Source organism: Schistocerca cancellata, chromosome 5 (genome assembly GCF_023864275.1).
Source record: "Schistocerca cancellata isolate TAMUIC-IGC-003103 chromosome 5, iqSchCanc2.1, whole genome shotgun sequence".
Classification (NCBI taxonomy): Eukaryota; Metazoa; Arthropoda; class Insecta; order Orthoptera; family Acrididae; genus Schistocerca; species Schistocerca cancellata.
In genome coordinates, this window is record NC_064630.1 from 556,763,849 (window position 1) to 556,908,027 (window position 144,179).

Genomic DNA, 144,179 nt, shown 5'->3' on the forward strand with positions numbered 1-144,179 from the left:
CAACTAATGCTTCCATTTAACCCCCTTCAACTCTTATAACTGCAGTCTAATATCTGTATAGTTAAAATAAACACCGAAAGTCTGCAATAACGGACAAGAACTTTACAGGGACATGACTGTCGTGAGAGTAATTTAAGATGACCTTCTGGATGTTCACGCACGAGGTACCTTGACAATATTCAAAGTGATCTCGAAAAAAAAGTAAGACATGGCAGGGAATGGATGACTATTTGTTAGGATAGAAAAAGTACGTTCAGCATCGTTCATTCTGCAGCGAATAGGATTTGTAGCTTGTAAAGCTTCATAATAATAATGATGATGACAATAATAATAATTTAATAATACTAATAATAGTATTAATTATATAGATACTCCAAGCTATTTTTAATTTTCTGTTAGTTTTTTTTCGCATGCAGATGTTCTCTTCAGTGAAAATCTAGAAGAAATAGTCGAGTTTTTTATGTGTGTATTGTAAGACTATGTAGAAGCTAACGATAATGCTTTAGCAAAACAAGGGAAAGTACAAAGCGATACAGAACCGTCAGTGACAGTGGGTTAAGTGCTAGCTGACCACATTTATGGTAAATGCTTTAGAAATTTCCTCATATTCCTGATTCATTAACCTTGTCTCATCTTAACATGTTTTATAATATGTTCCAAACGTCCTTATATTCTTGCTGAAAGCGTTAATCTTGAAAATAATTCAGTATAATGCTTTTACGATTCGGCATAGAATTGTACAGAACAATTTATAGTATAATTTCAACCTGCCAATACCAGAGTTCCTTGATGTCGAAGTGCAACTTATGTCCTCAATTATTTGCTAGCTGTATTCCAATCTCTGTCTCCCTCTACAGTTTCTTCTCCTCTACAGCTCCCTCTAGTACCATGGAAGTAATTCCCCAGTGTCTCAACACATGTGCTATCCTTCTGTCCCTTCTCCTTGTCAGTGTTTTCAACATATTCCTTTCCTCTCCGATTCTGCGCAGAACCTCCTCATTCCTTGCCTTATCAGTCTAACTAACTTCCAACATTCGTCTTTAGCACCACATCTCAAACGCTCAGATTCTGCCGGCCGTGGTGGCCGAGCGGTTCTGGGCGCTCAGTCCGGAACCGCGCGCCTGCTACTGTCGCAGGTTCGAATCCTGCCTCGGGCATGGATGTGTGTGATGTCCTTAGGTTAGTTAGGTTTAAGTAGTTCTAAGTTCTAGGGGACATGACTACAGCTGTTAAGTCCCATAGTGCTCAGAGCCATTTGAACCATTTGAACGCTCCGATTCTCTTCTGTTCCGGTTTTTCCACAGTACATGTTTCACTAATATACAATGCTGTGCTCCAAACGTACATTCTCGGAAATTTCTTCCTCAAAATATGGCCTATATTTGATAACAGTGGCCTTCTCTTGGCCAAGAATGCCCTTTTTTCCGGTGCTAGTGTGTTTTGATGTCCTCCTTACTCCGTCTGTCGTTGGTTATTTTGCTGCCTAGGTAGTAGAAATCCTCAAGTTCATCTACTTCGTGAACATTAATCCTGATATTAAGTTTCTCTTTGTTCTCATTTCTGCTACTTCTTATTAGTTTGGCTTTCTTCGATTTACTCTCAGTCTATATTCTGTACTCATCAGACTGTTCCTTCCATTCAGCTGATCATGTAATTCTTCTTCACTTTCACTCAGGATAGCAATGTCATCGGCGAATGGTATCGTTGACATCTTTTCACCCTGAATTTTAATTTCACTCCTGAACCTTTCTTTTACATCCATCATTGCTTTTTCTATGTAGAGGTGAAGAATAGGGGCGAAAGAATACGTCCCTGTCTTACACGCTTCTTAATCCGAGCACTTCGTTCTTCATCGTCCACTCCTTTTCTTCGCTCTTGGTTCTTGTACATATTATATATTACCCGTCTCTCCCTACAGCTTACGCCTATTTCTCTCAGAATTTCGAACATCATGCAACATTTGACATTGTCAAATGCTTTTTCCAGGTCGACAAATCCGATGAACGTGTCTTTACTTTTCTTTATCTTGTTTCCATCATCAATTGTCTCTCTGGTGCCTTTGCCTTTCCTAAAGCCAAACTGATCGTCGCCTAACACGTCCTCAGTTTTCTTTTCCATTCTTCTGTATATTATTTTTGTCAGCAACTTGGTTGAATGAGCTGTTAAGCTGATTGCGCGATAATTCTCGCACTTTTCAGCTCTTGTCTTCGGAATTGTGTGGACGATATTTTTCCGGAAGTGAGATGGTATGTCGCCAGACTCAAGTATTGTACACACCAACGTGAATAGTCATTTTGTTGCCATTTCTCCTCCCTACCCCCCCCCCCCCCAATGACTTTAGAAATTTTGATGGAATGTTATCAGCTTACACGAGCTAATTGTTGGGACAGCACTTTCCGAAGTAGCATAGAACTGTTCTTCTTCACTTGCTTGTGCCTTTGTACCACACCAGTGTAGGATAGGCACGATCATTTACGGATTTGACATAGTTAGTAAGGAGAGCATGTGTACCTCAACTGCCGGTCGGGGTGGCCGACCGGTTCTAGGCGCTACAGTCTGGAATCGCGTGACCGCTACGGTCGCAGTTGGAATGCTGCCTCGAGCATGGATGTGTGTGATGTCCTTAGGTTAGTTAGGTTTAAGTAGTTCTAAGTTCTAGGAGACTGATGACCTCAGAAGTTAAGTCCCATAGTGCTCAGAGCCATTTGAACCATTTTTTGTACCTCAACTATCTGCGTGTAGGGTTGTTCATGAGTATCTGAGTGAAAGTTTTCTAAATGTTTGCGAATCGTGTAACTGAGGCAGAACTCGGGAACCAGCCCGGAATTACCTAGTGGGATGTGGGAAGCCGCCCAACAGCAACATCCAAGCTGCCCGGCATACGTTAATCCGCCGGGCGGGTTCCATCTGGGGCCTGCGAACCTTCCCCCTCCCGGAAGCTGCGTTTCAACAGCAACGGTTTTCCAGGCGGGCTTATCATAGCACTGTTACAGAACTCATTATACTTCTTATTTGTTGTAGGCTTACTAAGTACATTTTTCCTGTCTGTTTTTGCAAAAACTTCTTTCATGTTTCATTCGTCTTTCATTTATTTTGGTACTTCTATATTTACTATTTACGTCATGCAGCATGATATTAAACGCCATCAGTTGGTCATCGCCGCGATGTGTCCATGGGAACTATATCAACAGCCATGTTGCTGGCAATGATACGTCTTGCTTTAGATTGTACGAGAGAGTTTTTAGTAAACAGCTTGTGGACATTAGCTACCGCAGAAAGCGATGGCGAAACAAATTTATATTGTTCTACTTTAATTTGTCGGAGATCATACGTGCTGGCCCATTTTCTTTTCGCCGTTTATTTCTTCTGTCTACACACTGACAACTCACCAGGGGTTTAGAAAGCGGGCTCACAATTACATTATGACATAAGGTGCCGCCACAAAGGCAGACGTTAGTGCAAGAGCAAGCAAAAAAAGGAGAGGGACGACGAGTTGCTACACCATCTGGGCAAAACAATGCGGCTGCCAGCTGTTGTGGCTTTCTTCACCTTCTCTGTAGATGTTACGGTGGCGCCCAAGCGTGCCATATAGAGGATCGCTTTTCATACGGCGCTACGGGCAGTAAGGAGTGTGCAGGCGAAGCCAGCAGCAGGAACTGTGGAGCGAAAGCACAATCCGACTAGTAATGAATCCAGATGGTGCGTTACTTGAGCCTGTCCCCACGCAGGCGGCACAGTCACGGACAGTGCACAGGACCACAAAGAAAAGGACTGAAGCGCCTCTCCGTACTGCTGAAGTGTTTGCTTAGACATACTTTATGTAATGAGAGAGAAGTACAGTGGTTATGTCATCGGATTCTAAGGCCGCCCGCAGCCAACCAGTTGCCTTCAGTCTGCGTGACGTGCCAGTGAGGTGTTCCATTTATGGTGCGTTAGTGGAATTTTCCACAATACGATCCAATCGACTCGTGAGGAAATATGAGAAGCTCTTTGAGTCAGAATACGAAGACAGGTTTTGAGGTCTGGACGGACTGGGTTTCCGAAATCTGTGTGGTTATGCTGTAAGGAAAACTGGAATCGTTAGCAAGCGAGAAGCTGCGAGTGGTGAGACGCCAGGCCACAAAAACGTAACATGCCATCCAGAAAAGATTAATTAATTTTATTTGCAAATTATGCAAATTGTTCTTAATTTTTAAATGCATGAAATCTGACAAGCACAAATGGATGAAAGTACAAGTTAATATAAAAAAAACGACGCACCACGAAGGAATTATCCGAATGGGACTGATGAAGATGTACAGACAAACAAATTACAGAACAATTGGATGATTTATTCAAGAGAAAGAAGTTCGCAAACTAAGCAAGTCAATAGCGAGATGGTCCACCTCTGGTCCTTATGCAAGCAGATATTATGCTTGAATTGATTGACAGAGTTGTTCGATGTCCTCCTCAGAGGAGGCGAGTTAGATCGTCAAAATCCCGAGCCAGTTGGAGGGCCCTGCTGGTAATGCTCCATACGTTCTCTATTGGAGAGAGATCCGGCGACCATACTGGACAAAGCACGGTTTGGCGAGCACGACGACAAGCACTAGGAATTTTCGCCATGTGCGTGCGGACATTATCTTGCTGAAATGTAAGCCCAAGATGGCATGCCATGAGGAGCAACGAAACGGGGCGTAGAGTATCGTCGATGTACCGCAGTGCTGTAGGGGTGCCTCGGACGACAACCAAAGGAGTCCTGCTATGAGATGAAATCGGATCCCAGACCATCAGCACGTCTTCGCTGGTCATTGGGCCTTAATTCGAAGCGGGACTCATCACTGAAGACAATTCTACTCCAGTTAATGAGATTTTAGGCCGAAACTTTTCTGGAGACGCCCCAGATAGCGGTGAGATACCAACTTGACTCTCGCATGCCATACGGCATGACAACCAGAGTGATGGCCTGGGATGCCATTGCATTTCATAGCTGCACCCCTCTGGTTGTCATTTGTGGCACCCTTACAGCACACGATATTCTACACCCCATTTTGTTGCCCTTGATGGCAAGCCTTCCTCACCTTAAATTTCAGTAAGATAATGCCAGCCCGCACAGGGCGAGAATGTCTACTGGTCTTCGTTCTTGCCAGTTGAGAACGTTTGGAGCGTTATGGGCAGGGCCTTCCAACCAGATAGGTATTTTGACAACCTAACGCTCCAAATGGACAGAATTTGACACGAGAACATCCAAGGTCTCCATCACTCAATGACAAGCCGAATAACTGCTTGCATAATGGCCAGAGGTGGACCAACGTGTTATTGACTTGTTCAATTTGCAACGTTCGTTCTCTGGAATAAATCATTCAATTTTTCTGAAATTGTAAACATTTGTTTCTCTGTGCATATACATCATATCGACCCATTTCAGTGCCATTCGAATAATTTCTTCAAGGTGCGTCGATTTTTTTTATCTTACATTGTATTAATAACCATGAAAAATCATCAATAGGGATTTAGTATTTCAAATTTGAAGAATATTAAGTTAAAATTCAAAATCGTGACCTCGCGTAGAGCTGTATGTCGCTCAGGTGATTTTGTCTCAAAATGAATTCAGTAAAGCACAGTATGAATTCAGGTACAATTAGAACAGACCGTAAAGCATATCACTTACCAAATGTTCCCGAATTATATATCAGGCACGAATAAACGTTTGGTTAACACATCAGTTAACAACAGTAAACGCACTAGATCACAACAGGCAGTGACTAACAATAAAAACAATACCAAACTTAACTTTTACTTAAATAGGAGAAAGAGTATTTGAACTAACAATGACAACAGGACTTAAATTTGAACTCACATAAATTCTGAGTACCATCGTAAATCACCAAAAAGGCGCAAATCCGATAGACAGGAACTAGACAAGGGTTACCTCAATCTAAAACAATATAACACACAGTTAAAAGTAAATCCTACAGCACAGCAAATGTCTCCAAACAACTGTTCGCTCAGTCTACACACTAAGATGCTCACCATAAAGTCCAACAAGTGCCGGTGACTACAGCTCACTATTTCAACTTTGCCAGAAAATTCTGCACCTACAAGGAGCAGACAAAGTTCCAAGGCTTTCTTCCAAAACCAAATGACGAGCTTCTCAGGCATGTAAGCTGGTAGAATGCAGACCCACACACCCACTCAGAGCCATATTCAACTCCAGCATTGCTCATAGCAACCGCGCGTCACATGACACAGCATTTCTCTTGGATTGATATCATGCAGTTGTTGGTGATAAACAACTGAGAGCTTGTTCATGCACAACGCCGTTAAGACGAAACGTTGGAAAGTTTCCATGCCCTATGGCGGGTCTCGAAGGAGGCGATTGCTTAGTTACACGGAAAAAGAGATTAAACCAAGCTTCTGAGCACATATCGAATCACCACACCGGTCAGAAACCTTATAATACGAGGAACACTAATAAAGTTTTAATTGTTGTGGTCTTCAGCCTGGGATAGTTTATAAGGCGGTTATCCATCTGCCTAGGCGAATGCAGGGTGGTTCCCTATTCCGCCTCAGTTGCAGTATGTCGGCGATTACTGCGAAAACAGTCTACATGTAAGCGTACACCATAATTACTCTTCCACGCAAAAATTTGGAGTTACACTCGTCTGGTATGAGACATTCCCAAGGAGGTGGGGGAGGGGGGGGGGAGGCACTGGGGCCAAACCGCACAATACCCCTGGGTTCGGTGTGGGTTTGGGTCGTTTTGGGGAAGGAGACCAGACAGCGAGGTCATCGGTCTCATCGGATTAGGGAAGGACGGGGAAGGAAGTTGGTCGTGCCCTTTGAAAGGAACCATCCCGGCATGTGCCTGTAGCGATTTAGGGAAATCACGGAAAACCTAAATCAGGATGGCTGGACGCGGGATTGAACCGTCATCCTCCCGAATGCGACTCCAGGGTCTAACCACTGTACCACCTCGCTCGGTTTCGGTGTGGGGCGGCGGTGGGGTGAGTGGGCTGCTGTAGCCTGTTGTGGAGTTGTGAACCACTGAGGCCGGCCGGAGTGGCCGAGCGGTTCTAGGCGCTGTCTGGAACCGCGCGACCGCTACGGTCGCAGGTTCGAATCCTGCCTCGGGCATGGATGTTTGTGATGTCCTTAGGTTAGTTAGGTTTAGGTAGTTCTAAGTTCTAGGGGACTGATGACCTCAGATGTTAAGTCCCATAGTGCTCAGAGCCATTTGCACCATTTTTTTGAACCACTGAGGGCTGCGGCAGGAACGAAGCCTCTCCATCGTTTCTACGTCCCCGGTTCAGTACACAATACACAAACATAAACAACCATGCCTTTTCAGGTGTAAATGATAGCTCACACCTTCAGCTATGGTATATCCTCTGGAGACCTTTGCATCAAGGCAAACAGGTGGAAGCCGTATTTCCTGGCTTCTGAAAACATTTGACTCAGCACCACTCCATCGCTTACTATCAAAAGTACCATCATATGGGGTAGCAATAGAAACTAACTTGAGGGGTGTGTGTTATGACCCTTACTGTTCATATTGTCTATTATTGACCACTCAGAAACCTCAAACTCTTTGCAGATGATTCAGTGATGTATAATGAAATACTATTTCGACAGGGAGCACCCGTGGTCTAGGAGTAGCGTCTTTGATCAGTGATCAAAACGTCGAGTTGGCCGTTAGCAACAGAGCGGCGAGGACGTGTGCTTGCTGTCGCGCCAGTCTAGTGGCGTACGCGAGTTTGTTTACTTACCGTGAGCGCGAGTCGCGTACTATAAGCTCACTGCAGTAACGCGGCGAACACCTTTAGGAAGAAAAATATCAAGATCACGTTCCAAGCCGAATATCCAAGACCGCGAGCATATGAAGTAGAAAAGTTCTTGTGTGATGAACTACATCTAGATCCACAGGACATAATTGGTATTCACTTTTCGTTAACAGCCAGTATAGTCAATGTTAAGATGATTGACGAAAAAGCGAGCACGAAGCTGGTTACCGGCGCTGCTGGCAAACCCCAGTTTAGGCAATCAGATGGACATATCGGCGCTGTTACCGTTGAACAAGCAGGCCTAGGCGTAAGGACCCTTCAGATATTCGAGCTACCTGCCTGAGAAGTGGCAGACTTTTACAACGTACGCCGTTCTTAACGGAGTAAGACAGGTCAAAATCGAACTGACGAGCCATGTTCCCTCATAGTTAAACATTGCCGGTTGTCGTGCAATTATCATGTACGATGGACAAATGGTTCAAATGGCTCTGAGCACTATGGGACTTAACTTCTGAGGTCATCAGTCCCCTAGAACTTAGAACTACTTAAACCTAACTAACCTAAGAACATCACAGACATCCATGCCCGAGGCAGGATTCGAACCTGCGACCGTAGTGGTCGCGCGGTTGCAGACTGAAGCGCCTAGAGCCGCATGTCCACACCGGCCGGCTGTACGACGGACAACTGTGCACATGCTCAGGATGTGGACAGGAGGGTCATCTTTGCTCTCGTTGTTTGCAGCGGCGGATTACCCAGATTCCATTAGGAAAAATGGTACACGTTCCTCCGTCGATTCTACCAATTACTTACGCACAAGTAACGGCACCTACGACGTCTGGCGCACAAGTGGCGGCACCTACGACGTCGGGCTGTGGGGATCTGGATAGGTTACCACCGCAGACAGACGGGGACGGACCAAATACGCACGACCGTACTGATTTCGATAGTGTCGTGGATGCCGCTGCTCCGGAGGCTTCAGCCGGCACTGCCCCCTCTTTAGGAGCTGAGGCGATGAACTTTTCTTCTCCTGGACACCCGTTATGAGATGGAGGGGGCGATGGAACACCGCCACACCCGCGAGGAATTACGACAAGGGCCTCTTCGGTAGCTGATGAACCACACCGACAGCCTCTCTCCAGTAAGTCGTGGGCGGACACATACAGAAGAGGGGCAGTTACACAATCCTCCCCATCTCCTGCGGACAGCATGATAATAGAAACGACAGGGTGACTTGGGGGTGACCAAACCCGTCGCCACTGCGTATACCGATGACTGCCGCTGCCTTAGAGGACGAACGACAGTCATATCGATTCGCCGCCATTAATATCAATACCATCCGGTCGCGCGAGAAGCTGTCGTTGTTACATGACACACTTTTTGCGGCCGACATTGACGTGGACTTATTGCAGCAAGTATAAGTTCTTGGCTGCCAGGTCATCCCCGGATACATGACATACGTATCACACGCAAGATGGTGAACAAGACCTTAAATTAAATAGAGGACTATGAACAATCCATCAATAAAAGTCTTACACTTCAGATTATACTGGCAGTATCGATAAAAAAAAATCTGAAAGCTGTCACCGAACACGTGCTACACTTAAAATATTCTCAACCACACTGGGACAAGTTCTACTACAGCCACAAGAATGCGCTCCGGTAGCTGTTTTCTCTACCGCACATTGCTGATAGGTGCTGCCATCTGTAGTATAATGTTCGTAATTAAAATCAGCTCGTACAATTTCGCAATGAAAAGCTATGTATGGTACTGCGAAATAAGCCGTACTGCGAAATTTGCCTAGTTTGCTCTACGTAACTGCTGTTCTTCAGAATATTCATTATCTGGGCGCTTTCGTCGAGGTGGTGCTCCGTCTCCTACGTGGTGCAACATCAGAAGGGCTTGTCAATGGTAGACTGTCGAATACCTTGCACATTCGCCACTCTGTTAGACAGGGATGCCCATTATCGACAATACTATACGCTTTAGCATTAGAACCTTTGTTATGCAGTCTGCGACACGGGTTTGTCTATTGGCGACTTCGTTTTTAGGTGCACTGATGGTGATGTTCCGTTTGTGGGGCGCTCAACTGCGAGGTAATCAGCGCCCTTACCAGGTCCCAATTTTTACACAGTCCCATTTTTTTCACTGTCCAATCTAGACACTGTCACAAATGATGATGATGACGATGAAATGATGAGGACAACACAAACACCCAGTCCCTAGGTAGAGAAAATCCCCAACCCAGCCGGGAATAGAGCCCGGAACCCCATGAGAGGCTGCAACGCTAGCCACTAGACCATGAGATGCGGACTTTTAAGTGCACTGCGTATACAGATAATCTGATGTTAACTCTTCATGACGAACGTGATGTTTGCAGAGCCTTGGATTGGTTAGCCACTTATGGTGAAGCTTTGAGGAGCCGTATAAATGTACATAAATCGATGGCTTTGAATATTGGCACTGGCATGACACCTGCAAGCGTCGCCCCACTCAGACTGTGGGATAAAATCCGCTGTCTTGGTATCGACTTCACGTACGATATCTCACGCACGACGACCATTAATTAACGGAGCCTCTTGCAACACATCTGTGCTGGACTTGTGGATCATCGTCTTCGTACTTTGGACCTTCCATCAACGGACCGAATTTGTTAATGTCTATCAGGCATCACGGATTCCGCATGTAGTTCGAACACTACCGATACCTAAACACACAGCTCGGAGCATCACGGCGGCGTTAGGTTCCTTTGTCAGCGCTAGAATGATATTTAAGGTTCGGTACGACTCCCACACTCTTCCTAAAGAACAGGTCGGGCCTGGCCTTGTTCATGACTGAGCAGTGTCTCTATGCGTTACTATGCACCTCGTGCTTTGGCGACGATGCCCGACCAGCATCACGGGCTTACTGACGGAGGCTCTCAACATCATATTCCCCTGACCCTCCGGTGGCGTTTATCCTTTTCCTACTTTGGGAGGTTCTATCTCGAGTATAGCTAACTACGGGACGCTCTCCCCGTCTCTCGCTTACCAACGACCAGAGACATCTTCACACAGTACTTAGCCGCTGCAAAGCTAGATTCGGATGTACATTCTACCTAATACTTGACGGTGAACAGAAAACAAATTACTCGGAAAAGTCTCCATAGGATCCGTCTTGCAGATTCGCCTTTATATGTGTGTGGGCAGGCAGAAGTGATCTGGTATTTTTTGCGTCAAATTTTGGCTCTCTTTTTACAGATTTCACCATCTTATGTCGATTCCCGCCTCTCCTCTACCTGGACGCTGTTTATTAACCGAGGACGAAACACAACGCTGTCACGTGAATCAGAGGCCACGCGATTCATTGTTTATTTGTAGGTGGTGTCATAGAACTCATAGATTTTTGGAACTATTTAAAAGATCGACATTGTGCTATTGTGAAGAACCCTAAGTACAGTCAATAAATTTCGAACTTCCTTCGGAGCATCTTCCACGATCCATCCCGTAGCTCGATTATTCATCGCAGGAGATAAATTTGGTACATTCTCACAAGGAGATAAACAGATAACGTTACCTACACGACATTACAAGAAGACATGCCATGAAAATGGGGCGGCGGCGTCCGTGGAGTATCGACGCCGCATGTGCGTGTTACAGAAGTATAGCTTTGTGTTTATTTTTCTTCCTTTCAGGGACAAGTCATGGAAAAGGCTGATTTATTTTTTGTCAATAAATAAATGAAAGCCGGCCGCGGTGGTCTAGCGGTTCTAGGCGCTCAGTCCGGAACCGCGTGACCGCTACGGTCGCAGGTTCGAATCCTGCCTCGGGCATGGATGTGTGTGATGTCCTTAGGTTAGTTAGGTTTAAGTAGTTCTAAGTTCTAGGGGACTGATGACCACAGATGTTAAGTCCCATAGTGCTCAGAGCCATTTGAGCCAAATAAATGAATATTCTCCTGTGGCCATTTACCCCTTCCAGATGTTCCTGTTTGGCGAAGGAGACATCTTGGCCAGGCCTCGTACAGTAACCCTCGCTTAGTTTGCCCCCGAGATCATTCTTTATATTCCTTTACCTTCTTATTCTGTAGTGGTCAATCCAAGGATTGGTTTGCAACAGGCCTCGTACAATAACCCTTGCTTACTTTGCCCTCGAGATCATTCCTTCTATTCCTTTACCTTCTTCTTATTCTGTAGTGGTCAATCCAAGGGTTGGTTTGCAACAGCTACAATGGCAGCTTGTCTCCATTCTGTGCGTCTTTCAGTTTTTCTCTTCATTTCTTTGTAGGTGTTACATCCCACATCTTTTACGATTTGATCCATGTACCTCAGTCGTGGTCTTCCTCTTGGTCTTTTTCCCTCGACATATCCCTCAATGATTGTGTTCAGGAGTCCTTTATGTCTTAATAGATGGCCTGTAAATGGCATTCTTCTTTTAACAATGAAACTCCAGAAGCTTCTCTTCTCACCTGCTCTTTCCAGAACCACTTCTTTGTGACCTTGTCGATACATTTTATTTTGAGCACGCATCTGTAGCACCACATTTCAAAAGAATTTAGCTTCTGGTCTTCCTCTATCCCGAGAGTCCATGTTTCACACCCATAGCATGCCACACTCCACACATATGATTTCAAAAATCTTTTCCTGATTTCAAGGCTGATGCTCTTAGATGTCAAGATGTTTTTCTTCTTGCTAAAAGCAGCCTTTGCTTGAGCAATTCTACTTCTCACTTCTGCCTTGCTCCTTCCATCCCTGGTAACATTACTGCCCTATCACTGAATTGTTCACATTAGCGCGCTCTCTGCCCTATCTTCAAATTCGTAACGAATCCTTACCTTATCAGTCCACCTAATTTTCAACATTCGTGTGTAGCACCAAATCTCAAATGCTTCGGTTCTCTTCTGCTCCAGTTCCCCACAGTCATGTTTCACTACCATACATTACCTTAAATTTAAAAAAAATGATAATAATTTTTTTAAAAAAAGCAGTTGGCGTTCGCGGTGTGCAAGAGAGTCATGGACGAGGCGCGACGGTTCCAACCTGCTAACATATATTTTAACTAAAAAAAAAAGGAGGAGCGTCTTTGATCGGTAGTCAAAAGAAACAGCAATGACCGACAGCATGAGGATGCAGAAGGCATCGAAACCATTGCGTTAAAGACACGTAACGTGTATCAACAGGATATGTGGCCTGTAATTGAAAAATGTCACAATGATCTCTCCATCGGCAATAAACTCCGGAACAGTCCACCATTCGGATCTCCGGGAGCGGACTGCCGAGGGGGAGGTGACCATGAGAAAAAGACTGATTAACCAACGAAAATATAACGTTCTACGAGTCGAGGCGTGGAGTGTCAGAAGCTTGAACATGATAGGGAAGCTAGAAAATCTGAAAAGGGAAATGCAAAGGCTCGATCAAGATACAGTAGGACTCAGTGAAGTGAAATGGGAAGAGGACAATGATTTCTGGTCAGATGGGCATAGGATAAAAACAACAGCAGCAGAAAATGGTCTCACGGGAGTACGATTCGTTATGAATAGGAAGGTAGGGCAGAGAGTGCGCTAGTGTGAACAGTTCAGTGATAGGGTTATTCTTATCAGAATCGACCGTAAACCAACACCAAGCTGAAGATGAAGAGAGAGAGAAAGTATATGAGGATACTGAAAAGGTAATACAAATATAGTATGTAAAAGGGGATGAAAATCTAAGTCATGGGGGACTGGAATGCGAACACTGTGTTCAAGAGTCACAGGAATAGGAGGTATAGTTGGAAAAGGCCGGGTGATACGGGAAGATTTAAGTTAGATTACATCATGATGAGACAGAGATTCTGAAATCAGATACTGGATTGTATCCACGAGCAGATGTAGACTCAGATCACACTGTAGTAGTGATGAAGACTAGGCTGAAGTTTAAGAGATTTGCCTGCAAGAATCAATACACAGTGAAGTGGGGCACGGAAGTTGTAAGAAATGACAAGATACGCTCGAAGTTCTCTAAGACCGTAGATACGGCAATAAGGAATAGCTCAGTAGGCAGTACAGTTGAAGAGGAATGGATATCTCTAAACGGGGCCATCACAGAAGTTAGAAAGAAAAACATAGATACAAAGAAGGTAACTGCGAAGAAATCATGGGTAATAGAAGAAATACTTCACTTGACCGATGAAAGGAGGAAGTACAAAAATGTTCTGGAAAACTCAGAAATACAGAAATACAAGTCGCTGAGGAATGAAATAAATAGGTAGTACATGGAAGCTAAGACAACTGACACCGTGTAAAAGATTGGGTAAAGGAAAGTGGGAGACCTCAAGATATGGAACATCTCCATAGAAGACATGGCAGATAGGGAAAAATACAGAGTAAAAAAATTAGAAAACAAAATTTGAGCAAACGCCGAAAGAGAAGAAACCAGGAAATAAGTGGACAGACGAGAATAAGACGAAACAAAATGACCATATGAGAGGTGTTTTGGAAGAAAAAGAAAGAGGCAGAAAAAAATTTCATGAAAAATGTGTTTTAGCACAGTGAAGAAATCGAAAAAGAAAAGATTGTCGGAAGAACTTAACCAGCATATAGGAAAGTCAAAAACAACTTTCGGTGAAATTAAAAGCAAGGGTGGTAACATTAAGAGTGCGATGGAAATTTCGCTGTTAAACGCAGAGTAGAGAGCGAACTCGTGGAAAGAGTACATTGAAGACTTCTATGAGGAACAAGATTTGTCGGATGTGATAAGAAGAATCGGGATTCAATTTAGAACAGACAGGGATCCAGTATTAGATTCAGAATTTAAGAGAGCTTTGGAAGACTTAAGATCAAATAAGCCAGAAGGGATAGATAACATTCCATGAGAATTTCCAAAATCATTGGGAGAAGTGGCAACAAAATGACTATTCCCGTTGGTGTGTAATATGTATGAGTCTGGCGACATACTATCTGACTTTCGGAAAAATATCATCCACACAATTCTGAAGACTGCAAGAGCTGACAAGTGCGAGAATTATCGAACAATCATCTTAACAGCTCATGCACCCAAGTTCTTGATAAGAATAACAAACAGAAGAATGGAAAAGAAAATTGAGGATGTGTTACATGACGATCAGTTTGGCTTTAGGAAAGGTAAGGGCACAAGGGAACCATTCCTGACATTGCAGTTGATAATGGAAGTAAGACAAGAAAAATCAAGATACGTTATTTGTCGACGTGGAAAAAGCGTTCAACAGTGAAAACTGGTGCAAGATGTTGGAAATTCTGAGAATAGTAGTGGTAAGCTTTAGGGAGAGACGTGTAACATACAATATGTACAAGAGTCAAAAGGGAATAATAAGTATGGATGACCAAGAACGAAGTGCTCGGATTAAAAAAGGGTGCAAGACACGGATGTAGTCTTTCGCCCTTACTGTTCAATCTGTGCATCAAGCAAGGAGGAGATCAAAAGTAGACTAGCAATGGCAAATACGGCATTTCTGGCCAAGAGGAGTCTACTAGTATCAAACGCAGGCCTTAATTTGAGGGAGAAATTTCTGAGAATGTACATTTGGAACACAGCATTGTATGGTAATGAAACATGACTGTGGAGAACTGGAGCAGAAGAGAACCGAAGCATTTGAGATCTGGTGCTACAGACCAATGTTGAAAATTAGGTGGACTAATAATGTAAGAAATGAGGATGTTCTGTGCAGAATCGAAGAGGAAAGAAACATTTTGAAAACACAGGGAAGGAGAAGGGACAGGATGACATTGGGGAATGACGTCCATCCCACTAGAGAGAGCTGTAGAGGGCAAAAAAACTGTAGAGGAAGACAGAGTGGAATACATCTAGCAGATAATTGAGGATGTAAGTTGCAAATGCTTTTGAGATAAAAGAGGCTCGCACTGGAGAGCAGAGGGGCCACATCAAACCAGTCAGAAGACTGATGACTCAAAATAAGCTCGAAAGAGCTCCACAAATATCCAGTCAGGTCTTGTGCACCTTCGTTAAATGTGAGACATTTGTACGAGCTGAATTGTTGTTTAGCATCATCACACTACCTATCGATATTGTAGTGTCTTGCACTAACCGATAATTCTTATACTAACCAAACTAGCACTTGAACTTTACACATATTCTGCTTACAGATGTAAACTCTTTGCCTGTAATTGTGAATGCATGATTTATTTGTGCCTTGTTTTGTTGAATGTTCATGATTTTCTTTCCTGATTTAAGCAAAACAGTAACTAGACCTATGTACGGTATTATTTTCTAACATGGAAAAGTTCACTGTCAGTGAAATTGTAAGAGCTGCAATGAGGTTTACCGGTAGATATATCCTGACCACATGTACTTCCATATCCGCATCCAGGAATGCCTGTGGGCTGAGGACGACACGGCGGCCTGTCGTTACTGTCAGGCCTTCATGCCTGTTCGGGCAGAGTTCAGTTTTATATCCTGATCATCTTACCTGAAATACCAAATAACCTCACATATTTAAATATCTACCACAGACACTTTCTGCTTTCGAAATTACAGGCCTTGAAACAACCACTGCCCCATGGATTTTCAGAGACAGATCCAAGTGCTCTGACCCATGAATGATTTCCAGGTGAGAACCCTTATTATTCCCTCCATGTGCGAAGAGTTCTCTCAGACTGACAGAGAACATTCCAACACATTCCTTCCATTGGAATCAAATCAACATGTTGAATGCCACACACACACACACACACACACACACACACACACACACACACACACACAGTGATTAATATTTCACTGCTGTGGCCACTGGCAGTCAAGATGGTTAAAGCTGGTGCAAGAATGAGTATCTATATAATACAATGGTCTGAATATACAGATGAAGAATGACACTTTGTAAAATGGTGAGGAGGACTGGAAAAGACAAACGTGTACACTGATCAGCCAGAACATTATGATGACCTACCTGATAAGCGGTACGTCCGCCTTTGGCATGGATAACAGCAGCGGCACAACATAGCATGGAAACAATGAGGCTTCAATAGGTTGGTGGAGGGATTTGGCACTACACCTGCACATACAAGTCACCTAATCCCCATAAACTCCAGGAAAGGGGCAATGAGCTCTGAAGTCATGTTCAATCACATCCAGGACATGTTCAGTCGGGTTTAGACCTGGTGAGTTGGGGTGCCAGCACTAGCCTCTGTGTTCCTCAAACCAATCCATCACACTCCTGGACTTGTGCAGATTCCGAAATGCTCATGGCCAACTTCCAGGCCATCGCACTCTACCCTTGGTCAAACCCATATAGATCACATGCCTTCCTCATTCTCCCCATTCTACACACAGACATCATGCCATTGATACTACATACACCGTGTGTGTGTGTGTGTGTGTGTGTGTGTGTGTGTGTGTGTGTGTGAGTGACTGGCAGTCATTCCTTACCAGGTGACGCTGCTATTGCCTGGTGGGGTTTAATATTGATAGTAAGTTAGTGGTCATAATGTTCTGGCTGATCAGTCTATATCCAATGTAGAATTCTGGATGACTCTTTCAACATCTTTAAGATGCCATCCCTGTGGCAATTAAGGTCATGAAGGATAACCAAATGCAGATAGTCACCAACATGCCATCAATGATAGATTTTCATGGTAAATACTTCGCAAGCCATGGTACAGCACATGACATAGGATACCTCATCTGATTTGATCTTTTTTTTTTTGTACTGTTCCATTTGTGTTCTGAGCGATGGAAATGACTGTCTGTAAACCTCTGTACGGATCCGAATCTCTTTTTACCTTAATCTCTTTATGCCAACAAGAAATATAAGATGGTGAAGCATAACAAGTCACACTTTCTTCAGTTACAGGTTTGTCTACATTGATCCAACAGAGTTTCCTGGGAATTACATACGGTAGTCTTTCTTCCAATGATTGGTATAGCTAATACGAAAGTGTAAAAGAAACAATGAGGAAACTTTCTTCATCAATTCTTTTACGCTTTCCTATTAGCTATACCAATTTTTTTGCAATCCTAGGTCCAAATGCTACAACAATATGGCTAAAATGTGTTCAAGAATTAGTCACAATAGTACACATGATTTACTTTACAGATAGAGTGCACTTTCTCAGAACCCTTCCAATAAATCTAGATTAGCCATTCACTTTCGCTAATTCTGATTTCAAATCATTATCTTACTTAACATCGACTTTTGTTTTCCCCAGAGTCCACCATTCGAACCAATAGCTTAAAACTATCCAAATTATTGTTTTGAAAAATATTTTAACACTTCTATACTAAGGAGTACATTTGTTTACAAATTACTCTGGTGGTTTTTTGATTATTAAGAGTCCTCTTTCAGTACCCACTAGACTTCTGGTATGAGCAATTACTCCACAAACACAGTATTTAACACAATTTTGTTTTCTTGCTGCAGAGTTGAAGCACCTTATGCTATCTGGAGAAAAAGGAAAATTTCACTCATTTTTAGCTCTGTTGTATTTATCTACAGCTTTATTGATACAATGTGCACCTAATATGTTTGTTTAACTTTATACATTGTAGTTATAAGATAGACACAGTTTCTATCAGAACTGCCCCAACAATAATGTCCTTCAGCTAGTTTTTGATCTTTCCATCTCATGAACATTTCTTACATTTTTCTTCAAGCAATGTGAACTCCAGGTTGGAATATCAACACTGTAGGAAAAGACAGCTTGCTACTTACTGTAAAGATGACACATTAAGTTGCAGTCAGGCACGATTAAAAGACACTTACACTTAAGCTTTCAGCCACAGTCTTCATCAGTAAAAGAAATTGAAACACACATCATTCACTCACACAAGCAAGCACACCTCACACACATGTGACTGCCAACTCCTGCAGCTCAGGCCAGAATGCAGCTATCAAGTGGAATGGAAGCAGCAATCTGGAGGGGATGGGGAAGGGGTAGAGGAAGGGATATAAGTGTACAAACGCTGTCTGGCAGAGTACGCAGGGACTATAATGCCAACAGGTGTGCCGTTAGGAGGTTGTGGGACACAGGAGGAGGAGAAAATGGAGCAAAAAAGGACCGGTGCAGGGAAAGGTGGGTGTGTGCATGGCAAAGTGTGGCAAAAAAAGTGGATAGGAGACTAGAATGGGAAGCAGGTGACAGGGTAGAGGGAGTGGAAACTGTTGGGTGAGGACAGTACGTTACTGTAGGTTGGGGCCGGGATAATTAGGGGAGCAGAGAATGTGTTGGATGGACAACTTCTGTCTGCGAAGTTCAGAAAATCTGGTGGTGGAGGGGAAGATCCAGATGGCTTGGGTAGTGAAGCAGACATTGAAATCAAGTATGTTATTTTTGGCTACATGTTGTGCCACATGGTAGTCTACTTTGCTCCTGGCTACAGTTTGGCACAGGCCATTCATCCTGGTGGACAGCTGGTTGGTAGTTATTCCAATATAAAAAGCTGTGCAATAATTTCAGCAGAGCTGGTAAATGACACGGCTGGCCCACCCCTGATGGGGTACAACAAATCTGTGACAGGAGTGGAATGGTAAGCGTCAGGTGGATGGATTGGTCTTGCAGCTAGGTCTTCCATAGGGACATAATCCTTGTGGCAAGGGGTTGAGATTGGGAGTGGCACAGGGATGGGCTAGGAAGTTGTGGTTGGGATGATGACAGAACACCACTTTAGAAGAGGTATCTCTTATTTCAGGGCACAATGATAGTTAATCAAACCGATGGTGAAGGGTGTGGTTCAGTTGTTCCAGTCTGGGGTGGAACTGGGAGACAAAGGATGCTCTCCTTCCTGGCTGGTTCTTGGCAGTGGTTGACGGATTGGAGGTGTGAGGGGAATGACATGGGAGATCTGTTTGCAGACTGGATCTGGGAGATAGTGCCTGTCTGTGAAGGCCTTGGTGAGACTCTCAGCGTACTGGGCAAGGAAGTTCTTGTCACTGCAGATATGCCTGTCCCGGTTGGCCAGGCTGTATGGGAGGGTTTCTTGGTGTGAAAGGGATGACAGTTGCCAAATGCAGGTATTTTTGGTGACTGGTGGGTTTAATGTGGACAGTGGTGCAGATGGAACCATTAGATAGGAGGAGTCAACATCGAGGAAGGTGGAACACTGGCTTGAGGAGAACTAGGTGAAGCAGATAGGAGAGAAGATTTTAAGGTTGTTAAGGAATAAAGATAGAGTGTCTTGGCCTTGAGTCCACATCATGAAGATATCATCAATGAAACTGAACCAGACAAGGAGTTTGGCATTTTGGCAGGATAGGAAGGTCTCCTATAGATGGCCCATAAACAGGCTGGCATTGGAAGGTTTCATGTGGATGCCCATGGCTGTGCTGCAGATTCATTTGTATACCTTACCTTCAAAGGAGAAGTAGTTGTGGGTTAAGATAAAGTTAGTAAGGTGTATGTCGAATGAGGTAGTGGGTCTGGAGCCTGAAAGATGTTGGGAAAGGCAGTGTTCAATAGTGGTAAGACCATGGGCATGAAGAATACCGATATATGGGGAGAGGGTGGCAACAGTGAGGAGCAGGGATCCAGGAGGTAAAGGGGTGGGGATGGTGGAGAGTCAGTGAAGGAAGTGGTTGGTATCCTTGACGTGGGAGGCTAAATTAAGGGCAACTGGTTGGAGGTGTTGGTCAATGAGTAACGAAATTCTTTCATTTCTGCCAAAATAACAGCCACAATGAGAAGTCCAGAATTGCTGGGTTTTTGGGGATTATGTAGAACGTGGGTGTGTTGGGTATCATAGGGATGAGGAGGGAAATGAATTAAGGGGAGAGGTTCTGGGAAGGGCCTAAGGATTTAAGTAGGGAATGGAGGTTGAGATGGACTTCTGGGATGGGGCCACTCTGGCAGGGTTTATAGGTGGAGCAGACAGATAAATGGGTTAGGCCTTTTGCCAGGTAGTCTCTCTGCCAATTATCTGACTCCCCTAACTATAACTATAACTATAAACTGTAGCTGAGTGAACCCATCCCAGAAGTCCAAGCCCTGTTTAAAGCTTTAGGCCCTTCACAGAACCTCTCCCCTGCATCCAATTCCATTCTCACCCCTGTGCCCCCCCCACCCCCCACTACACACACACACCTTCTACATGCTCCCCAAAATCCACAAACCAATCAAACACAGATTCCCTGTGATATGGCACACACAGCTATCCTGTGATCTTGTTTAGAGCACGTGCTATAATCGATTATAGTTCGCTGTTCTGGTGAGGGTGGCGCTCCAGTGGTGATTTGCTATTACGATGCTGGCGTGTGTTTGCTGTGGCCGACGGAAAGCAAGAGGGTAGTCGGTTTCCAGGTATTGCACGGAATGTGAAGATCACTCTGCCTGATCTGCTGGTGACTAGCGCTAAGGTGGTTGTGCCTCGCAATATGAGCAGAGTGGTCTGTGGCGGAGGCGACTTGCCGCTGTGCTGGCTATGCGGTAGCGATTAATTGGTGTCGACGTGCTTGTTCTGCCTGCCTGTCTGATGTGGAGGTCCAGATGGATCCTGTGATACTCTGACCCGGAGACAACTAGTTACTGAATTTTGGAGTCATCTGCCAGGTTAGGGTGTGGGCTCGGTTGGCTCGTCAGATTTTCCACTGGAAGCTCCAGCAGTGGTTTCTGAACTTCATTCTGATGTGGGATGGCGTTGTTGGAAGTTTTTGCTGTGGGTTTGTGGCATGTTATGATATTTGTTGGCACTAATTTATTTGCTCAACTGGAGTATCTTTTGGTTATCCCGCAGAGTGGATCGTTGCCCACCCGGTCTGCTCAGCGTTACCTTTGGTGGTGTCTGTTCCTTTCTGAAGGAATTCACGTAGGTGGTTCATGTTACCTGCCCAGAGCTGCGTTCATGTATGGTATATTAGGCATTTGATGTGTTAGGTAAAGTCTGCCTAAGAAAGGCGGTTTTGTACAGTCTATGCATAGTGAACTACCGCTGCTTGGTACATGTGGTCTTCTGGGACCTGAACAACACGATCGCATCAATTTGTTTTGTGAGACAGCATTTAGTGGTATGTCCTGTATTTTTATACACTCCTGGAAATTGAAATAAGAACACCGTGAATTCATTGTCCCAGGAAGGGGAAACTTTATTGACACATTCCTGGGGTCAGATACATCACATGATCACACTGACAGAACCACAGGCACATAGACACAGGCAACAGAGCATGCACAATGTCGGCACTAGTACAGTGTATATCCACCTTTCGCAGCAATGCAGGCTGCTATTCTCCCATGGAGACGATCGTAGAGATGCTGGATGTAGTCCTGTGGAACGGCTTGCCATGCCATTTCCACCTGGCGCCTCAGTTGGACCAGCGTTCGTGCTGGACGTGCAGACCGCGTGAGACGACGCTTCATCCAGTCCCAAACATGCTCAATGGGGGACAGATCCGGAGATCTTGCTGGCCAGGGTAGTTGACTTACACCTTCTAGAGCACGTTGGGTGGCACGGGATACATGCGGACGTGCATTGTCCTGTTGGAACAGCAAGTTCCCTTGCCGGTCTAGGAATAGTAGAACGATGGGTTCGATGACGGTTTGGATGTACCGTGCACTATTCAGTGTCCCCTCGACGATCACCAGTGGTGTACGGCCAGTGTAGGAGATCGCTCCCCACACCATGATGCCGGGTGTTGGCCCTGTGTGCCTCAGTCGTATGCAGTCCTGATTGTGGCGCTCACCTGCACGGTGCCAAACACGCATACGACCACCATTGGCACCAAGGCAGAAGCGACTCTCATCGCTGAAGACGACACGTCTCCATTCGTCCCTCCATTCACGCCTGTCGCGACACCACTGGAGGCGGGCTGCACGATGTTGGGGCGCGAGCGGAAGACGGCCTAACGGTGTGCGGGACCGTAGCCCAGCTTCATGGAGACGGTTGCGAATGGTCCTCGCCGATACCCCAGGAGCAACAGTGTCCCTAATTTGCTGGGAAGTGGTGGTGCGGTCCCCTACGGCACTGCGTAGGATCCTACGGTCTTGGCGTGCATCCGTGCGTCGCTGCGGTCCGGTCCCAGGTCGACGGGCACGTGCACCTTCCGCCGACCACTGGCGACAACATCGATGTACTGTGGAGACCTCACGCCCCACGTGTTGAGCAATTCGGCGGTACGTCCACCCGGCCTCCCGCATGCCCACTATACGCCCTCACTCAAAGTCCGTCAACTGCACATACGGTTCACGTCCACGCTGTCGCGGCATGCTACCAGTGTTAAAGACTGCGATGGAGCTCCGTATGCCACGGCAAACTGGCTGACACTGACGGCGGTGGTGCACAAATGCTGCGCAGCTAGCGCCATTCGACGGCCAACACCGCGGTTCCTGGTGTGTCCGCTGTGCCGTGCGTGTGATCCTTGCTTGTACAGCCCTCTCGCAGTGTCCGGAGCAAGTATGGTGTGTCTGACACACCGGTGTCAATGTGTTCTTTGTTTCCATTTCCAGGAGTGTATTAACTTGGTGGAATAGTCGCGTTTGGTGCCATTATGGCACTTCTAAGTCTTTGGTTTGACTATTCATGTGCGCTTGGCTTTTATTGTTTTGTTTTAAGAAGCAAGAATTGTTTATTAGGATTTGTGTGTGTAGGCTTCCGGCATTTGTTAAGAGCGCCAGAGTTAATACAGTACAACCCCTCTAATCCGACCTTGGATGGCCCGTCACTCTGGTTAGTCCGACCATGATCAGGCTTGCGAGCCTGTGCCGACTTGTCACTGACTGGACGCCTGTCGGGCCATTGTTGCGGTGCCTATCGCTGTGCATATTGTTATTGTGCAGTTTTAACTTTTGTTGGGATTAAAAAACGTCCTTGTTTGCTTTATTCCGTGTTCTCTACAGTACTTATTACTGTAGATTCATTGTGTGTACAGTTGCCTGTTTTTCAACATGTCTGGATTCAAACGTAAACACGTAACTCTTTCACTAAATGAAAAATTAGCAGTGCTACAAAGACTGGACGAAGGAGAATCGCTCCAAAAAATTGCAACGGAACTGAATGTAGGTGTTTCGACAGTTAGGATTGGAGAAATAATCGGAAAGACATTGAATCCTATACAGTTACGATTGATGGTGAAAACACTCTGAAGAATCGCAAAACATTAAAAAATCCTAAACTTGAACTGCCTGATAACGCATTGTGGATGTGGTTTTGTCAAGAAAGAAGGAAAGGAACTCCAATATCCAGGCCAATTCTCAAGGAAAAAGCGATAGTTTTGCACAAAATACTGGAAGCCAAAAGTAAATTTGCTGCCAGTAAAGGCTGGATTGATCGTTGGAAAACTCGTCACGGTGACCGATTTGTTTCTATTTTCGATGAAAAACTAACTGCCGATGCCGCAGCTGCTAAAGAGTTTTCTGGTAAGTTTCCAGAAACTGTAGAAGAAAATGAACTGTTACCTTGCCAAGGGTATATCATCGACGAGACGGGGCTGAACTTTAAAATGTTGCCAGCAAAAACGCTCGCAGCTTCAAATGAATCCGTGGTAGGAACGAAAATTATAAAAGATAGAATAACTGTCATTCCTTGTAGCAACGCGGATGGTACACACAAGCTCCCCTTGTTCGTCATTGGCAAATCTAAGAAGCCAAGGGCATTCAAAAATATAAACTTATCTTCCTTCCCGGTTTATTACCGCAACCAAAAATCTGCTTGGATGGACTGCAACCTTTTTAAATCCTGGTTTTTCGACGAGTTTGTACCATCGGTCGAAAAAGACTTGAAGTAAAAAAATCTGCCTGTTCGTGCTCTACTGCTGTTGGATAACGCACCATCACATCCATCTGAGGAAGAATTGGTGAAAGGGTACACAAAGGCTCTCTTTCAGCCTCCTAATGTGACCACACTCATCCAACCAATGGATCAGGGCGTTATCGAATGGTTAAAAAAGCGATAGCGCAGCAAGTATATCAGCTCCATTTTGGAAAAATCTGAAGGAGGCCATAACTTATTTGAGGCAATGAAATCCCTGAACATCAAAGATGCTATCTACACAATCGCTGCAGCATGGTATGAACTGAAACCTGACACACTGCGGAAATTGTGGCGTAAGCTTTGGCCACAAGTTATGACTGAAAATGAGCATACCGAAGATGAGCAAAACAACGACGCACTGGAAATCGTTAAAGATCTACAAACTCTGAAGCCGAACGTCCCTGCCAATGAAGTTGAAGAGTGGATCAACGAATGTGACAAAGACTGTGACACATTTTATGAGCTCAATGACAACCAGATTGTTGCCGCTGTTAGCCAGGAAACTGTGAATGAGGATCGGACGGCGAAGACAAACCCCCCACCCGATTTTCACACAACGATGCAAAAAACGCTTTTGACATCGCTCTTCAATACATCGAGCAGAATCCAAGTCCAATGGACGTTTTGCGGATAAAAGAATGGAGGGGCACTGAAGATAAATCTAGAATAACATCTGCTAAACAAAAACGAATCACTGACTTTTTTCCAAGTAATTTGTTTTCGTTTTTACTGCAAAAACAATGCATACAGTATAATCATGTCTTAGTTTATACATACAGTAGTTTACTTCTTTGTAAAAAAATTTCTTTTTTATATACAGTGGTATAAACATTTTTAGTTTACAGTATATATCGTTTATACGTTAATACGTACAGTACAGTACTGTAATTTGTTTGTCGTTTTTCCTTTTAAAACCAATACATATTATAGTGTGTGTAGACTTTTTTAGTTAATATGTTGTTTAACACTGTGTAAAAACATCTTTTTATATTACTGTAGACGTCTTTTAGTTCTTAAATCGTTTAATTTTTTGTACTAAATGTTTATATTTTTTGCGATAAATATTAGATTTTTCAAATAATCCGATCTTTTTTTCGTTCCGACCAATGGTCCCGGTCCCGAAGGTGACGGATTAGAGGGGTTCTACTGTAGTGCCGTGGTCGTCATGTGCTGTCGGGATGTTTATTGTTATTTGATTTTTGAATTTTATCTTGTGTTGATATCATCTGTCGTATGTTACAGAACATAACCAAGGTGCTTAAGTGATGGGCAGTTGTGGGAGGCATGACGGCGAGCTCTCAGCGGTTTATTTCGGGGACTGTTTCTAGTGGGAAGGCTCTGAAGTGTTGAGAGCTCGCTCGTCTGTGATTGCATTGGGAGTTGCCCTTTGGTTGCATCAAATTATTATTTTGTTGTTACATTTATTCATTGTGTATTGCGCTTCCTTGATTTTATGGTGCCAAGTGCCATTATCTTTCTCAAAATATTTTTATATAAACGATTTTAAATTGTAATGCCAAGTTAACTTATTATTGGATCTTGGTCTGTGGAGTAAAATCTTTTAAAGCACCATTGCAATTTGTTCTTGCAGAAGAAATTTCTCTTATTTTATGGTGCCAAATTGCCATTTTTTTTTAGTTTATTACTGCTCTTCATGTTTTCCGATTTTATGGTGCCAAGTGTCATTATCATTCTTAAAGGCTTGGTAAATGATTTTAAGTTGTATTGGCAAGTTAACTTATTACTGCATTTTGTCTCTTGCGTAAACTCTAAAAGCACTATTGTGAAAGGTTCTATGATTTTATGGTGGCAAGCTGCCGTTACTGTTTATAAAGCTCATTCTTTTAACCATTTGTTAAGTTCTGTAAGTTATATGAATTTGTTGTTATTAAAAGAGTTTAGTATTGGCAATTTAATAAATTGTGTACAGAGTCTGCTGTTTGGATATTATTTGGTGGAAATCCTTGGATGGTTGTCGTATAAGAACACACATTTCACCCTGATGTAGCTGGTTATTGTGGCCCCACTGAAAGAATTTCAGCCCTCATTGATCAACACCTCCAATCAGTTGCTCATAATGTAGCATCCAACATCAAAGATACCAACTACTTCCTTCAACGAATCTTCACCATCCCCACCCCTTTATCTCCAGGAGCCCTACCCATCACTGTTGATGATACCTCCCTACAGACCGACATCCCGCATACCTGTCCTCTTACTGCTATTGAACACTACCTTTCTCAATATCCTTCAGACTCCAAATCTGCTATATCATTCTCACACTCCTTACTAACTTTATTCTAACCCACATTTACTTCTCCATTGAAGGGAAAGTATACAAACAAATCCACAGCACAGCCATGCATTAAACCCACCAACCAATAACAGTATCTGAATTTCGATAGCTGTCATCCCTTTCACATCAAAAAATGCCCCCCTCACACAGCCTACCCACCCAGGGACAGCATATCTGCAGTTACAAGAACTCCCTTGCCCAGTATGCTGAGGGTTTCCCTGAGGCCTTCTCAGACAGGCACTACCCCACAGGTCTAGTACGCAAACAGATCTCCTGTGCCATTTCTCCACACACCCCCAATCCTCTCCGCCAAACCTGCCACAAAGGAGTGCCCCCTTCATCACCTAATACCACTACAGCCTGAAATAACCGAACCACATCCTTCGCCAGAGCTTTGATTACGTATCATTATGCCCTGAAATGAAGGAAATCCTACCCGAGATCCTTACCAACCTTCCAAAAGTTGTTTCTGTCACCCATCGAACCCACACAACATTCTTGTCCATCCCTATGCCACTACCAGTCTCAACCCCTTGTCATGAGGATCATATCCCAGTGGAAGACCCAGGTGCAAGACCTACCCAATTCACCCACACAGTACTTTCTATTCCACTGCTGTCAAAGGTTTATCCTACCCCATCAGGGACTGAGCTACCTGTGAAATCAGCCATGTCATTTGCCAGCTCTGCTTCAATCATTACACAGCTATTTATAGGAGTATGACCACCAACCAGCTGTTCACCAGGATGAATGGCCACCACCAAACTGTGGCCAAGAGCAAAGTACACCAACCTGGGGCACAACATGCAGCTGAATATAACATATTTGATTTCAATGTCTGCTTCACTACCCCAAGCCATCTGGATCCTCCTCTCCACCATCAGCTTTTCTGAACTGTTCAGATGGTAGTTATCCTTACAATACATTTTCCTCTCCTTTTAATTATCCCTGCCTCAACCTATGGTAACATACTGCCCCACACCATACACCCAACGATTTGCACCTCTCTGTCCTATCATCTGCTCCCCATTCTCATCTGCCACCCTCTGCCAGTGCACCTACCTGTCTTTCCCTGCTCCTCTCCTTTCTCATTCAGTTTTCACCATCCCGCAACCTCCTGACACTGCATCTGTTGGCATTCGTGTCCCTGTACACACTGCTACACAGTGTTCCTCTCTGCACCTCCCCCCCCCCCCCCCCCCCACTCCTGCACTGCTATCCCTTCCCTTTCCACACCTCCTCCAGACTACTGCTTCCATTCCACTTGATAGTTGCATTCTGGTCCAAGCTACCGGAGTTGGCTGTCATGTTTGTGTGAGGTGTGCTTGCTTGTGTGAATGAATGGCATGTGTTTTCCTTTGTTTTCCTGACTAAGACTGTGGCCAAAACTTTATGAGTGTGCATCTTTTAATTGTGCTTGTCTGTAACTTAATGAGCCATCTTTACAGTAAGTAGCAATCTATCTTTAAGTGTATTGTTGATCTTACATTTTTTGATGTGTATTAATGGAATGTCCTTCCCTGCTTTGATACTCCACTATTTTCTACATATAATGGACTTATTAATTACTCCTGTCAGGTCTCAAGTTAATTCAGTTTCTTTATTCCTTCTAGTTCACTCTAAGATTGTAAGATTATCTTTCACTGCACAACCTTCAAATTACCACATCCACTTCAATTTTTCAAACTCATTTTCAAGTTTTCTTTAATGATATTTATCTCCCAAAGCAAGCCAGGACCTATTAAAATTGAGTGCATACTGTTTCACAGCCTTTTACACTACAAGAAATTCACTATTATGACTGGATGAGATATTTTCAGTAATAAAGTTTAGGAAGAAAGATTTCAATGTCTCACATAAGGGTGGGGATGGGGAATATTGTAATACCAAGGTAGTGTCAGAAACTTGAAAATCTCTATGTAGAAGTGGAATGGATGCAGATGGATATTTTAGGCATTCATGAGATGCACTGATCAGAAAAGGTATGTTTGTAGCGACAGAGTGGCAGAGCAGGAGTCACAATAATAATGAATAGGAAAACTGACAATAAAGTAAATTATTATCTGCAGCAAACAGAAATAATGTTAAGATCAAATTAAATGGATATCGAACACACACTGTAATCATACAAGTACACATACAATAATTTGGATAAAAATATAATTAAATAACTTGTAAAATATGTCAGTGGGGGGGAGGGGGGGGCAAGAATTGCATTATTACAAGAAAATGGAATGCAATTGCCAATGAAGATAGGGAACCACACTTAAAAATAGAGTTCAACTTCAGCAAGCAAAATGAGAGGACAGAAAATTCACACAGTCATGTGCTGGGTACAAGTTATGCCAGTACACTTTTTCAGTACCTTTTTTGGAAAAAAGTAGACATGAAAGTTGCTGTGGGGTCAAAGATGATGTTGTACTGACAATATTTTGATACAACAAAGCTTCAGAAATCAAGTTAAGGACTCCAAGAGCAAACTATAAGCTAGTATGAATGAACTGTCACAAAAATTTCAAGAAGTCAAAACATTAGAACAAAGCAAAGTTGGAGGAAATAAAAACTTCCTTAGAACAACACACAAAAAAAAAAGAAAGAGGAAAAGTTGAAAAATTTATTAATGCAGGAAACTGATGGAATGGCCTTAGAATGAAGTGTCATAAATGTAGCAGAAAAAGTACTAGAATTGTCGAAAGGCAGAAAAGATGCAGCCATGGATAAATGATACGTTACTGAAATTAATATAAAAAGGGTAATGAATGAAAAATGTCTAAATGAATAGCAACAATTTAGGTCAATCAGAAATGAAATTAACCAAGGGGTAGGAAAGCTATTGAAGAATGGATGGATGAAATATGTGGTAAGATTAAAACAAAATATGTTTTAAAAAATTATGCAGCTGCTACACGCAGACTGTCACTTGAGGAGCACAGAACATGATGTTTATTTTTTTTATAGATGCAAATGGTAGTGAATGTATAAAACATGGTGATACAATGGAAACAACGTTCTGCCAAAGTCTATATACATGCCCGATAGAAATCAGGCCAATGAAAAATATGGACACAGTGAAAGAAGATAGGGGTCTTTCATGACTTACTTGTGAATTTCGAAAAACCTATGACCTGGTACTAAAGAAAAACCTGAGGGCATCTTATGGGCATGAGACAAAAGTGCACCATATGAATATATGAGCTCATCAATGAAATATGTGTAACTGGGAAAATTGCATCAGATTTTGGAAAGAACGTAATTGTTATGCTTCGAAAGAAAGCAGCAGCAAGTAGACGTGAAAGTCATGACACAGTCAGTTAACTATTGCATTCATCAAAAGAGTATTTTATTGATGAATGGAACAAAAAAACTGAATGTAGATTATGGGATGACCTGTTGGCTTGTAGGAGGGAGCAGGGGATCTCGAGAAACAATTTATTAACTATAATAATGAAAGGTATAGTTATGGAAACAAAGACACACTGTGTTCATTAATCACGAGAAAGCTTTTAATAATGTAGAACAGAATACAGTATAATGTCTTTTTTTCTTGGGCAATGTCATATCAACAACATGGATAGAAAGGAAATCAGTAATCTTTTTTGTGGATCAATAGACTAATGAGCAATGATGAATTAATAGAAGAGGCAAATTTCAGGAAATGTTCAAGGCAGGATTGTCTACTGTCACAACTGACGTTTAATTTGTATAGCGGAAAAAAAAAAAAAAACTATTTAAATGTAGGAATAGTTTGTCATGGACAGAAAATCAGAGTGATACATTTCACTAACAATGCAGCAGTAATCTGTGAAAAAAAGAAACCCAAGGCTACAGTATCCACAGCAAGAGGACATGGTGAATATTAAAACTAAGCTAGAGATTCTTCAAGAGGTGGACAAATTTTGCTAGTAGGAAGTAGAGTATACAACACAAATAAGGAAAATAAACAAAAAAAGTATGATGGTAGTACATGGCAAAAGGACTTTCTATAAAGATTAACAGCTGCTAACAAATGGAAGTATAAAATCTGAAACCAGAAACAAAATATTCACAAAAAGCTATGTTCGAAGCACAGGGGTAACGAGAAACACAGAAACTAAATCATTAGAAATATGGTGGTACAGAAAGTTGTTGGTGAAATGGATTGATCAAGAATGAAGACACACTGCAACAAATAAATGAGAAAAAAATAAAGAATGTGAGGTAATGAAGTGATATAATGCTTAGGCATAGATTGTAATATAAATCAATGCCGAAAAATGTCATTTCAGGGAATATGCAAAGGTATATGTAAAAATGAATACATAAGGCATATTGTCAATGATTTGGGATGCTTCAGTTGTCATGCTAATTTTAGGGTTACTGAATAAATTACAACAGGGAAGAAAAAAATTTCCTTTTGAAAGTGCTGTTTGTGGATTTTCCTTAAGTGATAAATGGAAACCATGGAAAGCCTAAAGCTGGGTTGCCAAGCAGAGATTTGAATGCAGCTCCTACCAAATGTATGTTCAGTGTCCTAACAACTTGGGGCAAAACACCACTTGGTACTAGTTGGTACTGTAATCATATGTCAAGTTACGATACCTTTAAAATGAAGAAGTAATATCTCTTGATTTTCTGTTAAACTATATAATTTTCTGGTTGTGGACTACTACTATTTTGCTGTCTGTACTGGAAACAATGAGTCCTCACCTATTTCCTCAACTAATTAATGAATAAGGAAAAAGCACTTATTTTCACATGTAAATACACTCCTGGAAATGGAAAAAAGAACACATTGACACCGGTGTGTCAGACCCACTATACTTGCTCCGGACACTGCGAGAGGGCTGTACAAGCAATGATCACACGCACGGCACAGCGGACACACCAGGAACCGCGGTGTTGGCCGTCGAATGGCGCTAGCTGCGCAGCATTTGTGCACCACCGCCGTCAGTGTCAGCCAGTTTGCCGTGGCATACGGAGCTCCATGGCAGTCTTTAACACTGGTAGCATGCCGCGACAGTGTGGACGTGAACCGTATGTGCAGTTGACGGACTTTGAGCGAGGGCGTATAGTGGGCATGCGGGAGGCCGGGTGGACGTACCGCCGAATTGCTCAACACGTGGGGCGTGAGGTCTCCACAGTACATCGATGTTGTCGCCAGTGGTCGGCGGAAGGTGCACGTGCCCGTCGACCTGGGACTGGACCGCAACGACGCACGGATGCACGCCAAGACTGTAGGATCCTACGCAGTGCCGTAGGGGACCCCACCGCCACTTCCCAGCAAATTAGGGACACTGTTGCTCCTGGGGTATCGGCGAGGACCATTCGCAACCGTCTCCATGAAGCTGGGCTACGGTCCCGCGCACCGTTAGGCCGTCTTCCGCTCACGCCCCAACATCGTGCAGCCCGCCTCCAGTGGTGTCGCGACAGGCGTGAATGGAGGGACAAATGGAGACGTGTCGTCTTCAGCGATGAGAGTCGCTTCTTCCTTGGTGCCAATGATGGTCGTATGCGTGTTTGGCGCCGTGCAGGTGAGCGCCACAATCAGGACTGCATACGACTGAGGCACACAGGGCCAACACCCGGCATCATGGTGTGGGGAGCGATCTCCTACACTGGCCGTACACCACTGGTGATCGTCGAGGGGACACTGAATAGTGCACGGTACATCCAAACCGTCATCGAACCCATCGTTCTACCATTCCTAGACCGGCAAGGGAACTTGCTGTTCCAACAGGACAATGCACGTCCGCAGGTATCCCGTGCCACCCAACGTGCTCTAGAAGGTGTAAGTCAACTACCCTGGCCAGCAAGATCTCCGGATCTGTCCCCCATTGAGCATGTTTGGGACTGGATGAAGCGTCGTCTCACGCGGTCTGCACGTCCAGCACGAACGCTGGTCCAACTGAGGCACCAGGTGGAAATGGCATGGCAAGCCGTTCCACAGGACTACATCCAGCATCTCTACGATCGTCTCCATAGGAGAATAGCAGCCTGCATTGCTGCGAAAGGTGGATATACACTGTACTAGTGCCGACATTGTGCATGCTCTGTTGCCTGTGTCTATGTGCCTGTGGTTCTGTCAGTGTGATCATGTGATGTATCTGACCCCAGGAATGTGTCAATAAAGTTTCCCCTTCCTGGGACAATGAATTCACGGTGTTCTTATTTCAATTTCCAGGAGTGTATATTGTACCACCAGTTACAATTCATCACAGCTCATACATATTTGTACACACGAAATATGCTTGCAAGTTAAATAGTTATTGTCACTCAACTGACAATTCTTTTCCGTGCATAGCAAGGATCTCTCACTGAAGGTAATAACATGTTGCATGACTATCTACTCTTCCATGGCCCACAGTGTATTTCCTAGGTGGGACAGAAATGGAATGGAGTAATCCACCAAACAGCAAGTACCTCAACATGCAGACATACTGCCTGCGGCATCCCAACCGGAAAATATGCTGCAGCCACCTCAACTAGTGAACATGCACGTAAGGAATATACAAACTTTCCCACAGTATTCAAAACACAATATTTAAGAAACATGAAACAATACTCCCATAGGTCACAATCATCACCGGTTAAAAAGACATGGGACTAACATATCACTTTCCCAGACGTTACATGTTGCACCTCATACTCCCCCACTGAGATGACGCCATCATGATAATTCTGTAATTTAAATAAACAAAGAGTTACCTTAATTAATAACAAACTGTTTATATTTATAATAGTTAACATGTGATATGCCCGCTAAACCCGCTGGGCAGTACAGGCGATTAGGATTGTGAAAAGGGCCAAATAAGGTTGGGGTCAGTTTAACTTCAAAATTGTAATTTATTTTAATTTAATGACACCTTTAAATCAAAACCGCACATAGCCAAACCTTTACATCCATGAGTTCAAAAAAGCAATTTTTCACAGCTGAAGGCCTCCAAACAAGAAATCTTAAAAGCAACAAGATAAATCTCAAGTGGTAAAAACATGCAGTTAAAATTGGAAATAAAATAATTAAAATATATATACATATATGGCAGCTGGGCGGAAAGCCTCAAGGCAAAAGTGGACAGACAAACATAAACAAGTTGCAATACAAACGGCTGAAGGACCACAATAAAACTTTCAAGATTTTAAAATAAATTACCATAACTTCTCAAAGGCAGAAACCCGCACTGTTTAAGCTTCTAAGGTAAGTTTAAGAATAAGGTTCCAAAGCTGAAGGCCCACAATTAATTTTTCAAAATTAAAAAAAAAACTATAATCATAAGCCTTAAGTTTTAGGTGGCTCAAGCACACTAAAAGAAAAGACAACACAACTACAATAACCTTTCAGCAAATATCCACTTGGCGAAATTCAAACTTACTCATATGCAGCTGAAGGGCTTTAATTTACATAATACACAGTAAAACCAAGAATTTTTTAAATCATTGGCTATGATAGATTATAAACAGACAATTAAACACCGGTGAGAAAGACAATAAAGACAACGGCACTCAGAAGCCTCCAGGGGGTCAGTCTGCCCACGTTCACTTAGGTGAGACAGGTAGTGAGCCGAACTACACTTGATCCCTCAGTAACCAAACCGAGGGACAGCCACGGACCGACCGACAAAACGACTTGTTTGCCACCAATCGGTACATGAGAACTCAAACACAAAATGTTACAAACATGAATATCCACAATAAAATATGTACTGAGCTGTCAACTACACACCATGTTGGATAGTGACAACAGGTGAGGAAAGGACACTGCCTGAAATTACATTAGTGGCCAGGGCAGGTAACCGGAACACTAACGGTCATAGTCGACCGATATAGTTAATTCCACTGCATGGCGGCTAAATTTCAGCAATACAAACACTTGGTGTTGCTCACAGGAAAAGCTCCCCAACAGCGAACCACCGAAACGAACCACACAACATGAATGGACGTGGCTTGGGTACTTGAAACCACTACTCAACTTTGACGTCCTGGGTCGGTGAAGCACGAAGCTCGTAGTGATCGGACAGCTCCACACATGCTCCGACACTGCATGCAGGGACCTCCAGCGGACCCAGCCGACTGCACCGCGCAGAGATAACTTCCCTGGTCCGCAGAAACCGAATGACTGCTCTCAGAATGCCGACAACATCTAAAATAGTCATCAGTGGAAGTAACGTCAATTATGCACACAACCTGACAAACACTTGCACGAATACCTGAACGATACCACACACACACACACACACACACACACACACACACACACACACACACACGAGAGAGAGACCCTACACATGAATGATTGGCGAGCCAAAATGCGTCTTCTGGTAGGACAACCGACTGACGATCCACCAAGACCAGGGACCGGCTCAAATGACGTGTCGCGGCAGGGTCGGCAAGCCATGTCATCACAGACCTCACTGCTGCTCCATCCCAACAGCACTAGAGCCGCATTGCAACTCCCCGACTGGCAGGTCCGGAATGCACTCCAGATGCCTTCCAAGTGACTGGCAGACCCAAACCCAAACTTGCAACCCAAACTTGTGACTCGAACTGCCTTACGACAGACAACGACCAGGAAGCAATAGCAGTCGAGCAAAGATACTACAAGAGGGGATATATCAATACATGCTGCTAGTGCCGGTCAGTCAGGCAAAGCAGCAACTCACTGACAGTAGCAATTTAAATTAACATAGTGAGGTGGAAGTATGTTAAAAACAGGGAGTAAAATACATTACGGCAGGAACATGAGCCATGCACGACTCAACATGGACAGCATCTAAATCTCTTATGTTGCTCTCTTGCAATATTGTGAACTAACGTCACCATGTTGCCTCTAAGAACATTAAATGTTTTATGGATTGTAGCTATTATTATTATATCTCCTCACACTTTTTATGGTCTACTTGTTGGTTACCCATACAGACTGTCACAAATTCTTGCAATGTACTTGTTATTGAGAATTTTGCTCCAATGCACATAAATGTCTCTGTCAAATGTTCATTTCTCCATAATAAATTAATATATGCATCTCAAATTATAGCTACAACAATGTGTTGTCTATAAATGAGTTACACATTACTTCGTTTATCCATACGATCTGCCATTTGTGAAATAAAGTATGTATTGCTTCTGTTTCAGGGTACATGCAGCATGGCCAACAATAAGACTACTAATTGAGTAATAGTCTTAGGGAACTTAATTGTATCTTGTCCATGTCCACTGGATGACTAGTGGTTATCAATTTTCATTACTTTGATATTTGTGTTTCTACGTCTTCCAGAGGTTATCTGATGTCTTCCCCCATAAGTCAGTAGGATTACTAACTAATCTTAGTTAAAATGACATCCCTTAAAAAACTTTATATTAACTCAATCATAATGTCTACCTGATTATAAAAGACATAGAGCTTGCCAGTATGAGTTCTTCAACAAATAAGTTTACTCTTATTCATATAAAATTATATAAAAAAAGGCATTACAAATGTGCGAGAGATATCCACATATTGTGCTTGCTTAAGACATAATAAAGATCCACTAATTTAGCACTGTTAAGCTGCTACTTTTACCAGATATTTTAGGGATGTATTATAGTATCTCTACAAGCATTATAATACCTTCGTTTGTTGTTGCACTGCCATTTACAAAGTTCCAACACTTGGATCATTATTAAAACTGGACTCCAAGCACAGGTACGGTAATCTATGTTACAACTTTGAATTAAGTTGGTATCCTGCCTCTACAGGAACCATCAAATACCTCATTTTCCGCAGAAAGATACTCTTAAATAATACTTAATTTTCAAAGTGATAGTGACTCTTTATATATGTCCATACAAGCCCCGTTTTGGTCCAGCCACACATCTAAAAATTTCTTCAATTTATATACAAGGGTCCAGTAAGAAGCATCTTCCTATCTTTCTATTTTTCACACATATTTTTGAGGTAATACACTTATTATTTACATAAACCCTTACTTGATTTCTAAATTTAAGCCTTCTTACTTTTGAACGAAAAAAAAAAAAAGTTCTCCTCTGGACCTGACTAACTGTCAGCAATTATTATTATTATTATTATTATTAATAATTTGTGTGGCTCATTCGCCTAGTGCAAATCTTCATTTGGGCACCACTTTGCCGACTTTCACATTCTTAACCTACCCCAGTTATCCAACCGGGAAAAGGGGACCTACAGTTTAGTGTAGATTCCGAACGATGTGTTATTTCTGACAACTCCTCAGGTCATTGAGAGATGGAGGCTAGGTTAAATCACAGAATTAAAAATCCAAAAGTCCAGCCGGGATTTGATCCCACAACATCTTGGTTTCCAGTCAAGTGCTTTACTGCTAGACCACCAGGCACATATTTTTATTACTTCCTTTCCATGATATTGCAGCTTCAAATTTCCCACAGCTAAATTAACATAGGATCTAAAATGGATTGTTAGCATGTCATTTTATCATGTATATAGGGTTAACTCCCATGTTTAACTTCACATTGCTAATAGACTTGGTTCTCCTTTAATCTGTTCTCTAAGCTTTCATGTTTCATATTTAATTTAATATTGTTTATTTGCCCATTCAATGTAAGTAGTACTTTTAAAAAGCAGCAGTGATCTGGTACATTTGAACAGTAATTTATTGCATGTGTATGTACTGACATCGCAAACTGCCTGCGAGAGAAAGTGAAATGCCCTATTTTTGACAACACTGTCTCACTACATCTTCTCTCTCATTTCTAGACGAGTTTGAATCGGTCTGTGTTAGTCTGTTAATTGTAATATCCTTTCATAAACCTGAAAAAAGCCATTACGTACTATTTGTATTCTAAGTACACCTCTTTTTGTATCACCATCTTAGGCTAGTTCAACAAAATTCCTCCATATTAAAAAAATAAATAAAAAAAATAAAATAAAAAAAATATTATAAGACAGTCGAAGGAAGTCAAAAACAGGATAACATGTAGAATTGTACCTGCTAATGTGCAGGTGAAAGAGTCACCTAAAGTTTTGGTGCATTTAATCGGCACTTCTGTACACCGGTGGCACTAAAAGACAACCCAAAAGAATTTCATACAAATATCTAGTCTACCTACAAATCTCCATTTGCTTAATATAGGCTCTAGGCCTTCTGCCTTCAATTTCAAACATGCCTTTTCTCTTACTTCTAAGGTTACTTAAGTATTCGAAATCATTAACTAACATAGCAAAGAATCTAAACTTAAATGTACAAGTGAATTTGACATCATTCTTTTCATAAGTGGATCATGCCAGTGAAAATTACATCTACATTCATTGTCATATACATTCTACATTTCATGTAATTTACATTTAATACCGCAAAAGTATTAAAAAGTTGATGAAGAATAATACTAAAACTGCTATGCATTTCACATGAATTGGTATGGTAGTAAAAAACTGCGTACTGACTATGAAACTGACAACAACATTCTGTGACATACATGTCGCATCAATTCAACTGCCACTGCACATCGAAATTCAACAATTTTTCTGAAATAGATTATCATCCACCATTTCTGAGGAAACTGGTGTGTTAATAACCAATTTCACTTCATTTTAAATCTTCAGTTCCAAGAAAACACTATCACACCACACCTAAGTTGCCACAGCAGTGCCAGTAACTTCTACATGATGTAAATAGGTATCAGTTTCAAAATACATAAAATAACATCAAAGCCTGAGGTTTGTTTTAACTTAGTACTTAATTCTACAAATTCTGTAGTTAATAGACGTGTGACAGGATCAGTCAGTTTGGTTACATCAGAAAGTAACTTAACTCCAATATTTTAAATAGTATATTCTGAATTTGACAAATGATTAGTTATTTGTTTGTTTGTTTCCCTGAGAGGATTTCACAGTGTCTGTCTCTAGATTAACATATTTCATTTCTACTTTAGTGTGTGACCTAGCCATAGAGTTGTCAAATCAATAACCTAGCTTGTTACTTAAATCAGTCTCAGTTATCCTTAAGATTTTAAATTTTCGATATTTGCACCTAGTTTACTATTAAAATTTTCATTGATAAGCTTAAATGATTTGAGTAAGTTTGCCTCCATGCCTCGACAAGACCAGCATTCAACAAAAAAGGCAAATAAACTTATAACTAGTCTAGAACAGCTACTTACTATTGTGCCAAATGTCACTCAACAATTCCAATAATTTTAATTATTGTACCTTCCTAATGACGTCACTACAAGCTCTCAGAAAGAATGACTCAAACTAGCATAGACTCAGCTCACTGAATTAGCTCTCAGTGTCTCTATCCCAAAGCGTAGGAATGGATATGTGATGGGGGAACTGACAAAATATTAGTCATCCTTGTAATGATTATGTTTCTGCTGCACTAAGGAATTAAAGTATGTCTGCACTCCTATCAACTTTTGACATGAAAATGTGTAAACTGTCCTATAGTTCTGGTATTTAAACTGCATCAAAATGAGGTATTTTTGTTTCTGTTAATAAAATTGCTGTCTTTGTCTACACCTGCTATACAATGTAATGGGATAGGGATGATGAGATAGGAGAGGGCCTACATTTCAATGCCCAGAAAATTTTAAAATCCATTCACCAATACTCCTGAATCTAATAAGCAACATTATATTGTAATTTCTTCTAAGGACACTGTAAACAGAATTGATAGATGTGACACTAAATCAATCTCTCTCCATCATAATTAAGTAACTGTCATGAAGCAGGGAAAAAAAATATCAACAGTTTCAAAACAACATGTACATTATTTTATTATGTGTATGACACTTGTAAATGAGACAGTGTTTGCCAAAAAGTTCACAGCATTTGTACTTCACCATCATTACAGGAGAAGGAAGGAGAGAATGGATCACATTACAGTTGTAATTGGGAATCTCACTCAATACAACATCAAGCACAATGAAAATACACCCAATCCATTTATATATACCATCACACTTTAAAAACTGGTAACATTTCATAAACATAATAGCTACTTGATTAAAAAACTGACTGTGCTGTCCAGGAAGCCATCAGCTTCAAGAAAGGTACTTGTATAAGCACTGCATTTGAAGATGGTGAATCTCAACAGTGTAGTATAACAGGTTTACAATTTCACATCTGCATTAACACAGCTTACGCAATGGAGGAAAAAACCATTGTGCGGTTAAGACACCAGCTTCAAATCCTGGCATGACTCCCTTGGTTTAAAGGAAATGCTGAGAAAAAATCTTCATACTGTCATGGCGTGAAGCAAGTTACTGCTCTGCTTTCAACAACCTACCTACTCGCTGTGAGACATTAATCTCCATCCTACTACGTAACTATATTTTGAGGCAGAGGAGGAGTGCTATGTAACAAATAGCAACTTGGTAAAAGTTCTTTCACTGAAAGATTTAACCCTTTCGCTGCTACAGACATGCTCTTTGCATTCTGTTCTGAGGTGACTTTCTTTATGGCTGTACTGCTCAAAATGCTGGTGCCTGTGCCAAAAGATGGCATTCTGGGTGATACGACATACTTATCATCTGATTTTTTGAACACCATAAGGTGAAAAAATTTGATTTTTGCATATCTTACAATCTGATATCTTCACTCAATAATGAACTGATTTTCTTTTCATTATCCATAATACTTACAGTGCTGCATCAAAGCAAATCATTGCACAAAATTTTAAGAGAGTCTGCATAAGTAAAAACACATAGCATAAACTTTGCATATGGCTGATTTTGGCTCAGACACTACAGCGAACGAAATGAAGGTACGATACTGAAACTTCAATTAAAGTTGGTAGCAGAAGGATATCTCATTTCATTCTCAAGTTACTAGGTGGATGCCCATTCACGTCCTTGCTCATAGTGAATTATGTCGTCTTAACAACCATCATATCTCATAAACCATTCAAGATGTAAAAACAAGGTTTCTTGCAAATGATAGCATGCAATAAGCCACATATGTTACAATATTCAAAACTTTTTATTCACCAAGAAACAGAAGTAACTCATCCACAGTAGTAAGAGGTCAGTGGGAAAACCCAAGTGGCGCATGTATACATGTCCAAAGATTGTGAGGAATGTTGTAGCAGGAGATATATATATATATATAATAGAAGGAAACGAATATAATAGAAGGAAACATTCCACGTGGGTTTTTGAGGGTGACATGGTATTAGAAGGTGGAAAGTGTAACATGAGGCTGAAATGAAAATCCACCATTTCCAGTTAACAAACAGTTCCTTTCACCTACTAAACAACCATTTTGGCTAGTTCTAATAACTTTCGCTTTATTTCAGTTTCCGTTCTCCCCCATCACTGATCATTTTTAGCCGCTTCCCACAGGTTTTAATGTCATTATTTCTTCATCAGACAATTGTTAGCCTCATTTTCATAATCTGCCACCACCTTTATCTCTCCCCATATATTTTTATTTTCATTTTCATTTCAGCCTCATGTTACACTTTCCACCTTCTAATACCATGTCACCCACATGGTATATGAGACACACACACACACACACACACACACACACACACACACACACACACACACACACACACACACACAGCAGCGAAAGGGTTAATTTTCATTAACGTATTGCTTTCATTATTCATTTTAACCAAGGTAAGGCAAGATCTCTGCCAAATAATCATAGTTAAAGGGTGTAATTGGATAATTCTACATTTAGATGTAAATTTTGCTAATGATCACGTAGACAATGCTACAATTCAACAAGTATGAGGAATAAGGTATACGCTTTTCTTTGATAATTTCCATAATTCTGACATTCATTTCAAATTCCTTTACCACTGCACAGTAATGGTCACTTACTGATCAGTGTTCCTGATGATGAAACAAACTACACAATGTCAGGTTGATGTTCCACTTAGCACAGAATTACTGAAGACAGTAAAAGAGATACCACAAAGCTTAAAACAACAAAAATTTTCAAGGTAAGCTATGACTCAAGTATACACAAAACATCCTTTTGCTACACAAATTCATTTTGGGAGTTCAATGTTGGTTTAGATCAAAATATTAACACACATATTACAATGAAAACTAATTAATAAATTGCAAATATGAAACGTGGAGAAAGGGGCACAGGAGAGAGGGACAGGAGACGTTACGTACAGGGAACAGTAACATAAACACATAAACTTGCTTTCTTTTTTCAAGAAAGGGGGGTGGGGGGTGGGGAAGAGGCCATATACGTAGTCAAGCTTAAATTTTAACTCTGATACTATTGTCATTAGTACTCCATTTAGTTTTAAGTTGATAATAATGTAATAACTGTGACTGGTAACACTAAAGTTACCAACATGAACATACATCCGAAATTCATATTTTTAAAAGCAGTAACGCCTATAGCTAACAAAACCCACACCTAAATAATTATTTTTGTTTTCATCACAGAATAAAAACACCATATTTGTAAGGAAAAATTTACAAACGTAGTAGCTGACCAGTTAGAGGCAGTACAAAGTTTTTTATATGATGCAGCACTGTTAATATAGTTTGTGTGTGGTATGCAATAATTGCAAATGTTATTAAGTAATTGTGATAAGTGGAATCCAACACAGTGCACTTTCAAGTATGAGCAGTGGAAACATTATCAAAATTTAGCTAAAAAAGAGTAGGAGAGCTTAGGCCAGGCAATTCCTCGTAACCAGGGTGTGTGTCAATATTGCACACTAAATCCCAAATCTTTCTGTGATGTATTACAGAGTGAGGGTATTGGACACCCACCTTCCTCTCAATCCTTCCACATCAACTGATTTCAACCATCAGATACAGCATAGCAACATGGCATTTTGTCAATACTTCTTACTGTCACATTCAAAACAAATAAAAAAAGAGAGTATGTGCAAGAGAAATTTATGAAAAATATGAAATATGCGTAACTGTGAAACCTTTCCAGTTCCATTATCGAATGAATATTCATGATCTTTCTGCTGGTAATTCGATGTACATAGTGTCCACATATTTAAAAACCATACAGAAATGTCACCACCATCGATTTGAAAATACACACAGCACCACTATTTCACTGTAAAAAAAAAAAATTCAAAACAGAATATTTCTGCAAAATGCTCAGAAAAAAGGAAGACACCGCATGTCTTTACAATAGGTACTGATCAGTGAGTAAAAATACCAACACTATATGGGAAATGCACCACTTTTTAAAACAAGAGATGAAAATCTACAAGAATGAATCAAATACAGTTCATAAGAACCCAAAAATGAATCTTTGTAAAATAACATTGCTTTAGTATCACAGTGATTTTTATTTCACTTGCTCCAGTATATCATGCAAGAGCAAAGCAATGTTGAATGTTAACAACATACTTCAAGAGAATCGGCTATTTAAGACTGACATTTCCATTTCAAAAATGCTGCCATTAATCTACTTATCTTCAGATAATATCACAGAAACAGTTACGTCAACACCAATAATAACTCAAACTTCATGTAAAAACATTTCTTACAATAAATTACATACTGGCTATCTGTCTGGCCTTTTCTGCTTCAAATCCTATGTACATACATCCAAACAGCAGAGCACAAACATTACTCATAATAAATTAAAAAGGATGTCCACAAGTTCACTTTCAAACAAGTCCTTACACTCACACAACTCCATTGTAAATAGGCTACAATGAAAGTTCAGGTCTTGTCACTTTTCTGTGCACTAATATGAAACTTTTTACAAATGTAAAAAAGTAAAAAATAATTGGCAAGTCGTGATTTTACACTTAATTCACACTAATGGTGCCTGACAGGCATTTTGTCCTAGGAACATCATTTATGTCATCCTTGTTTAACTGCAGGCCCATGCAATTCAATGAAACTTTCCAGAGACTGTGGTACATGTCCTTGATAGGTCAGGTTGAAAGATTTCACAGCTTTTGCAGCCATGCACTTTAAACTTAACTTTGTTTGGGTTCGCAGAATTATTTCTGCCACACCTGTAACACACAATGACAAAATGTCAAAATATGTAAGAACAGTACCAAAGTAACAACTACACTATATGTGTACAAGGTTCCACACATTTTAATGTATAGGACTGTAGGGCTGTCTCATAAGTTCATTTGTTTTGCCCACAAGTCATCTATAGCTACTGAAAACTCTGCACATAACTGCCCCCCCCTCCCCCGAGTAACACAGTTGCCTAACCATCCCTCTGATATAGAGGTCAATAACCTGAATAGGATATGCCAGTGTGTGTTTGTGCTGGTGGTGGATGGAACAGCAAGAAAATGTGTTTACAAGCTATGGAAAGCCAGAAGGAGTATTTCTGACATCTCACTGCTTACACACTACCTTACTATCGTAAGGGGAAAATGGCCTCACAATGCCAGCATAAAATTTGTGTTGAATACAGGGCTGATACAGTAACAGCTCGAGCTTGTCAAAAGTGGTTTAGTTATTTTGAGCTGGGAATTTCACCCTAGCAGACAAACCGCAATCTAGAAGGGGGGGAAGGCAATGATTATGGGTGTGAAACATCATAATTACATGGTAGTTAGCAATCTACAAATGACAATGTAGGTGTTGGCATTGGAGCTCTATTTCGTTCATTCTACTGCAGCCAGGAACTGAAGCCTGTTTACGTAAATATTCACAATGTATTGGTTCCTCGTGAACTGAGTGAAGCAAATTTGATTCAGCACTTGTCCATCTGTGACTCCTTATTGAGATACAATCAGAATGCTGCTTTCATGGACTGGCTGGTAACTGGATATGAGAAATGGATAATGTACAATAACACCCGAAAGAGTAAATCGTGGTGCAAGATAGGGCAGCCACCACTAATGGTTCCGAAACTGGGGCTGCATCCAATAAATGTACTGCTTTGGTGGGTTTACAAAGGCATCATGCATCTTGTATTACAAACTACTTCTGAATGAGACTATCACTTCTGAGAAATATCGTTCGCAGTTGGATCGTATCAAGGCAGTTATTGATGAGAAATGACAGGATTTGGGACATGATGCTTCCAGAGAAATGGGAATGTATTGTCGACAATAATGGTATATACTGTAGAAAGTAAATAGATTGTTTAAAAAACCAATCTGCCTTTATTATACTGTGCGCGACCCTGTGTGTGAAGTGTGTAAGCTGTGCTGCAGTGAGGTGTGTTTCCAGCCATTCTTTGTGATTGCACTGTAGTGAAAAGTGAACAAACTTATGAGACAACTCAATATTTCCATCAGTCTTCCATAATTCACCATAAAATTTCTTTTACTACATACTTCGAAAATTCAGGATTTTTTCACACTATTATTATGTGTGATCTCAATTTTATTTCCATTTTCCCCTCACTTAAATCAGTGTAGGTTATGTACCTGCACATGTCACAATTACTTTCATCTCTGCTCTTCACTTTCTGGTAGTTTTGTATTTGCAGCAAAACACACGTTTACTGTTATTTTCACCCACCTGTGGCTGCAAACATCAATTCATTCTTTTTTCCAGTACTGGTGCTAACAAGCATATATAAGTTTTAACAAATATTGTTATCATAATTTTATATTTTTTAGATAAAATGTAAAAATCCAAAAACTTAGACACAAATTTATTCCACAGAAAATTAAATAAAACCTTTTTAACATTACACATTTTTAAAACAGATTAAAAAGTGTAAAATAATTTCTCGTAGTCCCATGTACATTCCTTACCCTGCTATTGTCATGGCTATTAAAAATCCAAAGGTAAAAATTTCAAGAATTACCTGTATCGGATTATGAATCTGTATCGGGCAAGTAGAAATTAGTCCATTTTACAAACATGTTATATTAAAAAGTTTTTTATTTAAACAATTTCTCATTTTTAGTCCTAAGTGTGTGAAATTTTTCAATCAATTTCAAACATTTTATTGAGACTACAACAGAGACATGTGGTAAATTTCATGTTTATTTCAGTTTCTCTTCATCCGAGTCAACCCATATATTGCTTCCTACTGTGTATACACTGAGGGGTGAGAAGTCATGGGATACCTCCTCATATCATTTCGAACCCTCTGCCAATCACTTAAATGTGATTTGCAGAGTATCCATGTAGATCAGGGGCAGGCAAACATTGCAAGCGGCTCATGAGCACACAGCACTGCATGTGTGCTGCTCGCGTGCAATCATCGACCGGGGCAGTGGAGACAGCCGGCACGTTGCGGTTGTGTAGTACCAGGCTAGGCTGCCGACGTTGATGGCAGGTGACCACTACGTAGTGAACATGGTTTCAAGAACCAGAAAATTCAGAGTGAATCAAGGAAACAGAGAAGTGGAGATTTGCTCTTTTAAAAAGGAATGGGAGAATCATTTTTCTCTTTGTGCAAAAAAGTAAAAATTCGAAATGTTTAATATGTGGCAGTATTCTCGCTGGTCAGCGGAAGTTTAGTATTGAATGATAATTAAATGGACACCCTAGCTGCAAACAGGCGTTGATATACTTCATTGGGGACATGTTGAAAATGTATGCCGGGTTCGAGTCCCGGTCGGGGCACACATTTTCATCATGTCCCCAATGAAGTACATCAACGCCTGTTTGCAGCTAGGGTGTCCATTTAATTATCATTTCATTTCTAGCAAAGCTGCAGGGTCATCCACAGTAACTGTTCTTTCAGGAACAGGTACTACCGTCATATATAGTTAAAATATGGCTTCCCGGCCATTGACCTTCTTGTGCAAACGCACACGTTATGCCCGAACTCATACGGGACTTGGTAGATTAATCTGCGACGAGTAATGAGTATGATGGGCAAACATCTATTAGGCGCACTACGAATGTAGTGGTGTGGACATGTTGGGAATGTGGATCTCACGGGGAGCGTGCAAGGGATAAGTCCCAGCAGACGCACTATCCTCTGTGCCCGCGGTGGCTCACTTGGATAGAGCGTCTGCCATGTAAGCAGGAGATCCCGGGTTCGAGTCCCGGTCGGGGCACACATTTTCAACATGTCCCCAATGAAGAACATCAACGCCTGTTTGCAGCTAGGGTGTCCATTTAATTATCATTTCATTTCTAGCAAAGCTGCATGGTCATCCACGGTAACTGTTCTTTCGGGAACAGGTACTACCGTCATATTTAGTATTGAACGCCATTATAATAAATTTCACAAGGACGAGTACAATGTTATTGTCGGATTCTGAGCGGATGGGGAAGTTCGCTGAGCTTAAGAAGAGCGATCTTACGAACAGATGAATCTTACGTAAGTTGCTGTTGTCACAAGAGATCTGCGACTTTCTTTCGTCATGTCTCTCATCTAACTGATTTAACATTTTATGGAGCACCGTTTTCAATTTTTCTGGACGACAACAATGATGGCCCAGCGGTACATGCACTTTATAAGATTGCGCTTAATATAGCTGAGAATACCAATAAATCAGTTTTTAAAGGACAAAGGAAGGTACGATCCCAAGTTAGAAGATTCAGAGTGGATTGCCGATCTTGCATTTTTAGTTTACATTACCGGGCTCATGAATGCATTGAAGACAAGTTTGCAAGGACAAAATCAGCTAATTTGTGAAATATCTTCCAGACATTAAACGGATTGTAAACTCCACCTGTGATAATTAAATAAAATGTATCGTAGGTAATAGGTTATCTTTCAAACCATGATTTTTTTCAAGCACTCCTACTAACCTTATTCCTTCATTCAATAAAGCAAGCTAGGAAAAAAAAACGTATTACAGAGGGAGGAGCGGAGAGACGGTATGGTGGGGAGGGGATAGGTGGCCAACTTACCCCTGCGTGCACAAAGAACCCCTGTTAACTGCACACGAGCAAGTGCACCGCACACGTGCAGGATTCCTGCCCGCCCCTGATGTAGATGAAGGTAGACGAACCTCTTTTTGTGTGGTGCAATGCAACAACTTGCTGTGGCGTGGACTCAATTAGTCACTGGAAGTCCCCTGCAGAAATACTGAGTCATGCTGCCTTTATGACCATCTATAATTGTGAAAGTGTTGCTGGTGCAGGATTTTGTGAACGAACTGGCCTCTTGATTATGTCCCCCCATCTTTCAGGCATTGTGCCAAATCCAGCTGAAGGCATGGACAGGGCACACACCAGGGGGGGGGGGGGGGTAGATGTATATAGGCCCAGAAAATAGGTGGGAGAAGGAAAAACTCAAGTCCAGAGAGAAGAGCCCGGACGCGAACCACAATAAGACACCCTGACAGGGGCCATCGTTCTGGATGATGGACGTATGAGTTGATGAGTTGGGGACAGGAGACGGTAATTTGGATGCCCGGGCAAGCTACAAACATGTGCAGCATAAGCGGCCAGTAGATGCTGGCGGCAGATCCGCAAGGGAAGGACACCAGCCTATACAAATATGCTGTTTACAGGGCTGGCATGGAAGCGTCCAGTTGCAAGTCGGATCCCACAGTCAAGCAACTGCAACGTGGAAGTCAATGCCAAACCGTAAGCCATAATCAAGACGGGACTGAATCAAGGCCTGATACAGTCGTAGAAGGGTAGACCGATCGGCACCCCAGCTGGTGTGACTCAAGCAAGGAAGAACGTTAAGATGGCGCCACCACGTTTGTTTAAGCTGCCGAATATGAGGGAGCCAAATCAACTGGACATCAAAAAGCAAGCCCAAAAACCGATGCGTCTCCACCACGGCAAGAGGTTCGCCGTCAAGATAAAGCCGTGGCTCAGGGTGAACAGTACGCCACCGGCAGAAACGCAAGACGCAGGTCTTGGTGGCTGAGAACTGGAAGCCGTGCGTGACAGCCCACAACTGCGCCCTGCGGATAGCGCCCTGTAGCTGCCGTTCAGCAACCGCAATGCCAGTGGAGCTATAGTACAGGCAAATGTCATCAGCATACAAAGAAGCCGATATGGACATTGCCACAGCTGCAGCTAGCCCATTGATAGCAACTAAAAAGAGGCAGACACTCAAGACAGAGCCTTGCGGGACCCCAATCTCCTGGACTCGGGAGGAACTATGGGAGGGACCAACTTGCACACAGAAGGAATGAAGCGACAGAAAAGTTTGAATAAAAATAGGGATCGGGCCCCTAAGATCCCACCCATGAAGCGTGGTGAGGATGTGATGTCGCCATGTTGTATCATATGCCTCCCGCATGTCAAAAAAGACGGCTACCAGGTGCTGACGGCGGGCAAATGCCATACAAATGGCAGATTCCGGACAGACAATATTATCGGTGGCAGAGCGGCCCTTATGGAACCCACAATGAGATAGCCAACTCAACCTCCGGCTCACCATGCGTTCGAGCAACTTGCACAGAACTTTGGTGAGGCTAATGGAGCAGTAGCTGTCCACCTCCAGTGGGTTCTTGCCAGGCTTCAACACTGGGTGGATAATGCTTTCCCGCCACCGAGATGTGAACTCACCCTCAACCCAGATATGGTTGAAAAGGTCTAGGAGGTATCACTGGCAGTTCACCGAGAGGGGTTTGGGCATCTGACAGTGGATGCTATCTGGCCCGGGAGCCATATCAGGGCAGGCAGCTAGGGCACTTTGGAATTCCCACTCACTGAATGGAGCATTGTACGATTCGGGGTGGCATTATTGGAATGAAAGGCTCCGACATTCCAATTGCCCTTTCAGGGAGCAGAAGGCAAGCGGATAATTCGCAGAAGCAGAACTCTGAGCAAAATGCTTTGCTATGAGTTCAGCAATCGTTCAAATGGCTCTGAGCACTATGGGACTTAACTAACGAGGTCATCAGTCCCCTAGAACTTAGAACTACTTAAACCTAATTAACCTAAGGACATCACAAACATCCATGCCCGAGGCAGGATTCGAACCTGCGACTGTAGCCGTCGCGCGGTTCCAGACTGTAGCGCCTAGAACCGCTCGGCCACTGCGGCCGGCTTCAGCAATCGTGTCTGATTCAGTACCGACTGCTCCATCCAGGGAAAGCCCAGGGACGCTGACAGGGTGTGATAGCCATAGATCCGCCTAATCTTGGTCTTGAGGTATGGACGCCAATGGTGGAGACATACCATCCCCCGCACTCCTGCTTCCGACAGTGAATAAGATGGTGGGCTCGGGCATGGAGCCGTTAAAGGCGATGAGGTGTTCCACGAGTCGTCATGCACATTCCATTGGACAGAGGGTAGAAGACAAGGGCTGCAGACCGAAAGGTTGACGGCTGAGTATGTGCCATATGCCACACTGAAATGAGTGGAGGCACCATTATTTAAGAGAGAAAGATCGAGCTGTGCCAACGCTTGCTCAATGACAGTGCCTCAGCCTGTTGCCACCAATCCACCCCACAAAGGGTTATGGGTGTTAAAGTCGCCCAGTAACAGAAAAGGTGGTGGCAGTTGGACTATCAGCGCAGCCAATACATGCTGTGGGACATCACCATCCGGTGGAAGATAGAGACTGCAGACAGTAACAGCCTGAGGTGTCCACACCCTAACAGTGACAGCCTCTACAGGTGTTTGAAGAGGGACACACTCGCTGTAAAGAGAGTTAAGGACACAGATGCAGACTCCACCAGATACACTCTCATAAGCAGCCCGACTCTTATAATAACCCTGATAGCCATGGAGGGTGGGGGTCCGCATCGCCAGAAACCAAGTTTCCTGGAGAGCAATGCAGAAGAAAGGGTGAAGGCTGAGAAGTTGTCGGAGCTCAGGAACATGGTGGAAAAAACTGCTGCAATTCCACTGGAGGATAATAGCATTGTGAGGCTGGGAAGGCATTGAACATTCGATGAGGCGGTTTACACCTCAGGGTCACCTGCTGCCACCGACTCAATGCCTGAACAATCTATATCTATCGTGTCTGAGGGTCCAGTGAGATCTAGATCCTCAGCGGATGCCAGAATCTCTTGTAGGTAGTGGTGGTGTGGGTTCCACTGCAGTGCCTTGGCTTTTGGGGGTCTTTTGCTTTTTTGGTTTCTCTCTTTGCCCGTTAGGTTTGTCCCGCTGGGAGGGCTTCACTGATTCAGTCTCAGGGACTGAGGAGGACTGTGAAGCCCTATGACGAGCTACCTGTGGTTGCTTCAGTCACTGGCGGGCGTCAGCTGTACCACTGGTAAGAACCTGGGAAGTGAGCGACTCAAGGACCCTAGCAAGAGGAGCCGAATAAGTAGTATGCTGCTCCGGCTTAGAAATGGGGACAAATGTCCCCGATGGTTGGGGGGTGTTGTTCCTGAAGTAGATGGTTCAGGAGCAACAGGGAGGGTAGAGGCCCCACGATCGAGGGGGAGGGAGGGGGGGGGGGGGTAGTCTTATGGCTCGGAGAGCTGACTGGGATTCGCTGAGCTGATGGTTCTATCACTGTTGTCATAGTGGTGCATAAGAGGAAGTCACTCGCACAGGATGGAGTCGTTTGAATTTCCTCTTAGCCTCAGTGTAGGTCAGTCGGTCCAGGGTCTTTTACTCCATGATTTTTCTTTCTTTCTGTAAAATCCTGCAGTCTGATGAGTTAGGTGAATGATGATCTCTGCAGTTGACACAGACGCAGACATGCCAACTTTCAAAAGTGAAAAATCAGGAGAATTTTAGCGGTGTACTATAGTGAATTACAACATATCTCTGATGATTAAAGTTGCAATAATTCAATACCTGTAACAACTCAATTACATTTGCTTTATTATTTACATGTAAATAGCAAATAATGGACATACCTGAGTCTTCGTACTGTATAATTTGTCATTCAACATGCTGAACATCATGAATGATGAGCTCTGCAAGTTTCTTTGGATTCACACACATTCATTCAAGTGAAGCACTCTCGAGAGAACTACAGTTCGAAATTACGATCCGAGGACACAAATTAACGCCTATTAGATTTCTGTTTTGACATTGGCACAGTTTTTGCATGAATAAATCACTGTTAAATGATCACACGTTTTCATTTCATAATACAACCCATATTTGCATGGCACCAAAAGCCAGACAGTTTTTTAATGGAATACAGAATTCTCGTAAAGTTGAAAGTAGAAGATAAGCAATATTAGCTCTAGTGGCATCCCCTTTTAAATTAGGCACAGATTGTAGGCAATTTTGAATTTCACGGAGTCCAGGGCTAAAGAATGATACGATAATAGGATACAACTTAAGTCCATTATATTACTACCATCGGTAACAATAGCGAATGGATTCGACTGCAAATGGGTAATAATTTTTGCTTTTTCTTCCATGCACATTTCCGTAAGGATAGCGGTTGTTTTTGTTTTGGTGCACCCATATTGTTTTGCAATTTCGGAATCGGGAAACATTTTGAGAAACAAAGGCCCAGCATGGTCATCACAGTTTATAGTCAAGTTATACTCTACAATAAATGAGGTAAATAAAGTCTGGGCATTCGACACAGAATCTACATTTTGGGGTTTACATGAGAAGCTAAGTTTCTGGTTCCGTTCTACACAATGGACACTCTCCTTGTGTTTTTTAGTTTGCACGTGTTTAAGAAAGTCGCATTTCCCGCCATGAGCCACTGAAAAGTCACATCTACATACACTACAAAATGCGTAATTTTGTCCCTTCCTAGATTCACTTAAACACAGAAACTCTTCCTTATACACATTTCTGAACACTGCATCGTATTTCTTCGCCATTCTGCATGAAAAATAATCAATACCTCCAAGATACGCAGCCAAAAACTACTACAGAGCACACAAATCGCGCAGCAGAACCAAGAACACAATGGTCCTACGTTCTAGACAATGGTCTTGTAGAAGTGATGCCAACCCTGGTGCACCATTTCTCCCTATATTGCACTTCAAATTACCCTAAATAATTTATCACACAGTCAGGTAAGCGAGAAGGGGGGGCGGGGCGGTAAACGGGAGTCAAGAATGAAATGTCGAGTGGAGGGGCGGCGAGGGGAGGGTAGTAACCCTAAATATTTTTCTCCATGAAACACCTATCCCTCTAACTTCCCCCTAGGGAAATCCCCCAACTTGGCAATACTGCCTTGTAGACACAACAATGCTAATCACTTCGCTTGGAACGACTATCGACTACTCCTTGTCCACGATAACTTTACGACTGCACTGGTGCTACCAGGAGTGGAGGAAATTGGCACTAGATGAAAGATATTCATTCGTCTCCAAACACTGCCAATGATAAGTTCCTTACTTCCTTGTAGATACGAAGCGTGAGCAACTCCTACTGCCACTCCCGACAGCCACCGCACAAATATTCAAGTTAACGTAGACAAGTAGCAGCCATACCTTGTTTTCCACCAATATATCGAAGGCGCAGGATTTTCAAATAGTAAGAAAAGTATTGCAACTGCTCTGAAAATCAGGAGATTGGGAGGAAGAAGGAAAAATCGGGAGTCTCCCGCTTAAATCGGGAGAGTTTGCACATCTGCAGATGGGAGGCGGGGCACATGGAGTATTGGGATGTAATGGGCTTCCACAATCTCGACATGTGAGGCTGGAAGTACAGTGGAAAGACACATGGACAAACTTCCAGCACTTAAAGTACCGCATCGGGGGAGGGATATAGGGCTTGACGTCACAGCGGCAGACCATCATCTTGACCTTCTCAGGCAATGTATCACCCTCGAAGGCCAAGATGAAGGCACTGGCGGCAACCTGATTATCTCTCAGACCTCGATGAACGCGCCGGACGAAATGTACACCTCGCTGCTCCAAGATGGCGCGCAGATAGTCATCAGACTGAAAAAGAAAGTCCCTGTGGAATATAATGCCCTGGACCATATTTAAGCTCTTATGGGGCATGTTGGCAACAGAAACGTCCCCAACCTGTCACAAGTGAGTAATGTCCGTGACTGGTCAGAGGATGCTGTTATTATTGAAACTGCCACAGAGCACATTTTGGACAAGCCCTCCACCTCCCCAAACTTGTCGTCTAAATGCTCGACACAGAACTGAGGCTTCATCGTCATGAAAGACTCCCAATCAGCTCTCGTACAAACTACGAACTGGCGCAAATAAGTCTCACTGCCATCCTTAGCCTTTCGCCCCTCCCATTGTGTGGCCAGAGAGGGGAACGATTTGGGGTCATACTTCTGCAGATTGTAGTGAGCCCTCTAACGCTTAGAGACTGCCAGTGGCTGGCCACCAGCAAGAGAAGATGTGCCACGCTTCATTGCTTGTCATCCGCCCTGACGGTACCCACTCTGACCAAGGGCCCACCCCACGGACACCACCCAGCCTCAGCAAGGGCCACCCTGGCAGGATGGTCATTGCCGGGAGTCCTGATGCCCCAGGGTGACAGGCATCTACTCCTTGGCATATGTGAGGAGTTCACTGCACAGGCATCAGTAGAGCGATCTTTGTGTTGTCAGGGGGCACCAGGGTACATGGCGGCCCCACCATAACGGACCAGCTACCGTGCTGGATATCAGGCGCAGGTAAGTCCATTGTCGTCGTCGGCGCAGAAAGTGACACTGCACTGTGCATGGCGGAAATCACACTCAGGAATATATCCTCGCCAAAGAGATCGAGAATGAGTGGGACTGCAATGCAACAATGAGAAAGGGGGCTAAATATCTCAATGCAAGATGGACACAATGCACCATGTAAGGCGCTCTTCCCCAATTGGTTCGCTCTTCAGAAAAATTTGGAAATATGGAGGTCAAACCGTACAGGAGACCATCACATAAAGGCTGAAATGTGTGAGACTCCTTTTAGTCGCCTCTTATGACAGGCAGCAATACCGAGGGGCTAATCTAACCCCCGGACCCGCAGGGAGGGGGGTGTGACTATCTTGACACTGCACCCTGTTCGCCAGATCCAGCTCTCTCCGACTTCCTCCTGTTCCCTTGAATGCAAAGGGACTTCAAAGGAAAGTGTTTTGCAGATGTCAAAGATGTAAAACGCAACATCACAGGGGTGCCAGCAAATGTCACAGAGGACTAAATTAAAAGATGATTCCAACACTGGAATGAACATTTGGACAAATTTGTTAACAGTAATGCAGAGGACTTTGAAGGATACTTGAGGTGTATTTGAGGGGATGGGGGGGGGGGGGGTGTACAATTTTTATAAAGAAATTCTGGTTAGTTGTGGGTTCCCCCCATACATCACATTGATGTGATCCACTGTAGGAAAATCAGTTGTCTTAAATATTCAGTTGGTTAGAGTGCAAAGTAATATCACACCATATTACAGTTTAAAGAGTCAAGGCAGTATCTGCCCCAATAAAATGACTATTGCTACAGTGACATTATAAAAAGTCAAATCAAACAATGGAAGATCCAGGATGGAATGTATCAATATTATGAAAAGGAAAGTTGTTACCATATTGCAGAGATGCAGAGTCACACATAGTTACAACAGAAAGATTGTCACATAGATAGCTTTTGGCTGGTAAGGTCTTTGTCAAAATTATACAACAGACATACACACATAAACGCTTATGCAAACGCAACTCTCTCTCTCTCTCTCTCTCTCTCTCTCTCTCTCTCACACACACACACACACACACACACACACACACACACACACACACACACGACTGCAGTCTCAGGCAACTGAGGCCACACTGCGAGCAGCAGCACCAGTGCATGATGGGAGTGGGTGGGGGTAAGGAGAAGGCTGGGCTAGGGAGGGTCAGGGATAGTAGGGTAGGGGTTGCGGACTGTGATGTGCTGTTTGAGAATGCACACGGATGAGGTGGGAAGAGGCTAGGGCAGCTAATGCAGTCAGGAGGTTAAACCGAGGGCAGTGGAATTGTGGGGAAAGAAGGGGACAGGAGGAGAGGGGGGGAGGGGGGTAATATAGTGGAAAAGAAGAGAAGTGAAAATACTGGGTGTGATGGTGGAATGAGGGCTGTGTTGGGCTGGAATGGGAAAGAACAATGACTAACGAAGGTTGAGCCCAGGAGGGTTACGGGAACATAGGATATATTGCATGAAAAGTTCCCACCTGCACAATTCAGAAAACCTGGTGTCGATAGAAAGGATCCATATGGCACAGGCTGTGAAGCAGTCATTGAAATGAAGGATGTTATGTTTGGTAGCTTGCTAAGCAGCAGGGTGGTCCACTTTTTTCTTGGCCACAGATTGTCGGTGGCCATTTATGTGGACAGACAGCTTGTTGGTTGTCATGACCACATAGAATGCAGCACAGTGGTTGCATCTTAGCTTGTATATTACATGACTGGTTTCATGGTAGCTCTGCCTTTGATGGGGTAGATGATGTTTGTGACTGGACTGGAATAGGTGGTGGTAGGAGGATGTATGGGACAGGTCTTCATCTAGGTAGGTCTATTGCAGGGGTATGAGCCAGGAGGTAAGGGTTTGGGAGCAGGGGTTGTATAGGGATGGACGAGTATATTGTGTAGGTTCAATGGACAATGGAATACCACTGTGGGAGGGGTGGGAAGGATAGTGGGCAGAACATTTCTCGTTTCAGGCCATGTCGAAAGGTAGTCGAATCCCTGACAGAGAATGTAATTCAATTGCTCCAATCCTGGGTGGTACTGAGTTATGAGGGGAATGCTCCTCTGTGGCTGGATGGTGGGGCTTTGTGGATAGTGGGAGACTGGGAAGATAAGGCATGGGAGATTTGTTTTTGTACAAGGTTGGGAGGATAATTACGGTTTGTGAAGGCTTCAGTGAGGCCCTGAAGTATATTTCGAGAGGGACCGCTCGTCACGGCAGATGCGACGACCACGGGTGGCTAGGCTGTATGGAAGCGGCTTCTTGGTATGGAACGGCTGACAGCTGTTGAAGTGGAGGTATTGCTGGTGATTAGTATGTCTGATATGGACAGAGATACTGATGTAGCCATCTTTGAGGTGGACGTTAACATCTAGGAAGGTGGCTTGTTGGGTTGAGTAGGAGCAGGTGAAGCAAATGGGGAAGTTGTTGAGGTTCTGGAGGAATGTGGATAGGGTGTCTTCACCCTCGATCCAAATTGCAAACATGTCATCAATGAGTCTGAACCAAGGGAGGGGTTTAAGATTATGGATGTTTAGGAAGGATTCTTCTAGATGGCTCATGAATAGGTTGGCATAGAATGGTGCCATGTGGGTGCCCATAGCCATACCCCATATTTGTTTGCAGGCAATACCTTCAAAGTAAAAGAAATTGTGGTTGAGGATATTGTTAGTCATAGTGACAAGGAAGAAGGTTAATTGATTGGAATCTGTTGGGTGTTGGGAAAGGTAGTGTTCAATAGCAGTAAGGCCATGATCATTCTTGATGTAAGTGTGAAGGGAGGTGACAGCAATAATGACGAGCAGGGCACCGGGAGGTAAAGGGACACGAACTGTGGAGAGTCAGTGGAGGAAATGGTTGGTATCTTTTATATAGGCAGGTAAGTTCTGGGTAATAGGTTGAAAGTGTTGGTCTACAAGAGCAGTGGGGGCACAATAACAGGCAACAATGGGACGTCCTGGGTGGTTGGGTTTATGGACTTTAGGAAACATGTAGAAGATACTCAGTACCACCCAGGACTGGAGCAACCGAATTACATTCTCCACCATAGTTTCGACTACCTCTTGTCGTGCCCTGAAATGAGAAATGTCCTGCCCACTACCCTTCCCACCCCTCCCACAGTGGTATTCTGCCGTCCACCGAAACCACACAATATACCCACCCATCCCTACACAACCCCTGCCCCCAACCCCTTACCTCCTGGCTCATACCCCTGTAATAGACCTAGCTGCAGGTCCTGTCTCGTACATCCTCCCATCATCACCTACTCCAATATGGTCACAAAAATCACCTATCCCATCAAGGGCAGGGCTACCTGTGAAACCAGTCATGTGATCTACAAGCTAAGCTGCAACCACTGTGCTGCATTCTATGTGGGCATGACAACCAACAAGCCATCTGTCCACATGAAGGGCCACCGACAAACTGTGGCCAAGAAACAAGTGGACTGCCCTGTTGTTGAGCACATTGCCAAACATGACATCCTTCATTTAATGACTGCAGGTTTTCTGAATTGCACAGGTGGGAACTTTCTCTGCAGTATAACCTACGTTCCCGTAACCCTCCTGGACTCAACCTTCGTTAGTCATTGTCCTCTCCCATTCCAGTCCAACACAGCCCTCATTCCACCATCGCACCCAGTCTTTTTACTTCTCTCCTATTCTGCTATACCCCCATCCCCCCCCCCTCTCTTTCCCCAAAACTCCGCTGCCCTCCGTCTAATCTCCTGACTGCATTAGCTGCCCTACCCTCTTTACACCTTGTCCCTGTACATTCTCTAACAGCACATCACAGTCCGCCACCCCTACCCTACTACCCTCCCTCTCCACAGCCCAGCCTCCTCACCCCCACCCACTCCCATCACGCACTGGTGCTGCTACTCACAGTGTGGCCTAGTTGCCCGATACTGCAGTCTCGTGTGTGTGAGTTGTGTTTGCGTGAGTGTGTATGTGTTTTTCTCTTGTCTAAATTTGATGATGGCCTTACCAGCTGAAATCCATATTTGTGACAGTCTTTTTGTTGTGCTCACCTGAAACTCAGCATCACCGTTGTACGGTGAGTACCAACTTTCCTTTTCATAAAAGGCCAATCAGCTGTACTTATATTTCAAAATAACTGAACAAGAGGCGGTCATCCTAATACACTAGATGATACACGCTGTAGAGACACTCATTACTGTATGTCATCATTTTTATATTAGATTACTTGATGTCAATCTCTCTGTGTCTTAGTGTTGCAGGTCATGTAGTGAAATGACAACATGTCTCCACAAAATTCACAACTGCCATATACCTGATGTTGCTGCTTGAAACGGTGTTTCCCCATGATTGTTGACTGTGTCCATATGAGCTCCAGCTTCAGTCAAATCCATTATAATTGCATGGAGCGTCAAGAAGTCACTGCAAAATGAAAGTGAGATACAATGAATCCATTTTTCTCAATATTTCACAAAAAAAGAGAATTCAGTGTTAAATTTTGGAGATACAATATTATTACAATACCACCAAGAAATCACAGTTGCCACTGATTTCTGTTAACAAAATACTACTCATCATATCAAATACAAATTTTAATTTGGTAGGTCAATAAGCTTTTCAAGCACATAGTTCATTTGTTTTTTTTTCATGTGTGCACACTTACATGAAAAATAAGATCATTCACTAAATGACATTATATATTTTTGTTCTAGAGTCAAATGTATGTACCTGATACAAGAAACTTACCTAATTGGCTTCTGATAGCTAACTATCACGTGTAATGGAGTATTTCTGTTACTGTCCATCGCGTTCACATCTGCACCACATTGAATCAGTAATTTAGCTGTTGTAGAACAGGGGAATCTGTGGATAAATTGCGAGTACTTGTATAACCATTGATTCAAGATATACATTGAACACAAAGCTCTATCTAACAATTTAAATAATCCAGTCTTGCTGTTCCCAATTCATTTTATGCAGTACCATATTTACAGTTAAAAAATGTACTTCTTGTCATATTATGAATCATCCATAAATCATTGACAATTTCTGATAATCAGACAACAGTAGGTGAACCAAAAATATTAAGTTTCTGATTTCAGTAATGATTTTCAACATTAAAGGTAATTATTCTATTTCTGCTCATGTAAAACATATCCTTGCATCCAATTTCCAGGTAACTTCTTCTCCAAATGCCTCTATCTATAGCCATAGTTGCTTTGTCGTACCTAAGTGAAGCTCAACTTCAGACAAAGTTTCTGGCCTCACATGCAACTATCTTTAAAAACCTTGCAAAGTATCTCTGGCATAGAACAGAAGTTGTAAATATTTTTTGTTACTATGTATACATCCTGCTGCATGTATACAGCTATCATAAAAGTGTCCTGATACTAGCATGGTATGAATCAGAAGTGCTAGGTTCATGAACTGGCACAGATACTGAGAACCAGTTTCTCTTTGGATCTCCTAAAGAATTAACATCTATGTATACTCAGTGAGGTCAGAACTGATTTTCCTCTTGTTAAGCTCAAAATTAAGTTGATGTCTGATCCTATGTTCATACTGTTGACAAGATGTTAAATGATAAAATAAAAATAAGTAAAAAAACACTATTAATATGATACTGGAAAGTCGTTAATGAACTACAAACAATGGGAGAAATGTAGGTAACCATTCAACAAATAGACAAAGGATTGAGTGGCTGATGGGCATATAAACAAGAATGAATATTTGCTAAGCTTTCCAAAAATCTGGTTTATCTACTCATCTGACACAACGCCTGAACTACATGGTGAACTTCTCCACTAGTGGGGAGAGTGGACAGGGAGATGTGGAGGCAAGGTGGGCAAAAAAGAAAAAAAAAAATGATAGTATCAATGACATCATGGCAGATACAGGAATTATTTAACCATGAGGTCAGAGTAGCGAGACCGAATACCATAACATCCCAACCCACAAAAAATAAATGCAAAATATATCTGCACTATTTGACCAAAAGTATCCAGACCTCCATACTTAATGATACTGACCTCACAAAAGGTGGATCTCCCAGTCTAAAAGGAGATGAAGAGGATTGTATTGTCAGTAGAGAAGCAGTAACAGCAGAATGGATTGGTCATTAGAGCTCAGCAACTTGGAAGGTGGACTAGTCATTGAATGTCACCTGAGTAACAAATCCATCAGAGACATTTCAACACTTCTAAAGCTGACCAAGTGAATTGCTGATTATGTGACTCTAAAGTGTAAATGCGAAGGAACATTCACAGTTGAACCAAGATCTGGCAGACCTCATACACTGATGAACTGCAATGCAGAACATTGCAGAGGTTGGTTGTAAGAAATCACATGAAATCAGCAGAGAGAATCATTCATTCACGAATTGCAGAGTGTCACCAGTAGACCAACTAGCACAATGACCGAGCATAGGAAGTTTTAAAAAATGGAGTACAATGGTCAGCAGCTCCTTGTCAATAGAGGTCTGCATCTGATGCTTATGTTCGCTCGAACTGTTTGGTGCATGTACTTCCATGAAAGTTTGACACATGTCAATGTAGACACTTTGCACACTGGGAACAACTGCATTCGACTTCCCTCTTGATCGTTCAAGTATGCCATACTTGAATGGACTCACTGTCAACTCTGGGAAAGAAAGAAAATCCACGTCTCTTATTCTCACACTGTGAATATGTCTGAACATATTTAAGACTATACCAAAACATTTTAGTAACTTATCTTTTCCCTTAAAAGTTTTGCTATCCATGTGAAAAAAGAAAACTGCTAATTTTCATTTTGTGTGACTTTTTTTTTTTTTTTTTTTTTTTTTTTTTTTTTTTTTTTTTTTTTTTTTTTTAGTTCCATAATGGTTCTCGACTGATTTTTTTCATATTTGGTACTGTAAAACCTTAGTTTCGTAAGACACCATTTACCTTCACAAAATCTATAACACTCATCGTGACATGATGCTACTTGTTTAGCACGAGAATTTGATTCACAAATCTTGCACTGAAAAAGTCAGACAGCATGCAGGCAACCAACTGCTATGTTTTAAACCACACATTACTGTGAGTGAAATATAGCTAAAACAACAAAAGAAGTTTCAAAATTGTAGTGACATTGATATCTGTCATCTCTCACCAATAAATGTGAGTTACTGAATGGCATCAATGCCACAAATGCAAGCTGACCGAGTTCATGTGGACTTAGCCTATTGCAGAAGCAGAAAAACATATCACTAGCGATCAGTGCAGACCTGGTAATGGACCCTCATACAATTTTAACCATCCATGCTCAGTAAACTCCCAATATATACAAATTTCTTCCTCAGCAACCACTGATTACACTGGAGAATTATTTACTATGGTCTTACAGTAGCCCACACATCATATCATAAAAGCAATTAACCTTGTCAATTTTTTTATAAAGTTGCAAACATATATCCACCTAAGCTCTTCCAGCCTATTGGCTGGATGGCGGTTATTACTTGCAGATGTACTTTTATCCCATTGGAAGTACTTCTAGACAGGGAGAGCAAAATAAATCTGGCCCAGAAAGTATTTTAGGGACTTTAAGGTAAACAACCAGACTTACATCATTTGCACCCATGTTAGATGATGTAAGTAGGGACCCCAATCTTAAAGTGAATGAAATAGTTTCCGGGCCAGTTTTATTTGCCCACCATGTACAAAGAATTAGAAACAACTTTGCCCAAGAGACGTTGACGACATACAAGGCACAGTTCCAGACATCTGGGCCGGTAGGGGTGTGGTATTTGTCCCCCTGAGGTGGTCTGCTAACAATTCACATCTCATTGCCACATAGTAAGAGCTCTTTGTTTCCGATTTCCACTGTATACATTACAATCAATCTGCAACACTCACCGAAAAGCAGAAGCACTGAGATGAAAGAAGGCACACACAAAAGAAAGGGAACTTGCTGTCTATAGACTGATTCTGCCAATTCTATTTTGTGGTAAGTGGACTGGTTGTGGTGGGGGCAGTGTCAGATGGGGTGGGTAGAGGGAGATGGAGGAGGCAGGTGGAGAGACTAGCTGTTGCTGGCTAGTGACTCAGAGGGGTGCAGCCATACTGGCATGTTTGTTGCAGCCGGCAGGAAGCAATCACACCAAAGGTGCCATGGGGACATGAACTAGGAGGGGATGAGAGGATGGAGGAATGGGAAACTGTTGGATGGAATGTGCGAGGGCAGTGGATTACGTGAGATTGAGGCCAGGACGACTATGAGAGCGCAGTTTTTGTTGTAAGGACAACACCAATCTGCAGAATTCAGAGAAGCTGGTAGTGGCAGGAAGGATCCAAATGGCTCTGGTTGTGAAGCAGCCAACTGAGCATGTTGTGCTCCGCTGCACATTGTGCCACTGGGTGGCCAACTTTGTTCTTGAACAGTTTGGCACTGGCATTCATCCTGGGGGTCAGTTGGTTGATAGTCATACCAACATAAAAGGCTGTACAGTGTTTGCAGCAGATTTGGTATATGACGGCCTCTGATGGAATAGGATAATCCTGTGAGAAAAATAAGAGGCGCTGGATGGGTGGATTGGGTCGATCTTGCACCTTGGTCTGCTACAGACAGAGGATACCTTTGACAAGGGTTGTGAGGGGGAGTGGTGTAGGGATGGACTAGTATGTTTTGTAGGTTGGGTGGGTGATTGAACACTACTTTAGGAGTGGTGGGAAGAATATTCAGTACGATGTCCCTCATTTCACAGCAGGAAGAGAAATAATCAAAGCTCTGGTGAAGGATATGGTTTGGTTGTTCTAGTCCACGGTGATACTGAATGACGAGGAGGGGGTTCCTTTGTAGCTGGTTCTTGGGGGTGGTGGAAGGATTGAGGCCGTTTGAGGATACGGCATAGGAAGTCTGTTTGTGTACTGGGTATGGGGTGTATTTCCTGTATGTGACGACCTTTGTGAGGGCTTCAGCATACTGGGCAAGGGAGATGTCACTGCAGATATGTCATCCATGGGTGGCTAGGCAGTACGAGGGAGACATTTTGGTGTGAAAGGGATGGCAACCGTTGAAATGCAGGTACTGCTGGTGGTTAGTGGGTTTGGTGTGGATGGAGCCATCAGAGAGGTGGAGGGGTGTCCAGGAAGCTGATGCAGTGGATAGAGGAGGACCATGTGAAGCAGATTGTAGAAAAGGCACTGAGGTTGAGAAGGAGTGTGGAAATGGAGTCTTCAACTTGAGCCAGATGATGAACCTGAAACAGACTAGAGATTGGGAGTTGTGGGAGATTAGGAAGATGGCACACAAAGAGGTTGCCATAGGAGAGTGCCATGCGGCTGCCCATGGCTGTGCTGCAGATTGTTTGAAAACCTTCCATCCAAAGGAAAAGTAGTTGTAGCTCAGTAGTTGGGAGGTATAAAAGGAATGTGATGGTGAGTTTGGACTCTGAAGGATGTTGGGAGAGAAACTGTTTGAGAGCAGCAACGCCATGGGCTTATGGGCTGTTCATGTATTGGGAGGTGGCATCAACAGTGGTGGGTAGGGATCTATGAGGTAAAAGGATGGGGATAGTGGAAAGCCAGTGAAGGAAGTGGTTCATATATTTGAAGTGGGAGGGTAGGTTTCTAACAATTTGTTGGAGGTGTTCGTCAACAAGAATGTAAATTCTTTCAATGGGAGCACAAAAGCCAGAAACAATGGGATGTCCAAGATTGTTGAGTTTGGGGATTTTGGGGAGGAACATGTAGAAGGTGGGAGTGCAAGGTGGTGTTGGGGTGAGGAGGGTGATGGACTCAGGGACAGGTTCTGGGAAGGGTCTTTGGATTTCTGTAGGGATTTGAGGTTATGTCGGACTTCTGGGATGGGACCACTCTGGCAGAGCTTGTCGGTGGAGGAGTCAAGACAGTTGGCAGAGCTCTTTTGTCAGGTAGTCACTGTGACTCATCAGAACAGTGGTGGGAGCCTCTGTCTGCAGGGAGGATGATGAGGTTGGGATCTGTTTTCAAGTTGTGCATGGCTGTCTTGTCTTTTGCTGAAAGGTTGGTGTTCTTGGGAAGGAACCTGGGGAGGGATGTTGAGGGTAGGTTGGAGGTGTAACTCCACAATACAAAATGGGTATACATCCTGTCAGATTTTATACTATAGCAATCTTTATAAGAACGGCACAGCAACAAACATGATACTAAGTTGCATCACGAAACCTGGTGGACAGTCACTGACATCTTCAGTTTCAGTTTACACAAGACCAACTGAAATTTCATACCTGACTCCTCTTATTTTTTACTGAAACTCATTAAGCTCAACAGCATACTGCTCACTCAAATTATAGGCGCCAAAATAGTAGTACAGCTTCAGTAAATAAGCTAAGTTTTCTTGCTCTTACATCTATTGTTACACTGTCATACTTATTAATCTGTGGTTAATTGTGAGACATCATTCTAAACTAAAAGGAAACCTTTAAGACAGACTGTATGATGTCAGTATTATTTCACATGTGAAGTATGAAGACCACTTTAGAGCAGCACCCTAATCTCCTGAACAATAGCAAACACTATTATTGTTTCTATTATTACTGCCACTGCTACTGCTACTGCTACTATTTTCATCCTTACCATCAATATTTCCATTTCTCAAATTATTGATCAAAAATTAGATAAAGTAACATGTCTTAAGAAATTAAGGATATTTCTTTCCAATAAAAATACTTACTTGCATACATCATTGGTATGGAAATCATCAACGGGTGTTTCTGCATCAACACATAAATGTAGTAAAGTTTTTCCTTCTCTTGTTGCTACATTCAACTTATTCAGTCTATAAACTAAACTGTTTACTCGAAACTCTTCTTTTTTTGTACATGTTTTCATTAATTTTGTTATGATGACCAGTATATACAAAACAGTTGTAATGTTGCTTTCAAATTCTTCCTGCAAAAATAAATATATATTTTAGAGAATTTCACAAACTAATTTATGCTGATAGTTCGGAAGCAATCAAGATGTGAAAGGAATATGGAAATAAGCAAGGTGGAAACAAATCACTAAATATTTACTGAAACAAAGCTATACATCACAATGTAACAAACAATACCACTGCATATCACTCTATCCAGTTACTCTGAAAATCAGTTATCCAATCTTACACACAGTTGCGCGACAGGGGAACACTTTTAAATGCATAATTGAAACCAAGATAAAATAATATACACCTACAGCTACATTTACCATTCCTGGCAGAGAGTACCTTGCACCACTGCTAATCATTCACTATCTAGTTTCATTTGAAAATGGAGCGAGGAAAAACCGACTGTTTGTATGCTTCTGTACAAGCCGTGATTTCTCTTATCTTGTCTTCACAGTCCTTATGCAAGATGTTCATGGATAGCAGTAGGATCACTCTGCAGTTTGTCACAAATACCAGTTCTCTACACTTTCTCAGCAGTGTTTTGTGAAAGCAACACCTTCTTCCATCCAGGAATTACCATCTGGTCCATGAAGCATTTCTATAGTACTAGCATGTACCTAGCAGGTACTCACATGTACCTACTAGTAGCATATCAGGTAGTATATCTCTGAATTGTTTTGATGTATTCCTTTAATCCGACTTGATGGGGATCCCAAACACTCGAGCAACGCTCAAGAATGAGTCATACATATGTTCTGTATACTGTCTACTTTACAGATGTGCATCTGGAATTCTCCCAATAAACCCAGTTTGACTACTTGCTCCTCCTTATAACTGATCTCATGTGCTTATTTCACTTCACATCATTTTGGAAGTTATGCCTAGATATTCAATCACTGTGACTTTGTCAAAAAGCACACCATCAAAACCATATTGAACATTACAGGATTGTTTTTGGCACTCATCTACATAAACTTACATTTTTCCATACTTCAGGACACAAAGCAGAAATTATATCCAAGTGATACTATAGCTCCTACAGTCCCTCAACAACAACACTTTTCCATACACTACAGTGCCATCAGCAAACAGTTGCAGATTGCTCCTCACCTAATCTGTCTAATCGTTTTTGATCAGGGAGAACAAGAGTGGCCTTGTCACATCCTCCCTGGGGTACACCTGACAATACCCTTGTCTCTAATGAACAGTTGCCATCTATGGCAACATCCTGGGTTCTATTGCTTAAGAAGTCTCTGAGTCACTAACATATCTGGGAACCTGTTCCATAAGCTCAAACCTACGTTAACAGTCTACAGTACGGTAACGCATCAAACACTTTCCGGAAATCAAAGAATGTGGAATCTGCCCATGGTCAATCACCCATTGTTTTCAGGATATCATGTGGGAAAAAGAGCAAGCCGAGTTTTTCATGAGTGATGCTTTCTATATCAATGTGCTCAAAAATTCTCCAGCAAACCGACACTAAGGATACTGGCCTGTAATTTTGCAGGTCTGTTCCTTTATTATTCCTATACACAGGAGTCACCTGCACTTTTATCCAGTCGCTTGGGACTGAGCTGGGTAAGAGATTTGTGAGAATGCAAGCTGAGTATGAGGCCAGTGTGGCAGATGGCTTCTATAAAACAGAATTAGTATTCCACACAGACCTGACGACTTACTTGTTTTCAACTCTTTCTTTTGCCTTTCAAATTCAGCGATGCCTTTTTCTACTTCAATATGTGAGCCCAGGGCACGGTAAAATGATGGCATCTCCATATGATCCTCCTGCATGAATGGTTTTTAAAGCATGAAATTTAAAGTTTCAACTTTCCTTTCACTGCCTCTTACTGTCACACCAGACTGCCCAATGAGCAACTGAAAAGAAACCTTGAGCCAAGCTTTCACAACCCCCGGCTGCTTCATCAGGAAAGAGGAAAGGAGAGGGAAAGACGAAAGGATGTGGGTTTTAAGGGAGAGGGTAAAGAGTCATTCCAATCCTGGGAGCGGAAAGACTTACCTTAGGGGGAAAAAGGGACAGGTATACACACACACACACACACACACACACACACACACACACACACACACACACACACACACATCCATCCGCACATATACAGACACAAGCAGGCATACGTAAAGGCAGAGTTTGGGCAGAGATGTCAGTCGACGTGGAAGTACAGAGGCAAAGATGTTGTTGAGTGACAAGTGATGTACAAGGGGCGGCAACTTGAAATTAGCGGAGATTGAGGCCTGGTGGGTAAGAGGATATATTGAAGGGCAAGTTCCCACCTCCGGAGTTCTGATAGGTTGGTGTCAGTGGGAAGTATCCAGATAACCTGGACGGTGTAACACTGTGCCAAGATGTGCTGGCCGTGCACCAAGGCATGTTTAGCCACAGGGTGATCCTCATTACCAACAAACACTGTCTGCCTGTGTCCGTTCATGCGAATGGACAGTTTGTTGCTGGTCATTCCCACATAGAAGGCTTCATAGTGTAGGCAGGTCAGTTGGTAAATCACGTGGGTGCTTTCACACGTGACTCTGCCTTTGATCGTGTATACCTTCCGGGTTACAGGACTGGAGTAGGTGGTGGTGGGAGGGTGCATGGGACAGGTTTCACACCGGGGGCGGTTACAAGGGTAGAAGCCAGGGGGTAGGGAAGGTGGTTTCGGGATTTCATAAGGATGAACCAAGAGGTTACGAAGGTTAGGTGTACGGCGGAAAGACACTCTTGGTGGAATTCCACCAAACATCGCATGTTACTTTCCGAACTACTGAAATCGAGATTGCGATGCGCTTCTGTAAGCCAGTCATACCTCATGTCAAGTGATCTCGTGAGCCGATGAGAGTGGATACTCAGAGCAGAGATATAGTCAGCCAATACCAACATCACTTAAGTAGCGCGAACACACAAACAGAAAAAGTTAATCGTTTAAATTAATATACACAGTGTTGCTGTAAAAAAACAAAGCTTTTACATATAATACTGGTCTCTAAGGTTAATAAGCTACAAGAGAAGCTAAGCTTTCACATATAATGTTTATCTTTTTGCGCATGTTACACTTTACGAAATATCATTCAGAGTTGCCAGTAAAATTTTTTAATGACATAAATGTCTGATCTTCTGGGCTCGAAATTCTTCTAAATGTCTCATCATCAAGGAGTTGATTTTTAAATGAGAATCAAATGCTCTGAGATGCAAGAAATTCATCATGCATTCTCGCACATAGTTCAACTTGCATAAAAGGAAATTTACTTTGAAAGTAACGCTTTTCAAATCACGATTTGCAATATTTTCTTGCAACCTGTTAGAAATAGGTTCATTTCAGCAGTTGCCAGAGAGCACCAGACAACAGGCACCATCGCGCTTGCACAGCTACAATGACATAGTAAGCCCGGATTTTTCGTATGTGTAAAACATTAAAAGATCTTACATTATGTCATAAAAGAAACAAGACATCATAGGATACTCCAAGAGCATCGGAATTTCGTGAAAAATACTAAAATGTGCACATTTAAAGTGCATATTTAAAGCGCACATTCATAAGTCCAGATGAAGTGGGCCTTAACCTGACATTAAGCTTTTCAGAGTGGTTTTTGGGATGTAAATGTTTTTGGAGTACCAGTACTTTATTATCCCATGTTTCGTTCTTTATGATGGCATAATGCCATATGTGCTAGAAGATGAAATTGTGCACTTGAAATGCAGCGAACATTTGAAACTAGCTAATAGTGTGGCATTAAACACTTCATTTCAAATACATTGACTGCCTCAGTGAAAAAGATTAATAAAAGCCAAAGTTCTTTAGGAAACCCATAAAAATAACTTCATTGTTCTGCAAGTCGATTAATGCTTGACTGTCAGAAAGGAGGAAATAAAATAAAAACTGAAACTAATAACATATTTTAGCCTTCTGTAATTAAGTGAATGTATTTTGATTCACTTGATAGTGAATATTTGCCAGGCCACAGAAATCCGTTTTGTTTTCATTTGACGTGAGAGCAGTAAACGAAGAGGACACAGCAAAATCCCTAAATGTAAACACGGGTCACGTGGAGACTACCCACTTCCCCACTATAGCTCAGATTGCTCTGCGCATCAGCCCCAGATCTACAATATTTCTGAACTGGGGTAATATTAGATAACAGGGCCCCACCTCGAGTGTTTGAGATAGGACATCAAAACTTTTAAAAAATCGAATTTTCAGAAATATGTTCATTTTGTATCACATATCTTTCTGAATATTCTGATACATAAAACATATGTGTTCGAGGAAACTTAAGACAGTGCAGTGCCACGCCTCTTTACATAGCATTCTTCTAACACAAGTCACTGTATTTCGCCCTGTGGAATTGAAACGTGTACATTTTGTAATGGATGCCATCAAACTACAGTCAGGACAGCAAAAATTAAAAAGGCCTGTGGTGCCTCTCCTGATCCAGACGGCTGGCCTCACATGCTTCCCCTCTTTTTTTAAAAAGAGAGAGAGAGAGAGAGAGAGAGAGAGAGAGAGAGAGAGAGAGAGAGAGAGAGAGAGAACTGGATGGGATTATTTGTAATCGGGATGACAATAACTCTTTAGAAAATTTGCACTCTTTATTGCCTATTAGCTAATAACTTGCTGTTTTGTGTTATACAAAATTAGATACAGGATACATAAAACAAGTAAAGACAATCAAGACAGTACACATTTCTTCAATCCTTAGCTCCTAGCATTTTTTCCCTCTCTATCTTGCTAAAGCCTTACATGACGTGCTTTCCTTTCTGCGAAAGAGTATATTACCTCATAAAACTTTGTCAAATATTTTTCTACTTGAAAAATCGAAATGATGTTCTCTAATACCGGAAAAGTTGTTAATACAAATAGTACCGAAGACTGGTGTGGTTTCTTGATCTGATTACATCTATTTTGTCACTGTCTGCTAGATGAAACAAAACAAGTGTTTCTAATATTGCAGAAATTGTAACACACACAAAATAAATGAGACTGTTCTGGCACAAGTGGTCATTTTTATAACGTGACAGTATATAATTCACTAAGTACCAATATCAAATGACTATTAGGCCTACTACAAGCAAAAAGCTTTATGTTAGGAATAGTTTCACATTTCATTCATACGCTCCAGTTTCTCAACCACGAGATCGAAAAGTAGTAGTATGAAACTTCTATATAAAATTGGAATCGTCATTTTCTATCATAATTTGTGCCATGTCCCCTTTTCTTCTCCTTCCTTGTTTCAACAAACAATCTTGTCATTAATAATTCTGTAACTATTCCTACCACTGTCAAAACTTATTCGCCGGTTAACTTCACTAGCCCCGCGAGAATCACGGTTTGGTTACCCCCAATTATTCTCCAGTTAGGCGCTGTTACATGTTCATGCAATACATTTTCCGCACTACTTCCAGAATGGAACTTAAGTGGCTGCTAGCTGGGGACTGTACAACTGGTCCTTACTAGTGTAGCGATCTGGCCAAAAATTTTCTGTCAAAATTTCGTTTTCTTCGACACAACAAGAAGATAATACATAATCTTTCTTACCTGTTAGTCATTTATTTCCACTCTGGTAGTCTGACTCTATGGATTTAGCTATTAATTATAACAACACTGATCATTCACAAATTCAATCAACCACATAATCAGACAGTGATTGGAATTCATCCGTTCACTTTACCCCGCTCAGCTTGTATGGCCCTGACCCCTTTTGTCTGCAGGGAAGTTTATTTCTAGATGTGACGAGGATTCCCTCAACAGAGACATCACGTACACTATGCACCATTCAAAAATCAACTTATTATTCATTGAGAAAGAAACTTAGAATTTGTTCAAAAATGTTGAGAATCCAACAGGGATGCATTTCAAAATCTATGAATAATCGATCGACCAATGTGCGCTGTGTGCTTGCCACCCAGGTCAGATACCTCGGTTAATCTCCCCCCCCCCCCCCCCCCTCTCCTCCATCCAGGCTTGCTGTGCATGTGTCAATCTGACTGCTTGGGCACACCAGCAAAGTTTTTCCCAGTAGTATCTAGCAGCTGCTTGCACAGCCAACAGCCACATTTCTGCGGCCAGAAGCGGTAGAAGGTACTACTCATACTCTACTCAACAGCATACTCTACTCAACAGCGCATGCGCATGAGCCCGCTCGTTAAGTGCTGAAATGGATCTAATGTAAACAGTTGTGACATCAAGCCTATTGGAAGCAATTTGTTGTCATGAAGAATTGCATAGTCTTCCTAAAGCCTTTGACACATTTTGCTGCTGGCAGACGCTTGTACCTGTACGAGCTCTGTGTTTTTTTGTTGTGTATGGCGCATTTCTTTTGCAATTTAAGTTTTATTTTCATTTTTTTATGTCATTCACGTTTTATTGCTGCAGTATTATTCTGAAGTAGCTAGATACAGTAATATCCTTTGTTACAGTATCGGTTCTTACCAGTCAGACCTACAAAAAATTTAACTGAAAACTAAAACAATGAAAAATTCCCAGGTTTTTCCTGGATTTTCCGGTTGTCCTGGGTCGTATACACCCTGTGTGGGGCTTTATACTTGGCAGAGGAGTGGGTTGTATTTGTGTTGGTCAGGTGCTGGGTTGTCATTTGATGGCTGCAGCAAAAGTCCGACTGGCTGAGTCCATTCTTCCTGGCACAATCAACTGTTGACGGAGATTGGTACGAAAGATGACACACCTCTTCTTCAACATACTCTACTACCTCCTTACATAACAGGTCGACACTCGTGGCTGTTACCTATTGCTTACTCAGTCTTATAAGTGATCTTCTACACCTGCCATAGGGACCACATTGGAAGTTCGTTGTGCTTCTTTCATCCAATTCTTTTCTGTTGCATTGCCTTGAAATCCTAGCACCACTTTATGAATTCCTCAGCTGTTCTGATGTTCTTTGCCAGAAGAGCTTGGTACATGTCTTCTATGACCCCTTTCATTAAGTGTGGTATTTTGTCAGTTTCTTGTCACGTTCAGATTCACAGTGTGGCATAGAGCCAAAACATTCTGTACATAGGACTTAGTTATTCCCCATGACATTGGCCTTGTCCCTCAATTGTTCTTCTGCTACGTGGACTTGCTGCTGGTTGTTGCCAAACATTTTCTTCAGTTTATCCTGGAATTTGTCTCAGCTATCAAGCTTCTCTGCTGGCCTATGCTGTCCAACTAGAAGTACACCAACTAGAGTACACCAAACACGTTACGTCACCCTACCTACTGTATTTGGTGAAAGTCTAATCTTTTCGGCCATTCTGTCAATTCCTACGGAAAACACTGATGGATGCCCAATTTGTAGCTTCCTTACCGCTATTGTGGAATACATTGGCATTCTGAATATAAGGGCCTTGGTAATGATCTAATGCTTGCGTTCCAGTTCTTACTTATGTAAGTGAACAAAGCGATCATGAATTTAGTTCTGCCGATGATTGTTTACCATCCTTTCCTCAGATTGCACATCACAAGGCTGTCGTCAGGTTAGGACACGAGTTTAAATTCAGAGCTACAAAATGTGTCGCCTGCCGCAGTTCAGTTCTTGAATACTTAAAATCAGCTGTCAACATAGCATCCAGCATTTCTGTCATACCTCACAGCGTATACATTGACAGCATTTGTGAAGTGATTTGCCATGTCTGTATGTCACCTGTAACTGAGTGACAGCTGGTAGCTAATGTGGCAACACTGTAGTGGCAAGTGTCAGAAATCAACTATCAAGTAGTTTTTATCAGACTATAGACTCATTCCCCCCCCCCCCCCCCAAGTGTACACTCACCAACACAATCTACAGTATGTAACACCCCATTCTGCTGTAATTTGTCACAATGTGGATTCCATGGAACATCACAATTAGAGTCTTGGATGACTGATTAAGTCAGCACAAAGCACAAGATTCATAATCAAATGATGAATAGACACCATGATCAAATACCAAGTACTTTCAAAACCCACAGATGTTAAACAATTGTGACGTGTGTGACTACAGCCAGCACAGGCTTCTCATTCATGGTGTCCATATGAAATTGGGAACTGTGCGGAGCAAGTTCTATAAGAAGCAAAACTGAAATCAATGTGTAACCATTGAAGAAATGGGAGGGTCTAAAATGTGAAATCTGAATAAATTTCTTATTCGTGGCGCATGAAAACGAAGTTTACTGGGTATGTAGCTTGCATAAAATGTCTTCTATTATTGTGCTTCCAGTCAAGAATGACTCATTTAAAGAAACAACTGTAAGAATTGCCACAATGATCTGGCTCCTATGGGGATACCGGCAGCAGTATGAAACAGCTGCAAAAAAATTCTATGAAGTGTTTCAATTTTGAAGCAGCACTGGGTGTCAAATTTTTACAATCAGGGTTTCCAATTTCAGAAATAATATCAACGAAATTTTATGACTAGGAACAACTGACAGAAAAGATAGAAGAGAAACAGTAGCACATTGCATAATCAAGGAAGGAGGATCACAATACTCGGGTCAAGTGAGACGAGACATGGTACAAAGCATGGCAGTGAGGAAGAAACAGAGAAGCAGATGAATAATGAAGTACATCAACACAAAAATGAGAAGGAAATAATCCAAAATAGCAATAAGAGGGGAGGGAAGGGGGGGGGGAGAAGAGGGAGGGAGGGAAGGGGGGAGGGAGAAAGAGATCCAAATATACTTAAATTCAATAAATTCCTCACAGTCCACTTCCTTTCCTTATCAATTTACATGTCATCTTTTTTTCCAGCACAAACCAAATGTAATGCTGCCTTCTCTGTACATCACAGGTCCTTGCTGTATCACATTATTGTTTATATTTCTCCTCCTTTGTACCGAATCCACCATGCTCCTCACTCATTCCATTTTGTCTTGCAGTACTGATGCCATCTTACTCCTCCCATTAACAGATTCGTTTATCACTTATTCTTCTTTTCCTTCCATTATGCAATGCTGTCACCTCTTCTACACTTACTTAGTTTACCTCCCCTACATTTTTATCCCAACAGTATTCTCTACAAATCCATTTCAATCCATCACCTCAATGTGTCCTTATTACTGTCTTTATTTACCAACCATTTCAATCCATCACCTCAATGTGTCCTTATTACTGTCTTTATTTACCAATGGACTCCCATAAAAATTTTAATCAAATATCTACTAAATAACTCTCTAAATTTTTATTTTTAATTTTATTATTCTTTAGATTTTATTTAGCAACTATTTCTCTCGTTTTGTTCAACTGTCACAACTTTCAGCCGCCGAGTTGGAAGCTTTTCAGATGATGCCACGTTGTGAAACTTGCATTTCAATGATAATAATGACAACCCAACACCCAGTCCCCATAGTTGTTGTTGTTGTTGTTGTTGTTGTTGTTGTCGTCTTCAGCCCAGAGACTGGTTTGATGCAGCTCTCCAAGCTACTCTATCCTGTGCAAGCTTCTTCATCTCCCAGTACTTACTTCAACCTACATCCTTCTGAATCTGCTTAATGTATTCATCTCTTGGTCTCTCTCTACGATTTTTACCCTCCACGCTGCCCTCCAATGCTAAACTGGTGATCCCTTGATGCCTCAGAACATGTCCTACCAACCGGTCCCTTCTTCTGGTCAAGTTGTGCCACAAACTCCTCATCTCTCCAATTCTATTCAATACCTCCTCTCACTAATTATGTGATCTACCCATCTAATCTTTAGCATTCTTCTGTAGCACCACATTTCGAAAGCTTCTATTCTCTTCTTGTCCAAACTATTTATCGTCCATGTTTCACTTCCATACATGGCTACACTCCATACAAATACTTTCAGAAACGACTTCCTGACACTTAAATCTGTACTCGATGTTAACAAATTTCTCTTCTTCAGAAACGCTTTCCTTGCCATTGACAGTCTACATTTTATGCCCTCTCTACTTCGACCATATCAGTTATTTTGCTCCCCAAATAGCAAAACTCCTTTACTACTTTAAGTGTCTCATTTCCTAATCTAATTCCCTCAGCATCACCCGACTTAATTTGATTACATTCCATTATCCTTGTTTTGCTTTTGTTGATGTTCATCTTATATCCTCCTTTCAAAACACTGTCCATTCCGTTCAACTGCTCTTCCAAATCCTTTGCTGTCTCTTGACAGAATTACAATGTCATCGGCAAAGCTCAAAGTTTTTATTTCTTCTCCATGGATTTTAATACCTACTCTGAATTTTTCTTTTGTTTCCTTTACTGCCTGCTCAATATACACATTGAATAACACTGGGGAGAGGCTACAACCCTGTCTCACTCCCTTCCCAACCACTGCTTCCCTTTCATGCCCCAATCAAAGAAAATTTCCAATCCGGGTGGGAATCGAAGCTGGGTCCACTGCGTAGCAGTCACACACACTAACAACTCAGCCCAGGTGTGGAGCAGCTGCATTACATAAATCTCTGTTATAATGTTAACATCTACCATTGCGTAGAATGTTATAAATTTTAAAAGGTAGGTCATAAGCGATACAATCTGCTATTTCTTTTCAGTCACTGGTTTTTTTCTCCTGTTACTTGGAAGACTCGCTTCACCTGAGATTTATATAACCTCAACACGCATGCACCACTTCACCTTCATACTGATTCTCCCTCCCTTCTCTACTTATGTCTAGTACTACTTCTTAAGTGCAACAAGCATCATATTAATTACTGAAATATTTGCAAATCCTATTTTGTTCTATTAACAGGGTGTATACGCTCACAAGGCAAAAAAAATTCCCAGATTTCTCCTGGATTTCCCGGTTAAAAATACACTTTCTCCCGTGTGGAAACATAGCTTTTCCCTTTTAACTGACAGTATATTTTCTCTCGGAACTGTATAACTTATCAATCCTTTGAATGGTTATGGTTTTATATATGAGCGTAGAATTTTCCAGCACTTTAGAAAACGAAACTCGGGAAAAAACACCTTTTGAAAATATGTTTGATGTGCAGTAACATGTAGGCTGCATATTTTTGTATTACGATAGTATAAATTCGAATTCCACCAAACAACTCATGTTACTTTCCGAAGCATTGAAATAGAGATTGCGATGCATATTTGTAAGCCAGTCATAACTCATGTCACATGATCTCGCCAGCCGACGACAGCGGATATTCAGAGCTTCGGACACGTGGCATATTCAGCCAATAGCAACATAACTGTTAAGTAGCGCAAACACACAAACAAGAAAAGTTAATGGTTTAAATTAATATATGTAATGTTGATACAAGAAAAACAAAGCTTTCACATACAATATTGGTCTCTAAGGCTGATACACTGCAAGAGAAGCTAAGTTTTCACATACAATGTTGGTCTTTTATGCACATATTACATTTTAATATATATCACACAAATGTGCCAGTAAATTTTTTAATAACGACATAAAAGTATGATCTTCTGGGCTATAAATTCTTCTAAATGGCTCATCATCAATGAGCTGATTTTTAAATGAGTGCCAGATTCCCAGTGAAGTAGGCATCGACCCACTATGAAGCTTTTCAATGTGGTTTCGGGATGTAAATTTCCTTGGGTACCAGTACTTTGTTATCTCATGTCTGGTTCTTTGTTATGGCATACTGCCATCCGTGCTAGAAGATGAAAACGTACACTCTAAGTGCACCGAACAGTTGAAACTAGCTGTTAGTTCGAAATGAAACCCTTTGTTTCAAATATATTGACTGCCTCAGTGGAGAAGATTAATAAAAGAAAATTTCTTCAGCAAACCGATAAAAATAACTTCATTGTTTTGCATGGCAATTAATGCTCAACTGTCAGAAAAGTGGAAATAAAATAAAATCTGAAACTAACAACGTATTTTAGACTTCCCTAATTATGTGACTGTGTTTTAATTCACTTGATAGCTCCCAGCCAAAGAAATCAATTTTGTTTTCATTTGACGTGAGTGCAGTAGACAAAGAGGAAACAGCAAAATCACTAAATGTAAACACGGGTCACATGGAGACTACCCGCTTCCTATTATAACTCAGACTGCTCCGCACATCAGACCCGTATCTATGATATTCCCAAACTGGGGCAATAGTAGATAGTGGCGTCCCTCGAGCACTTGAGATAGGACTTCAAAAAAATCGAATTTTCAAAAATATGTTCATTTTGTAACACACATCTTTTTTAAGAATCTGATACACAAAACATACGTTTATAGGATTGTAAGACATGTTATTTGCCAAAGTGCCACACCTCTTCACACAGCATTCTTCTATCGCATGTCACTGTATTTCAGTCTGTGGAATTGAAACATGTATATTTTGTACTGGATGCCATCAAACTATATTCAGGACAGTGGAAATTAAAATGTCCTAAGGTGCCTCTCCTGCTTCCAGTCTGCCGGTTTGACATCCTGAGCCTCCTCTCTCTCTCTCTCTCTCTCTCTCTCTCTCTCTCTCTCTTTTTGTTTTTTAAAGAAACCTCTTCAGAAAATCTGCACTCTCTATTCCCTATTAGCTAACAACATGCTGCTTTGTGTGACATAAAATTAAGTATAGGATACATAAAACCAGTAAAGAGAACAGACAAGCAAGACATTACACATTTCTTCAATCCTTAGATCCTAGAATTTTTTTCTCTCTGATCTTGCTACAGCTTTACATGGTGTGCTTTCCTTCCTGCGAAAGGATCTGTTACCTCATCAAAGTTCATCGAACGTTTTGCTACATGAAAAATCGAAATGTCATTGTCTAATACTGAAAAAGCTGTAATTACAAATAGGCCCAAGACTGGTGTGGTTTCTCGACCTGATTACCTGTATTTTGTCGCTGTCTGCAAGATAAAACAAAGTAGGCCTTTATAATAATGCAGCAATTGTAACACACGCCAAATAAACAAGACTGTTTTGGCAGAAATGGTCATTTTTATAACACTACAGAATATAATTCACAAAGTATCCATATCAAATGCCTATTAGGCCTACTACAAGCAAAAAGCTTTATGTTAGGAAATAGTTTTACACTTCTTTCATACACTCCAGTTTCTCAAGCATGAGATCGAAAACTAGTAGTGTGAAATTTTTATATAAAATTGGGATAGTCATATTCTTCCATAATTTAAGTGATGTCACAGTTTCTTTTCCTTCCTCGTTCTAACAAACAATGTTGTCATAACTAATTCTTTATCTATTCCTGCAAATGTCAAAGATTATTCGCCGGTTAACTTCACTAACTCTGCCAGAATCACCAGTTTAGTTATCCCATGATTATTCTCCGGTTAGGCCTCATTACATGTTCGTACAACGCGTTTTTCGTGCTGCTTCCAGAATAGACCTTAAAGTGGCTGCTAGCCGGAGACTGTACAACTGGCCCTTGCTAGTACAGTGATCTGGCCAAAAATTGTCTGTCAAAATTTCATTTTCTTGGATGCACCGTGAAGATAATACGTAATCTTTCTTACCTGTTATTCCTGTTAGTCATTTATTCGCACTCTGGTAGTCTGAATCTATGGATTTCGTTGGTAATCCTAACAACGCTCGTCATTCGCAAACCCAATCAACCACATAATCAGACAGTGGTTGGCTTGCTTTCGTTCAGCTATACTCTGCTCAGCTCGTATAACCCCTTTTGTCTGCAGAAAAGTTTATTTCTAGATGTGCTGAGGATTCCATTGACAGAGACATCATGTACACTATGCACGCATTCACAAATCAACTTATGATTCATTCAGAAATCAACTTGGAATGTGTTCAACAATCTTCAAAAACCGACAGGGACACGTTTCCAAGTCATACGAATAATCGATAGAGACCAACGTGCGCTGGATGCTAGGCACTTTGTGAAACAAGGTTTTTTTCCTCAAGAATATCAATTTGAGCCCCCCCTCCCCTAGATCCAGGGCTGCTGCGCAATCTTGTAGCTTTGGCAGCTTGGGCGTGCCAGTAAAATTTTTCCTGGTATCATCTAGCCTTTTTTTTTTTTTTTTCTGCGACTGCTTACACAGCCAACAGCCACGTTTCTGTAGCCAGAAGTGGAAGAAGATATCACTCAACTGCACATGCGCATGATCCCACTCTTAACTGCTAAAACAAATCTAATATTAACAGTTGTGACGTCATGCTCATCGGAAGCAATTTGTTGTTACGAAGCATTGCATAGTCTTCCTAAGGCCTTTGACACATTTTGCTGTAGGCAGATGCTTGTATGAGCACTGTGTTTTGTTGCTGTATATGGCACATTTCCTTTGCAATTTAAGTTTTATTTTAGTTTTTTTTCTCGTTTATGTTTTATTGCTGCAGTATTATTTTTCAGTAGCAGGATACAGTAATATCCTTTGTTAGAGTATTATTGGTTCTCACCAGTGAAAATTACAAAAATTTAACTGAGAACAAAATCAATGAAAAATTCCCAGAATTCAAAAAAATTCCCAGGTTTTTCCTGGTTTTCTCCCGGATGAGAAAATTCCCGGGTTTTTCCCGGATCTCCCGGTCGTCCACGGTCATAGACACCCTGATTAATCTTCATTTTACAAATTTTAAATACTGTCTCTCCTTGTACAATAGTTAGAAATTGAGTATGGAAAAAGTGATGAATGACTGAACAAACTGATTTACACATAGTTACTAACTCTTGTCCAACATAAATTATTTATTCTTACCATTACTTGCTCTACATCATCCTTGGGACCAGGATTGATCATCTTTTCTTTATTCCTTTCAAGTTCAATAACACATGCATTTAATACATTTTCGACGTGTGGAAATGTCAGTTCAACTCCAACATGAACCATCTGCGAAAATACCTGTAAACAAATATTAAATTTGGTTTTTGTAGTGAGTCCTAAATTAAAGAAACAGCAAATGGCTAAATAATAATAGTACCTACAAAATTGCAACAAGTTTTTAAAAATGGAACAAATACAATTTGTTTCATGATCAGTATGTTATCAGGAAAGCTCTCCTATTTCTTTGCTACAGACTTGATCACTGCATATATTCAGCAAAAAGGCAGAACAAGGAATACACATCAGAATTTCAGTCATTTGTCCCCTGTGAATACTTTACATCTCTTAGAAGTGAACACCTTTTGAAGCAAAAACATCCTTACCAACAATTACCACCCTAATTACCTACAATAATTTACCAATAATCAGTGAACCATCAGCTTTTATCAGCAATGACATCACTAAAGAACACATATTGCTGTAATATACAAGCTATGAGAGCAGATTTGCTGTATCATGTCCAAATGAAGGTGATGGGATCAGTAAAAAGAAGCTCCTGCTAACACTGAGAACAAGAGCCTTGGATATGTATAGAAACCACTTCAACGAAATATTCAATCATATTACAGCTGCTCATTAAGATCTCCCTGCTGTAGCTCATTAAATCCTAAGTGCAAGCTACCAACTTCATTTTTCTTATTTTGCTCACTGTTCCCACACACACAACTTTTACAGGTGTTTCAGTCTGTTGTGTGAGATGCTCAACATGTCATCCACATGGTGAGTGCCTGCCTTTGATCCATCTCTTGTTGACATTTCTAGCCATCGTTGTGTCAAAACTAACAAAAAAGAAAAACATGTTTCGTACCAAACAGACAACACACTGTGTATGAATACATTAAGAGAATGAATTTTAAAATGGAGCAGAATATAATGAGAAGCTATGCCGCTAATACAATGCAGATAGATTATGTAGTATGGCAGCAAATTTAAAATCAGGAAACAATGCTTGTTACTGAGGACAAGCAAGAATTACACTCCTGGAAATGGAAAAAAGAACACATTGACACCGGTGTGCCAGACCCACCATACTTGCTCCGGACACTGCGAGAGGGCTGTACAAGCAATGATCACACGCACGGCACAGCGGACACACCAGGAACCGCGGTGTTGGCCGTCGAATGGCGCTAGCTGCGCAGCATTTGTGCACCACCGCCGTCAGTGTCAGCCAGTTTGCCGTGGCATACGGAGCTCCATCGCAGTCTTTAACACTGGTAGCATGCCGCGACAGCGTGGACGTGAACCGTATGTGCAGTTGACGGACTTTGAGCGAGGGCGTATAGTGGGCATGCGGGAGGCCGGGTGGACGTACCGCCGAATTGCTCAACACGTGGGGCGTGAGGTCTCCACAGTACATCGATGTTGTCGCCAGTGGTCGGCGGAAGGTGCACGTGCCCGTCGACCTGGGACCGGACCGCAGTGACGCACGGATGCACGCCAAGACCGTAGGATCCTACGCAGTGCCGTAGGGGACCGCACCGCCACTTCCCAGCAAATTAGGGACACTGTTGCTCCTGGGGTATCGGCGAGGACCACTCGCAACCGTCTCCATGAAGCTGGGCTACGGTCCCGCACACCGTTAGGCCGTCTTCCGCTCACGCCCCAACATCGTGCAGCCCGCCTCCAGTGGTGTCACGACAGGCGTGAATGGAGGGACGAATGGAGACGTGTCGTCTTCAGCGATGAGAGTCGCTTCTGCCTTGGTGCCAATGATGGTTGTATGCGTGTTTGGCGCCGTGCAGGTGAGCGCCACAATCAGGACTGCATACGACCGAGGCACACAGGGCCAACACCTGGCATCATGGTGTGGGGAGCGATCTCCTACAGTGGCCGTACACCACTGGTGATCGTCGAGGGGACACTGAATAGTGCACGGTACATCCAAACCGTCATCGAACCCATCGTTCTACCATTCCTAGACCGGCAAGGGAACTTGCTGTTCCAACAGGACAATGCACGTCCGCATGTATCCCGTGCCACCCAACGTGCTCTAGAAGGTGTAAGTCAACTACCCTGGCCAGCAAGATCTCCGGATCTGTCCCCCATTGAGCATGTTTGGGACTGGATGAAGCGTCGTCTCACACGGTCTGCACGTCCAGCACGAACGCTGGTCCAACTGAGGCGCCAGGTGGAAATGGCATGGCAAGCCGTTCCACAGGACTACATCCAGCATCTCTACGATCGTCTCCATGGGAGAATAGCAGCCTGCATTGCTGCGAAAGGTGGATATACACTGTACTAGTGCCGACATTGTGCATGCTCTGTTGCCTGTGTCTATGTGCCTGTGGTTCTGTCAGTGTGATCATGTGATGTATCTGACCCCAGGAATGTGTCAATAAAGTTTCCCCTTCCTGGGACAATGAATTCACGGTGTTCTTATTTCAATTTCCAGGAGTGTATTTTGCAACATATTGTTCTCACAATGATTCAGAGTTCACAATTTTTGCCATAATGTAAACTAAATATACGTGACTGACCGTACAGCTGCATTAGAACTACACTGACCTGTGCAAATCTTAGTAGATCTTTGACAACTGAGACTTTATTTAATTGACGAAGATGAAGAGCATGGAGCCACAATTCAATGCAGCGATCAAACCTAGCATTATCTGCAAAGACTGCTCCACGAAAGATAACAGGATGAGGCACTTCAGGATTATGAGTACCCAATATCCTCTCCCGAATCGCCAAGGATTCCATATGTAAAGCATTTTGGTTATTTTGAATGGCTTCCAGTTCTTCTAGTGTTTGACATTCCACCCAGTTTTCATAAGCTGGAACTGGTTTGCAGAGCTTCTTCTGCACAACATCATTTGGATCACTGTACCTGGAAAGTAGAACAGAAAAGAATGACTGTCAAATCACTTTTAACACACCATACGGCAGTACCACGAAAAGTCAAATAAAACATAAAGTTAAATATAAGGGGTGTCCAAAAGAAAACATATGAAACAACACTGTAGATATAATAGGTATAACTGAAGTATTTACTCAAAAGTAATCATCAGAAGCCTGGGCACAACTGTACCACTGCTTTATGAGCCAAAGGATTCACTGTTCCCAGAGTTCCTGTGGCTATGACAGTAGCCAGTCCTCCACTATGTCCTTCAGTTCGTCATCTCCATTGAAGCACTTCCCTTTGAGGTGTTTTTTAACAGATCAAACACACAGAAATCACAGGGCAACATGTCTGAGCTACATGGCGGATGTGCTCAAGTTGCTCCCACTAGAACTTGGCCATTACACTTCGTGTGACCTTGGAGATGCATGGACATGCATTATCATGGAGCAGAATCACCACCCATATAAGAAGCCCTGGTCATTTGCTCTTGATGGACATGAGTTGGCTATGGAGCCCTCACAGTACCTGTCACTGGCAACGGTTTTTCCATCTCAAGGAATTCAATGAGTATCGGAACTCTAGTGTTGAAAAAGACGGTTGCCATCACCCTGCCTGCAGAGGGCACAGGTTTGAATTTTTTAGGGGGAGGTGATGACACATGCTTCCACTGCCCACATGTCCCACTATGTTATCCCAAAACAGCAAATGCGAATTTCAACCACTTTGGTTGTTACAATGTTTCATACCTTTTAATTTGAATACTCCTTATAAGTGCCTAAAGTTTTAGTGTATGTGATACAGTTTTGTTAATACAATTAGCACACAATCAGCACCGTCTTACATTCTTTGACAGGAAAAATGACACAAAATGGTGTGAAAAAAAATTACATTCAGAAATATGTTAAATTCACTGGGGCCTTTTGGGCTGGTTGGACTGGGAGTCACTGAACACGGTGGCCCAGTGGTATCGCACTGCACTGCAATGCAGTTCAAATCCTCTTATCACAAGTCAGCTTAGTTTCTTCACAATTTGCCAAAACTGCTTAATGCAAATGGCAGGATAATACAAGTCAGGCTTTCGAGACCGGTATTTGCATCACTGGAAAATTTTGCTTTGTGGGCACTAGGCCACTTTCCAAACCATATTTCCATGCATAACATTTTCACTTTCTAATGCTGGAGACATCATCAGAGGCTATAAAGACTCAGACAGAAGTTTCAAATTTAAATGCGCACAGTACACCAAAACTGTTCAGTCATACCCATGCTACCTGGTTTTGATGTCATTAGACTGCTGTCTGAGATCACAGGATCATTCCAGAATATCTTATGGGGATTGTATTGGGGAAGAGTTGGTACTGAAGAACAAGAACAAAAAGAGGGAGGAGGAGAATTAAAATGAGACAAGATGTGCTCATTCACTGACCATCATGGCTCATTTGAAGTGGAACTTGTCACTGAAGACAATTCTCTCCAACAATAAGAGTCCAGGACAAAGAGGGGTTTGGAGACACTCTGGCCAGCAATGGGACACCAAAAACTGACTGTTGCCTACCATACAGCCTGACAAGCAGGGGTGATGGTCTGGGTGCCATTTCTTTTCATGGCAGGAGAGTCCAGCTTGGTTGTCTGCAGCACCCTTACAGCACAGCAATGTGTCAACAATACTATACACCCAGTTTTGTTGCTATCCATGGCAAGCCATCCTGGGCTTATAGTTCAGAAAGATAATGCCTTCCTGTAGATGCTGAGAATTTCTACTACTTGTCTTCGTGCTTGCCAAACACTACCTTGACCAGCAAGGTCACCATATCTCTCCCCAACTGAGAATATTTGGAGCATTATGAGCAGGGCCATTCAACAATCTTGGGATCTTGACTATCTATCATGCCAATTGGACAACTTGCTGAATTTGAAAAACTCTTTTTCTTGAATAAATCATCGAATTTTTTTATGAAATTGCAATCTTTTTGTGTGTGTGTGTACATGTACATCACATCTACAAAAATTTGTCCCATTCAGATAATTCTTTCATGGTGCACGAGTTGGCACAGTGGGCAAACCTGCGATGGGGGACGCAAGCAATGAGTAGTATGGGGACTCGCCTTGCGCTTCACGCCAAGTGTTGCTGCCAAGCGCCGAGTGTTCAGTCATTAGGCGCCGATGCCCATCACATGCTCAGTTTATCTCCGTGCAACTCCCTATGTTATTTTGGTATATTTGCTTCCCATAGATTGATTCGCATAGTAAGTTTTCAATTCCTCTCATGGGCTTCTGTTCCCCAGTTGTTATGAAGCCACTGCGGCCCATGAAGTACTTGTGCAGAAAATGTAGTGTTGCAATGTTGTCACACCAGTGCATATACTAAAATGGTGAAAAGATATGTTCTTATGCTTGTGACATCCCTATTTTTTATTTCCATTTTCCTAGTGTTAATTCTGGGCTGCCATGGCATTTATGCAATGCTGGCAGGAACAGTTGCACCTACAGAAAGAACAGCTGAGGCGGCGGCGGCAGCAGTCATTCCCACAGCAGTCCCTTCTCCATGCACGACAAGGTAAAAGTTGGCCTTTACCAGTTAAATCTCTTGCCTTTGGCAACCTTGTCTGCACCAGGGATTTTTGTTGTTGTTGTTGTTGTTGTTGTCGTCTTCAGTCCTGAGACTGGTTTGATGCAGCTCTCCATGCTACTCTATCCTGTGCAAGCTTCTTCATCTCCCAGTACCTACTGCAACCTACATCCTTCTGAATCTGCTTAGTGTATTCATCTCTTTGTCTCCCTCTACGATTTTTACCCTCCACGCTGCCCTCTAATGCTAAATTTGTGATCCCTTGATGCCTCAGAACATGCCCTACCAACTGGTCCCTTCTTCTTGTCAAGTTGTGCCACAAACTCTTCATCTCCCCAATTCTATTCAATACCTCATCATTAGTTACATGATCTACCCATCTAATCTTCAACATTCTTCTGTAGCACCACATTTCGAAGGCTTCTATTCTCTTTTTGTCAAAACTATTTATCGTCCATGTTTCACTTCCATACATGGCTACACTCCATACAAATACTTTCAGAAACGACTTCCTGACACTTAAATCTGTACTCGATGTTAACAAATTTCTCTTCTTCAGAAACACTTTCCTTGTCATTGCCAGTCTACATTTTATATCCTCTCTACTTCGACCATCATCAGTTGTTTTGTTCCCCAAGAAGTAAAACTCCTTTACTACTTTAAGTGTCTCATTTCCTAATCTAATTCCCTCAGCATCACCCGACTTAATTCGATTACATTCCATTATTCTTGTTTTGCTTTTGTTGATGTTCATCTTATATCCTCCTTTCAAGACACTGTCTATTCTGTTCAACTGCTCTTCCAAGTCCTTTGCTGTCTCTGACAGAATTACAATGTCATCGGCAAACCTCAAAGTTTTTATTTCTTCTCCATGGATTTTAATACCTACTCCGAATTTTTCTTTCACTTCCTTTACTGCTTGCTCAATATACAGATTGAATAACATCGGGGAGAGGCTACAACCCTGTCTCACTCCCTTCCCAACCACTGCTTCCCTTTCATGCCCCTCGACTCTTATAACTGCCATCTGGTTTCTGTACAAATTGTAAATAGCCTTTCGCTCCCTGTATTTTACCCCTGCCACCTTTAGAATTTGAAAGAGAGTATTCCAGTCAACACTGTCAAAAGCTTTCTCTAAGTCTACAAATGCTAGAAATGTAGGTTTGCCTTTCCTTAATCTTTCTTCTAAGATAAGGCGTAAGGTCAGTATTGCCTCACGTGTTCCAAAATTTCTACAGAATCCAAACTGATTTTCCCCGAGGTCAACTTCTACCAGTTTTTCCATTTGTCTGTAAAGATCGCGTTAGTATTTTGCAGCTGTGATTTATTAAACTGATAGTTTGGTAATTTTCACATCTGTCAACACCTGCTTTCTTTGGGATTGGAATTATTATATTCTTCTTGAAGTCTGAGGGTATTTCGCCTGGCTCATACATATTGCTCACCAGATGGTAGAGTTTTGCATGACTGGCTCTCCCAAGACCGTCTGTAGTTCTAATGGAGTGTTGTCTACTCCTGGGGCCTTGTTTTGACTCAGGTCTTTCAGTGCTCTGTCAAACTCTTCACGCAGTATCTTATCTCCCATTTCATCTTCATCTACCTCCTCTTCCATTTCCATAATATTTTCCTCAAGTACATCACCCTTGTATAGACCCTCTATATACTCCTACCACCTTTCTGCTTTCCCTTCTTTGCATAGAACTGGGTTTCCATTTGAGCTCTTGATATTCACACAAGTGGTTCACTTTTCTCCAAAGGTCTCTTCAATTTTCCTGTAGGCAGTATCTGTCTTACCCCTAGTGAGATAAGCCTCTACATCCTTACATTTGTCCTCTAGCCATTTTGCACTTCCGGTCAATCTCATTTTTGAGTCTTTTGTATTCCTTTTTGCCTGCTTCATTTACTGCAGTTTTATATTTTCTCCTTTCATCAATTAAATTCAATATTTCTTCTGTTACCCAACGATTTCTACCAGCCCTTGTCTTTTTACCTACTTGATCCTCTGCTGTCTTCACTACTTCCTCCCTCAAAGCTACCCATTCTGCTTCTACTGTATTTCTTTCCCCCATTCCTATCAATTGTTCCCTTATGCTCTCCCTGAAACTCTCTACAACCTCTGGTTTAGTCAGTTTATCCAGGTCCCATCTCCTTAAATTCCCACCTTTTTGCAGTTTCTTCAGTTTTAATCTGCAGTTCATAACCAATAGATTGTGGTCAGAGTCCACATCTGTCCCTGGAAATGTCTTACAATTTAAAACCTCGTTCCTAAATCTCTGTCTTACCATTATATAATCTATCTGATACCTTTCAGTATCTCCAGGGTTCTTCCATGTATACAACCTTCTTTCATGATTCTTGAACCAAGTGTTAGCTATGATTAATTTATGCTCTGTGCAAAATTCTACCAGACAGCTTCCTCTTTCATTTCTTACCCCCTATCCGTATTCACCTACTATGTTTCCTTCTCTCCCTGTTCCTACTCTCGAATTCCAGTCACCCGTGACTATTAAATTTTCGTCTCCCTTCACTACCTGAATAATTTCTTTCATCTCATCATACACTTCATCAATTTCTTCATCTGCAGAGCTAGTTGGCATATAAACTTGTACTACTGTAGTAGATGTGGGCTTCTTGTCTATCTTGGCCACAATAATGCATTCACTATGCTGTTTGTAGTAGCTTACCCGCACTCCTATTTTTTTTTATTCATTATTAAACCTACTCCTGCATTACCCGTATTTGATTTTGTATTTATAACACTGTATTCACCTGACCAAAAGTCTTGTTCCAGGGATTTACAAACTGTAATTGGAGCAGTTGATTCAGGATGTTCCCTGTTGCATCAACTACCTTTATGACATCTATGTAATGGGCCCTACAAGAGAGCATGAGAGGTACCTTTACAAAACCTGCAGTCAGTCTTTCAACACCTCCTGGAGAACGGCCTTCGTTGCAAGCTGGAAAAGTGTAGTTTTTTTTCCTCCCTGAAGGTGCATTTTTTGGAGACCACATCAAAGTCATCTTCAACCTCCTAATGCCCATGAACCTGCACATGCTCCAGTCGTTTTATTGGTAAGATTTCATATAATCGTTAGGTCATTCCCCAGGCGCATACATCTCCGATTATCTTAACCAGCTTCACTAGAAGGGCATTAAGTTTTGTGAAGAGGCTTTTCAGTCTCTCAAGCAGTGTGTGTGCACTGTGCTCCCTGCCTGACTTCTTTTATGTCAGGTAAGCCTTTAACCCTGGCCTGCGACACATCACAGTAAGCCATCAGTGCAGTCCTGTCCCATCGGAACCCAGATGGCACTGAACAGCCTACAATACATGCATCACAGACACTTTCAGCTGTACAGTGCAATTAATTACAGGTGGAAAAGGCAGCACTAGCTATTATTTAAAGAGCAAGGTTCCTTCTCATCACCAACCACAAGCTGCTGGTTACCTGATTTTGATCCTCATTCTAAACTAACAGGACTGTCCACCAAATGCAGACATAGACCCTCCTTCCCAGCAACTATTGCTATGGCATTCATTACCACTCCTCTGCCCAGCATGCCAATGCTGATGTGCTATCGCAGTTACCGAGGGCACCCGATCCAGAATTCGATCGACAGGAAACTTTCACGTTCACTTTGGATGATGCCTTGCAGCAAATCCTGTCAGATTTTCCACTGGCAGCACAAAAGGTCATGACCACCAAGGTCGCTGACCCATTTTTCCAAAAAATTATTTCAGCATCCTAGATGCAGTATTCGAAGTGCATCTCTTCGGATGTGAATCTGGTGTAGCTTATCTTTTTTTCTCCTTTGTGACCAACTTATCCTTGTCCAGGAGGGTCCTCATGCTTGCCACAGAGGATCAATGCTGTCGAGTGATCGTCCCCCCAGCGTTGTGCCCTCACATACTCCAGTAGCTGCACGCACTGCAAAGGACTATTACTCATATGAAGTTTTTGGTACAATATCATGCCTACTTGCCAGAAGTCAATCATGACACCAAATATCTGGTGCATGCTTCTGGAGCCTGTGCTCCGAATCAGGCTGCCCCGCCACACCAGTTTTCTCCTTTGGCAGTCCCAGATCACCCTCAGGACAGGGTGCACATCAATTTTGCAGGTCCAATTTTGGACAGCATGCAGCTGTTGATGGTTGGTGCATTGCTGAATGTCCTGAACATAGCCAAGCTGTTCTAGATTTTGTAGGCTACCCCATGGAAGTTATTTTTGCCACTGAGGGACCCCCAGGATCCTATGTTCAATAATGGTAGGCGATTTATGTCATGAGGGTTTGAAGCCTTTTGAATTCATAACATTACTCAGCATCTGACTGCAGCCCCATTTCACCTGCCTTCTACTCTGGAGGTGGAGTGCTTTGTACATATATTCAAGGCCCAAACGAAGTAGTCCGTGTCTGCCTCTTACAGTGATGTGTTGTTAAGCTTTCCGACTACACATCGCATGACATCAATTAACAGGTCCAGCGGAATGTTTGAGTGGGAGCCAGCCGCAGAGTGTTCTCCACTGTGGCCTGCCACTTTTCCTCTTGTGGCTGCCATTTGTGCCCAGTCCTTTGGCTGGTGGCAGGGTTGGCCGTCAGGGCTACAAGATTCAGCAGTTGTTTGTGATAGATGTTGGTAGGGAGCAGGAGATCCATCATACAACTCAAATGCATCTGCACCCAGTTGGAGCATCACCATACAGTCTCCTTCAGGTGTGTTGGGCGGCAGGGATGATGTCATCATTCCAGGGTGGGTTCCTGCTTGCAGCAATATGTCTCTCCATTGCTACACCCTCCACATTCCTCTCTGCACCTGCAGCCTTGGCCCCCATTGAGGCTCCCACCTGCCCCTGTTGATGTGGAAACCATAGATTTTGATCTACCCTCCTCCTCCCCTGCCCTACCCCTCCCCCCACTGATGGAGTTGGCTTTGCCTCCACTGCTACTGGTGGACTCCTCGTTGCCTCAGCCTCCGTGTCCTTAGCAGAGCCTGTGGCATCGGCATCGCCTCCTTCGGTTGTCGGCCTGCTGATAGGTTCTCTGGTGGCCTCATTGGTTCTACACCAGAGGTTGAGACCCAAGCCTGGCCATTTTCGGCCCTACGTGGCCTTTTCAGAGACGGAGGGATTCAGTACCCTGCAACATCGCAATGGGTTCACTCCCTTGGGGCTTTACGTTTTGACTTCTTGCTACTTGGCATTCTCACACTTGCCAATAATTCAAATAACAAACTAATTCACTCAACTGTTGTGGGTTTGTTGCTTCTTGAATAGCTCAATTTGTTTGTGTGTGGTGCTTGCATCATTTTGTCTATCACCTAATTTTATATGTGACTGGTGATCTTATGCTAACTTCCCCATATGGTCACACGATTATGATGTATCAATGAATAGACAGGCATTGGCTTTACTGTCACGGTTCGAGATTTTGCGTCATCTGTGCACTAGTATACTTAGAACACTTTCCTGTTGTGAAGGGGCATGACAGCTGGAGGCATGCGAGTACAAATCAGTATGCGTTAGCTTATGATAGACACTATGTCACAGCACGCTATCTAGTCTTAGTTTGACGAGCACAGCCGGAAATGGAAGATGATGGTTTTCCTTTATCTCCATCATGAGTTTGATATTCTGGTGCAGCTAATTTAGGTGTTGCTGAATGTCTTGTAGTTGACATTATCCAAGTGACCAGATTACAAACATGTCATCTACACATAAAAAAAAAGCATTAGGGGTTGTAGACTGTTGACTCCAGGGCTTTTTCTTCACATAGCTCCATAAACATATTAGCCGCCACTGGTGATAGTGGGCAGCCCACCATTACTCTGTCTGTTTATAATAACTTCCATCGAACAGGAAGTACGTTGACATATGCACGAATTGAAACAGCTTTGTTAGTGCTGGCCCAAACTTTTCTCTGGTGAGACTCATGAAGTCTCTAAGAGGCACCCTTGTGAAGAGAGATACCAAGCCAATGCTCACCATGAGGTTTTCTTGGCCCAGTCTAAAGGTCTGAAGCTGCCGTATGAAATAAGCCGAATTTCATATGTGGTGCCAGCATTTGCCCACAAAGGGGCTCAACATCGCTGTCAGGTGTTTCACTAATTTATATTTTGGTGTGCCAATTTAGCTAACAATTGGACGAAGAGGTATTTCTTGCTCGTGGACTTTAGTTAGTCAATAAAGTCTATGTGGTGCTGCTGTTTGAAGGCCAAGTTTCTTCACCATCTTCTTGTCTGGGAATATGTGTTGGAGAAGCTCAATGGTCTTCCTCTTCACTCTGTTCGTAGGATCATCTTCAGTTCTCCTGTGTGTCACACTCTCATAGGTCATACAATTTTTGTTTGTAAATGTGAAGTGGTAGCAGGACCATACAATTTCCTCTGTCTACTGGGACGATGACTGCATCAGAATCTTCTTCCTTGGTGGAACTGCCCTGGTAAATGCACAGCATGCTTCACATCTTATTCCTCTACAGAATCTCGTGGAAGTGCAACGGCAACCCGTTCCCCAGTGCTGGTAAAGTCTGCTGTTGGTATGGCCATTGGTGTCAGTGCAAAATTTAGCCCCTTCCCTAGTACAGATGAGGTAACATCATAAATTACTTTCTCTGCACAGTTAATAACAGTTCCCCAAGGTTCTTCTTGCAATAGTTTAGCTGCAAGGTTTTCGTACTTAGCAGTTTGTCTGCAGGTGGCTGACTGCATGTCTTGCTGGCTTGGGACCAGCAAACTGCACCCCTCTACACCCACAAGTCAGGGGACAGTGTCGACGCCAACAGCAGGTGAAACGAGAAGAGTTCTCTTGAGGTCTCATTGAGTCTGCATAGGGTGTACTGACCCCTCTCCCTGTCTACAGCCAAGCTGGCTCTTCTGGCGATCTGGCTGGTGGCGGGAGTTCTGATGTGATCAATTACCTTCACAAAAGGTGGTACGGTTCAGTCCTCTTGGCATCCCAGCAGAAATACAAGGGGGGCCAAAAGGCACTCATTCCTGTTCCAAAGCTTGTCAAGCTTCTTAATTTTGCTATCCATCTTCTCTCATAGAGGTACCTGACGTGTGGTCAGAAGAATACTCTGGAAACACATCAACTGCGTGTTCCACTCATCATCAAGATGGAAACCTTCTTAGGATCAGTCAAGGGCAACCTAAAACTCAGTAAAGCAGGTGTCTACTGCACACCTTACCAGTGTGAGAAAATGCATGTATGCCATACTATCCGGACAATACAGGAAAGATGCACTGATCATAAACATCGCACAGAAAACATTCAGCTGACAAAGTCTGCTGAGTCAGAGCAGTGCGTCTCCAACAGACATACCATGAATTATGATGTGCAACAATCCAACACCTTCTGAGACTTTATTGTCAAAGAAGCTGTAGAGTTCCGACAGCGCAACAGACCCATAAATAAGTACAGTGACTTTCAATTACGCAAGGCCTGAGACCCATACTTGAAAATGACCATAGCAGCAGTCTACGTGGAGGTCCATTCCCATCACAACTGAAGAAGATGAAGCAGCATCATTACCACACCCACAGCAATCCACATTTGGCCTTGGCACTACTGAAAGTCTTGGACTGCCAGATTGAAACCTGGTGCCATGCTTCCCCCACTACCACACCAAGTCCATACCCAGAGGCCAGAGGTGCCGGCTGGAGACGGCAACAAAAGGGGCAGGGGGGGGGGGGGGGGAGGAGGAGCAGGAGGAGGAAGAGGAGGAGGAGGAGGAGATAATATAAAGGCAGTACCCGGCAGATTTACCCAGTCACTAGAAACACCTGAAGATAGCAAGAAGGTGGCTTGCCAAATATCGCACCTTTTAGATGATGGAACCCGGCTGAATATCTGAGAATTATTCAAGATGAATCAAAGCTGCTTTGTTTCAAACCAAGAATGAGTACACTAATGGCATGACAATGTTTGGTGAGCTGTTTGGAGGGGTTTCTGGTTTGAGAAGTTTAGGCTGGCCATTTGTAAAGCAGTATTCATAAAATATTATTTTTGCTGTCACGCTTCAATTGAGTTTTGTGCTAATTAAACGGGCATTAGTGGTCATCCTGTACTAGATTGGTATTAAGATTATTTTGTATGCACCTGTTTTTTAATTTTGAATGCATAAATAATGTAAGTTTTGTTAATTATATTTTATTTGGGTTCTGTGTTGATGACTGGTTTGTTGTTGACTGACTGGTAAGTCCAATTTTATGTTTTAGCTGTTTTTATCGCTTGTATGTATGTATGTATGTATGTATGTATGTTGAAGTGTGTAACTGAGAGTTACTAGTATATCAAAATTGATGTTAATGTAATTTAGGGGTTCCATACTTCAATTGGTAAAAACGGTATCCTTATAGGATCACTATGTTGTCCATCTGTCTGTCTGTCCGACTGTTAAGATCCCATTTTCTCAGAAATGGGCAGAGGTATCAAGTGCAAATTTATATCACATCCAAGTTCTACAGTCGCTTGGTGGTATTATAAATTTAAGTTTCTACGTCAATGCAATCAAAAGATAAGGCCATATGTCACACATTTTGATAATCACAATACCACTCATCAAAACCTATATATAACAATCAACATACAAGTAGGACCTGGTGGTTTAGCAGTAAAGCGCATGCCTGGAAACACCAAGGGGTTGCAGAATCGAATCTTGGTCAGATAATTGATTTTTCAGTCTTTGTTTCAACCTAGCCTTTGACATCTTGATGTGAGGAATTTCCATAAACAACATCTGGTTCAGATACAATATGAAACTGTAGGTCCCCTTTCCCAAGAGGGATAACTGGGCACTAAGTCACACTATATATATATATATAGTGACGAGGCAACCGTTGGTTGCGAAAGCTAGAATTTTGTGTGTACGTTTGTGTGTCTATCGACCAGCCAGTGCTTTTGTTTGGTAAGTCTCATCATATATATATATAAAAAGAAAGATGATGAGACTTACCAAACAAAAGCGCTGGCAGGTCGATAGACACACAAACAAACACAAACATACACACAAAATTATAGCTTTCGCAACCAACGGTTGCCTCGTCAGCAGACCTGCTTGTGTCTGTGTATACGCGGATGGATATGTGTGTGTGTGCGCGAGTGTATACCTGTCCTTTTTTCCCCCTAAGGTAAGTCTTTCCGCTCCCGGGATTGGAATGACTCCTTACCCTCTCCCTTAAAACCCATTCTTTCCGCTCCCGGGATTGGAATGACTCCTTACCCTCTCCCTTAAAACCCAAATCCTTTTGTCTTTCCCTCTTCTTCCCTCTTTCCTGACGAGGCAACCGTTGGTTGCGAAAGCTAGAATTTTGTGTGTACGTTTGTGTGTCTATCGACCTGCCAGCGCTTTTGTTTGGTAAGTCTCATCATCTTTCTTTTTAGATATATTTTTCCCACGTGGAATGTTTCCCTCTATTATATTCATATCATTAATTTGAACCCAACAATCACGTTTGTTATTGTTATTGTTATTGTCACTGTTACATTTCGTAGTCTTTTCTGTCGTCTTATTTCCTCCTTCTGTTTTTGCCAGCAGTTTCACTTTCTATTCACCTTCTCCTTTTTTACCGTAATCCAGTATACAATTTTATACCTCCGATATATACTCAATAATACGTAATAATACGTAAACCATAACCCAAAAATTTTTTTCCGCTTTCAACACTACCGCTGCTATAAAATCCACCGTTTCCAGTTCACAAACAGTTCCTTTCAGCTATTAAACAACCTTTTCGGCTAGTTTTAATAACTTTTGCTTAATTTCAATTTCCGTTTTTCTCACATCACCTATCATTTTTAGCCGCTTCCCACAGGTTTTAACGTCATTATTTCTTCATCAGACAATTGTTAACTTCATTTCCATAATCTGCCACCACCAAACCACTCCTTTTAATACATCCTCACGTAGTTTTTTCGAAATTTTCCCGTATTTCTCCACCCTTTAACTTGTTTTGGCGGCAACACAACCACCTAACCTTCATGCACATCATTATCTACCTACACAAGTTCACCACAGGATCAACATAGCCCAGCTCTAACCAACCCTTTTTCGCCTTTTTTCACACCAGATCTCCATTTGCTTTCTAGTTTTACCTTTATCTCTCCCCATATATTTTTATATTTATTTTCATTTTCATCTCAGCCTCGTGTTCCACTTTCCACCTTCTAGTACCATGTCACCCTCACAACACCTCCACAACGACCCCATTTACATTCCCTCCGCAAACATGCCTTCGCCCTAGCCAGATTACACTCCCATATTTTATTTTCTCAGGCTTGTCTGACATTTGCCATCACCCCCAAAGGCCTAACACTTAAAGTTCCCATCTCTGGCTGCAACCCTTCTTTCCATCAGTCCCTATACCAGTTCCAAACCGAACAATCCATTGCCCTCACCCACCTAATCCTTCACCTACACATCCACTCAGCCAATCAACACACCCATCAACTCCTATCCTTAATAAAAGTCCTCAATCTTTCCTCTCCCACATCCACACCGGTTGTTCAGAGCATCCTCCTACAGGCCAACCGCAAATTAGAACAGCATGCCACCCTCCACCTTAAAAAACTATCCAATCTCCTGGTTTCCCACCTCCGGAAAGGCAACTCACTCACCCTTCACAACCTTTCCAGCAAACCTCAACCTCCTCTCATTGCACACAAACCCAGTCTCTCCCATCTACTCAATCTCCCACTTCCAGCTCCACTCCCTCCAAAACCTCAAAATTCCAATCAACACAATCTGGAACCACAACACCCCAATTCAGTAGTTAACCTTTCCTCCAAACCTCTCTTCCAATCCGAAACCTCTGTCCTATCCAAAGGCCTCACCTTCAGCCCCACTCCCAGATTCAACCAAACAGCTCTCGTCAAAGATTTACTGTCCTACACCTGTACTCTCTGCTGGAAATATCACTTTGCCATGAAGAAAAATGATCCTAATCCTACTCCTAATGATCCAACTCCCCAAGACACTATCCAAATTGAACCATGCCTGGAACAGTTCCGTCCTCCGTCACAGCGGGACCCACCTCCTCTTCCTCAAAATCACCCTCTCCTAACCTTCCAGGAATATCTGACTTCCAGCCTTGCCTCTCAATCCTTCTTAAAAAACCTTAATCCTACTCCCAACATCACCACTGCTGAAGCCCAGGCTATCCGTGATCTGAAGGCTGACCAATCCATCGTCATTCTTCCAGCGGACAAGGGTTCCACGACTGTGGTACTTGGTCGTCGGGAGTATGTGGCTGAGGGACTGCGTCAGCTTTCAGACAACACTACTTACAAATTTTGCCAAGGGAATCCCATTCCTGATGTCCAGGCGGAGCTTCAAGGAATCCTCAGAACCTTAGGCCCCCTACAAAACCTTTCACCTGACTCCATCAACCTCCTGACCCCACCAACAGCCCGCACCCCTACCTTCTTCCCAAAATTCACAAATCCAATCATCCCGGCCGTCCCATTGTAGCTGGTTACCAAGCCCCCACAGAACGCATCTCTGCCTATGTAGATCAACACCTTCAACCCATTACATGCAGTCTCCCATCCTTCATCAAAGACACCAACCACTTTCTCGAACGACTGGAATCCCTACCCAGTCTGTTACCCCCGGAAACCATCCTTGTAACCATTGATGCCACTTCCTTATACACAAATATTCCGCATGTCCAGGGCCTCGCTGCGATGGAGCACTTCCTTTCACGCCGATCACCTGCCGCCCTACCTAAAACCTCTTTCCTCATTACCTTAGCCAGCTTCATCCTGACCCACAACTTCTTCACTTTTGAAGGCCAGACATACCAACAATTAAAGGGAACAGCCATGGGTACCAGGATGGCCCCTTCGTACGCCAACCTATTCATGGGTCGCTTAGAGGAAGCCTTCTTGGTTACCCAGGCCTGCCAACCCAAAGTTTGGTACAGATTTATTGATGACATTTTCATGATCTGGACTCACAGTGAAGAAGAACTCCAGAATTTCCTCTCCAACCTCAACTCCTTTGGTTCCATCAGATTCACCTGGTCCTACTCTAAATCCCATGCCCCTTTCCTTGACGTTGACCTCCACCTGTCCAATGGCCATCTTCACACGTCTGTTCACATCAAACCCACCAACAAGCAACAGTACCTCCATTATGACACCTGCCACCCATTCCACATCAAACGGTCCCTTCCCTACAGCCTAGGTCTTCATGGCAAACGAATCTGCTCCAGTCCGGAATCCTTGAACCATTACACCAACAACCTGAAAACAGCTTTTGCATCCCGTAACTACCCTCCCGACCCGGTACAGAAGGAGATAACCAGAGCCACTTCCTCATCTCCTCAAACCCGGAACCTTCCACAGAAGAACCCCAAAAGTGCCCCACTTGTGACAGGATACTTTCCGGGACTGGATCAGATTCTGAATGTGGCTCTCCAGCAGGGATACGACTTCCTCAAATCCTGCCCTGAAATGAGATCCATCCTTCATGAAATCCTCCCCACTCCACCAAGAGTGTCTTTCCACCGTCCACCTAACCTTCGTAACCTCTTAGTTCATCCCTATGAAATCCCCAAACCACCTTCCCTACCCTCTGGCTCCTACCCCTGTAACCGCCCCCGGTGTAAAACCTGTCCCATGCACCCTCCCACCACCACCTACTCCAGTCCTGTAACCCAGAAGGTGTACACGATCAAAGGCAGAGCCACGTGTGAAAGCACCCACGGGATTTACCAACTGACCTGCCTACACTGTGAAGCCTTCTATGTGGGAATGACCAGCAACAAACTGTCCATTCACATGAATGGACACAGACAGACAGTGTTTGTTGGTAATGAGGATCACCCTGTGGCTAAACATGCCTTGGTGCACGGCCAGCACATCTTGGCACAGTGTTACACCGTCCGGGTTATCTGGATACTTCCCACTAACACCAACCTGTCAGAACTCCGGAGATGGGAACTTGCCCTTCAGCATATCCTCTCTTCTCGCTATCCGCCAGGCCTCAATCTCCGCTAATTTCCAATTTCAATTTGCCGCCGCTCATACCTCACCTGTCTTTCAACATCATCTTTGCCTCTGTACTTCTGCCCCGACTGACATCTCTGCCCAAACTCTTTGCCTTTACAAATGTCTGCTTGTGTCTGTGTATATGCGGATGGATATGTGTGTGTGTGTGCGCGAGTGTATACCTGTCCTTTTTTCCCCCCTAAGGTAAGTCTTTCCGCTCCCGGGATTGGAATGACTCCTTACCCTCTCCCTTAAAACCCAAATCCTTTTGTCTTTCCCTCTCCTTCCCTCTTTCCTGACGAGGCAACCGTTGGTTGCGAAAGCTAGAATTTTGTGTGTACGTTTGTGTTTGTTTGTGTGTCTATCGACCTGCCAGCGCTTTTGTTTGGTAAGTCTCATCATCTTTCTTTTATATATATATATATATATATATATGATCACACATATAATATACATAATTAAGTTTGCATAGAATCCTCAGAGCCCGTGTCCTAATCACACTTGTCCAGTGTTGTTCTTTTTCTTTTTTATGAACAATTGGTCTGCGTTGTTAGTCAAAGTTAATCTTGACTTATTGTGATTAGTGGGTAGCGCAGAGAGTGTTCTAGTGATTTTGATCAGGTTAGCTTTCCAATAATAGCTACAAGGTGTGGCTATAAAATAATGGAACTATTGCTATAAAATCTTTTACTTCAAAAACATACATCCTTAGTTACTGTCACCCCCAACATATTTCCCTCATCTAACCCTACAAAGCTCCAGATGGATTTTCCATTGATGGAAACAGTGCTGGAAGTCTTCCTCTGTGAGCTCGTTAATGACATGTGCCGCTTTTTCTTTCTCAAGTCCAATGGACTGAAATCTTGTTCCTTTTAATGCAAATTTGACCTTGGGGAACAGATAAAGTCCCATGGTGCTAGGTCAGGTGAATAAGGCAGGTGGTCTAACAGAGGAACACTGTGCTTTACTAGAAACCTCGTAACAGACAATGCGGTATGAGCCACTTCATTGTCTTGATGCAGAACCCATGACTTGTTCCATCCACAATTCAGGTTTTTTTCCCCTATTTTTAGATGGACTTGAGCAAGAACCTTAAGGTAGTAATGTTGATTAACAGTCTGAGCTTCAGGAACCCAGTGAAGACACAAAATTCCATGAAAAAGAAAACAATGTCATTGCTTTGAATCTTGATTTGCTCATTTGAACTTTTTTCATTCTCACTGAGGTTGAGTCCTTCCAGTGTTAAGTTTGGTGCTTAGTTTCTGGATAATAAGTGAAAAACCAAGATTTGTCACATTACCACTCTTTCCCAGACATCAGGATCATTTTCACTAGTTCAATATGTCAGTACAAATATTCTTATGAGCTTTTTTTTTTGTTCAATCATGATAATTTTCAACACCAGTTTCACACACACTTTTCTCACATTAAGTTGGTTATGTAAATTTGCCTTGTGCATTCCTTGTCAATTTCTAAATTTTCAGCAATCAATCGAAAGCTCAACTGATTGATTTTTATTCATTGTTGATGTTGGAGGGCATCCCGGGTGAGTCACCTTCAACGTCTTCTCAGCCATCTTGGAATGCTTATACCATTCAATAATTTGTGTACGTGATAAACAGTCCTCACCACACACGTTTTTAGTAAAAGATAGGTTTCAGTAAAAGTTTTTGTAAGTAATGTGAAACTTCACAACAATTCATTGCTCTATTGTTACACCTACTATTTTTATCGCAAAACATAGTAACAGTTCTTACACAAACAAAGGCCATGGCCACTGATTTGTCTACAGACACCAGAGTTGCACCATGGACTGCACCTGAGCTATATAGGTCAAGAATAATTTCAGATACCACTATCAGAATCTTGCAAATTTATTTGAATATTGGTTTTTCTACTGTTACCTTTTACTTGTGCATGCTCTGCTTAGAAATACTCTCCTCCACAACTGATACACTGCTCCCAATGCTGTTTCCACTTCTGGAAGCAATCCTGGTATGCCTCTTGCTAGATCGTGTGAAGCGCCATCCGTGAATTTTCTTTTATTTTATCTATCATTGCATACCTTCATCCTTTCAATGGGGTATTCAACTTTGGATTAAAAAAAAATTAATTAATTAAAAAAATAAATAAAAAAAAAGGCCGCAGGGGCCAGGTCTGGAGAGTGATGAGGATGAGGCTACACAGCGATTTCGTTTTTTGTGCAACAGTTGTGCACCAACAAGGATGAATACATGGGTCCGTTATTGTGATTCGAAACGGTGAATTGCCTCACCACATTTCACTCCATTACCTTCTCATATTTTGTCGCAGGTATCGCAACACATCCCGATAATACCATCAATTAACAGATTTTCCCTATGGCGTGAATTCATGATGAACTAATCCTTCAAAGTCAAAGAAAACTATCAGCATGGCTTTGATATTTGACCTGATCTACAAGTTTTTATTGGTCTTTCAGAACCTTTCATGACCCATTGTGAAGACTGAACTTAAGTCTTAACATCATAATCGTAGACTCGCATCTCATCACCCGTTATGACTCTCTTAAGGAACATCTCATTCTCATTTGCACAATCCAAAAGCTCTTCACAGATTGTAAGGTGAAGATCTTTCCAATCTTGACTCACAAGCTGTGGGATGAACTTGGCGGCAACACAATGCATTCCAAGATGCTGTGTCAAGATTTCATGACACAGCTGAAACATTCCATTCTTCTGCACTCTCTCGGACAGTCAGCCTGCGATTGGCACACACGACTTTGTCGACGTTTCTGACATGACCATCATTGGTAGACGTCAAAAAGCACCCTGAATGAGGGTCATCTGTAACTTCCATCCAGCCACTTTTAAACAGTGTGAACCATTTGTAACACTGGTTATGAGTTAAGTATTCATCACCATAGGCTTCCTGCATCGTTTTGTGTGCCTCTGTAAAAGTTTTCTTGAATTTCGTGCAAAACTGAACGAAGTTGCATTGTTCCTCTGACTCTGCCATCTTGAAATTTGTCAACGGTGCAAGACAATGTTCTACTCAATGCAGCACTACACACTAACTAACAGACATAGAACAATGAAACTTCTGGCAGTTACAGATACACAGGCATGTGCAGGGAAGCCAACTGCATTTCACTCCAATACACCACTGGCACGAAATTACAAACGTTCCGGAACTTTTGAACAGAACTCGTACAAGGGTGAAATCGCAGTGGTCATCACCTTCATGCCAAACAAATACATTTTTGTCTTTAGTCTGCTGATTTTCCTTCCCAAAGAACTAAGGAATGTTGTAAAACTTCTGAACCTATAAAAAAATCTTCATGATATTCATTCATTACTGGCTAACTTTACAAGTGTGGGTCCAAAATATTATGTCAATTTCATAAGAATTGCAAAATACAGTAGTAATGTGTGGAGAACATATATTCACGAAACAAACCACTCTTGAATGGCCATATAATGCAACAGATTCAAGGATTTACTATACCCGAGCAAATCCATGTCAGCTAACCATTTCTAAGAACTGAAATCGTCACTTTAGACAGGCTTTATGCCAAATGGCCTGTTCCTAGCATATCCACTTACAAATCATTCCCTTAAATAAAATTACAGTGTGTTTGTACAAACCTCATTTCCATAGTATGATGTAAGTAGTAATAAGCTCGTTGAAGACAGTAATTATCTTTATCATTTGCAAATGAGGCCCCCAGCAGCTCTAATGCATCTATTTTCTCTTGTCGAGAAACTTCTGGCCTTGTAATGAGATATTCTACAACATCTGCTCTTGTTCTTTCAGCTGCAGCAATCAGTGGACTCATACCTGAAAGAGCAAAGTGCAACATTTGATATTGTGCAGTTATTCAAATACATACGGGATTTCAGAGTTATTCCGTTATTATATATGCACCAATTTTAACTGAATAAAGATACAGAGGATTTCCACCCAATAAATTTTTTACTAACAATATCTCAGCTTTCAGAAGTAGGAGTTCCCTCTCTGAAAATGGATATGGATGAAATGACCATTTTTCCACAAGACAACTTTCCTGACACCTTTTGTTCACATGTATTAGTTTACTGCTGCATATTATTTTCATTTCTTTATCCACATTTTCCTTTGGTACTTTCCTTTTTTTTTTTTTTTAGCAAATCAAATAGGTAAATGTACAGAATGAAAATTAACAAAGTATGCATAATTTTTGCTCAATGATTGTTGGAAATTTCTGACAAATCAAACAAGTAATGCCACAATTCAAAACTAAGTTTCACCCACATAGAAATGTCTTCAGTTTTTCACTGCCTGCATGAATAAATTATTGGCCTCTGTATGACAAGCAACTACATCATCACAGAAGAACATAAAGCTCAAGCCATATAATGAAACAATGGATGAAACTACTTTATCTTCAAAGCAATACAACTAAAGAATTCAAGAAAACTCTGTATATAGATGTTATTCTTGTTAGTTGTTGACTGGGAAGGAGGGAGAGGGGACAAAACATTGAGGACATCAGTCCCATGATCTGAGGCGACAGAAAGTGAGGGAGGAGCAACACCAACAGCACAGTCGAGTTGATGGAACAAGAAAATGGGAAAACAAGAGGCAAAAGGAACACTGGGGTGGCAGGAAGAGTAAAGAACAGGAGGGGGGGAAGGGGGTGGGGGGGGGAGGCACTCCGCCCCGAAGGCACTATGCATGATGAGGTGCCAGCACCACCACTGACCCATATCTTGCTGCTGCACCATATCGTAATCACGACACAACTGGGACAACACCAGGAGAAGAAAACACAAGAAAAGGGGAAACAAAACAGCACAGAAGACCAGATAAAATGTGTAGGAAAAGGAGGGGGGGGGGGGAGAACACTGGTCAGTGTGGAGCCAAGACCGAAGGTCTCCCAAACCAACACCAATGCTAACCAAGGGACTTCACTTATGGAGGAAAATTCAGGTATTTAACTCTGAAAGAACAAACCACTTTTGCAAAGAAAACTGGAGGATGGACGTAACCATGTGATGGTCATCCACTAACACCTAGGAGGGCATATTGAGAATGAAGGGCCAAAACATGCGGGGTAGTCCTAAAGTATGGATCACCACGAGAGGGGCCCGGCAACTACAAAGAGGTGTGGCTCATTACGGAGTGAAAAAACTATGGGTCAATCTGGTACAGCCAATATGAAGACGGCAGAGGATGGTAGATTCCTGATGGGGGAATCTGAAGATAACACCACATGATGGGAGTCTCCTACACCATATGAAGTCAATCCACTAATGAGCAAAAAGGTAATTTACATAAAGCCGCAAATCCACCCTCAGAGGGATCCCGCAAAATAGAGCCTTGTCACAAGCCTTATGAAGATCAAAGGAAACTTCAACAAGATGGTGGTGCTGGGAAAAGGCCTGCCGGTCACAGGTTTCCAATTAAAGTAGATGTTTGACCAGAGACCATCCCTCCTGAAAGTCACACTGGTAAGGAGACACAAGAGGTCCTGAGATTCAAAGATGCAATTGAGCCAATGACCCACCATCTGTTCAAATAACTTGCAGGGGATGTTGGTAAAACTAACTGCCCAGTAACTATTGAGGGACGATGGATCCTTGCTGGGCTTTAGGACAAGAGGCACAATACTACCCGCCCATCGAGAGGGGAAACTACTGAGGAGATAATGTCATTGTGGATGGCTGAGGAGGTGACCCAATTGGTTTTGGATAGAATGAGGGCCAGTGACTGAACCGTGGGAAGAGAAGGTCAGAAGAAGTTCCCATTTAATAAACGGTTTATAATATGACTCCGCCTGAATAATGGTGAAACACAAGTTGGAAACTTGAGCCTGATGAAGATGCCATCCCAAAATCCGTCACAAGGTGTTCCGCAAAGATCAATGTACCCATACAAAGAACATCCAATGTAGATATAGAAAAATGTCACACATAAAAACCCAGATTTGCCTTAATGTGCATGTCACATTATACAAGATTCTGAGATTTTCCTCACTTATCCCTGGTAAGCCCGATTTACTTAATTGTGTTTCTCTCTTTTACTTGGCAAAGAAACTTCTGGTTTAATAAACTAGTTTCCACCCCCGTCCCCAACTGTATAGGGACCTGGCTCCACTACTACTTGTTAATCAGATATGTTTTCAATAAGAGCGCATTATGACAGGTACATTAGGAACATATGAATGTATCAGGTGACCAATGCTCTATACTATGTTGTGCATTTCTGAATAGCATGGTTCCTATGTAATAGTTTAATAGATCATTGTACAACAACAACAATGTAGATGATATCTACAGAAATCACTTTGCATGTCAGTGGCATGTAGGTGGAGAGGTAAACAAGCCATCCTCAGCTCTCTTATTCAACTGTCATCACGTTCACTGATGACCTATTAGTCATAGCAGTAATAACTATCTTGGGTTTAATAATTTGTAGGGATATGCAATGGAATGATCACAAAGGCACAATCATAGATAAAAGCTTGTGGTACATACCAATCCTATAGTGTAACACTGGCAATCCACCCAAGAAAATTTCTCAGTTGAGTGGGATCAATATCAAATATGACTATCCAGGTATACTGAATCTACACAAAGAAGGGCAACACAAATTGACACAGGTTGGTTTGATAGATGGGAGAGAATGAGTGAGTGACATGACGAAAAAACCTAAATTGGCGGGGAGAGTTTCACTTTTACAAGCCTACAAAGGGCAAACCATCCATTTTAATTACTGTTTTGTTAAAATAAAAAGTACTTTGTCTTTTATGGACATGTATTTAACACTTTTTCCAATGAGTCTTCCTGAGTATCAATGACAACAACACACAGCAATAATGAAAAAAGCACAAATATCTTATGCAAAAAATAAGCTTACAAATGTACCATTTTCATTTTTTGTTATAAGTGCACCATAGTCCAGCAACTCCTTGACAATGGCAACATGTCCACACTCAGCGGCAAAATGTAAAGCTGTTGCTCCACAGTGTGCCTTTTCATCCGGGTTAGCACCTTTTTCCAACAAAAAGCTCACTACATCCAGATGACCTTTATAGGCAGCAATCATTAAGCAGGTATTATTATACTTATTTGCTATGTGAATATCAGCATTGTGCTCTGTTAAATACTTCACAATATCCAGCCGACCATCAAAACATGCTGCACGCAATGGAGTTGAATTTGTTCTAGTAGGATGATTAACATTAGCACCCGATTTAACCAATGTTTTGACAACATTTAGATGGCCGGCTCCTGGAAAACAAGAAGTAAACATAGAAACAACAAGAAATGAAACTGTTCTACTATCATTTTATTTTCACTGTTTGTCAAACAATACCTGCTGCACACCACAATGCACTGGCACCTTCTATAACATAGCCATCAAACTTCACAGTTCCCTCTTGCTCTATGTCAGGTTGGCATTTGGAAAGCAGCATCTTGACTAACCTGTCATGTCCATGTCTCGCTGCTACAATAAGAGGTGTACATTTCTGTCCATCTTCCTCTATCACCTGCTACAATTACAATAAGCCTATCATTACGCAATTTTCAAATATTATGCAGTTAACTTTAGTAATGTCATATTAAAAAAATTGTAACGTATCATGAACTTTTAAAACAAAAATAATAACAACAATGAAAATAATAATAATTAATAGTAAGCATTTAGTTCTTAACAATGTGCGTGGGAAGGGAAATGTGTCAACTATTTACGTATCCATAGGGACCATCCTGGCATTTGCCTGAAATGATTTGGGAATATATATATATCAGCTATATAGTTGAGAAAGTTAGTTTCAATACCCTTAACATAACTTCTTTTTAATGATTTACGAACACTACCTCAAACTCTTCCAAATAACAACAACTATGCCTTAGTATTTACCATGCATTCTACGACAGCTCAGTATATGAAATGCTACACAAACTTTACAAAGAGCTGTCGGGGAACTCTAAATGCGGCGGTACAGCTGAATTGTGAATGTGGTGGGTGACAATAAGTGGTCAGTTTTTATTACTGAAAGTAATAACACATTTGCTCTTAATCATTAGGGCATAGGTGCAGCCAACATCTGCACCTGTGTGGCCCATTGTAAACTTGAGCCCAATAAGCTATTTTCTGCTCTGCTGTATCAGTTGTATGTCACTTTCACAACTAGTAAAACTTAACTTTAACCACTGTCTCAGAACAACTGTATCCTGCTGAAATATTTTCAATAAATTAGTGACATGTACCACCACTCAAAATGTTCAAGACTGTTTTAAACAAATGTACAGGTGTGTCATGTGAACTGTGGCCATACTTCAATTGAAGTTATGCTTCGGCACTATTTAGACATTAATAATGCAATATCCTATCCTTAAAAAGCAAATAAGACAGGGTTCATTTTGGAGGCAAGGAACATCAGTTTAGAAAAAATACATAACTTTTTATATTGTTTTCATATTTCTACACTCAATCTAGCTCAGTGCAACATGTTAATGCCACCAAAGAAAAATAAATTTTAGGCCTATATAGCAATGAGCAGTAGAAAAACTGCTTCTGTGACTCGCTGGCAGTGATCTAGACTTTAGCGACTAACTCCAGTCACTATTTGGGAAGCTAATATATGCAACGAGTTAGTTTGAGCAATGCATATTCAGTTTTCTCCAAAAATTCCCAATAGGAAAAAAAAGTAAAGTTCCAAGCACACACATACAATTCTTTTCAACAATCTTTCATAATGTACCCTGCAGCTGAAGAAGAAGAAGAAGAAGAAGAAGAAGAAGAGAGAGGAGATCAAGTGTCACAAAGATTTCTGCTTTGTCTAGTCCACTGTCTTTAGTTAATTAGGCCTACACTATTTTCTTTCCAGTCATCTAGTATGAGATCTTGAATGATGTATGGCAATGCTACATCTGCATTTCATAAAAAAATGTTTGTATGTCAATATTTCCTTACATGACAACAGTTCTTACTGTGTGAGTATATAGGCAACCAGTTCAGCTTGGGATACATATTTTATCTACACTGTTAACAAGTTTCTTTCCCAAGACAAAGGCCTGTTAAATTTTTAATGTAGTTCCTGGCAGACTGACAAGTATGTCACAAGCAGTGTTGCCTATGCTGAGTCACCCTGTCGTGCGGGAACGTGAGCCTAGCTCGGTAGTTTAACAATGCACATGTTCTTTTGTTCCAGCATTTGCTAATTTATAGTATCTGTAGTACAAAATGGCTCTGAAGGCTCACCAATGTCGCTAACAGTATGGTACAGGCCCACCACTGCACACAATCCTCTCATTAACACTTTTTACTGTCACCTCTTTCTATTGTTTACATTATTTGTGTATGTTTCGTACTCCGCGTACCATCAACATCAAATTTTACCATGCACACCAAGCTTGTTCACTGTATTTTAATTTTTATCGTAGGCAGGTGCAGTTTGAGTCTATTACCGACAAACAATTATTAATTAAAATATTCTTAAGGACGATCAGGTATGGTTTTATAGTGTGAATCTTCGGGAGTACTTACTTGATTAAGTAGTTCTTGTACTTCTGCTGGCGTTTTCTCTGACAAAATTGCGCACAGAAGGACAGCACACCCATCACGAGCAGCGAAATAAACCTTATTTTTTAGAGTCTCTGACACTTCACTCATTTTATAAAAACGTTCTAATTTGAGTCCAAAGACACGCAATAGATTTATGCATCATACATTAAGCAGGTTTACGTATAGAACAATTTCTCCGCAAATGCTGCGGCTCCTTAGACACATGAATAACTTTCTCACGAAAACTATCACCAAGGGTATGATTTTCAAAAAAGTGGGAAAGGATGCTTCGTGTATATGAACCCCGCAATGCACCACACACACTCGTCCACTTCTCAACACTGCTGAACCACAACTGCTTTCTGCGAACTTCTGCTTTTTGTGCGCAAAATAGTCAGCTGAGTCACTGCCTTCTATGTAGAAGAGTCACAGGACAAAATTAAATTCCAATCTGATTGTCAACACCAGAAAGAAAACAATTACGCTTTATCGCTACTTTTGGTGTAATAAACCAAAGTTTACTACAGACAGACTCGCATGCAGTGTTTTTAAGCACAGAAAAATCGTTTTAAGTTTGCTACGCCATCCTTGGATCTTTGATATACTCATGCGGATATCGATCTAATTCGTGAACAACTACACGTGCGAATTACGAACGGTAGGTAATAGATATGAGATATTACAAGCGGCGCGTGAGTCTTGCTGTATATTTACTTACCTGCAAGTCAACCAAAGGAAGAGCAACGTTACCAAACAAGAACGAACGAAAAATCATTAATAACAATAACGGCAAGAAGTATGGACTTTATACTCCTTGTAGAAGGCAGGACTGTCCCGAATATAATAGGCGTTCACTAACTGTAAATATGTATGTACAACTAGAGCAATATACGGCACTTGTGTGATACAAGAGATCTTATTTGATAGCGGAAATAATGCTTTCTTTCATGAAGAGTGAATTTTGAAACGGACTGGTCATCTATGAAAAACCTCGAAAGTTACGTTTTTTTTTTCATTTCTGGAAATTAAAGCATCAATTTAACGGGTATAAACTTAACATGTTCTGAGGCATCAAGGGATCACCAATTTAGTATTGGAGGGCAGCGTGGAGGGTAAAAATCGTAGAGGGAGACCAAGAGATGAATACACTAAGCAGACTGAGAAGGATGTAGGTTGCAGTAGGTACTGGGAGATAAAGAAGCTCGCACAGGATAGAGTAGCATGGAGAGCTGCATCAAACCAGTCTCAGGACTGAAGACCACAACAACAACAAACTTAACTAGATTGATAAATGTTGCAGGGTGATTCTGGTGTGGATCTTTTTGAAGATCAGGTCTGCCCAAGAATATTAGGCGCGGATCACTGTAAGCAGTTTTTATTTGTAATAAACAAAACTAGAACTTTTGCTTAGCAAATACTGGAAACTTGTTCTCAGTGTATCCGCACCACTCCTTGTATATATCTTAATGCTAATGATAACCCATTTATAATCTACCTACTTTCCTAATTCTATCGATTATCATTTTGTGCATCTATCAGAAAGAAATGTAGCCTGTTTAGGCATATATATAAAAACGGTCTTCATTCTCACTTATTATTTCCGTAAGTACGGTACGACGACTTATCATTATGCGAGTATTGGTGTTTTAAGACGTGCGAGTTGACCAGTAAGGAAAACTCATACGCAGATTTTGTTACCAGTTCAAGAATTTTTGTACACAAAGCAACATGCCAGAATCAAATATAATTGAGAACACACACACACACACAAAACATTATATGATGACTCTCTTTTGTTCTATTATAACTGACGATAATTTTTTTTTCATTTTTACCGGTTTCAGCTGTGATCGATAGCCATTTTCGTATTAATGTAGCCGCATACGAAGCCTCACAACACAGAGGCGTGCGGAGAAGGTGGCGGTCCCAGGAAGGAAAGGCCTTCTGGAGCGTCATATTTCTGTTGCGCAGGCCATAGAAATGTACGGAAAGTCAGAAATAGTCAGTGACCGCTCGTGAGTATACGTTTTGGGAGTTCACAAGTTTTTAGACTCAGATCAACTTGAATGTGTGAAATAGAATTTGCTATACAACAGTTATTATTATAAATAAATTTACACAACTGCAGCTGTTGTCAATAGTAATAATAATAATATGTATAACTTGTCTGACGAAAGAGAGGCTCGCTTTTAACTGTGGAAATGTGTCTAGATACAAATTGTTGTGTAGTAAAAGCTGCAGCATTGAAACAGCGCCACCTGCGCGTTGAAAGTGTTTTCTGCTGTAGAGAACTTCTAGCTCTGTTCTCCGTTGCCCCTTCGATAACCACGGGTACGTTTCAATAGTAATGTCAAGTTCCCTCTCAGTGAATTTGTCGAAAATAGGGAAAATGAGCTCACAACTAACAATTTTGATGCCATAAGGTAATTCTTGAATGAAAAATCTTTCATTCATATGACTTATTACGGCGTCACAAACTTCCTTCGCATCTGCTACTTCATTTTCTGATTTTCTTTTCTTCTGAATTTGTTCTGCACAAGATTACGAAATTTCTCCAATGGCAATATTTCTTATTCCTGTAATTGCATCTTCAAACTCCAATAAATATTGTCTAACTGTTATTGCTTCAAGATTCCGATGATGTAGTTGCCTGAAGAGTATGTTTGCATGTGGCATGATCCAATGAAAAAATTCTAGCCAAAATAAGAACTCAGAATCTTTCAAACTCCAGAGCAGGTCGTAAATTTCTCGTCTGGTTAAACCATCTGCACGATCAGAGAAGGTAATTTCATCTACTCTATCAGACTTTCCTTTGTTTTAACTGTCCAAATATTGAACACCCATCTTGTAGCTGCTGTCCATGGTGGTACAGTCTACACAACTGTGTGTAGCACACTTTTTCTGGGTGACGACCGGGAGAAAAGAGCTGGAAAGCCGCAGAGATTTGAAAAAAATATTCTAGCAGATTTGTATATAGATGCAGCTTTTTGCAGGACCAGATTTAATTGATGAGCATAGCAGTGAACACAATAAGCCCTAGGATACACCTGCTTAGTCCTTGCCTGAATACCGTTAATGCCTCCGCTCATAACAGCAGCACCATCAGGGCACTGATCGACCACCTTTTCCTTTTTTCCGTCTGCGTGCTTTTGCAGTTCAGAATTTATCGCCTTAAATAACGTCTCAGCATCCTGTGCGACAGAGTTAATGAAGCCCCAAAATCTCTTCACAACATAGCCATGAAGTTCGTATCTATACACAATCACGCACTGTTGCATGGTAGACACATCTATTGTTCCGTCCGCAATCATAGCAAAATAATACGCAGTTAAAATTTCTTGCGTTATTATTTCTCTGCACACATTTAGCATACAGTCCAGATGTTCATTTTGAACTGTTTTGGAAGTACCTTTAAACACAGTTGCAGTTTTTAAGTGTTCCTTCACTGAGCCGTCAATAGGAAACTTTACAAGCCCACGAAACACTCCCAGGTTTTCTGAATCTTCGCTTTCATCATAACGATGTAAAGCTAACTCAAACGCCCGCAAAATTTTATACAGTCTATTAACCTGGAGAAGATATGTCTATTGCTGTCCACTTGCTCGTTAGGTTTCGTCACAGACTCTTATGCACTGTCAAGCTGAGTGCCGATATTTACTTTACGAACCACTGAGAATTCAATGTTCGCATTTTTGTGGAAGAGGGAGTTTTCGTGCTTTTTTATTTTATCAGACAAATGCACAAGATCCTGGTAATTTAGTTTTCTGTTAGCTCTTAAAATCGATTCATCTTGACACTGTACACGAAAGCCGATTCACTGTTTCCTGTCCGTACAGTCACCCACACAGTACCCAAGCAATTACATCACCAATGATATGATAAAATTCAGGTAGTAACACCTTAATATCTTCAAATATAGTAACCTGACTACAGGTAGATAAAACCGACTAAACTGGTGCACTTCCTGTTAGATTACTACATGATAACATCCAAAACTTAATATACTATAACTCATAGAGAAGCCCACAAAACAGTTTTTTCTGTCACTATAGCTATAACATTTACTGACGTCCGAGATAATTTTACTATATGTCGACTGAATTGACGCATCTGACGAGTGTGCTACCAACTAAAGGGATTTGCGCCAATTACCAAGCGAATGGAGTGTGCTACCATTTAGTGGCATTGACATAGACTTGTAGTCGAGTGGTAAGGCCTAGGTGTGCACGACACAAACCAAGCACATTGTTTATCTGATCCATATATATTTGACACACAAGACAATTACGTCATGCCATTCGCGCATGCGCAGAAGCTTCTTAAAGCGTGCACAACTGACGTGCTCGCGCCCCTGATACCAAGTTTTCACAGAGTCTAGAGGGGGTAGCAATGTGGCATAGCGCGGTAGATTTAAAAAATGGTTCAAATGGCTCTGAGCACTATGGGACTTGACTTCTGTGGTCATCAGTCCCCTAGAACTTAGAACTACTTAAACCTAACTAACCTAAGGACATCACACACATCCATGCCCGAGGCAGGATTCGAACCTGCGACCGTAGCAGTCCCGCGGTTCCGGACTGCAGCGCCAGAACCGCTAGACCACCGCGGCCGGCAGGTAGACTTAAGTGCCGTGTATTTCAGATTACTGAATCTACATTACATTTAATGGAATTCAAAGAAAAACAACAAAAAAATCCGCAAGGTGTCAAAAGTTTGGGTGTTCACGTGCTTATGTGCTCTGACACAGGAGCTGCTGCTGGAAACAGTATCGCCTCTATAAAGGACAATATAAAGTTGTCCAGAGAATCGGCTACCTATGAACTATGTGGTTCGAATAACGCAAAAGCATTCGACTATTCGCGCAAAATTTCTCCAAACTAGTGAAAACTTGAAAAACTATCTGTTGAGGAAGATTATGCTTGGAGAAAATCAGAATACCAACTGCGTTACGTGGTTAGCAAATAATCCTTCGTTGTGCCGACCGCGCGAAGTGCCACAGTGGTTAGCACACGTGACTCGAATTTGGGAGAACGAGGGTTCAAATCCACGTCCGGCCATCCAGATTTAGGATTTCCGCGATTTCCCTAAATCGCTCCAGGTAAAAGCCGGGATGGTTCCTTTGAAATGGGACAGTCGATTTTCCTCCCCATCCTTGAAACATTCCGAGCATGTGCTCCGTCGCTAGTGACCTCGATACAAACGGGCGTTAAGGAACTTCCTTACTTTCGTTGTTCCAAAGTATTCGAACCGTACGGTTCTACGCGCTGCAGTCTGGAACCGCGAGACCGCCACGGTGGCAGGTTCGAGTCATGCCTCAGGCTTGGATGTGTGTGATGTCCTTAGGTTAGTTAGGTTTAGGAAGTTCTAAGTTCTAGGGGACTGATGACCTCAGAAGTTGAGTCCCATAGTCCTCAGAGCCATTTGAACCAACCAAAGTATTCGACAGATTGCTACCAGTGGCTAACGCACTGAAAATAACGAACATGTATTTTATCAGGATAAAAGAGCATATTAACAGTATCCTAGTACTCAGGAAAGGGCAGTAGTCGCAAACCGATTCACTGTGGAGTTGCTTCAAGAGGTGCAACTCAGTACACAAAAAACAGAAACAAAAATTTGTGTTGGACGGTATGCGCTTGAGCAACATCACGGGAATAATCCACTATTAGATTATGGTAATAATCGAGGAACTGAGAGTACAAGATGTACAAGTGACATTTCACAAGAAATTGATCTAACTGCACATGTGTTAAGAGGTCTCTTCAGAGTAAAAGGACTACAAGCAGTTTCCAACATACTTCTACACTGTGTGATGTCAAAGATAGGCTCTAAGCCATTGTCTGGAGCGCATTTAGAATCTAACTAGTACAAGTGAAATGGCGATCGAAAGGAGAATTGCTGCTATTTTTAATGAAGCTTCAGATACACATATTTTGAAAGTAGTCCAATAGCCTGATTCGTACGTTTTTAAGAGTAGTTATAGCAGTATTTACTGTCTGCTTAAATAGTTCCTGTTTTGAAATAGTGGATGTACGTCTTGGGGCAAACTCAGCATAGTGACACAATTACTCACAAGTTCATTGAACCTGGCCAGACGTGCATGCAATTTGGTAATGCAACGAGACACTTAAAATATGTATTTGTTCCCCAATACAGGATAGAAGCAATGATAAAGGTCAGTCTAAAGTCTTCCGTAGTGGAAATGAAAACATAAAACTTTCTCTCAGCTAAAGCCATGAATGCCACAACAAAGGACAAAGCTGCTGAAGACACTCAAGTATACAAAATATAGTGGAGGAATAGTAGTAGAATCACAATTAGCAAAGCAAATCCTCTAACAATGCACTTAAAGTTTTAACTAAAACGTCATCTTGAATTTATTGAAGTTGGTTTTAGGAGGCACAATATTGGTCGATCATCTGCAACTGTCCTGTAGCCTCTGCATCAAGATGGGTATGCACTAAAATTTGGAATATCGAAAAATCTTTGGGAAATGGAGAACTACATCTCTCCAATTTAGTTTGAGTTCTGTAGCAATGTACCCCGTTCCCAGAAAGCAGTACCACGGATGTAAAACCAGGGAGTGGAGAAAGACGAGGACGTGGTTAAAGAAGGGGACCAGGAAGGTTGAAAGATGCACAACACAATGATACAGCATCACGAGTGTTGCCCCAGGAAGGGCATTTTCCAAGAGATACCACAGAAGGGAATGAGTCTGATTCTATGGTAAGACACTGGCTGTGAGAGGATTATAGAAAATGACAATGAATCATCTCTCTTAGTGTTGGAACCACACCAGTAGATTTTCATTTTGGCATTTTTACGTTATTTGTTACTTACCTTTTGTTTTTCAGCTTTTTGTGTTAATTTTTCATTTATTATCTACATATTCTTGTTTTATAACGAGCGCATGTTGTACTATGATTATCATGTGTGTCATATCAAAAAAATCTTCGGAATAAAGCACAGCAAAGGAAATGTTTTTGCACTTGTACCTGTTTTGCTCCAAAAATGCAGGGAGTATAAGTATTTTTAGTCTATTATAAAAAATAATGCAGAAGCACTACAATCTCGAACCATACCTACAGCTATAGGCTACACATACAGACTGACCATTAGATAATAGTTTCTGATGTTTCGATATTAACTCACATAATTAATAAATAGCCATTTAACTTTGGGAGTCATTTACTCAGTTCACTTTAGCAAGCAATTGTACCACTTGTACTCTCAGCCCCTCGATTACTGTAGGTGTTTGCTAATTACGCTGTACCATGACTCGCTTGTGACATCATTAACTTCTGAATGGTGATTCATCTATTTCTCCTGGCGTATTTCATGACCAAATAGATCTCGGGTGAACAGCCTGGTGTGAGTTTACTAAGGACACAATATTTCGGCAATCGACCTTGCAGCCATCATCAGGTGTGCTAATGTACACCCGAGATTTATTTCGTCAACTTCTGAATTCTTTCAATACTATACCACCACTTTTAATGTCGACCAAGTTACTTTCGCTACACAAGCTCAAAATGAATATGACTTTCTTAAAAGAAAATCCAAAATCCTTCACCGAATTTTGTAAATTGGGATGTATCCCAGCGAAGCTGAATTTGTTACAGGAAATGTAAGATTCTGAAGTCAGTGATGTTTTAAATGAAACCCACGATTTTTTATGGTTCGGACGGTTTTGCTTGGTAGATATTAATTTATTTATGCCTTATGCAACGAACACATGTAAGTGAACACTTGGCACATAGAATGAAATAGCGCCGAGCGTTCATTACTACTCTTTGATGTTACGCTAATGAATTCATTTGTTTTTGACAATTCGATCACTTCTTTGCTTTCGCAAAAAAGTTTAATAGCATGTTCTTCAGAAATTGGCGATACTTATTGTGTCGATATTTGCAGCTACGATGCTTCTTTTATTGTTGATGAATCTGAGTTTGAGCCAGGTAACTCTTTATAACAATGAGAAACACACTTATCCATCTTCTGTGTTGCTCTCATTCACGATTGTGTCTGTAAATTACTATGTACTGATACGTGTTCCAGTAGTAAGAGGACAAGGTTCTGATTCCACTTTTTCCTTACATTTTCCTGTTGCTTCGTCCTCCTTTTCATTTGGGAACGGAAAGAATAGTTGATTCTGTTCTTGTGAATAATTAGGCGTGCTTGATTTTCTCTATCTTTGTCAACCATTTCTTCACTGACAATGACATCTCTTTCTTTTATAAATTTCTGATGAGTTTTTGGTCCCATTTGCGCCACTTGGAATGTGGCGCTTTATTGCCAGATATACTTAGATGGCCTAAATTCTGACCACGCTTTTTTCGACCGTTGTTTTGTGTTGCGACTGCGTAGCCTGCTAAAACGGTCGATTCTCCCCAGAACTCAGCAGTTGATTTAGCCTCAAAGAGCAGTAACCGTGCCTTCTCAAGAATTGTCTTATTTTATTATGCAGAGCGAAGCACAGTCGTCTGATGCCTGATTTTTTCTTTTTTCAGAAGATTCATTAATTTTCATTTACAGCTCCTTTCCGTTGTTGATACGTAAGATATGAATCTTTTCTCCTGTTCGGTTTACGACAGATTCCTTGAAAGCTCGATTTATGTATGGTACCTGATGCGTATTTTTAAGTGTGTAAACGAAAACCTTTCTCAAATAGGCTTACTCATCGATTAGAGAGTCCGCCCCGATAGCTGAGTGGTCAGCGTGACGGATTGCCGTCCTACGGGGTTCGATTCCCGGCTGGGTCGGGGATTTTCTCCGCTCAGGGATTGGGTGTTGTGTTGTCTTCATCATCATTTCATCCCCATCCGGCGCGCAGGTCGCCCAGTGTGGCGTCGAATGTAATAAGACCTGCACCAAGGCGGCCGGACCTGCCTCGTAAGGGGCCTCCCGGCCAATGACGCCAAACGTTCATCTCCATTTCCATCGATTAGAGTTAGTAAGTGCTTTTCTTTTCCAACTGACGTCGTATGCATTAGCCCACATATCTCCATGAATTAATTCGAGATTCCTCTTAACTGCAGAAGCAGAACGCTGGAAATGAAGTCTGGGCTGCTTACCTACCAAACACATTACAGGGGTTGTTGACAGCCCCTTTATCTGTCATACTTTTGACCAAACTCTTACACAGCATTTCCATTCTATCAGAATGTGATCATCCCAGCTTTTTGTGCCATAGATTAGCATCATGTGATGACGATGCCATCTTTGCTTCAGCTGTACATTCCACTGATAAGAGACGCTGTGGAAAGACGAATCTTCGCTATTTCACAAATACGACAGCCTGTTTTGTCACAAGTCTTTTTTCTATTATTTTCCTTTTTGAAAAGAAAGTTCTTGGTTAATTTTGAAACATAAAATACATCTTCCTTTTAATTCTTCCCTTAGTACCTCCCGCAAGTCCATGTGTGTACAGCCCATTTCTTGTGAAGGTACATTTTTGTTGTTGGCTACAATAACTTGGTAATTGATTATTGTCTTGGGCGAATTTAATTCACATATACGTGTAGATGCTCTTGAGCCTTTGTACTAGTCTGTTTTAATAGCTTACCTGGTGCTGGTACCATGAAGAACGTCTCATCTACTGTTGCTTTTGCTCCAACAGTTCTTTGCCAAACTGCCATACTTATCACGTTTGTAACGTCTTGATACGTCGGAAATGTGGCGTGCATTATTTCGGTAGTCTTTGCTTTTAGTCTTAGCAGTTACCAGTATGTCACCAAACGATTATTTTCAGCAAACCTTGTCGTTTACCTCTTGCAGTAACTTTGTCTTAAACGAATCTTCTTTGACTGGAATATTCGAATTTTTCAAACCCCTGATTATCGACTTGTACTGGGGTAGCCCAGCGAGCTGAATGTAAGCAACCCGCCATCTCTTACTTGGAAAGACGTTTCAACTTGCTAGAAGTACGAATAATCTTCTACAGAATAGAAATTTTCTATTCGTATCCTTAGAAGTGTTCTCAACAAACCTATCCTTCTTGAAAGTTCAGAATTTTCGTAGACTTCTGTCCATTTATCACATATTACCTTTGTTTTTACAGTGTTCTGGACACGCTCTTAAAAATCGACAGATGAACGGATAAAGTTATATTTACTTCTGCGGTACATACAGGGGTTGGAGAAGAATTTGGAAACCTCGCGAGAAATGCATGCTTGAACATATATGAGGATGCAAGCCAAGGTTGCAGGTTGCGCTGTTATACACTACTGGCCATTAAAATTGCTACACCAAGAAGAAATGCAGATGATAAACGGGTATTCATTGGATAAATATATTGTACTTGAACTGACATGTGATTACATTTTCACGCAATTTGGGTGCATAGATCCTGAGAAATCAGTACCACCTCTGGCCCTAATAACGGCCTTGATACGCCTGGCCATTCAGTCAAACAGAGCTTGGATGGCGTGTACAGGCACAGCTGCCCATGCAGCTTCAACACGATACCACAGTTCATCAAGAGTAGTGACTGGCGTAATGTGACGAGCCAGTTGCGCGGCCACCATTGACCAGCCGTTTTCAGTTGGTGAGAGATCTGGAGAAAGTGCCGGCCAGGGCAGCAGTCGGTTCATTTTCTGTATCCAGAAACGCCCGTACAGGACTTGCAACTCGCGATCGTGCATTATCCTGCTGAAATGTAGGGTTTCGCAGGGATCGAATGAAGGGTAGAGCCACGGGTCGTAACACATCTGAAATGTAACGTCCGTGCCGTCAATGCGAAGAAGAGGTGACCGAGACGTGTAACCAATGGCACCCCATACCATCACGCCGGGTGGTACGCCAATATGGCGATGACGAATACACGTTTCCAATGTGCGTTCACCGCGATGTCGGCAAACACGGATGCGACTATCATGATGCTGTAAACAGAACCTGGATTCATCTGAAAAAATGACGTTTTGCCATTCGTGCACCCAGATTCGTCGTTGAGTACACCAACGCAGGCGCTCCTGTCTGTGGTGCAGCGTCAAGGGTAACCGCAGCCGTGGTCTCCGAGCTGATAGTCCATGTTGCTGCAAACGTCGTCGAACTATTCGTGCAGAAGGTTGTTGTCCTGCAAACGTCCCCATCTGTTGACTCAGGAATCGAGACGTGGCTGCACGATCCGTTACAGCCATGCGGATAAGATGCCTGTCATCTCGACTGCTAGTGATACGAGGCCATTGGGATCCAGCACGGCGTTCCGTATTACCCTCCTGAACCCACCGATTCCATATTCTGCTAACAGTCATTGGATCTCGACCAACGCGAGCAGCAACGTCGCGATACGATAAACCGCAATCGCGATAGGCTACAATCCGACTTTTATCAAAGTCGTAAACGTGATGGTACGCATTACACCTCCTCACACGAGGCATCACAGCAACGTTTCACCAGGCAACTGCTGTTTGTGTATGAGAAATAGGTTGGAAACTTTCCTCATGTCAGCACGTTGTAGGCGTTGCCACCGGCGCCAACCTTGTGTGAATCCTCTGAAAAGCTAATCATTTGCATATCATAGCATCTTCTTCCTGTCGGTTAAATTTCGCGTCTGTAGCATGTCATCTTCGTGGTGTAGCAATTTTAATGGCCAGTAGTGTATTTGGCTACGAACAGCACCCTGTGCCATGAACTCAACATATTGCAAGTGTCAATCGTGGTCAGAACAGCGTTCTGTGCAGTTGTGAGTGCATTACATCGAAGCTAACTGAATTCGAACGCAAGCAAATTGCTGGTGCACGTCTGGTGGTGCTTGTCCATAACCAAGGTGCCCGAACTTTCAGTGTTTCAAGAGGCACCTTATCGAATACTTACACAGCATACAGAGGAATGACTCATCCGCTAAACCACTCATTAGCGACGCAAATGCCCTTAACAGGAAAACGTAGTACTGAAGCCGTGTAACCTGTGTTATAGAGCAAAGGAAGAAAGTCATTTGATCGTACCTGTTTCGCTCCACACCGTTAACAACTTCTGTTTACGTTCCAACGGAGTAGCATGGTGGGGGTTCGGTAACAATCTGGGCAGCCATGTCATGGTATTCTATTGGCCCCATGGTTGCTCTGCAAGGGTGCATTACTGCCGAGTATTATATGACCATTTTGACTGACCGTCCCATGGTACAATATTTGCTCCCCGATTGTAATCCAGGACGACAACTCCCATGACTGGTTTTCTGAGCACAAGAGAGGGCTGTCGCATCACACCCTGGTCCCTAGTCACCAGATCTCAGTATTATCGAGTTTTTGGCGAGAAGGGTGCGTGATCACTACAAACGTTCACTATCGTTATCTGCACATGCCATTATTTTGCTGAAGGAATGCCAAAAGATTCCCTTGAAAATCATACAGGACAAGTATTCATCCGTACGAAGCTGTTTTTGAACGGCAACGGTTTTCCGCGTTAGGCAGTGTGATGTATTGTGTTCTGGTGTTTTTTATACTTTTGTCACCCCCTGTAGGTATATTTATGTTACCCATAATGCCTGCACTGGCGCAGACCCGTAGTTCAAATGGTTCAAATGGCTCGGAGCACTATGGGTCTTAACATCTGAGGTCATCAGTCCCATAGAACTTAGAGCTACTTAAACTTAACTAACCTAAGGACATCACACATTCATGCCCAAGGCAGGATTAGAACCTGCGACCGTAGCAGTCGCGCGGTTCCGGATTGAAGCGCCTAGAACCGCTCGGCCACCGCGGCCGGCAGACCCATACTACAGGCTACGTCTTCATTGCGGACTGCCACGTATTGTAGTTCTTTCTTCCATAAGTTTCTCGATCGGTGGCAACGAGTTGACACTAAGATGTTACGTCGCGTTTGCATTCGAATAGTAAAATTTTAGCGATATGCGCAGTGATTTTGTTGTAGTGAAATACGCTTTCTAGACATACTTGTTGTTTTTTTAAATAATGAAAAGGAAAAGCAATATAAATGCGCATCTTCAACTAAAACTTCAACTTTAATGCAAATTGGAATGACGAACTACGTCTACGGGTCTGAGCAGGCAGGACCTACAAAGATCCTAAAATTACTTCTCCACAGATAAAATCGTAGAAATTCTCGCTCTTCTTAATCAAGGTTATCTGTCGTAGTCTTCAAAGAAAAGTTTTACTAACATCCATTACACAGTTTTTTACCACAAAATACTCAGTATTCTTTCTTACAGAGATTACCATAACTTTAATTCTAGCCAGTCTCAGAACAATACGTGAACAATGAGTTTTGATCCCTTCAAAAAAATGGTTCAAATGACTCTGAGCACTATGGGACTTAACATCTGAGGTCATCATTCCCCTAGAACTTAGAACTACTTAAACCTAACTAACCTAAGGACATCACACATACCCATGCCCGAGGCAGGATTCGAACCTGCGACCGTAGCGGTAGCGCGGTTCCAGACTGTAGTGCCTAGAACCTGCTCGGTCACAGCGGCCGGCTTCGTTCCCTTGGGACACTCTCTAGAACAATATTCATACATACAATCTTCTTTATAGTTGGAATATACCGGTGTGAATTTCAACCGATATCAAATATTTTACAATTTTCTTTCTGTTTTTTAACAAGAAAACAATTTTTAAATTGGCAAAACACAGGTACATAATTTTTGCAGTCATTCTCATTCGAATGAAAGCGGTTTCGTTAAATACTAGAGTACAACATGCCAACGGTTTGTTTTAAGAGGGCTTATCTCTTCCTTGTGTGACCCAAACGAAAACAAGAATTCAACGTGACGTTTTATTACGTACACTCCACTCTTTATGCCTACTCAATGAAACAGGATGCAAAGGTATTGAAAATGTTCATAATGTCACAGCTCTACAGATGTATGTTGTTTTCGCTTGCAGTGGTATGCGCTTCGCAGTTGAAAGCTGGCAACAATTCTAGCTGTCAGGGATCTCCCTCGGCCGTCTCGACTATAGGATTACTACAATTTACCTTACAATTTATCTGTCCATGTAGCGTGGAGAGTTGTATCAATGCAGACTTCCGACTGAAAACTACGACAAGAACAACACTTTCGTTAGTAACATATTCTCAAACTGAAGAAAAGTACGTGACTGAAGCCCCAGTCTTATTAATGAAGCACCGTGGTCAGAGGCAGATACAGAATTTTTTTCTTGGAGTGGGCGGGGGGGGGGGGGGGGGGGAGGGGGGCACAAGGGTTAGAAGCGTGAACGTGTCCTTCTAGGCTCTGAGAGTCTAATTTTAAGACACACACGCACATATGATACACATATTAGAACTATAATTTTGTTACAGTCATAATTTTATCATAGCCAATCATAGTCATTATTACATATGATGCAATGTAAGTTTCATCTTGTGTTTCCCACACCTTGGATATGCATCAGTGCCAGTCCATTTGAACGATCTTCTGCCATCCTGCTAAGAAGACACGTCTTCAAGACGGCGTATGGTTGAGAAAGATCTCTTCGTAGTGTTGGTTGCTACAGGAAATGTGTGCAACTGACACAAGACTGTAAAATTTGGCAATGCCGTTGCTCTTTGATAGACTGCTACTGGAGACAATTCCATTTGTTGTCAGGTCTGTAGCTCTCCCTTCAAACTTACAAAAACAAGGGAGGTCGTCTTTGTATGGTTCATCACTATGCAAAACATTCTCTACACCTTTATCACTAAAGTTATGCGTCAGCTATTTTTGTAAATGCCCGAATCTTTGTAGATGAGTTGCAGGGAGTCTTAATGACATTTCATTTAACAAATGATCGAGAAAAAGAGATAACAACTCTTCTACACGCTGTGTCCGAAAATTGGGTCTGTTGGTTTGTTCGAACACAGCTGTACCCTGCTACATGAAGAGAGTGGCACCTGTAAGCATTTCCTATTTAATTATATATTCAATTAGCTTTTACTCGCGGCTTCGTTCTAGTTCAAAAATGGTTCAAATGGCTCTGAGCAATATGGGACTCAACATCTTAGGTCATAAGTCCCCTAGAACTTAGAACTACTTAAACCTAACCAACCTAAGGACATCACACACACCCATGCCCGAGGCAGGATTCGAACCTGCGACCATAGCAGTTCGTTCTAGTGTCAGTACTTCTGTTACGGTGAGTATTGGCGGTACAAATCTCGCGATGAGCGCCGTGTCCTCAGATGACCCCCCCCCCCCCCCCCCAAAAAAAACCGCACGAAGTCAGGGGTTATGTCTTTGTATGTCTACGGCATCGTGGCACCGACACGAATGCATCGCTTTCAATGCAATTTTTTTTTCATTTATTTGGAGGCTAGTGTAATCAGAATTGTCGTGATGTGTGTTTGGTGAAAGTTTGTTCAGCCATTTAAATGTAGTCTGCTATATAAATAAAGTAAAGATTTTGCCGGCAGCAGCTCGCTGCCTAATGAATTTGTGATGCATAATTTGATGTCACACCGCAATATAGGTCTCAAATATCTCCACAAGAAATTTCGCCAGAACATATGTTAAATTTTATGGTTCACCCACAATCACCATTTTTGTGATGTCTTTCGGATTCACTGCGTCGATTGTGGGTAAACCGTAAAAGTTAACCATATGCTCTCGTGGGGTTTTTGCTGATCTTTTGAGATCTACAGTTTCGTCGTTTCAAATTTGACGCAACTCTTATCGCTTGAGCAACATACCGCAAAGGAGTGCATTGCCGCCAAAGATTTTGCTGTCTTGATTCACTATTGTCGACTATTGTCACCTCTGCCTACTGATTTAATTTTTTTAAAGTAGTGTATATTCTTTCTCAGGGTTCAAGTTACCTCCATACCAAACTTCAAATTCAATTCAGTGGCTCTGCCATGAAAAGGTGACAGAACAGAAAGATAAGAGTTATTTTCGTTTATGATATTGATACGTTACGCCCGCATCTCGTGGTCGTGCGGTAGCGTTCTCGCTTCCCACGCCCGGGTTCCCGGGTTCGATTGCCGGCGGGGTCAGAGATTTTCTCTGCCTCGTGATGGCTGGGTGTTGTGTGCTGTCCTTAGGTTAGTTAGGTTTAAGTAGTTCTAAGTTCTAGGGGACTTATGACCACGGAAGTTGAGTCCCATAGTGCTCAGAGCCATTTTTTGATACGTTACGTATGTCTTTCAACAACAAGTGAAGTGCTGTACCATGACAGAAACATGCTGGTTCCTCATAAAAACGCCAAACAGGACACGCGATACTAATTGCTAACAAGACGACCTTGGCGAAATGCTAAGGCGCATAGAACAACAAACGTACTGACTGTAAGAAGTCTGACGTTAACGTAAAACAACCGAGCAAGGTTAATAATTGGCTCCTTTTACCGACCCCCCGACTCAGCAGCATTAGTGGCAGAACAACTGAGAGAAAATTTGGAATACATTTCACATAAATTTTCTCAGCATGTTATGGTCTTAGGTGGAGATTTCAATTTACCAGATATAGACTGGGACACTCAGATGTTTAGGACGGGTGGTAGGGACAGAGCATCGAGTGACATTATACTGAGTGCACTATCCGAAAATTACCTCGAGCAATTAAACAGAGAACCGACTCGTGGAGATAACATCTTGGACCTACTGATAACAAACAGACCCGAACTTTTCGACTCTGTAAGTGCAGAACAGGGAATCAGTGATCATAAGGCCGTTGCAGCATCCCTGAATATGGAAGTTAATAGGAATATAAAAAAAGGGAGGAAGGTTTATCTGTTTAGCAAGAGTAATAGAAGGCAGATTTCAGACTACCTAACAGATCAAAACGAAAATTTCTGTTCCGACACTGACAATGTTGAGTGTTTATGGAAAAAGTTCAAGGCAATCGTTAAATGCGTTTTAGACAGGTACGTGCCGAGCAAAACTGTGAGGGACGGGAAAAACCCACCGTGGTACAACAACAAAGTTAGGAAACTACTGCGAAAGCAAAGAGAGCTTCACTCCAAGTTTAAACGCAGCCAAAACCTCTCAGACAAACAGAAGCTAAACGATGTCAAAGTTAGCGTAAGGAGGGCTATGCGTGAAGCGTTCAGTGAATTCGAAAGTAAAATACTAGGTACCGACTTGACAGAAAATCCTAGGAAGTTCTGGTCTTACGTTAAATCAGTAAGTGGCTCGAAACATCATGTCCAGACACTCTGGGATGATGATGGCATTGAAACAGAGGATGACAAGCGTAAAGCTGAAATACTAAACACCTTTTTCCAAAGCTGTTTCACAGAGGAAGACCGCACTGCAGTTCCTTCTCTAAATCCTCGCACCAACGAAAAAATGGCTGACATTGAAATAAGTGTCCAAGGAATAGAAAAGCAACTGGAATCACTCAACAGAGGAAAGTCCACTGGACCTGATGGGATACCAATTCGATTCTACACAGAGTACGCGAAAGAACTTGCCCCCCTTCTAACAGCCGTGTACCGCAAGTCTCTAGAGGAACAGAAGGTTCCAAATGATTGGAAAAGAGCACAGGTAGTCCCAGTCTTCAAGAAGGGTCGTCGAGCAGATGCGCAAAACTATAGACCTATCTCTCTGACGTCGATCTGTTGTAGAATTTTAGAACATGTCTTTTGCTCGAGTATCATGTCGTTTTTGGAAACTCAGAATCTACTATGTAGGAATCAACATGGATTCCGGAAACAGCGATCGTGTGAAACCCAACTCGCATTATTTGTTCATGAAACCCAGAAAATATTAGATACAGGCTCCCAGGTAGATGCCATTTTCCTTGACTTCCGGAAGGCGTTCGATACAGTTCCGCACTGTCGTCTGATAAACAAAGTAAGAGCCTACGGAATATCAGACCAGCTGTGTGGCTGGATTGAAGAGTTTTTAGCAAACAGAACACAGCATGTTGTTCTCAATGGAGAGACATCTACAGACGTTAAAGTAACCTCTGGCGTGCCACAGGGGAGTGTTATGGGACCATTGCTTTTCACAATATATATAAATGACCTAGTAGATAGTGTCGGAAGTTCCATGCGGCTTTTCGCGGATGATGCTGTAGTATACAGAGAAGTTGCAGCATTAGAAAATTGTAGCGAAATGCAGGAAGATCTGCAGCGGATAGGCACTTGGTGCAGGGAGTGGCAACTGACCCTTAACATAGACAAATGTAATGTATTGCGAATACATAGAAAGAAGGATCCTTTATTGTATGATTATATGATAGCGGAACAAACACTGGTAGCAGTTACTTCTGTAAAATATCTGGGAGTATGCGTGCGGAACGATTTGAAATGGAATGATCATATAAAATTAATTGTTGGTAAGGCGGGTACCAGGTTGAGATTCATTGGGAGAGCCCTTAGAAAATGTAGTCCATCAACAAAGGAGGTGGCTTACAAAACACTCGTTCGACCTATACTTGAGTATTGCTCATCAGTGTGGGATCCGTACCAGATCGGGTTGACGGAGGAGATAGAGAAGATCCAAAGAAGAGCGGCGCGTTTCGTCACAGGGTTATTTGGTAACCGTGATAGCGTTACGGAGATGTTTAACAAACTCAAGTGGCAGACTCTGCAAGAGAGGCGCTCTGCATCGCGGTGTAGCTTGCTCGCCAGGTTTCGAGAGGGTGCGTTTCTGGATGAGGTATCGAATATATTGCTTCCCCCTACTTATACCTCCCGAGGAGATCACGAATGTAAAATTAGAGAGATTAGAGCGCGCACAGAGGCTTTCAGACAGTCGTTCTTCCCGCGAACCATACGCGACTGGAACAGGAAAGGGAGATAATGACAGTGGCACGTAAAGTGCCCTCCGCCAAACACCGTTGGGTGGCTTGCGGAGTATAAATGTAGAAATGTAGAAAAAAAACATGGCAGTACTATTTCTTACCAACTAGGAAAAGAATTCAGAAAGATCAAACGTTTACCGAAAATATCTGAATGTGTGAGCTTGAACACAGCCCTAGAAATTTACAAGTTTTTCACAAAGTTGAAGATTTAACTTGACTAGTATAGCGAGTAAAACCTACACAATAGCTACGCAATCACGAAACAACGTACCACGTCATATTTTATTGAACTTTTATCGTCAATTCTGAAATTCTGGCAAAAAAAAGAAGCAAGAAGGCATAACACAATAAGTCACACTTGTGTTACATTAATTCCGCGTTTTCTGCATTTTTAAAAATTGTGATTATGCCGAGATTCCCTCTCTCTCTTCAAGTATCAGCCTCTCCCCCCCCCCCCCCCCCCCTTCCACTGATGGGTTTGTACTACTGTTCGTCATGTATGCCTGAAGAGCAGATTGACACTGTGGAAACGACTGCCTACTATCTGGACCGACACACTTTTCCCAGTTCCCCACAAAAAAAGAAACGTGCTGTTTTGTTGTATTCTCCTTGGTTACACGCGAGCCTTAATTTGCAGGTAGCGATCATCTGCTTGTATTGATGATTGTTGACGACGAGCACTCATTCCGACGCAGATCTTGAAGGTATCGTGTCTCACGATACCAGTTGAATGTTCGATTGACGTCGCTGTGGTCTATGCCTACCTTAATTTGGCGGGCAACGTATGTTGCCAACACTTCTTGCCGTAAAGCGTTAATGTGCGCACGGTCAGCTTGAAACAATCCTTCAAGCTTGTTGACCTCTGCTTAACCGCACTGAGAAAGCAAGTACTGTACAAACGCTCGGCGCGGCAGTTCGAAGGACAGATTCAGAAAATATCTCACGTGTGAGCGAGTCCATGACACTCTCGACGAATTTCACAAGAGAATTTAATAAATCCGTCCTACTAAACCTAACAGTTTTACGACTGAAGAGAAAGTGGTTTGGGACCGGTTTCATCGAAGAAAGTGCACAGCCAGCGTGATAACCGTGAAAAGGAGCGTGTGTCACGGCCGCTGCATCACTTGTTAACTCAATAGCACAGCACACAACTGCGTGTGTGTCTGAATTACATGTGTGGTAACCACACTACTTCGAAGAGTGGAGACTTTTTTTTTTTTTGCCTTCGCTCATTTAAACCCGAGTTTGCAAATGAACTGAGTTGTAATACGTGTAATACCTAGAAACAAACGTAACTTGAGAGCACTTACTTGTCTCAGGCTGTTTGAGTATTTATTTCCACACAGAAAGAAAATTTCGTAAATGTTCAACAGTGAAAAATTCTAAGTGGAAAACATGGACACTGATTACTGGCGAATATTTATGCTAACTTGATCCATACCTACTTATTGCATGCTTGAAAGGAATACGATAAATCAACATTTAGTCACAACTTACTTGAATTTATTATTAAAGCAGGATTTGGGTCCTTTGATACATCTTTAAGTCCATAATTTACTTCCTTAATACATCTAAGTGACTTCATATGGTCGAAAAGGCACTATAAAGTGAAATTCAATCAAGTATTATTTTTTTCCCCATCGTGCTACAAACAGGAACACGTTTCACCACAGATGTTTCACTTTACTGGCCAATGGCCAAGTGTTCTCAGTTGTGAATAAGGTTTACTGCTCCTTCTCACACGATAACCAGCTTTTTCAGTTATTAATTTATTTAACCATTCATCCAAAAAAATCTTTCTAGATTGTGTGTAGCAGTACAAATATTGTGTATGAATGTGTGAAAACACACACACACACACACACACACACACACACACACACACACACACACACACTTACTCTTATTTTATTTATTTATTCATGTAAAAGTTTTGGACATGTCAGATACATTACAAAAATAATACATACATATGTGGAACATTTGCAAAGTAGGATAGGATTCGGTAAGAATAGGGCATGAAGTTGGCCATGGTCTAATCCAAGGAATCTTCCCAGCATTCACTTAGCAACTTGGAGAATCCATGGACAACTCAAGTCAGAGTGGCTGGATGGAGAATGTATTCCAGCACTCCCGAATGCAAGTCAATTATATTGAGACTTCTGTAGCCACCTCACTCAGTATGTGATAGGAAGGGGAATCACAAATACATAGTCTACAATGTGAATGCAACATGCACAAGAATTAATGGGAAATCAATGAACAAGAACTACTGAAAGGAAAAAAGTGAACTACTGAAAGAGTGAACACACATGAACACATTAAATAAAACTGATTAACACATAAAGTATAGAAACAGTAATATTCCAGTGAATAAATTAATGTTTTTGTTTTATCCACAAAGGGCTTTAACTACTTACTGTCTTGTTTTCACACCTCTTGTATATCACATTTGAGTTGTCAACAGAAGTTTGAATAGAAAACTTAAAAGCATTATCAAGGCAAAGCAAATTATTAGCTATAGGCAACTGTATTCAATATGCCATCTTCTTGTGTGTTACATAAAGCGCTTTGTACTGTCTGAGAATTACATAATTATAAACTATGAAATTGGAAATTGCTTGTGACTGACTGACTGCTTAATTATGTCAGGTATTTTTAGTTGCTGATAGTATCTATTGTGCATCCTTCTTTTCTTCAAACTGATGTTTAACTAATACAGCTGTTATGTGTGGTGGGGCCCAATGTGAGTTATGTTTGTGAAGAGCATTATTTTTTAAGGTGTGCATGTTCCTCGATTGCTGCTGTGTACATGCATTTTGTGACCTCAAGCTCAAAACAACAAGGTTAGGGAAGGAAATAGACTGTATCTTTTTTTCAAAGGACCCACCCTGATGTTTATCATAAATAAATTTGAAAAACTGTGGAAAACTGTTTTCTAAGGTGTGCATGTTCCCCCATTGCTGCTGTGTACATCCATTTTGTGAGCTCAAGCTCAAAAGAACAGGGTTAGGGAAGGAAATAGACTGTATCTTTTTTCAAAGGATCCACCCTGACATTCATCTTAAACAAATTTAAGAAACTGTGGAAAATCTACTTCTGAATGACCAGATGAGGATTTTAACTGTCATCCTACCAAATGAGAGTTGAATAGCATAACAACTGCACCAACTAACTTGGCAGGGGTCCACAAGAAATTTGTATCTATTCACGGTCAGTTTCAAGTAGTCACAACATTTTTTCAAAATTTTGAGCAACCAATTTCAATGTACTTTTGTATTTTTGGAGAACATGTTGCATTTTTTGCCTTAGTTCTTAGTACATTCCTTTATGACGGCAGCAGTCCATGATGCTGCCTGACAGCATATCCATCTTTCTTCTGTTTTCATTCAGTCCAGTAAACAAAAATCTAATTTTATTACATCTGGAGACCTTTGTGACAGGTACTACCATAAGCAGTCTACTGGCCAGGGACATTTATTTGAGATGTGGCACCACACACATGGTAGAATGTGCAGGATGTCTTTCAAGCTGGAGATATAGGGCATTCCAAGTGGTTAGTGGAACATCCTTTGAAGTACCATATTCTTGAAAAGCTGGAAGTAATTATATTTTGCCAGTAACAAGGTCTAGGAATGTATCACCAGTCATGCTGCTCCACATGCACAATCATGCTGCGCCACACATAATTAAGATAGAAATTAATTTCCTGCATACCATGTTTGTTGTGCTATGACTTAGGATTGTTAATATGTGTGTTACTGATTCTGTCCCCTCTAAATGTGACTATGTCAGGAAACATTTGGGTTACACATGTTCATGGAACATAAAGATGCACATGAAGTCATCACAGGCTAGTTGCAGGTCTATGCTGAGTTATGATAGCAATATATTGCTGTTTTGCAGATTCCGTTGGGCTGCTTATTCATATGGTAAATGTATACTGTGCAGCTTTCTGATTTCATGTGATATGTAAGACCTGTGGCAAAAATGTGATGGTGTGGGACTCAACATGCCTGAACAGTATTCTTCAGCAGCAACAGGAGCACTTTCATCACAGATTCTGTAAAGGTGCACCATATCTACATATGTTTCCAAAAGCTGTTTGTTGATATTTTTGTATCAGATTGTTTACTATTTCTGTGAAATACAGGGTGAACTATAATGAAACTGACAAACTTCAGGGACAGATTCTTGACTGAAAATGGAGGAAGAAAGGTCCTATGAAAATATGTTCCGAAATGCATTGCTACCATGGTAGATGGTGTTGGTGAATGACAGTTCCTCTTGCTATGTGCCATGTGGTCCTTGTGTTTTGCACACTGTGGATTGACACAGCATACTGTAAGCATCAGATTGGTCTGGTATTCATGTCAGGAACAAGCCAAGATTGATTTGTGTACGGCCAAGCAGATGGAAATGTTCAAGAGGTAGCACAGCTATAATGAAACAAGTACCCTCACAGATCAGCCTGATCCCACAACATTTCAAGCTCATTTTGGGTGTTTGTGTGATTATGGGTCCTTTCAGACAGACAGATGTGCAGAAGGTGGGGAATTGTGCATACACCAGATTTGGAAGACTGGGTTCTACATGATATTGAGACAACCCTTAATACAAGCTGCAAATCTGCTTGGTGTACACAAACACCATATGAGCTTGTTCTTGATATGAATACCAGATCATTCTGCCACTCACAGTATGCTACATCAAACACACAGCCTGCAACACACAAGGAACACACTGTATTATTATTATTATTATTATTTGCCAGTTCCTCTCCTGCCAATGACCCACATTGCTTTCATTTTATTTATGGCCTTTCCCAAGTACTTATCATGTGTTAGTTTTTTTTACCTTCTGACAATTTTACTTAAGATCTGTTTGTATTTTTAAAATAAGTATAAAATTCTGGAGTTGATCTGTTTTGCTTGGCTGTGTTGTAGAGAAATCTTTTTTTCTTAGAATGAAACTGAATGCCTGGTGTGATCCAACTTCTTTTTACTTTATTGTTCGTGATTTTCTTTTTCTGACTGGGAGAGATAGCTCAAAATAATACAGGAAGGTGCTTAAGAATTTGTCAAATTTTTCATTTGCGTTATTCCTACAGCCATATACTTCTTCCCGTGTCTCTTTAGTTAAAGAGTAAATAAATGTATTTCTAGCAGTAGTTACTAATGATTTATTAGAACATAAGGGTGATCTGTTTTTACTGATATTATTTTTGTAATGTGATCTCCAAAACCTGTGTCAAAACATTTTGAATTATATTTTATAGAAACACTTGCAAATATTTGGTCTATTGCTGTGTCTGAAATGTTTGTTGCACATGTTGATGTTTTTGTTGTGGGTTTCAGGTTAAATGTCAAGAGGAGAAAAAGCAACATTATAGGCACCACAAATAATTAGACATTTTTTTCTTTTTTGATAACTTGTAAATGAGATACTCTGAATTTTGTAGAAAAGTATCCCTATTACTATTGGAGGAGGGGGGGAGGGGCGAAAAAAAAATTATGGCTATATTTTCAGTTGTTAGCTCAAGACCTGAAATTTCATCTCTGGGAATATCTTCTGGGTACTCAACGGGCACATATGTGATTCACTTTTAGTGAAGATACACCTGTCACCATAACATTTTGCTTTCCTGCAGAAGTGGCTGCCTAGTATGGAGTTTCACAGACATACCATTTTCAGTGTGTCTTCCTGCAACCAGTGTTCTGTTAGACACAGGACTGAAACATCTTTAAGAGCATTTTCTAGTAGTTTTTGAAATTAATCAGGTGTAGTTGTTAGTGCCCACACGTTTTGCTGAAACACTACAAGGTCAGCAGTTAGTTCTGGAATCAGGGCTTACTTGATTTTGCTGCACCTTTCTGTGAGACCTGATTGGGTGTGGTGCTGAGCTGGCATTCTCCTTCTTTTGGGCTGCAGAAAAATCTCCATACTTCATACATCTTCAATCTTCCTCTGAATTGACAAGCAATGGGAGACATCTGTACAGATGATGATGTCACTTTGTTCTTTTCTGGGAGGGAAACACCAGAGGGTTGTTGTCTTTTTTTCTCTAATTAGACATAGTCTGATTTTAATCCTTCTTCCAGAAAAAAAAAAAAGATTAGAAAAATGTATGCTGCCCTTCCCATAACACTGTGTCATCCATTGTTAAAGTACCAAAAAATATTCCATCTCTACATCAAAATTTCGGAGAAATGAAGACAACAGTTTAAAACACACACACACAGATATATAAGATGATGAGACTTACCAAACAAAAGCACTGGCAGGTCGATAGACACACAAACAAACACAAACATACACACAAAATTCAAGCTTTCGCAACAAATAGTTGCTTCATCAGGAAAGAGGGAAGGAGAGGGAAAGATGAAAGGATGTGGGTTTTAAGGGAGAGGGTATGGAGTCATTCCAATCCTGGGAGCGTAAAGACTTACCTTAGGGGGAAAAAAGGACAGGTATACACTCGCACACACACACTTATCCATCCGCAAAGGCAAAGAGTTTGGGCAGAGATGTCAGTCAAGGCGGAAGTAAAGAGGCAAAGATGTTGTTGAAAGACAGGTGAGGTATGAGTGGCGCCAACTTGAAATTAGCGGAGGTTGAGGCTAGAGGATATACTGAAGGGCAAGTTCCCATCTCTGGAGTTCTGACAGGTTGGTGTTAGTGGGAAGTATCCAGATAACCTGGACGGTGTAACACTGTGCCAAGATGTGCTGGCTGTGCACCAAGGCATGTTTAGCCACAGGGTGATCCTCATTACCAACAAACACTGTCTGCCTGTGTCCATTCATGCGAATGGACAGTTTGTTGCTGGTCATTCCCACATAGAAAGCTTCACAGTGTAGGCAGGTCAGTTGGTAAATCACGTGGGTGCTTTCACACGTGGCTCTGCCTTTGATCATGTACACCTCCACACTCTTGGTGGAGTGGGGAGGATTTCATGAAGGATGGATCTCATTTCAGGGCAGGATTTGAGGAAGTTGTATCCCTGCTGGAGAGCCACATTCAGAGTCTGATCCAGTCCCAGAAAGTATCCTGTCACAAGTGGGGCACTTTTGGGGTTCTTCTGTGGGAGGTTCTGGGTTTGAAGGGATGAGGAAGTGGCTCTGGTTATTTGCTTCTGTACCAGGTCGGGAGGGTAGTTGCGGGATGCGAAAGCTGTTTTCAGGTTGTTGGGGTAATGGTTCAGGGATCCTGGACTGGAGCAGATTTGTTTGCCACGAAGACCTGGGCTGTAGGGAAGGGACCATTTGATGTGGAATGGGTGGCAGCTGTCATAATGGAGGTACTGTTGCTTGTTGGTGGGTTTGATGTGGACGGACGTGTGAAGCTGGCCATTGGACAGATGGAAGTCAACGTTAAGGAAAGTGGCATGGGATTTAGAGTAGGACCAGGTGAATCTGATGGAACCAAAGCAGTTGATGTTGGAGAGGAAATTCTGGAGTTCTTCTTCACTGTGAGTCCAGATCATGAAGATGTCGTCAATAAATCCGTACCAAACTTTGGGTTTGCAGGCCTGGATAACCAAGAAGGCTTCCTCTAAGCGACCCATGAATAGGTTGGCGTACGAGGGGGCCATCCTGGTACCCACGGCTGTTCCCTTTAATTGTTGGTATGTCTGGCCTTCAAAAGTGAAGAAGTTGTGGGTCAGGATGAAGCTGGCTAAGGTAATGAGGAAAGAGGTTTTAGGTAGGGTGGCAGGTGATCGGCGTGAAAGGAAGTGCTCCATTGCAGCGAGGCCCTGGACATGCGGAATATTTGTGTATAAGGAAGTGGCATCAATGGTTACAAGGATGGTTTCCGGAGGTAATAGACTGGGTAAGGATTCCAGGCATTCGTGAAAGTGGTTGGTGTCTTTGATGAAGGATGGGAGACTGCATGTAATGGGTTGAAGCTGTTGATCTACGTAGGCAGAGATACATTCTGTGGGGGCTTGGCAACCAGCTACAATGGGGCGGCCAGGATGATTGGTTTTGTGAATTTTAGGAAGAAGGTAGAAGGTACAGATGGAGGTCAACGTCCAATGGCCAGCTTCCCACATCTGTCCACATCAAACCCTCCAACAAGCAACAGTACCTCCATTATGACAGCTGCCACCCATTCCATATCAAACGGTCCCTTCCCTACAGCCTAGGCCTTCGTGGCAAACGAATCTGCTCCAGTCCAGAATCCCTGAACCATTACACCAACAACCTGAAAACAGCTTTCGCATCCGCAACTACCCTCCCGACCTGGTACAGAAGCAGATAACCAGAGCCACTTCCTCATCTCCTCAAACCCGGAACCTTCCACAGAAGAACCCCAAAAGTGCCCCACTTGTGACAGGATACTTCCCGGGACTGGATCAGACTCTGAATGTGGCTCTCCAGCAGGGATACGACTTCCTCAAATTCTGCCCCGAAATGAGATCCATCCTTCATGAAATCCTCCCCACTCCACCAAGAGTGTCCTTCCGCCGTCCACCTAACCTTCGTAACCTCTTGATTCATCCCTATGAAATCCCCAAACCACCTTCCGTACCCTCTGGCTCCTACCCTTGTAACCGCCCCTGGTGTAAAACCTGTCCCATGCACCCTCCCACCACCACCTACTCCAGTCCTGTAACCCGGAAGGTGTACACAATCAAAGGCAGAGCCATGTGTGAAAGCAGCCATGTGATTTACCAACTGACCTGCCTACACTGTGACACTTTCTATGTGGGAATGACCAGCAACAAACTGTCCATTCGCATGTATTTACACAGGCAGACAGTGTTTGTTGGTAATGAGGATCACCCTGTGGCTAAACATGCCTTGGTGCACAGCCAGCACATCTTGGCACAATGTTACACCGTCCGGGTTATCTGGATACTTCCCACTACCACCAACCTATCCGAACTCCAGAGATGGGAACTTGCCCTTCAATATATCCTCTCTTCCCGTTATCCACCAGGCCTCAATCTCCGCTAATTTCAAGTTGTCGTCACTCATACCTCACCTGTCATTCAACAACATCTTTGCCTCTGCACTTCCGCCTCGACTGACATCTCTGCCCAAACTTTTTGCCTTTAAATATGTCTGCTTGTGTCTGTATATGTGTGGATGGATATGTGTGTGTGTGTGCGAGTGTATACCTGTCCTTTTTTTCCCCTAAGGTAAGTCTTTCTGCTCCCGGGATTGGAATGACTCCTTATCCTCTCCCTTAAAACCCACATCCTTTCATCTTTCCCTCTCCTTCCCTCTTTCCTGACGAAGCAACCGGGGGTTGCGAAAGCTCGAAATTTTGTGTGTGTGTTTGTGTGTTTTTTTATTGTACCTATCTACCAGTGCTTTCCCGTTTGGTAAGTCATGGAATTTTTGTTTTTAATTTTTTTATCCCATGTGGAATGTTTCTTTCTATTTTATATATATAAAGAAGATGTATTGCTCCCAAAACACTGTTTAAAACTCTACCAGCTGACACTGCAGTATGAGGGGATGGAAATTTATAATAAACTAGCTGTTCCCTGCTACATGTTGCTGTGAATCAGTCTGGTTAAATGGAAAAAAAGAAAAGAAAAGAGATAGCACAAATTTCTAATATGTATGGGAACTGGACATATGTCCTAATCTCTTCCTCCCTCCCATCTCTATTTCCTCCTTCTGTTTTTTTCCTCATCTCCTCCTCCTCCTTCTCTCTCTGTCACCTCCTCCCCTTTCTCTTCATCCACCTCCTCCTGTCCCTCTCTCTGTCCATCACATCATCACCTTTTCTCTGTCCATGTTCTCCTCCCTCTCTCTCCATCTCCTCTTGTCTCTTACGTCTCCCTCTCTGTTTGCCAATCAACTCATCCCCCCTTTCTCTGATTAACTTCTCTTCACTCCTTACAGATGTTTATTTCCCTTTGCACTTTTTGTCTTCTGCCCTAAAACCCACTACTGTTCAATCACTATCATCTCAATGGGCCTATCTTAGTGAGTAATCCTACCCAGATGCATGGACAACTTCATAGAAAACCTGTTGACTCCTTGATTAGTACTAACAGATGCAGAAATGACAGTGGAACCTAAGTGAAGGTCAGCATGCTGGTGCAAGCATGGAGGGACTCCATCCTTTTGAGAGAGAAAGAAAAAAAATCCTCCCCCTGTCTCTGCTCATCACCTCCTGCCTCCTTTCTATGTCCACCTCCTCCTCCTCCTCCCCCTGTCTCCATTTCCTCCTGCCCCCCTCTCTGTCCATCTTCTTCTTCCCCCTGTCCATATCCTCTCATCCCTATGTCCATCTCCTCTTCTCCTCTTTCTGATCTTGGGCCTTTTGTTAGTGCAAATTGAGACTCTGTAGTAGTATTCTAATCATAAGCCAAATAGCTTAGAATATGCTGTTTCACTTGAGTAGACTGTATGGCTTGCAGAGTTTTTTTTATTTAATCAAATTGCACACCTTCTACGCTTTTCACACTAAGTAAGGCCATTTAAGCATGGTCCTTTCTGATTGTACTTCTGAACCAAAAGCGATTCTGGTAGTTGGAGTCCAAAGTTTTGTTGATCATACCTTTTGCATTCTTGTGGAGATTTTCCATAACAACTTTCATCCCCTAAAATTATTTCTTTATATCTAACTGAGAACTGAAATGAAGTAATATACCAGTTGCCATTGATGTAGCCTTAAAAATCCTGTAGTTGTTCTTTAGTAATTATTTATTTTCAAAAAGACTTTCATCCACTATTTAACCCCCTTAGTTGTTGAATTTCCAAAAATACTGAAAGATGGATATTTTATTTTCTTACAGAGAACTCAAATACCAGTTTTCATAGTTCTAGCTTCCAAATTCTCTTAATAGCTTCATACTTTTAAAGAGCCTTTCATCGCCTATTTCACCCCTGTAGGAGTGGAATTTTGGACAATCCTTTCTCAGCTGACACCTACAGTATAAGGTTCACATCCTTAGCAAACTTCAAATTTCTATCCTTGGCGATTTGGGCTGGGTGATGATGACACAGTGAATCAGTCTGGCCCTATTTCACCCCTTTAGGGGCTGAATGTCCAAAAACAGTGAAACACCTGTTTTTTTACTTCTAACAGAGAAATATAATTTAAATTTTCATAGATTTAGCTTTAAAAATGCTTTCATAATAAAATTTGTTCATAAAAACATCTCAGCCCTTATTTTAACCCCTTAGGGATCCAGTTTCCAGTAACACTGAGACATGTATTTTTTGATTTGTAATGGAGAAGTCAAATAGCATTGTTCATAGATGTAGCTTTAAAAATACCTTGGTAGTTCTTTAATAATTATACATTTTCCAAAAAAGCTTTCGCCTACTATTTCACCACCATGGTGTTAAAATTCCAAAAATGCTGACACACCTATTTATTACTGACAGAGAAACCAAATATCACTATTTTTGTAGGTCTAGGTTCAAAATTGCCTTAATAGCGACATTAAAAAATGCTTTATGCTCTATTTCACCAGCTCTGGGTTGGAATTTCGAAAAATCCAGTTAAACATACCACGATGAATATGAAAAGGCACCACTCACACAGGTCATCAATGGACCATCATGTCACAGCTCAGTGCGTCAAGGTTTCCCGGGAAGAGAGTTTTGACAGTATCGTCGTCTGTTAACACCGTAAGTTAATGGACTGTTGCCTCACACATTTGTGTTATAATTGTGACTTTTGCACTTTTGTGTCTTTGTAATCAATATTTTATTATTATGTTTTGTTTCGTGGAAAACTGCAAATGTTCCTCGATAACTTTTATACTTTTTTGACTGAATGTTCTTACACAAGCGAGGTCAAGTATCCCAAAGTGAAAAATTACTAAAGTTTTACAATAACAGAACAGAGCTGACTCCCCATCATGTATATAAATCAGAACATAAGTTGACAAAACAATGTCCATTACATAACATTTTAAGCGAAAGGTCGGCTGTAGGAGAAAAATACAGTTATTTGTGCTGTTCTTAGTCACATAAGAAAAAAATGGATAAGGTAAACGGGCTCTATTAATTCCTTTGTTGCTAATATTTGATATGTTTGTGTGTTTATATTTTCGCTAGAAATTAAATGTTGGTGTTTTGAAATGTTTTGCTTCTCAACACATTACCCAACAAAATTGATGAAGAACACATGCATGCATAAATAAATTTTTCTTTGTTCATTCCTCAATTCCAATACTATACCCTGCCTTTTTCGTATCACCAGTAGTGACTCATAACTTCCCTTTCGCAGTTCATTACCGGGCTAAGCACATTGATGTGATGTAACAGACAGTGTGAATACACTCTGGTGTGATGGTGATGTGATGAGATGCCCATTCATTTCTTCTTCAATGGTAAAAGCCCAGAAATTACAGGTATGAAATACAAATCTTTATGGTGTCTACAAAATGCAAGTATCAGATCTACAGCACCAGCGACAGGAATCTGTGTGTACTAGCCATATAATGACATTCCAAATTTGCAAAATGAATTAAGGCCAATTCACACTCCCAGTCACGTCACATCACACGTCACGTCACATCACGTCATGTCACGTTCTATCAAAACATTCTACTGTGCACATCAAATGGCAGCATATACACTGGCAATCCTGTCATGACACGACACCGTTAATGTTGTAAATAGTCTTCACGGGTTTGCCACCTGATCATGTTGAGCAAATTCCACAATATTTCCTCAGAGCCACTGTCTGACATCTTCAGGTTGTTCAACCTTGCTGGTGGCTATGTGTCAGTCATACCTAGCCACCAGCAAGGTTGAACCACCTGAAGATGTCGGACAGTTGCTCCGAGGAAATATTGTGGAATTTGCAAAACGTGATCCAGCGGCAAACCCGTGAAGACTATTTACAACACATCCACCAGGAAAGATTGAAGAGTCACATCTGTCAATGTTTCTTGGCAAGAAAGTTTTGATGGCTGATGTCATCCGTCCATCGTTGATCATGTGACCTCCCAAGCTCATTACCTCCCTATATATGGCCAAGCTCAGATCCTCATATTTCGTTTAGTTGTGCTTTTAGTGGTTGATATCAGTTGTTTTTGGTCGTTATTTGTTATAATATTGTTTTGTTTTATTATTTCTTCTGTTAAAATTGAAAGATTAATTGAAGCAGTCAGGCAGCAGTCTGAGTTTTATGACATGGGCGTACTAAATTACTTGCAATCTACTCACCGGCTGAAGTGGCCGTGCGGTTAAAGGCGCAGCAGTCTGGAACCGCAAGACCACTACGGTCGCAGGTTCGAATCCTGCCTCGGGCATGGATGTTTGTGATGTCCTTAGGTTAGTTAGGTTTAACTAGTTCTAAGTTCTAGGGGACTGATGACCACAGATGTTAAGTCCCATAGTGCTCAGAGCCATTTGAACCATTTTTTTTTTTGCAATCTACTACATTTATAAACAGGATTTTTATACATACTCATGCGGTATTTAATATTTTACAATGAAGTGTATGCAATATGGCTGCAACCTAATGTGGAAAAAGTACTGTAGGTAGAATCAGATTGACTAGCAGCACAGTCACAACACTTCGTCTCCATTTTGTTGCCTACTGAACCAGCAGCGTGCCACGCAGCCAGTAAGCTAAGCTGTTGACATCAGCGCAATTGTGAAAGTGAATAGTTGTTTACTTTGGTTTGGTTTTACAAATAGGAGCATACCATAGCGCAATAAATTGCAGCAACAGGAAGAAGATACCACATCTGTCTTTCTTGGGTTTCCTAAGGACCCTGAGAGATATATAACATCATGTTACTAAACTGTACCATCAGGATCCGCTTGTGAACTGCATGTATATTGATGATTAAGGTCTCATTTTAGGAGCAGAAAATGACTAGTGAAGAGCAGACAAGAAGATCTTATGAAAAAAGACCCTGTTTACCTTTATAATGATGTTAAGTTTTGTCCGCTACATGTCAAACAAAACCAGTTCATGAATGCAGACAGTAATAAACTGTTGTGGAATGAAGTTAACCACAATGTTTGACATTCCAAATAAGCCACTTTCACTGATGATGAATAGGAAACTGCCACAAAGGTTCGACAATCCATCTAAATCTGTAAAACACTCCTATGGCACAGAAGCAACCAGTTTAACTCTCCATATATCAGTGCCAGATTCAAATGAATCATCAACACCACCCTGCTTTGACGATGAAGTGGCAAAATTAAGTGCAGATATTCGTGTCTAGAAAAAGCATGTGGAGTATCAGAATGTGCAGATCGCTAGACGTCGTGCAAAACTGTTACGGGACAAGGAAAGTGCCATTCATTTTAAGAAACTATATCAAAGGGATCAAGTGAAGTAGGACAAGCAAATTTCAAAGACTATAGGATCCCGATATTTAAAACTGGGTCCCTTGACTTGTTGTTAAGCCAGATTAGCATGCCATCTGCAAGATGGAAAGATGAAAACAAGCTGCTCTAAATTTATTATATTACAGCACTCAGGCATACAGGTTTTGTCAGATTGTTTTATGTTTCCATAAGTGCATACTTTACAGAGGTATATGGAAGGCATACAAATAAAATGTGGGATAAGTGACAATATGTACCACCTTCTAAAGCAGAAGGTACAGCATTTCTCCTATACTGATAAACTAGTGCGTTCGTTATTGGATGAAAAGTCTCTAATGGCAAATTTAACACATGACAGCACTTCCGACAGTGTTATTGGTTTTTAGGACTTGGGGTTTACACTCAGAGTATATTTATCCCACTATTTGGCAGTTGCTTGTCCCATTTAGAATAATATAAAACTGAAGGTCGTACTTGGGGCAACAGGCGACAATAATTAAAACACAATACGCCTACGGAACGTCAGATGGGGCGTCGATCCCTTTTTTATGTAGAGTTACATGTCTGTGCTTCTTCTTAGTGTCTCTATATGTTTATATTCTGTTGATATCAATGTGGTAAGCTGCAGTTCTATTCAAAGCCACAAGTGTTTCTTCACGAATGTATTGTAACTTGCCACTGGATTCATGATTTTATCCCTACTTGCGCGTTTCGCTACATGGGTGGGAAAATTCAAGACAATGTTATTGCAGGATTTTGTGCTTCTGGTATCATACCTTTCAATCCAGGAAAAGTTCTCTCTCTCTCTCTCTCTCTCTCTTACCTGTTAGTAGTTCAGAAAATGAAACAGGTGACCCAATGCAGGTATGGTCTGAAGCCTTTGTGGAACACTTGAAAGATATTCGTTATGGATATGTTAATTCCCAACCCAAAAAAGCTCGTGGTAGAAAACTGGAAGTTCTCCCTGGGAAAAGTGTCATGTCACAGGCAGAAATTTCAGACGATATTGGAGAGGACAGCAAGGAGAAGGAAGCTGATAATCCCAAAGTTTTGGAGCAAGAAACTATAATATCTGAGACAACAACTGAAGAGGAATATGGACCTTGACCTTCTGAGGCACCTCCAATGACACTGGCCAAAAACGATTTTGTCTTGGTTAAGTTTCCTATTACAGAGACTAACCATTCAAAATTATATGTAGGAAGGATTGAGGCTATGGAGTTGCATGATGACATTCAAGTTAATTTCCTGAGGAAGAAAATTAGTGAGAAACAAGAATACTTTTTTTCCCTGATGTTGTAGACATGTGTGTGGTGTCAAAAGCACAAGTTGTGATGAAGGTGCAAGGAACTGATTTCCGACGAGGTAGAATGATATTTAAAACTCTTGAAGGGATTGACATCATGTAATGTAAAGTGTTGTATTAAGTAATGAATGATATGGTTTGTTTTTTGTAACATCATTGTCTTAGAAAAACATTTGTAAGCTCAGAGATTTAATGGTTATAAATCTGGTCACTAATATAAAGACTATTAATTGGCAATCATTAATACAAAGTTGAGGTAGTATAAATGCATTTTTCTTAGTAAAATGCTTGTTAGATGTGTTTCACATGCTCCAACTCACCTCATCACATGATTCAAATGCAACTACTGTTCAAAATATGCAGTGTTCCAAATCACCCCAAGTCTTGGGGTGATTTGGAACACAATTCAGATCATAATTTGAAGGCGGGTTATGGTACAGCATTTTCATTCATGTAACATATTGCTGTAGGAAGGACTAGAGATGCTATATTTAAAATTTCAAAATTATAGTACAATATTTTGATATTAATTTTTAGTAAAAATTTCACTTTCTGTACCAATTTACCCCAAGTTATGGTAGCTCTCTGGATTGTGTGTGAAACCGTTTTGGAGGCCAAATACAGCACATAAAGAAAACCTGTAAATCTTCAAGGGAGAGGTATTGTGGGAGATATGACTAGTGTACAAAAATTTGCACCGGACTAACAACGAAACTTAACCCTAAACAAACTAAGTTTTCACAGCATCTGACAGCAGCTCATAACACTGTTTTTCTTTTAGTAATTCTGGGTGCAGTTTGATGTAAGAAATAAAAGAAACTCATGTTTTGACAATCTAAAATATAAAATGAAGATTCCTCATCCTTGAGCTTTTTATATAGTGTGTTGAATTCCCTTATGTTCCCTGAAATGGTATTTTCTTGGAGCTCACCCTTTTTTTCACTTTTGTCTTCCTTCTCTAATATACAAGCTATCCCTGTAAGCTGCAAACCATTTGAGTCCAATAAATGTCATTTTTGAACAAACGTGAACTCAAATATCCACATATATAAACTACCATGCTGTGTGTGTATAATTCACATGTAAAAAAGCTGAAAATCATCTTGCGAAGATTGCAATTCCTGCGAAAAAAACAGTTGAGAACAGCCATGTGAGTGGAAACCATATGACTTGAACTGATTTGCAGAGCTGTGACATGATGGATAGTGTGACTACTCCTTGATGTAACAGTGCTGTGATGTGAAGGTGCTGTGATGGCCAGTGTGAATTACCCTTTACAGAGAAATCTACACTATCCTAAGGTCATGTGACCAATGTTGGCAACACAAAATCAATTCTGCACATCCGAATGCTCACTCCAGAGATATTTTTACTCTATGGCACGACAAATGATGATAGAACATGGGCAGGAGTGTTTTTATCGATTTCAGTACCCCATGGAAAATTCGTAACTCTTGGTAATGTCCTTTCCCTTGTTCAATGTTGTTTAGACTTAAATAATGTATGTTGGAGCCCTCATTCATTTGAAAGAGAAAGAAATTAATAATTTAATTCCTTAAATGTTAAATAGTACTCTAATATCAGGACTATTGACATTTTTAATATGCTGGGGAGTTCCACTCAGCTGGAAGACTCAAGGATGTAGCCAGGATTTTGAATTTTTTTTTAACTTTATTTTTAATTTTTTTTTTTTTTTATGTGTGTGTGTGTGGGGGGGGGGGGGGGGGGGTCGATTTGTTAAAGAGGATCTTACAGAGACTCATGTTTTTCACTTAGTCTGAAAATTTCGATAATGAACGATAAATTATTTCATTCGTACTTGATCTTGGATTTTTCATCAAGCAGAGATATCTCTCAGGAAAGAAAGGTGTTCGAAAGGAATTGGCTCTGGCCTGTAGTATGGGACCAACCTCAGCATTTGCGTAAACTGGAAATGGTAAACCAATGAAAACCATTTTCGTGGTTGCTGGCAGATGGATTCAAACCATCTCGCCTCCTGAATCCAGAGATTGCCAGCTCAGCAGCTCAACACAAAGAGGTACCCAAAGTCCATGGAGAATTCAGCTAAACTCATTGTTGTACATTGTTTTAAAATAAAATAAAATGCATCGCAATGAAAGATGGAATTATGACATTCATGTTTTTCCTTTAATTGTTCATATTTAGCCATCCAATGGTGCATGAATGTGTGCATATTTTAAGATTTGTTTGTGCATGAAATTACTGGCTTCAGCTGTTACAGTAAAAACAATACTATTGCTCTACCACTGGACATATGCAACTCTCACAGCAGGGAGACAGAGTTATTGGGTATAGAACTCACTGAACATTGTATCTAGTTAATATCAGTATGCAGACCACCCTCAGACAACCTAAGCT

The 144,179-nt window shown here is 41.8% G+C and overlaps 1 protein-coding gene and 1 non-coding gene across 2 annotated transcripts; one reads left to right on the forward strand and one right to left on the reverse strand.

The window, feature by feature from the left end:
- Nucleotides 1-41,200: 41,200 nt before the first annotated feature.
- Nucleotides 41,201-107,979, reverse strand: LOC126187527 (protein fem-1 homolog B). Its single transcript, XM_049928668.1, has 10 exons — nt 107,519-107,979; nt 105,341-105,518; nt 104,890-105,255; nt 101,629-101,821; nt 82,108-82,429; nt 79,477-79,620; nt 64,692-64,909; nt 58,764-58,880; nt 58,333-58,439; nt 41,201-43,657 (listed from the first exon to the last, which is right to left on the reverse strand). The coding sequence occupies exons 1-10, from the start codon at nt 107,642-107,644 to the stop codon at nt 43,500-43,502; spliced, it is 1,929 nt and encodes a 642-aa protein (XP_049784625.1). The 5' UTR covers nt 107,645-107,979; the 3' UTR covers nt 41,201-43,499.
- Trnat-ugu (transfer RNA threonine (anticodon UGU)) lies at nt 46,559-46,633 on the forward strand. The gene has a single exon. It is a non-coding gene; the product is annotated as a tRNA-Thr (tRNA).
- Nucleotides 107,980-144,179: the final 36,200 nt, after the last annotated feature.

What these genes read in the sequence shown, in the direction of transcription:
- LOC126187527 (XM_049928668.1), bottom strand. Translation starts at nt 107,644, where the DNA reads ATGAGTGAAGTGTCAGAGACTCTAAAAAATAAGGTTTATTTCGCTGCT. An exon ending in ATGATGTAGAGCAAGTAATG is followed by an intron (nt 64,910 to 79,476) that starts GTAAGAATAAAT and finishes TTATTTTTGCAG; the next exon opens with GAAGAATTTGAAAGCAACAT. An exon ending in GTTTCAAGCAGCAACATCAG is followed by an intron (nt 43,658 to 58,332) that starts GTATATGGCAGT and finishes TGTGTGTTACAG; the next exon opens with GTGTGGCAGAAATAATTCTG.